Source organism: Phacochoerus africanus, chromosome 4, assembly GCF_016906955.1.
Source record: "Phacochoerus africanus isolate WHEZ1 chromosome 4, ROS_Pafr_v1, whole genome shotgun sequence".
Lineage (NCBI taxonomy): Eukaryota > Metazoa > Chordata > Mammalia > Artiodactyla > Suidae > Phacochoerus > Phacochoerus africanus.
This window is the reverse complement of record NC_062547.1, coordinates 32,820,940-32,965,118: the sequence shown is the minus strand read 5'-3', so window position 1 is coordinate 32,965,118 and position 144,179 is coordinate 32,820,940. Positions and strand designations below refer to the sequence as shown.

Genomic DNA, 144,179 nt, shown 5'->3' with positions numbered 1-144,179 from the left:
TAGGACTAGAGGATAGAAAGATATCATCTCTTACTGATAAAATATTCTCAAATTAAGACAATCTCAGGGCAAAAACTAATCAGGGATGTGGCCATCACATCCTTTGTTAAACCTATAATTGGATTAAGATGGATCCTGAAAATCCTTTCAGTTGGATGAAAGGTCTCAGAGAAAAGACCTAAATGTGTTGATATCCCAAAGCATAACATTAATCTCAAAAGAAACCAAAATTAATGATAGTCTAGCACTGTCCCATAGAAACATACTGCAAACCACATATGTATTTAAAAAATTTTAGTAACCACATTTTAAAAAGTAAAAAGAAATATATGAAAATTAATAGTTTTATTACTCTTAGTAAGTATATTCTTATTGAATCTAATATATATAGAACAATGCAATTTCCATATGTAATAAGTATAAAAATATTAATGAGACCTTTTCCATTTTTTTTGTATTTAGTGTGGGAAAAGCAAGTGTATGCTTCATATTGTAACATGTCTCAGTTCAGACTAGTTTCATTGCAGATGTTCAATGGCCATAATTGACTGATGGTTACTATATTGGACAGTAGAGTTCTGAGTGAGGAATGAAAGAAAAAGGCTTATTGGTGTGGCTCATCACAAAGATGAAAATAATGAAATATATCTTTTAAATGCCAACAGAGTTTTTGAGAACTGTATTGCCAGAATAAATTACATGACTCCTCGAGATATAAATTGACCCTTTAGATCTTCTTTCTGAGAACAATCTGAGAACTGTAATAACTACTCTGCTGAGAGATTGGAGGTGTTTGTTGCCATCACAAAAGCTAACTAATGTAAGGAATATTAAAAATATTTTTTAAATCAGCAGACGTTTAATAAGATAGGCTCTTACTACAGCCAAACCATGAATAGCTATTCCTCACAACTTTGGTCTCTGCAACGTTTATTGAAAACATGAAAACTTAATCTCACTACACACTGGCAAAAACTAAGAACGTGGGACATTGGAAGGATCATTATCAGAAAGACCTGGATTTGAATCTTAATTTTACCACTCTTTAAATAGGCGATTCTTACCCTAGATCCTGTTGCACTAAAATATAACAGAGTCTTGAAAAGCCTTTGTGTATAAGAGCTTTCTTTCTTTAATGTGGCCACTATATAAAGAAATTTAAGATAACCTACTGGAGTCATGTGAACTCGCCAGCAGCCCTTCCCAGTGGTCAAATATGAGAGTGAGCTACCTTAGACCATTCAGCCCAGGCAAGCCATCTGATGACTGCAGCCACATGAGTGACCCCGGTCAAGACTAACAGATGACCTGCCCAACTGAGGGCATCTCAGATGACTAATCAGAGCCCAGGAGCAAGTAAGCCACTAGATTTCGGGGTAAAGTACCCAGTGACTAGGTATCATATATATGACTTAAGGGAAGTTATTTAATCCCCTTGATCTATAAAACCAGGATAATAATATTTACTTCAGTGTTATTATGTGGCAGGGCCAAGCATTATAGCAGGTTCTTAAAAAAAGTAATATAAGACGTTCCCGCCATGACTCAGCGGTAACAAGCCTGACTAGGATCCATGAGGATGTGGGTTTGATCCCTGACCTCGCTCAGTAGGATAAGGATCCAGCATTGCTATGAGCTGTGGTGTGGGTCACAGATGTGGCTCAGATTCTGAGTTGCTATGGCTGAGGCATGGGCCAGCAGCTGTAGCTCTGATTCAGCCCCTAGCCTGGGAACTTCCATATGCCACAGGTGCTAAAAAGCAAAGAAAATAATTTTTTAAAAAATAAAAAAGAAGTATATTTTCCCCCTTTTCATTTTTCTTCTCTCTTCTTTTTCTGTCTTTCCTTCTTTTATTGCTTCTTCTCTTCTCCCAGTGGTATTGTAAGAACAGTATTGTTGGAATTGATGTGTAGTCTACCAAGATGATTACTTCACAGAGTCCAAATGACTTATTAACTTGGCTGAGTCAGTACTAACATGTTGGTATAAAATTAGCTGCATTACATTATAGACATATTTGATAAACATCTCATTAAATGCAGGGGAAAAGTGTACATCCCTTTTCAAGTACAACTTTTCTCATGACTATTCCTCTAAATTTTCCTATAAGATCTTCTCCTAAGTGATATATTTCTCAATTAGTCATGATGTTTCTTATCAGTAGAGTGAAATCTGTATGTTTTTGTATCTAGTCTTATTTCTATGCCAAAAAAAAAAGTTCCTTGGCAAAGCTAGTAGACCAACAAGACATTCTTTATTCATCCAATTTAATCAAAACTTATAATCAGTGAATAAGAATTATTTGCCTAAAAGAAAAAAAAGCTGAGTCTAAGATTGAATGACTCATGCAGGAGCTTTGATTTTGCCCTGTGCCTTATGAAGTAATTTCATAATCATATGTAATTATTTTAAATATTTTATAACCTACAGTGACTTTTTAATAAGAGTTTCTAATTATCCAATACAGTTTCTAGAAAGATTTGCCGAATATGTAGTATACGTGTGATGAGTCATTTGTCATCCAAAAGCTTGTGAAGAAACCCTCATTCCTAAAAATAGGGTTCCCATAGATTTGATACCGGCTGTAATTTTTCACTTGAGACATTTCCTTTTATATCTCTGACTCCGCTTTTGGTAAATCATGATACATAACTATATAAAACATCACATAATCTAAAAAAAGGTGCCAACCATACCACATCACACACACAGTACACAGTGTACCAAAAAAATTAAACTAGCGAGTGAATTCCAGGATAGGGAAGATTAAATTTTTAGTTTTCCTTACTCTTTGACCCACTGTTTCCCACCCTACTCCTGTACACACACTTCTTGGAAATTTATGAGATTTGACATATATGAAAACACAGTCATTAACATAATGAGAACATTTCTTAAGTTCTTGGGATAAAGCTTTCACATTAGTACAAGAACTCACCCATTCTTGTGTGTTCAAAGGATAAGAACCTAAACTCTTAAATTTTCCTATAGGAAACAGAATCAGATTAGGAGGACCAGAAAAATCTCTTAGACTAGATGGATGTCTTCTGAATACTTGGTTCCCCAGTTACATGACAAAATGTGGAACATCAATTGATATAAGACTATAACATAAAATCCAAGTAAAAAGCTGTATGGGTTGCAAAATTGTTGTGCCATTCCTGCAAATCTAAAAAATAACATTGCAAGATAATGAGATTCTTTCATTTTTGGTGTACCCTTGTGAGCATCTGGAAAATTCATGGGTCCATCTTAAATTTTGATTGTTTCCTCATTATGGCATCCACCAAAAATGTTGTGGTCCAATCTGATCAAATCAATATTTAATTTTTTTTTTGTCTTTTAGGGCCACACCCATGACATATGGAAGTTCCCAGGCTAAGGGTCACATTGGCGCTGTAGCTGCTGGCCTACACCACAGCCACACAACGCAGGGTCCGAGCCATACCTGAAACCTACACCATAGCTCATGACAGTGCCAAATCCTTAACTCACTGAGCAAGGCCAGGAATCAAACCCTCATCCTCATGGGTACTAGTCAGGTTTATTACTGCTGAGCCACAACAGGAACTCCTAAAATACTTATTATTTTTTTAAACTTTGTTTTTGTCTTCTTTGAACCAGTTCTTTCAAATAATTATCTTTTTGCAAAACTTGCTGGATAACAGAACACATGCTTCAGGTTTATTAAGTTTATCTTAACTACTTGTTCCTGCCCAGAAAGTGTTCGTATGTCCCAAGTCAGTCCACAGTCTGACTGTTAGACTATATACATAGATAGCTGTGGTTAGAATGCTTTCAAAATGATCCAAATCCCTCTGGTCCAAATCTCTCATTTACTAAGTGGGAAGCTAGTTCCTGAGAGGTTAGTATACTTTTCCAAGGTCACACAGCTTTGAGAAAAACAAAAGATAACAAAACACTCAAAGATTCTCTCTTACTATAGTGATTCATTCGAGGGTAGGCACTTGACCAAAACTGGGCCAGTTAAAATAATTTTGCTAGCTGCAGTGATTATTTCAGGAATGTTTCACCGAAACAAGATGATATAGCCCAACTAAATTCCCAAACCCAAAAATTCACAAGAGGTCTCTTTATTTCTTGTGCTGAACTTTAAAGACTGATAGGTCTAGTGCTAAGGGCAGCCATGTGGATACTTCACGGGAGCACGCATCTTGAGGGAAGCTGGATAGATTGTTTTTGCTCCTCAATACTTACATGGCTTCTGATGTATCACTAATGATTTCAACTATGTAAATTGTTGAAGTGAAACAAATAGACTGGCACGTATATCTCCAACAAAGATGAGTTTATTTGGAATCGGCAGAGAATTTCATTTTGAGGTCTGCAGCCATTGGTTAGCCACATGCAAGTCTCCACACAGCAGGGGAAGGAGAATGCTTTTTTAGAGGGGAAAGGAAGTTGGGAGGGCAAAGTAAGCAAAGAGTCCATGGGTTACTATTGGCTGCGTCCTTGCCAGGAAAGAAGAGAACCTTTCTTCTTTCTGTTGAGCTCTGCTATTGTCGCAGGGTGTGAGAGCTCCCCCTTCTGGTCTAATAACTATTTAATTAAGGTTTCTGTTTATCAGTGTTTTACAAAACCAGTATATTTCATCTCTCTCTTTTTTTTTTTTTTTTGCTTTTTAGGGCCACATCTGAGGTAAATGGAGGTTACCAGGATAGGGGTCAAATCAGACCTTCAGCTGCTGGCCTACACCACAGCCACAGCAATGCCAGATCCTTTAACCCAGTGAGCGAGGCCAGGGATTGACCTGCATCCTCATGGATACTAGTCGGGTTCTTTACCCCTGAGCCACAACGGGAACTCCTCATTTCTTTTTGATATATGCATTTTTTATTAGCTTAAGTAAATTTGAGTTTTGTTTTCTGTCATATTGAAAGTGTCCTGATAGATGAACGTGACATAATTTACTCAATTATTAAAATAATGTGACTTTCAGATCTTTCTAATGCATTGATAATGTTAAAAAGAAGTCTTTCTTTGTATTTTAGGATTATTTCCCCAAGAGAGACATAAGACATATTCTTAATAATGGAATTCTTAAATATGAGGGAGATTCTGGAATTAGTGGGCCAAGAAAAATGCATATTTTTAAGACTCTTTATACCTATTTTCCAATATCATTCTAAAAATGATGAAGCTTCATTTCTGTTGAAAGTACATAGGCTGATTTTTCTTATACAAATTTTGTTACGCTTGAATACGATCATTTAAAAAAATGTTGTTTCTAGTTTTAAGGAAACCTGGTATCTTATTTTCCAAAAGTTAGTTTTTTAACTAGTCCTTTAGGTTTGTTTAGGATGAATGGTGTGATAGTCATAGCAAAACCATTCAATTCTAAGGAGTTGCAGGTTGGCAAAATCTCTTAAGTTTGCAATTGAAGTATCCCTAACTGTAAGGAGAGGCAGAATGAGTCCATTTGAGATAGCATTTGGTAGGGTAGAGAGCAGTGAAACCCACCAGAAAATAGGATCTTTCTTGGAAATCAGATTTTATTTTTAAAAGTTATTTGCTTTCTACTTTGTATCATAACTACATGTTTGTAATATGAAAGTAACAACTCCAGTTTTTCTTCCTATACTTTTGCTTCAAATTATTTATATTCAGAAAGTGTAAATAATTCAGTTTGAGAAACTCACAAGGGAATGTGACTAGATCACCCAATATTTTGAAATATAGAAATAATACAAACCACTCCAGATAAAGCAGAAATGATGTCTTTTGGAAATGTTAAGCTCTTCAAAAGCAAATATTACAATTCAATATTATTTTTGTTTTGACCCAAACAAATGAATAACAAATCTCAGTGGGACAGCAGTAGCCAAATTGTAGGGCTGTACGGTTGTTTCTATGTGCGTGTTTCCTTTTGTAAATGTAAGTGGATGTTCTGTGTAACTAGGCATGGTTGCTTTGCTAGTTGATAAGAGATTGAGTTAGGGACAGAGATATGTGAGAGATGTGACCACTGATGATTTTAAGCACACATCTGTGGAATGGGTTAAGGCTATTTTCCCCTCAATTTAGAGGAAAGAAGTCTCAAGTTAGGCCTTTATATAACATGCTCAAAATTGCAAAGAAATATCAATCAGAACAAGGCTTAGAATGCCCTGGTTTTTATTGGTATTGTTTTAAATTCTGTAACATATTATATATTTCATTCTGTAAAATTAAATTATTGAACTCTGGAAATCCTATAATCATAATTATAGGAGTGAATTTTTCTTGGTGATGTTGTTTCTATTGAATGTTCTTTTTGTGACACTGTCATAGCAGGTAATTATCATGAACAGAAGACATTGTCCTTCTATGGGGAACAGAGCCTGTGCATCACCTGATCTAAGCTGGTGTTTTGTGACATTTGAATAAATTAGTAATACTTGGCTTTTTGGAAGAAAAAAAATCCATTTTTACTAAAATGTAATTTTTAGAAAAATCACATTTAAGAAAAGCTCAGAATGGTTATATTCTTTTTTTTTCAGATGTACTGACTTATTGAGTAGGATCATTCTCTGACAATTCTGCAATGAATAATCCTCATACTAATATCCTGATCATCCTCAAACAATAACCATTGTCATGGTAACTACATATCATGGGAAAACAAACTGTGCAAATGAGCTTCTTCCATAGCTTTAATTATGCAAATAGAAAATTGAAAGAGTACATTTTAAGGAATCAGTTTCCTATTTAAATATTGACTAAAAGTAAATGACTCAAGCAGTTCTCCACATCTGACTGTTGATATGTTGAAGATGTTAACATGATTACATCTGTCTGGATTTGTGTTGATGTTGAGTACAGGAAACAATTTAAACTTCTGCTTAATACTTTACTTTAAAGCTCAGTAATGGAGTCCAACTCAGTTGTTCTAATCAATTATTCTGGTTGCTATTTTCTGGACTCAGTGAATGTTATTTAGTAAGTGACTGCTAGGAAGCAAACAACTGCTTTTTCAGTTCTAATACAATCGGTTTGATAGTTGGACAGGAAAAGTTAGGGCTGATATTACAGATTTATATATTCATTTAGTTTATATTTATAAAATACTTGCAATATGCACTGGGTGCTGTTAAGGGTACTCAAGTGAAAATGAGATGCCTAATCCCCTTATAACTTAGACTCAGTAGGAGACATAAAACTACTGAAATGCAAGGTGAAATGGGCTATGTGGATATCATTGGTATGAGTGTTTGTGGTGAATGGAACACATTCAAGGACATGCTATCAACGTGAGACCAGGCAGACTTGATAAAAGGTTCAAAGTGGAGAGAAGTGGGAAATTAAGAAAGAAAAGACAGATTAAGGAAGCTGGTGATAGAGAGGCTCATTAGAAGGCATTGTAAGTCCATATGAATGACTTGGATAATTACAGATAATTACAAATCAATGCAAGGGAGGCTTTTTATTTTTTTCTTTTCTTCTTCAAATGGAGATTTTCTAGTGTAGTACAGAAAATCAGAAAACCATAAAAACCCAGAATATTCCTAGCAAAATAAAATGAGGGATAAATCATGGCCAGCAAATTCACATATTGATGTCATAACCCTCTTTGAAAATCAGAGCACTGAAGAGAGTAATATGGGAGATCACACATGCGCCCCCCCCCCACACACACACAAAGCAGGATAAAAAGGACACAGAGGTAGCATTGTTAAGAAATTGATTTTTAGCCTGCCTGATCTGATGGGTGCTATGTCCAGGGGTTTTTGAATGAGGATTGCACAGAAGTAAGGGATAGTAAGAATGAAGGACTTAGTGTATGCCATGTGAATTCCTACTAAAAACAGAGGATTTGATAAATCCTCTGTTTCTCTTGAAAATTTCTCTTGAAAAAATAACAGAAACATTGAGAAAACAGCTGCTTTGGGGGCTTATTCTGATAACCATGGAGAAAATGTTTATTAATGTAGATGTGAGGTACCTCTTAGTACAAGAGTCATATTGTTGGATAGACATATATATATAGCAAAGAAGAAACTATAGAACATTTTTAGAAAATATTCCCATCTTCCTGAAGATACACTATGAAAATAGAAAGCATAAAGGAATAACTACATTCTGTTAATAGTCTTCCAACTAGGCACCAGCAACATAATATAGAAAACTTGAGTTTAAATTTAGCAAATTGTTAAGCAGATGTTGTTAGCTAACTCGGAAGAAAACCCTATATATTAGGGTTTTTTTTTTTTTAATGCTTTTTATGGCCACACCTGCAGCATATGGAAGTTCCCAAGGGGTAGGAGTTGAACTGTCCATAGCCACAGCCACAGCAATGTGGGATCCAAGCCATGTCTGCAACCTACACCACGGCTTATGGCAATGCCAGATCCTTAACCCACTGAGCAAAGCCAGGAGTCAAATCTCTGTCCTCATTGATACTAGTCAGGTTCATTACTGCTGAGCCATGATGGGAACTCCACAGTGGGAATTTTACATTGATACAGCTTTAGAATCAGGTGCTTCCAGAGATAGTAGACTTGTTGGTAAATTTCATATTGACCATAGAAGATTTTTTTCTTCCAAAATATCAATTTTATCTGATAAATCTTAAGGGGAAAATATACTTAAAGTAAAATTAAAGTAAAAGTAAAGTAAGAAAAGCAACTATAAAAGCAAACAAGTAGCAAGATCAAGCATTTTCACAGTTGCTAGCCCAATCTCTGCTGTCAATATTACATAAGTATTTCATCAAATTATCAACCTTCCGAAGAAACAGCATAGGAAGTTAGGTTTTAATAGGAATAAGCCCTGAGATAAGAAAATGTTCATTCTGAAGTTACTTATGGAATAAAGAAATCAGGAGCTTTCATTTAGTCTTGTATTTTTGCAGGAGTTTAAACACAAGTTTATTTTTCCAACAAAATATTAATTTCAGAATTCGATAATGAATAGCTAAGTTTTACATTATAAATCTCATAAAAGTCATTTATGCTGCCCAAGCACCAGGAGAGATTCTAGTACCTTTCTACTCAAAGTATGATCTGTGGATTGGCAGCAATAACATTTCCTGGGAACTTGTTAAAAATGGAAACTCTTAGAAGGGACTCCAGATACACTGTATCAAAATGAGCATTTGCCAAGATCCCAGGTTAGTTGAGACCATTGGAGACTGAAGGGCATTCTTCTGGAATGTCCCCCTCAGTTATGACATCTATTTTCCTTTCTTTCTTCCTGGAAGTTTCTGTATTATATAGGTTTTCTCCACCATTAGCAAGTTTCTCCCCATAGTTTCTAAGTGAGTTCTTTGGCAAAACTATGTGATTTTGAGTTATACTTAAATTTGGTGGCCTCTAAGGAAGCTCCATTAATGGAACACAGATCTCTTAGCCCTCAGCAGTTCACTGATGCACTCTTTCAGATGCCTATTTTGAGATCAGATCTGGGGCTCTGTGCACATGACGCCAACATAAATTGAAAAGTGAAAAAAAATTTTTTTCTTTGGTGTAGTGAATGGTGTTAGGCAATATTATAGATTCCTTTTGTTTTCAGACCGCCAGAGTTAGAATACGACTCAGTGCCATGAGGAGTCAGGTCACTGCTCTGGCAAGAAATACGATCTGTGATATGACTCAGAACTCAGCAGAAAATGTTCCTTCTCACTTTAATTCCTTTGCAGCTCTGAGCTGGCCATGCCATCTGTATCAGTCAAGTGTTACTGTGTAACAAACACAGCAAACTTAATTTATTAGCTCCTGACTCAGTGAGTAAACAATTTGGACTGGACTCAGTTGAGCTATTCTTTTTATCTTGCCTGGGTTCAGTCAAACCAGTACAATTAGCTTGTGGAATCACCGGAGAGTTGATTGATCCTGGATGGCCTTTTCCAAGTCTGACTTTTGGCTAGGGTGGATAAACAATATGTCTTCAGCAGACTAACCCAAGTTTTTTCACATGGCACCTGGGTTCAAAAACAGAAAGTCCCAATGTACAAGCACTTTGTATGCTTCTGTTTGAATCATTCTTGCTAAAATTCCATTATAGCTCAAGCAAGCCATCCAGCCAAGTCCAGATTTAAGGGGGAAAGATATACGTAGATTCTGTCACTTGGAAAAGAGATGCTATAAAAAATGCTGTGGCCGTTATTTTTTTTTCTTGTTTACCACCTCTCTACTCCCCAGTAATAGATAGGTTTTATAGACTTATACCTCTTTCTATGTAAGCATTTTTCTGTTATTAGAAGAAAACCCCACACCAGTGGAACTTCTATGGGGGCAGAGATGTCGTAAGAGCTTTGAACTTGATCAGGAAAGGGCACATTGTTATTTACAATGAAAGTCTGCTTCTCTACTTTTACTCTGGAAAAATCTGTATTTGTGAGTGGAATTCTATTTTGTCTTATTTATTTCACTTCTCTTGCATCAATAAAATCTGCACCTGTTTATTCTGGCATTGAGAGCAGCTGTCTGCTCTATAGCAGTATTTCCCACCTGGGTAGATGAGCTGTACTCAGTGGCAGACACCTTTTGTCAGTATTGGTGGGGAATGAGCATCTTGGCTAATTTGGGTCCTTCCCTTTGGACTTGGTTAAACAGGACAGAACTGACTCTCAAATCTATACTGTGAGAAGTTTCCTAAGACACACACAGTGGGTAAGAAAAGTGTTAAAAAGGAGGTGGGTGGTACATGATATGAAGAAGCATTAATAATTGATGTGAATTGTGAAGTAGACAGAAGAATATATACCAAGGGACTTTGATTGTGTCATGGTAAACATGAATTCAAAGCTTTTGAGTTTTTTTTTAATTGAGATATAGTTTATTTACAATATTACATTAGTTTCAGATATATACATATTGATTTAACATTTTTATATATTATGCTCCGTTTAAAGTTGTTATAAATATTGTCTATATTTCCTGTCCTGTACAATATATCCTTGAAGCTTATTTATTTTATACATAGTAGTTTGTATCTCTTAATCCCCTACCTTTATCTTGCTCCTACCCTCTTTGCTCTCCCCAGTGGTAACTACTAGACTGTTCTCGGTGTCTGTGGGTCCATTTCTCTTTTGTTATATTCATTTCTTTGTTTTAGTTTTTAGATTCCACATGTAAGTGATAACATGTAATATTTGTCCTCTTTCTGACTTATTTCACTAGGCATAATATGCTTTAAGTCCATTCATGTTAAATCCTTCATAGTTAATTTTGTGTGATGGAAAAATACCTGATATATGTGAATAAATTAGAATATCATTTTCCTGTGTTGGACTCTGAATACCTGATTATATATGTGTGTGTGTATGTGTATAGTGCCAATAATATAAATATATAGTATAGATACATACTATATATCTTGCTGGAGTTTCACTTTTTTTTAGTTTTATTCATGTTGCTGCATGTATCAGTAGTTTGTTCCTTGTTATTGCTGAGTATATTCTATTGTATGAATATATCACAGTTTGTTTTCCATTTACTTACTGATTGATATTTGAACTGTTTCTGGTTCCTGACTATTATCAATAAAATTTCTGTGAATAATTTTGTATGAATCTTAGTGTGGATATGTTTTAATTTCTCATGAGTGAATACCTAGGAGTATGAGTGCTAGGTTATGTGGTAAATGTATAATTAACTTCACAAGAAACTGCCATATTGTATTCCAGTGTGATTGTACCATTTTTCACCTTTCCAGGTAAAAATGAGAGTCTTGTTTCCTCAGTATCATTACTAACATTTGGTATTGCTAACCTTCTTAATTCTAGTCATTCTAGTAAGATTTAGTATTTCATTGGTTTAAATTTGCATTTTCCTGGTCACTATGTTGAAGCTCTTTCATTGTAATTAATGGTTATTTTCTATCTTCTTTCAAATATTTTGTGAATTTTTGTTGTCTGTCTTCATATTAAGTTGTAAGGGCTCTTTATATATTTGAATACAAATGCTTTACCACTTGTGTCTAAGTATATGTATATATGTCTTATATATTTGCATATTTGTGGCAAATCCCTTTTTCCAGCCTATGGCTTGCCTTTTTTTGCCCTAGAAGAAGTCATTTAAAAGCAGAAAATTTTAACTTTAGTGGAATTTAATGCATTCTTTTTAATACTTATTTTTATACCTTCTCTAAGAAGCCATTGTGTAACATGAGGTTGAAAAGATATTCTATGTTCTTTTCTAAATTTATAATATTTATAAATTTAACTTTTATGTCTAAGTCTGTATTGTATTTCAAATTAATTTCTGTGAGAGTGTGAGGGAAGGTTAAAAGTTCTTTTGTCTTTTCATACAGATATTCAGTTTTGACAGCACTATTTATTGAAAAGTGTACTTTTACCATTGACCATTTCTATGATATATATATATAGTGTGTGTATATATATATTTATTTATGATTTATGCCTAGATTCTCTATTTTTTTCCACTCATCTAGCTTTATATCTATGGAACATTATTTTGAAGTCTTGAAATCAAACAGCTTAAGAACTTCTTACTTTTCCTTTTCTTATCTTTTTCATAATTGTGTTGGCTATTGTGAAGTCATGAATGACCTTCCTAAATTTGAATATACAGTCTAGAAGTTTGTTTTTTTCAGATTCCTCAGAATATTTTACATATTCATTTCATCTGTGAATAGATTATCATGTCTTTCTGTCCTAACTTTGTCTTCACTGTTTTTTCTTACTTTATATTATATCTTCAGTGTAATATGTAATAAAAGTGGTGAGAGTGGGCATTTTTGTCTTGTTCTTAGTCGTGTTGTCTTTGTCTTGTTTTGGGGGAAAGCATTCGGTCCTTAATGATTAAATATGCTATTACCTGTAGTATTTTTCTCTTTTAATGTATTTATCAAATTGAATAAGTTTTTATTCTGAGTTTGCTTCAATTTATTTTTTTTTCCATGAGAGGGTGTTGAATTTGAGATGATCATTTGAATATTCTCTTTAGATATGTTATGGTAGTAAATATTACATTGATTGATTTAAAAATGTTGAACCAAGCTTGTATTTCTAAGATTAATTGCTAGGTAATGGTATAATCCTTTTATACATTTTGGATTTAATATTTTAATATTTTATTGGATTCAGTTTGCTAAAATTTTACTGAGAAATCAATTTGCCAACATTATTTTGAGGGTTTTTTTTTTTACTTTTTGTCTTATGACTTTTTCTTGTAATATCTTTTTTTTTGTCTTTTTGCCTTTTCTGGGGCTGCTGCCGTGGAATATGGAGGTTCCCAGGCTAGGGGTCGTATCGGAGCTGTAGCCACAGGCCTACACCAGAGCCACAGCAACTTAGGATCCGAGCCACATCTGCAACCTACACCACAGGTCACGGCAACGCGGGATCCCCAACCCATTGAGCAAGGCCAGGGATCGAACCTGCAACCTCATGGTTCCTAGTTGGATTCGTTAACCACTGAGCCACGATGGGAACTCCATCTTGTAATATCTTTATGAGGTTTTATGTTCAAATTATGCTGGCTTTATTAAAATGAGTCCCTTACACGGAGTTCCTTCGTGGCTCAGTAGTTAACGAATCCAACTAGGAACCATGAGGTTGCGTGTTCAATTCCTGGCCTTGCTCAGTGGGTTAAGGATTCCGGAGTTGCCGTGAGCTGTGTTGTAGGTAGCAGACATGGCTTGGATCCAGTGTTGCTGTGGCTCTGGCGTAGGCCAGCAGCTACAGCTCTGATTAGACCTCTAGCCTGGGAACCTCCATATGCCATGGAAGCAGCTCTAGAAAAGGCAAAAAGACAAAAAGACAAAAAAAAGAGTCCCTTACAACTTTGATTCATAAAGAAATTGTATGAAATTGATATTATTTTTGCTTAAATGCTTACTAAAAGTTATATGTAAAACCATTTAGGTCTGGACTTTAGAGTGCTTTATTTTGCATTAGTTCCTTTTAAAACAGGTTTAAGGCTATTCAGGATTTGTATTTATTCCTGCTTTTTTTTTTGTTTGTTTTTGTTTTTGTCTTTGTGTCTTTTTGTCCTTTTGCCTTTTAGGGATTGAACTTGTGTCCTCATGGATGCTGGTTGGGTTTGTTAACCACTGAGCCACGATGGGAACTCCCTGATTTTTTTGATAAACTATGTTTTTTAAATGAAATTGTCCTTTTTATCTAAGTTATTAACTATATTAGCACAAAATTATTGAAAATATTCCCTTGTAAGCTTTTCACTGTATGATTTGGATTGCTATTCCTCTTTGATTACCAATTTTCTTAATGTGTTTTCTTTATCTCATTTAAAATTATTCTGGCTAGTAGCTATCAATTTTATTAATATTTTTGTGGCCAAAGTCAATATTATTCACCACTTCACATGTCTTACTTTATGCCTGACACTGTACACTTTTTACTTCTTACCAAATTCTTCCTGCTTAAAACAGTATACTTCTTTTTACTTACTACCCTTCATTTTTGCTATCATTTTTTTGCTCCTCCATCTTTTATAAAGCCTTACTTACCAATATTATTGTTTTTTAACTCTGAAAAATTGATCTTTTAAAGAAATTGCATGAACCAAAAAAACTCTTATCTTCTGTATTTACCCACTTGTTTATTATCCCCTTTTCTTTTCATTCCTTCCTACAGATCTGATTTTCTGGTATCATTTTTTCATGTTACTTACGAGAAGTCAATAATCATTTGGCCTGTAGTTTTCTTTTTCCATACATCTTTGTCTGATTTTGCTATTAGGGTAAGGATAGTGCTATATATAGAATAAGTTAGGAAATATTCTTTCTACTCTTATCTTCTGAAAGAGATAATAGAGAATTGGTAAAATTTCTTCCTGGAAAGGTGAAATTTACCAGTAAACCCATTTGGGCCTGGTGCTTTCTGTTTTGGAAGGTGATTAATCACTTCTTTCATTTATTTATGGATTTAAGGGTATTCAGATGATCTATTTCTTCTTCTTTGAGTTAGGGTAGATTATGTCTTTTTAAGGAATTGGTCTATTTTATCTCAGTTAAATTTTTGAACATAGAGTTGTTCATATTATTCATTTATTATACTTTTAAAGTCCATGGGATCTGTAGTGATACCCTCTCTTCCATTTCTGGTATTAGTAATTTGTGTCCTCTCTCTAGTTCTTAGCCTGACTAGTGGCTTATCAATTTTATTGAACTTTTTCAAAAGCCAGCTTTTGGTTTCATTGATTTGGTCTATTGTCCTCTTTTTCTGCCTTTTGTGGTTTTAATTGAGCCTTTTATATGATTTATTTTTTCTCCTTTGTCAGTACTTCAGTTGTATTTCTTTTTTTTTTAACAATTGTAAACTTTTTAAAATTATTTCTTAAATAGTTATTCCCTCAATACAATTTTTTTTTCTTCTGTATAGCATGGTGACCCAGTTACACATACATATGTAAATTCTATTTTCTCACATTATCATGCTCCATTATAAGTGACTAGACATAGTTCCCAGTGCTACACAGCAGGACCTCATTGCTAATCCGTTCCAAAGGCAATAGTTTGTATCTATTAACCCCAAGCTCCCCATCCACCCCACTCCCTCCCCCTCCCCCTTGGCAACCACAAGTCTGTTCTCAAAGTCCATGATTTTCTTTTCTGCGGAAAGGTTCATTTGTGCCATATGTTAGATTCCAGATATAAGTGATATCATATGGTATTTGTCTTTCTCTTTCTGATTTACTTCACTCAGTATGAGAGTCTCTAGTTCCATCCATGTTGCTGCAAATGGCATTATTTCTTTCTTTTTTATGGCTGAGTAGTATATAACTGTGTATATATATCACATCTTCTAATCCATTCATCTGTCAATGGACATTTGGGTTGTGTCCATGTCTTGGCTGTTGTGAATAGAGCTCCAGTGAACATGTGTGTGCATGTGTCTTTTTTAAGGAAAGTTTTGTCTGGATATATGCCCAAGAGTGGGATTGCTGGGTCATGTGGTAGTTCAATGTACAGATCTCTAAGGTACCTCCATACTGATCTCCGTAGTGGTCATACCAGCTTACATTCCCACCAACAGTGCAAGGAGGGTTCCCTTTTCTCCACACCCCCTCCAGCATTTGTTATTTGTGGATTTACTAATGATGGCCATTCTGACTGGTGTGAGGTGGTATCTCATGGTAGTTTTGATTTGCATTTCTCTTATAACCAGCGATGTTGAGCATTTCTTCATGTGCTTGTTGGCCATCTGTAAATCTTCCTTGGAGAAATGTCTGTTAAGGTCTTTTACCCATTTTTCCATTGGGTTGTTGGCTTTTTTGCTATTGAGTTGTATAAGTTGTTTGTATACTCTAGAGATTAAGCTCTTGTCAGTTGCGTCATTTGAGACGATTTTCTCCCATTCTGTAAGTTGTCTTTTTGTTTTCTTTTTGGTTTCCTTTGCTGTGCAAAAGCTTGTCAGTTTGATTAGGTCCCATTGGTTTATTTTCACCCTTGTTTCTGTTGCTTTGGGAGACTGACCTGAGAAAGTGTTCATAAGGTTGATGTCAGAGAATGTTTTGCCTATGTTCTCTTCTTAGAGTTTGATAGTGTCTTGTCTTATATTTGAGTCTTTCAGCCATTTTGAGTTTATTTTCATGTGTGGTGTGTGGGTGTATTCTAGTTTCATTGATTTGCATGCAGCTGTCCAGGTTTCCCAGCAATGCTTGCTGAAAAGACTATCTTTTCCCCATTTTCTGTTCTTGCCTCCTTTGTCAAAGATTAATTGACCATAGGTGTCTGGGTTTATTTCTGGGTATTCTATTCTGTTCCATTGGTCTATATGTCTGTTTTGGTACCAGTACCACACTATCTTGATGACTGTGGCTTTGTAGTATTGCCTGAAGTTTGGGAGAGTTATGCCTCCTGTTTGGTTTTTGTTCCTCAGAATTTCTTTGGCAATTCAGGGTCTTTTGTGGTTCTAATCCAAATAAATTTTTGGATTGTTTGTTCTACTTCTGTGAAAATTCTTACCTTTTGTTGTTGCCATAAAGTCCACATTCACTTAAAGTAGTGTGAAAACTTTATAATAACAAAATAATCATAATTCCTCCCTCTTGTACTTTATTTTTTTTGTTTGTTTGCTTGTTTTTTGTTTTGGTCTTTTTGCCATTTCTTGGGCCACTCCCACGGCATATGGAGGTTCCCAGGCTAGGGGTGGAATCGGAGCTGTAGCTGCCACAGCAACGCCGGATCTGAGCCACGTCTGCAACCTACACCACAGCTCATGGCAATGCCTGATTGTTAACCCACTGAGCAAAGGCAGGGATTGAACCCGCAACCTCATGGTTCCTAGTCAGATTCGTTAACCACTGCACCACGACGGGAACTCCCCCTCCTGTACTTTGTAATATTACTGTCACTCAGTTCACTTATACATAAGCATGTATATACAGACATATTATATATACATACATATTTGCATACATGTTGTTTAAAGTATTGTTATTTTGAATAAACTGTTATCTGTTAATTAAGAATAAGAAAAAGGGTTCTTTTTACTGTTCTCTGATGCTCTTCTTTATGTATATCTGAATTTCTGACCTATATTCATTTCATTTCTCTCTAAAGAATTTCTTTTAATGTTTATTGCAAGGCAGATTGACTGGCAACAAATCCCCTCAATTTTTGTTTCTCTGAGAAGGTCTGTATTTCTTCAGTCTTGAAGGATAATTTCAAAGGATACAAAATTATTGATTGGTAGTTTTTTCTTTCAACTTTTAAGTATTTCACTTCCCTGTCTTCTTGCTTGCGTGGTTTCTTATCTTTGGATTTAATTCTTATCTTTGTCCATTTATAGGTAAGGTAGATTTTCTGTCTGGCTTCTCTGAGGAATTTTTTTTATCTTTGATTTTAGAAGTTCAAATATTATATGCCATGGTAAAATTTCTCTGGCATTTTGATGCTTGGCATTTCCTGAGCTTCCTGGATCTGAAGTTTGCTATTTGGCTTTAACTTAGAGAAATGTTCAGTCATTATTGTTTCAAATGTTTCTTCTGTTCCTTTTTCTCTTTCTTCTGCATACAGTATTCCCATTATATGTATGGTATACCTTTTTTATGATTGTCCCGTATTTCTTGGATATTCTCATTTTTCCCCAGTCTTTTTTTTTTCTTTGCTTTTCAGCTTGGACAGTTTCTATTGAAATATCCTCAAGCTAAGAGAGTCTGTATTTAGCCATGTCCAATCTATTAAGAAGCCCATCAAGGCATTCTTCATTTCTGCTACAGTGTTTTTGATCTCTAAAATTTACTATTGATTCTTTTAGGAATTTTCATTTCTGTTTATATTGCCCATCTGTTGTTACTTGCTATCTACTTTATCCATTAATGTAAGTGTCCTTAGTATATTAATCATAGTTATTTTAAATTTCTGGTCCAATAATTTTAACATTTGTGCCATATCTGAGTCTGGTTCTGATGCTTGCTTTTCAGACTGTGTTTTTTGCCTTTCAGTTAACCTTGTAAATTTTTCTTAATGTACTGGGTAAAAGGAATTGCTGGAGATAGGGCTTTGGTAATGTGAAGGCAAAGTGTGTGGAGGGGACGCATTCTATAATCCTATGATTAGGTCTCAGTCTTTTGATAAGTCTGTGCCTCTAGACTGTGCAGTTCATGAGTTTTGTTTTGTTTTTCTTCCCCCTTAGATGGAATAGGAAGTGAAGAGCAGGTTGGAGGTGGTTATTTCCCTTCTCCTATGTTGAAATATAGTGAGGGCTGGAGTTGGTTATTCTCCTTTCTGCAGGTCAGTTAGTCTCTATAATACCCCAGCAGGTTAAGCTCTGGTTAACTAATTTTCCCTTAGGACAGGCCTTGTTAAGAACAGAGTGCTTTGTTTCAAAACAGTTCCTTTTATCCTTCTCCTACCAGAATCAGAAGGGGATTGTTCTCAGGTATTCACTATGGTAAACCAGTCAAGCCCTGTAAGTAAAATTTACAAGAGTATGGGGCTCCTCTATGAACGGAGCTCCCTGGACTTGTAATCTCTCAGCTTTGTCTATGCTTTTCCTCTAGCAGTTTTTAAAATTACTGTTGAGGTTTTCCTAACCTAGCACTACTTCCTGAAGAGGTTTCTGCTTGTGGATTTCGGCTTTGTCCCAATGAAAATGTAGAATGCTTCATTCATTGTGGTTGAAGTCATTCATCTTGCTCAGAAGTCACAAACCTTCAAAAGGTTCTTATTGTTCAATTCAGTTCTTCCAGGTAAATTGCTTTGGCTACTTTGACAGCAAAGAGTTAGAATATAACCATAATTGTATCTAAGTTTTATCTTAAAATGGAATTTATTAATGTTGTTTTCCTGCCGTGTTTTTTTCTGGAGGTTTCATGACACCAACTGAAATTCAGATAAATGTGGATTAATCTACAGATTATGGATTTTGCCATTATTAGACCATATGTGTCATATGTCTGAAAGGGTGAATATATATGTGTGTGTGTATTTTATAAAGGTATTATAATTCAAATGAAGTTTGTTGGTAAAGATACCCAGAGTTTTATCTTTATAAAAGGCTAGTACTTCCTCTCAAAGATGTAGGAATTTATTTTTCCTTTCAAACCTTTCATGGTCATTATAGGATCTGCCTATAAATATATATCATGTACACATGCTTCATATCAGAAATCAGTATTGTACGTCTTCAGAAGAGTAATCTGTTGTGTAATTAATATAGACAGATAGATGACTAATAAGTAATATATTAAGAAATAGAGGGAGTTCCCGTCGTGACACAGTGGTTAACGAATCCGACTAGGAACCATGAGGTTGTGGGTTCAGTCCCTGCCCTTGCTCAGTGGGTTAACGATCCAGCGTTGCCGTGAGCTGTGGTGTAGGTTGCAGATGCGGCTCGGATCCTGCGTTGCTGTGGCTCTGGCATAGGCTGGGGGCTACAGCTCCGATTGGACCCCTAGCCTGGGAACCTCCATATGCCGTGAGAGCGGCCCAAAGAAATAGCAAAAAAGACAAAAAAAAAAGAAAAAAAAGAAATAGAGACAATTTATTCTATCCCACTCTTGAGAAATAGAAATAGCAGTAAGTTTATAGAATTTAGCATAGGAAAGATTTTTTAAGAGGTTTTATTAAATTAAGTAATCTTATTTTCATCAAAATCCTATGAGATTGGGAGTTTCCATTGTGGCACAGTGAAAACAAATCCAACTAGTATCCATAAGGATGTGGGTTTGATCCTGGCCCCACTTAGTGGGTTAAGGATCCAGCATTGCCATGAGCTATGGTGTAGGTCTCAGACTTGGCTTGGATCTGGCATTGCTGTGGCTGTGGCATAGGCCAGCAGCTGCAACTCCAGTTCTGTCCCTAGCCTGGGAACTTCCATATGCTGTGGGTATGGCCCTAAAAAGCAAAAAACAAAAAAACCTATGAGGCTGATATTAAACTGGATGGGGAAACTGAAGAGTGTTTTTTATAAGGTTACACACATCCTAAATAATCAAGAAAGGATTTATGTTTAGGTCTATTAAGCTCCACATCTCCATGTTTCGTAAGTTAAAGCCAATTAGAAGCCATAAAAGATTATAACCTCACGTCTCCACAAACATCTTCCCAATTATCTGCTATAAATATAAAAAAGAATGCACTGGGTGACATCACAGCACTAAGCCAAAACGACTCCTTCCTTTAGACATAACATACACAATTTAGGGAGAGAAGTATGAACCTTATAGTTTAGAAACTTGTAATGGAACTAATTATATGTGGAAGAATCACAACACACTTCCAACCCATATTAATTCTAATAATATTTGGGGTAAAAAAGGCATCAGAAAGTAATTTCAAAGATTAGAATTATCATGTAGTTAATTCAGTGACAAACAGTTTGAGGTGTTGGTTGCCCATTTTTCAGCTTCATCTTCAACAGGTCAAGTGTTATCCTTCACTGAACTTAACTAGGCAATGAAGCAGGCATTTACCTAAGAATCAGCCTCAAGAAAGAAAGATTTACCTATTTGCACTGTCAGTATTATATTTATCTATCTGTCCTATTTCACCATGGAAAGTAACTAAAATTATACGAGATTGGTAAGGTCCTCAACGAAGAAATTGAAAAGAATGTAGTTGCTGTGTGTTTTTTTCCCCTTTTGGCAAGATATCAGAATATCTTATTTTAGCTTTCAGGATGGCGATTAAATTACTCAAAGTTAATAGTTTGGTACACTCAGTTTTTTCCATAGTACCTGGAATAAGAGTGAACAAAACAGCCCTTCTTTCCATAATTGCCTTGTAATTATTTTGTAAGCTTTAAGCATTTACGTTTCATCAGCTACAGAAGTAATTACACAATCCTGCATGTCCTTTAAATTCCACTTGTTTTCCTTCTTTTGTTACAACTTAATCTCAAGCCATTGCTCAAGAAAAGATGGGTCAAGACAGTTTTTCTCTCTCATCATTAATATTAATTTGAATGATTTTCTTTTTCATCAGTTTGTCAATAAGGTTAGTAATGACAGAATTGGGAGAATATTATCTTTTTGAATTTTTTTTTGGGGGGAGCATTGTGGTATAGTCCAGACATTTATTTTAGCACTTGTTTTAGTATAGTGCTCTTGTTTAGTTTGGTATAGATTACCTTTGTTGCACTGGTCACGATCATCATCGTCTCACCCTAAGGCCAGATTCTTGGGCATGATACCTGTGCAGTCTCACGGGGCACCATGCTTGGTTTAATGGTCTGCTGTTGCTGGCTTGAAACTTTTGAACAAGGAGTCTACATTTTCATTTTGCACTGGGTGTCGAAAATTAAGTAGCCAGTCCTCTCTCTCTCTCTCTCTCTCTCTCTCTTTCTTCCCCTCCCCCTCTCTACCTCCCCGCCCCCCCAGTCCTACTCAGCGTGAACTGCTATAACAAATTACCACAGACCAGGTGGCTTGAACAACAGACATTTGTTTCCCATAGTTCTGGAGATGGGCAAGTCCAAGATAAGTTGCCAGATAATGTGATGTCTTGTGAAAGCCTTCTTTCTAGTTTATACATGACTGCCTTCCTGCTGTATCCTCATGTGGTAGAGAGAGATCATCTCTTTAGTGTTTCTTTTTTATAAGGGCAATAATCTCATTCATGAGATTACCTCCCAATTACTTTCAAATTATCATCACACTGGGGACTAGAGCTTCAACATGTGAATTTTCCCAGAACACAAACATTTTTTTCCATAGTACATAAACACATGGTTAAGTGTTGTATGCTGTTATGTTTATGGCATGAAGCTCAACATGAACCTAATAGGCCTTTACACATAGCTTTAACATCCATAATAAGGTACTGGCCTGAGATACCTTTGATTTTTTTTTTTCTTTAAGTCATCCTATAAAAAGCAATCCCATATTAAGAGCCTTCCTTCTATATTCTTATGATAATTCAGTGAATTCCAAAGCTTTATATATTTTTAATGAGAGTTTCTTGTGCTCTTACAGAGGAACACACACAAAAAAATTATTTACTTTGCATTCCTGTACTCTATTGAGTTACACTGATACTGTTGCATTGTGCTGAGACTGAGCTACTGCACAAGGAAGTTTCTTTCCTTTTGTTTTTGTTTTTGTTTTTTTTGTTTTTCCCTTGTCTCTTCCACCATTTTTGACATTTACTCTGCATCTAAAATATTTGACCCAAACTCCTAGGAAATAAACTTCAAAGCATCTGCATAATCATGCTGAATCGTGTATGATGTAAATACTCTGCAGGAAAAATAGGGTGGGATCTGTACAAATACAATAGTACTTGTGCACCATCTTTGCCGAATTTGCAAGTCTCTAATATCTTATGGGTTTGGAATAAGAAGAAAGCTAAGGCTAGTTGGGCTCATAGAATTTTAAGGCATTCTATTGGCCTGATGGTAAGAATAAAAAAAATTATTCTGCTGTATCTTAAGACTGACTCAGAGAATATAAAATTTCCCTGAAGCTTACCTAGGCCAGGCTCTTTTCTCTGCATTGTATTATCTTCTGCAATGTCTTGCCATTTTTAATCCCATTGTCATAGCAAAATAATAATATCTTTTGGGGGAACTTCTAGCATGTAATGCCCTATTTCACTGAAAAAAAAAAAAAGACTACAGTAATCCCCATGACCACCCCCCCATAACTTCATCATTACATTTTTTCACAAGTTCTGCTTCCATGCAGATAGAGTAACAGGATTTGTATGCCTTTCAAAAGAAAATATACAAAATGTTGATTTATAAGACACTGGAGGTTAGTCAACAAATAATTTAGGAAGATATAGAAAGGAAATTAGGTAATTGCCCCAGCTTAATACCCAGAGATTGTTTTTAAGCCACAGCATGATGAAGGGTAACTTGAGTAGAATCTTTAAGATTCTTGATGTGGAAAATGATCTGAGTATCTTTAGAGACAAAGAAAATTAAAATTCTCAGGTCATAGTACTATGAAAAGAAGTGCACGGTGAGGGAACTCCAGAAATACAAAAGGCTTTGCTTGAGTGCACAGCAGAGTACTTATCAGTACATACCTTTAAGGAATCTACCCAAGTCCAGGGACAGAACTGGCTGAACAGATCAGGGAAAAGAGTTCTTAGCATTCACATAGGGCTAGAAATAGTGCCTGTCACCCCCAGCCAGCCTACAAGGCCTCATGATTTATGAAGTATTGGAGAAATTCCTAGAGGGGTCTTGTCTTAGTAGTGGAGAATGTTTTATTTTAGACTAAATGCTGCTCAGATCCAATCTAAAAAATTTTTAAAAGCAAGACCCTTAGGGATCAAAGAGTTTCCAAGAAACTTAATTGCTTATCAAAAGAAAGATGAAAATTATTATGTAGGAATATAATAATATATAACATCTAACAAGATAAAACTTGTAATATCTAGCATCCAATCAATAATTGGTATGCAAGAAAATATAAATCATAATGTGAATTGAAACAATTCCATATCTGAGTTAGATGTTCTTATTAGCTCATTAAGGACATTAAACAGTTATTATAACTATATTCCACATGTTTAAAAATTAAGCAGAGACAGATACAAAAAAGACCCAATCACACTTTTATAAATGAAAAATCCAGTGTGTGAGATGAACAATGTGCTAGATGGGATTAACAACATCTTAGACATTACAGAATAAAAGATTAGTGAATTTGAAGACATAGGAATGGAAATTATCCAAAATTAAACACACGGAGAAGAATTTTAAAAAATGAAAAGGGTATCAGTGAGCTGTGAGACAGCTTCACATGATCTAATATACCTGTGACTGGAGTCTCTGAAGGAGTAGGCACAAAAAATATTTGAAGAAAAATGCCCAAAGTAGTCCAAATGTCATGAAAGCTTATAAACCCAGAGATCGAAGATGCTTAATGAACTGCAAGCACAAGACACATGAATATAACTATGCCAGTGCACGTTGTGGTGGTTATTTTAATGTATCATTTGACTAGGCCATTGGGTGCCCATATATTTGGTTAAACATTATTCTGGATATTTCTGTGAAGGTATTTTTGGGTGATATTAATATTTAAATTGTAGACAATATAAAGCAGATTGCCCTCCTACTGTAGGTGGGTCTCATACCATCAGTTGAAGGCCTGAATAGACCAAAAAGGTTCTCCCTCAAATAAGAGAGAATTCCTCCTGCTGGACTGCCTTCCAACTGCAGTGTTGGCTTTTTCCTGCCTTTGGACATAAACTGAAACACTGGCTCTTCCTGGGACTGTAGCTTGCTGAATCATTCTGCAGGTCTTGGGATTTGTAAGTCTCTGTAATCACACGAGTCAATTCCTTATAATAACTTGCTTTTTACATATATTCCATTGGTTCTGTTTCTTTGGAGAACCCGTGTGTGTGTGTGTGTGTGTAATGATCAAATTATTCAAAACCAGTTACAAAGATAAAAATCATAAAATTACCCAGAGATATAAGACATGTAACATACAGAGGAACAAAAGAAATAAAAAAGACAATAATTTAAAATATTTTTTTGCAGAAATTATAAGCAAGAAGACATATCTTTTACATATTTAAACTCAGAGTTCTATACCTATCAAAAATATGTTTCAAAAGTGAAGGCAAAATAAAGATTGCCTTTATTTCAGCCATATAAAAGTTGAAAAAATTAATCTCCAGAAGATATGTATTACAAGAAATACTAACGGTGGTAATTCAGGCAGAAGGAAAATCATGCCATATGGAAACACAGACCAGCACAAAGCAATTAAGAGGCCCAGAAATGGTTAAATACATGGGTCAGAAGAATCAAGCTAGAGTCAAGAAAAATGAAAATTAATCTTTGATGTCTGACTATATTCTCCTGGGAGTCTTACCCAGAATGGAAAGTATCTTTCTCATCTTTTAAGTCTCCCTATATAAAAAGTGTGGCCTTCACAGTGACATTTATCCTAAATGTCTTGATTTGAAGAGATTCTTGACTTCACAAATCTGTGTATGTCTTGTTTAGCCCTCATTGATTTAGCTCTGATAGACACTTCTGTTTCCAAAATAGGTAATAGCTTCTTCTCTGGAAGGAGAAACTTGGAACATATGGAGTGTGGAACTCAGATCTTTTTTTTTTTTGCAGCCCTTGGGATGTCCAGGTGTGTCCTCACTCATGTGGCTTACAACCCCAAGGTGATTATCTGCTTTAGGGAACACAGCCTTCAGGAGTCATCAGATCTTCTGACAACTGGCAGTAGGGTCCGTAGGGTCTTGGATTAGAGGATAACTGTCTTCCTTGGACCATACCATCCACATTTTGCAAAAACGCATCTAAAGCCAAGGAAATTCACCACTTAACTCTGTGAGTTCTAAGTTCTTCTAAACCTCTCCTATGAAAATCCCTTTACATATGAGGTGGTCTTGTTGATCACCAATATTATATTCCTGCTCATCCTGCTTGTCCTGATCCTGACCTCTTCCACATGCTTACCTTCTTCACTGTCCTGCACATGAGGTCACACAAAGAGAGAAACAAGGCTTAGTCACATACTTCTCTCACCTGAGAGTGAGGCCAGGACACTTCATCTCTGTGACTCCCAACATCCTCTGAACCCCAGAATGCAGAAGTAGTGGAGATTCTGTGTAAGCTCTTGTACAAGTAACCTCTAAAAGTTAAACACTATAGCTTTCAAGACAAACGTGCACCAGAACAGAGTGTTTTTCCTACCACTGCAATACAAAAATGATACTTTGGGACATAACACTGGCAAACTGAGAATTAAGGAAAGTAAGTAGCTATTCATTGATATTGTAATTGTTATAAATATGTGGCCTGAACAAGTCCCTCTTTTTGTATAAGAGAAATGGAGTTAAGCATGTTTTAAAATTCCATGAAGGAGGATATTTGAGAAATATTAGCATATTCCGAGTATGACTTTTTTGTCACCAGGTTTGATTAGGGATAAGAAAACCATATCTAATACTCAGGGACTGAATTGTTTCATAGTTAATAAATCAATTTATTTTGTCTTTAGGCTACAGTTTATCATGTTAACATAAAGATTAACATTAATCATCCTGTGGTGGATTAAAGATGGATGCAAATTCTTTATCACTCATTCCATAAAGAGATAAGTGTTTTTCTCTCCCTTTGAATTGGGCCCGCCTGTAACTGCTTCGACCAATAGGATATGGCACACACTTGGTGCTATGTCAGTTTTAGGCTTAGAGGACAGTCAGTTTCCATCTTGGTCTCTGGAAGAATTGCCATAGAACAAATATGACCCCCATACCCTCTGCAAGAGAAACCACGTGGAAAGGAAACATAGGAAAAGAAAGGAAGGTCCAGCTAATCCAGAGTAGCATATGAATAAAGTCACCTTGGACCCTCTAGACATCACAGCTACCAGCTGAATACCCAGTTGGTACCATATGAAATTGAAAAAATCACTAGCCAAACTTTTCTGAGATTATTGATCCACTATATAATATATTTTTTTCTATTTTAAGGCAAACATTTTTTAAAAAGGAAGTGAGGGAGAATAGGAAAAAAAAGGGGGGGCCTATCTTCAGCTGAATATTATTTCATCATATCTGGCCTAGACCGTTCACTTACTCTGTCCAAATTGAAAAATGTTATCGGGCAGAATTATTCAAAAATGCTATTGCCTGTGATACAATTGTCTAACAAGTTTGTCTTAGAAACATTTGTCTAGAGAGAGGTAGCTTTGACTTTACCTAGTGACCAGGACCCAATCTCTATAAAATTACAGGTTCATTTATAGAAGGCTAATAAATTGCAAATTTATTTTTGCTAATAGAGATTCAAGTGAATTCTGTTCAATAGAAAAAATAATTTCAAAAATTATGACCTTAATGGACCATAGAGCATCAGTTTTGAATTTAATTTAGCGATCTTCTTTCAGCATTCTGTCCTATATTGATTAAATGTGTCATTTTCCCTCTTCCTCCTTGGAAATAGATTTTCTATTCTCTTAATATGTTAAACGAATCTTTAAAAAGTAAAAATATTGCAATTTAAAAAATAAATGCTCTTGTCAGTGTTCTAAGACCTGCTCCTGTTCCCCCAACCTACATACACTTCCTTGACTTTCATGCAGAGTATGGATGCCATTATTGGGTTTATTTTATTATTTTCCAAAATAAAAACAGATTTTTTTGTTTATGCATGAATAAATTCAAAGTATAGTAAGTTTCAAAATGTCTCAAATTCTACCACTCAATGTAAAATGTAAAGCATTTTAAAAATAGATCTTTCTAGATATCTGTCTACAAAGGCAATATTATAAATGTTGCTGTGAAGTATATTTTATTCACGTAACATTTTGCTGACTTTTTTCTATGTAAGTGAGCATGGATATGCATCATTCATTATTTTAAAAATCTTCATAGGATGTTATTTGACATTATTACTGTATTAAACTCTTCTTTTGTGGATCAACATTTAGCTTCTTTCCAAGTTTTTGTTTTATAAATATGAAACACACTTGTGATGCATTTTTGTATGTTATATCAATTATCTTCTAGGGATAATTCTTTAGAAGTAGAAATTCTGGATCAAAATTTTGATACATATTGGAAAACTATTATCCAGGCATATTGTACCCCTTGACACATTCTCACCAGTAGAATATGAAAATGCCTCTTTTTTCATGTACTTGCCAACACTGTAGTTACTATAATTGATTTAGTTATTACCAGTCTTGTAGATTTAATGTTTTTTATTTGTTTCTGAATATCATTGCCTCTGATACTTACTTAAAAATATTTATTGGACATTTATTCATATTTCTTCAAAGATTCTATTTAAAATCTTGTATGTGTTTCTCTTTGGATATATGGATATTAAGGGCTCTTCTATATTATGAATATTTACTATGTGTCTGATATATATGTGTACATATACATCTGTATGTCTCTATCTACAACTGTATTAACCTGTGTTAAACTTATCTCTGCTCTCCTCTCCAATTTCTAATGTGAATTTTAGCACTGATTCTGCTGTTTTTGGCTAAATAGAGTCATCTTATTTGATTTAGTTTGGTTTTTAATATTCATGCTGTCAAATCTGTCACCTTTTCCTTTATGATTTTGAGCACTTATAGCATGTTTAGAAAGGTCACCACAGCTTGAAATTTTTTAAAATACCATTTTATTTTACTATTTGTATATATAATTTTTAATGAGAGAAAGTAAAAAATGAAGCATAACTCAGCTTTATATTTTCCAGATATTCATCATGAGTTCATTTTGTGCTCATTTATTTATAATGCCATCATTGTCATATTTTAAATTCCCATATATACTTAACTATACCATGATTTTCCTTTATACTTTTAAAATGAGAGTTATTTATAGATTAATCTAAAATTGTGTAATTTATATATTTTATAGCAAACTATTTTACTAAACTTTAATTTATTTCTAATAGGGAAGCAACTGAAAATTGTAATAAATAATTTGCTTCCTTATTTTCACTATTTACATTAGTTATTTATATTAGTTACTTATCTTTGATTGAGACCAGCATTTAAAGATAAATATTCAGAAATAGTCATGTTAAAGGGCAAACTGTCTTCCTCTTAAAAATAGTAATTTTTTTTTTAATGTCTTGTTTAGTTCAGCTGTTGGCATTTTCTGTTTTATTCATGGGTGATTGAATGAAATCAATCTTAGAGACCATCTTAAGTAATGAAGTTGTTATTGTTAATCAATAATATTACTTCAGTAGCCAAATGTAATGTCACCAATATCATATGCTCATGGATTAATGCATTGATGAGCATGGCCTTGTATTATGAACTGCAGTCAGATTGTTAGATAAGAATATGTAGATGAGTATATTTCCTATGTCTAATGTTGTGGGCACTTATGTGTAATACTCAGAGATTTTCTGGAGTTTCAGTAATTTAGAGTTGTTGACAATCTCTGTTGTATACTGAGTCTAGATTTGGTAGGAGTGAAAATTTGTAATAACAAATTAATTTATTCATCTGTTCATTTGCAGAGTGTAATGATACTATATTCCCAACTTGGACACTGTATTGTGGCCAAGAATATATTCTGTTCTGTTCCGAGTTTAATACCTCCAGGATACTGTACTGGTTTCTTGCTCAAATGCATTTGTGCATTCCAACTGGATCAGTGTCACAGCATGGATTGAGGAAGCCTCCAGCTGCATAATAAAATAGCCTTTTGAAAGTCTTTTTTATTTTTGAAAAAGCCCATGTTCTAGTAAAGCAAAAGAAATTTCTTGTATATCTCTGGGATTCATACAGAATCAAATTCAGGCTATGTTAATGCTTTATATATATCTTGGTAATTTTGTAAATATAATAGTACTTTAAAACTTGTGTACACAATCAATTGGATCAATCAGGATGAAGTTTTTAAATAACAAAGAATGTGATTAGTAGCACTGGGGAAATAGTGAAGGAGGCAGTTGTGAACAAAAACTTGGGGCACACAATTCTGTGGATCCATTTGTTTTATATTCCAATGAAAATATTTATGATCCAGAACACATAGTTTTCCTAAGGTGGACTAAGAGACACATCATATAGATTTGCAAGTGGAATGCCTTTTCTTTATGGAAAAAGAGCCTGCAAATTTTTCTTACAGTCCTACTGTTTTAAATCACAAGACTGGCTTGCCACCATTATAATTACCTAGTTTTAGTGTTATCCCACTTGACTTTCAAATCCCCAAGACTTCGCTCCACATCTGAACATAATAACTCAGACCAAGGCTTTGGAAACTTCCCACAGGAACAGTTCCCTCGATTCCCGTCTTCATCGGATAATATGACAGCTTTATCCCTCACTACATCCACTATTATTTTTCAGTTCTCATTATTATACCTTTAATTCTATCTTACCCATTTATTTCTAGTCCTTTACAATTTCTCTTCCCAGTTACAAACTATTATCTCTCCTTTATTATGATTTTCCCCCTAATCATCTTCTATTATCTCTTATTTTAGTACTTGGCTTTCCCTCTTTGATGTCTTTTAGTTTGAACTTCAGGTAATTTGACCCTTTTTGTTAATTCTTTGACTTATCATAGATCCATTATCTATTATTTTTTTCCATCTTTCATCTTTTTCTATATATTGAAATTCACACAATTGTATGGTTTAGCTGCAGCCGGCAGGGTGATGAGCTGTGGAGAGCTGTCAGGAGGTGAACAAACAGGCTTTTATGATAAAAGCTTGAAGTAGAGCATACATGAGGTTAAAAAAAGCATTTATTATAGGATTTAGAGAACTGAATGTGCATGACATGATTCTAAAAAGAGGAGAAAAAATACACTGAGTAGGTAATGACATCATGACAAGAGGAAAGCACTATTTATCTCATCAAAGCTTAGTGAACTTAAATTCTAAATCGCATAAAGTATGCGTTTCGAAATAGTTTGTGGAAGGTTAGATCAGAAAATCCACATTTGAAGTCTGTATGCACACGCCAAAAGCACCTGGTGTTGGAAATAGCACCTGACCTGGGAGGCAGGAGATTTCACTACTTGTGTAACCTTTTTCTTTTTGACTTTTATTTTTTCCTTTATAAAATGGAATTAATAGATCTTATTGCAATCGTTACAGATCCTAAAATCTTATACTCCTATCATACCTTATGTGTGGCAAGGTCTGGAAGAAACATTAAAAGCTTTCTATTCATATTTTTTTTTAGCTGTTATGATTTTTAAAGTTATTTATTTATTTTATAGTCTATTTGTATGTTCTTGAATTGAGGTAGATTCAGATGCAACTCTGCTACCCTTGACTACTACCCTTAACCACCTGAGTTTTCATGTATTAAAAAAGGATTTTAGTACGTGAAATGCTGCATTTAATCAAAACTCATGGGCTATAAAACAAGTTATTTAAAAAACACCTTAACTCAAAGGTGTTCAATGCAGTATCTCCTTAAAATAAGGACATTTTTGAAATGATGTAAATATCCAGTAGTAAGGAAATGGTTAAATGAACTGCCATGAAGCATGTTTGAGAAGAGCTGTAACATAAAAATATTTTATTTTTATGTAAAAAGCATGTTTCAACATTTATAAATAACAGCTCTTAATGGTCTTTAAATGCTTAGAAAGAAAACAAATAGAAAGGTATAAATAAAAATATTGTGTTTTGGTAATCTAGATGAATTTGGGTACTTCTATATCTAAATTTTCTGTTTTAAGATTGTTAATTTTTAATGGAAGTGTAACATTAAATAAATCTAGTATAACTTTTTTTGGAGATTCTCTACATTCCTTCTATGGGGCATAATTAAGTTTCTGAAAACCAAATGCCATGTCATAAGTGATATTTGAGAGCTGTAAATATGAAACCCTAATTAAATCAAACCAAACCAAATCTAAAAAAGGCATACTTCACCTATCTAAGGGATTATGCGTATTACCCTGAATTTTGGCTTTTAGCGTCTTATTGTTTGTTGCATGATATAAGAAACAGTGAAGTAATAGGCTTTTGTTGACCTGCAATTTTATTTGCCTAATTATGTGTTCACTCTGGAGCCTGGTACTTAGCAGTGATGTCTTGCATTTCCCCCTATGTTTCCCATGATATGTTGCTAAATCTACTTCTCAGCCAGAGCAAATTGTTTATTTACTGAAGTGCTTTTGTGAGCAGAGTGTGCTGTCTTTCCTGGACTTGTTGCTTGCTCAGGTTAGACTTGGATGCGTCTTGTTTGCAATGTCTTTTTCTGAAAAACTGATCATTAAATGTAGTAATGTAGGAAAAACTAGTTGGGAGGTGAGGAAGAAAAGAGAAAGCCTGCACTACTGTTACTCCAAGTGACATAGAAACACGGGAAATGAAATTTCAGGGATTTTTTTTTTTTTTGGTTACCTTATTTACTCTGATGCTAACCAAAGTTATGGTTACCTTGGCAACCTTCTAAGCTACTGAACATCTAGGTAGGGAACACAGCAGTTACTTCACCCTCTTGTACTCTGCCATGGAGTCAGGGAAAAATGAACTCATGTTAAGTATAGGATCATATGCTCTATGCTTTTTATAGACAGCTTTACAATAGCATAATTTCTGCAGTCACATCATTTTCTCATGTCATTATTTCTTCTTCCTTTTTATTTCCTGAAATGACACAACTCAAAAGAAGCAACACATTAGAAGCAGGAGAAATTTTCTTAAGAGCAAAGTAGAAAGCACAGATTAATTGAAATGATATGAGAAGCGTTTCAAACTCTTCTGCAAAGTAAAAATCGGGTTCACTGTATTTAAAAATCCCTAGAAGGAGTTTCCTCATCACATTTCTATTTTCAGCTCATTGACTGCTAGGGATGTGAAAATATACTGGATGAGAGAAACAGCTGAGGTTTTAAAATCGCCCCCACTATGAGTTTGAATATCTATAGAGTTGAGAGCTGTTGCTCAAAGCACCATGCCTTCCTGCCAGCCTCTCCTGATGTGTAAAATGAAGATGCTACCCCATGTCGTAGAGAAGCTTTCTGCTCCAGGTGTGGCCTCAGGCCCGTCTGCATCAGCATTGCATGGGAGCTTATTGAGATCAGCTTTGTGTGCACAGCCCACCCCAAGTTGTCTCATTCCCCAGACCTTCTGAATCAGTCCTCATCATAACAAGGTCCCCAGGTGATTTGAGATGCACAGTATCACTTGAGAGGTGGTGGTGGAGATCCTAACACCACGTCTTGGCTCATGGCAGATGCTTAAAAACTAGCCATCCTGTTCTCCTTCCATGTAGCAGAACTTTACCCTTGCTTCTAAATAGAGAGACTGAATTTTCAAGGCTACACAAAAACCCAAATGGGTCCCCTTTAACTCCCTGTCATTGTGGATTTTTCACAGGGTTGATGTTCTGTTCCTCTGTACAGTTTAACACTTTAATCTAGCATTAAACCCAAGATGTGCTTAATTAGTAAAATTATATGCGTCATTACCTAATCCAAATACTTAGCTTTTGGAGGTATTTATAACACATTAAATTCCAATCTAAACACTAGAAGCCTAAGTTAACATAGGTATGCTGAAATCACAATTAAATATTTGAAAAGTGAGTTGAAAAATGAGGTCTTTAGGTAAATTCTTAATTTTTATGCCGTCTGGAATGTTTGAGGGCTTTGAGTCACATTTCATTCCTGTCTTTGATCCTCTCTAACAAGTTACTTGCTTCCATTTATAAAAATGTTGTAGAAATAATGTGAACTACCTAACCCAGAGTCAGTGAGTGTAATTACATTCGCTCCTCTGTTATTATGTTTAGAAATTATTTTTAGAAGGACAGGCACCAGCATGGACCCACAATCAAGTCTGTGAAGAGTTCTTCAATACCTAAAAATTATATAATCTATCATTCATCACCATTCACCATGAGAATTAGGAAAAAGTTTGCATTATTGGATAAATAAATACAGTCAGATTACTATTACATCCAGTGATTCAAACAAATCATTTAACAAACTGTTCCCAAGTAGAGATCCTCAGAGACCAACTTTAATGAAAACTGAAGACGCCTCTCTAATTTGCAATCATGTGGCCTAAAATTTTATTTTCATAAACAGTTTAAAGTACTCTTCTGCCAGGCTGGTCTCATCTCAGTGATAGTTGGATCCTCTTGCACCTGGTTAATGCTGCTGACAAGCCATCACCTCCCTCGTCTCCATATCCCACTGTGTGCGGGAGTATCATCCAGACCAAAAGATGTTGGTAGATATTGCATATTTTAGGTTCCCACAGAAAAAGATGAGCCAGACTATGTCAGAGATGTCCTGATCCCAACAATCTTTTCTTCTTTCTTATAAGATACTCAGTAATTGAGAAACGTTTCAAGTGCAAACTTGAACCAACAAAAATTCTCTCACATTCCAGATTAGTAGCGCACATATTAACAAACATTTTTTTGGCCATGCCCTCAACATGCCGAAGTTCCAGGGCCAGGGATGGAACCCACACCTCAGTAGCGACCTCAGCCACAGCAGTGACAGTGTTGGATCCTTAATCCCCTGAACCACCAGGGGACTCCTTGACAAATTTTTAAGTTAGAAAAAGTGGCAGTCATTTTCCTCACCAAGAAATGACAAATATATAGTAGAACCCCCTCCAGCATTTCTTTCCTTGGAAATCACTGCGTTGAGTTTGGGGATACACATTCTAGCCCTACCCCACTGAGTCTTGTAGACTTGACTGGGTCATTTAGTTGCAGCCTATTTTCTGGGGAGCAGGGATTCTGTCTTATTCACTGATGCATCTCAGTGCCTCGAAGGGTAACTACCCTACATATTGAATAGACAAATCTATTGAACCTGCTCTGTCAGTCTCCTCACAGGGAGGGCTAAGAGCAGAGCTTTCCAGCTGGAGTGCCCTGCCATGTAAATAGCCCCAGTTGGTTATAGGTCTGCTGAAATACTGTTCCCCTCAGCCTGGGGGCAGCAGAGCAGGGCCTGGGGCAGCTGGAGCTCTGGGATTAATCTCCTAGCAACTTCTTCCATTAGTTCAGTGGCTCCACAAAATAAAGTATTGTCATTTTCTATGTGTGCCATGGCACCAAAAATATTGGAAAGCCCTTCTTCAGAGCAAGTGTGATAAACACACAGTGTCTACAAGAACCAGGCAGGTAATTTGAATCAATCAAGCCTGGTATAAGTACCTGCTGGCTGATGGTTTGAGCCCTGGTTTTAGAAGGCAAATATAATGAACATGAAAATGTTATGTCAAATTGAAATTGATCACAGAAACTTAAATCCTGAAGGCATCAAGCACAAATGTATGCTATAGAAAGTGAACACCTTCATGGAATTATTAAAAATTTTCTTATTTGAGTTGCACACATATCTGACACTGAACCATACGGCATTAGAATTCCATATTTCTGCCTGTCAGTTTTATCCCCTAATCTTTCACCCTTTTTGTTCCTTAGCTTTTTTTCAGTGCTTACTTTACCTTTTCTATTACCAATTAGAGTTCATTTCTCCCCCTTCTGTTTCAATCCTGTAGATATAAATGCACATATAGACTTGTGTCATAATTTTTATTTTGTGACCTCATTGTGTGGTTTTAGTTCAAGATACCACAACTCCCATTTCCTGTCTTTTGTGTAAGTGCCTAGAAAGCACCAGGCATTATACTAAAGTCTGAGGGAAAAGATCAATATGACGTGATCTGTGTCATGAGAACCTCCTATTCTAGCAGATGGAATTTATATGATAAATATTTAATAAAAATAATAATACATTTTAATTGAGCACTATTGTGTACTCAGAAGTTATTCTAAGCAATTTGCATTCCCTATCTCATTTAGTCCTGATGAAATGCATGTTTAGGCCCTATTTGCTACTCTAAATTTTATGAAAGCTGTTGTAGGGATGCTAGGATGCTAAGACAGTATTTTCCAAGATGCTGGACAGTCTTACTACATTTTCTTTATATGTTTATACTATATGTACTCAACTACCCTTCTGTTCCTGGTCTTCTTCTTATTCCAAACCCATAGGTACTTTACTTACATAGCCATAACCTGTGATATGTAAGGGTTTATTATGGTCTGGATATGGCATGTTTCCATATTTCAAGGATATCAGAGAATTTCAGGAAATGCATGTGTATATGTATGTGTTTATGCATATTTATAAACATAAACTGTAATTTATTAAGAGCTATCTATGAACAAAGAATTCTCTGTCAGGCATCTCCACTACTTGCAAAAGTCCTGTGAGGTAAGAATAATAATCTCTATTTAAAAAATGAGGCTAAAAAGGAATAGGCAGTTTGTCCAAGTTCATATAAATAGTACTAGATCTTAGATTCATATTCATATTTGACTTTAAAATCTAGATGTAGCCATTGGTTCTCTCTTACTTAAAGTAATTTTGTCCAACCATTCATCACAGACAGCTTCCCTGGCAAGTGGTGAAATAGCTTATGCCTTCAAAATGGAAATGACAGGGTTCCTGTTTCATCTAAAGATATCTTGGACCTCTCTGGGCTTTGAAAGTTAAAATATAATAACATTGGCATCTTCTTAAAAATTAAATCTTTGTTCCAATGAGGATAGTTCAAATTCTGTTCCTTGAACTATGTAGACATTGCTTACTTTTTGTTTTTTTCTTTTTTCTTTCTTTTTTTTTTTTTTAAAGCAATCTGTTTGTCTTTTCTGAACTTTGATTTTTTGTAGAATAACAGCCTCTGGTTCTTCATCTGATTTTCATAGTGCAGAGTTTCAATTCTCTTCCCTTCCCTTGTTCCTCTCAGAACATGTCCAGAGCTAATACATCAAGTGTGATGTGCTCAACCAGCTCTTCATCCTCTTTCTTCTAGTAACAGTTTCTGCTTTGCCCCACACCCTCTGCAGCTACTGGCCATGACAGTGATCTTATGATGAAATCATGGCCAATAATATCACTCTATCTCTCTGCCAACAGTGATTGGGACAGAGGTTTCCACATGATTATAGCATGGCCATATAGAATTTTTCTCAGGGATTGGTATCTGAGTAATGGGCCAAAAAAGCTTTCTCTTGCCACTGGAACAGATAAGCCAAGACTCTTGATGGTTATAGTCCCTGCCAGTAGTGAAGGCCTATATGAAATAGGAGAGAATAAGACCAACATGCAAAATGAGGCAGCAATAAGCAGAGATGATAAACTGGCTCTGAGACTCCATTTTCCATTCCTCAAGGCAGGGTTCCAGCAGTTTTTTGTCCAAGTTTGTAGGTTACCTGAGAGTGCTTCTCAGCTCTATAAGCCAAACAATTTCTTTCTTGCATATGGAGTTTCTGACATTAAAAAGGGGAGAAATCCTGATAGAGGCTCCCTGTATTAAGAGGTAGAGTTTGGAACTGAAAATACTGAAAATGCAAGCAAGCCCCATCTCCCTTTCTTCAGAGGGTCTTATCCTACAATACGACCTATGAATCTTTTCATGTCTTAGTAGTCATGTCAACAGTACTGACAATGAGCTTGTTAACAAAATATCTATGAATTTCACATTAAATTTGATGTACGAATGAGTTTAGATTCTTTTAGAGCCTGATTCTGTAATCTAACATTTTTGTTCTTTCTCTAGATTCATGTAATTTGCATATTTGCAAAGCTTGAACTTCCTGACTGTAGCTTGGTGACTTTGGGCAATCTTTGAATTTTAGGTAATGTAAATTTTGAAATATTTAAAAATTTAAAAAATTTTGTAAATATCTATCTCTTTGGTTATTGTGAGGATTAAATTTATGTCAAGTGATAGGCACAATGCCTAAGGTATAATGCTCAAATGTGGTAGCTGTTTTTTTTTTAAAGAAAGAAAAAGATATTTGTAAAACAATGGAAAATTGTGCTCTAATATTTAATCAGTCCAATAACCAGGATCTTTGATATGGTTGTTTAGGAGTTCATGAATCTATTTCACTGTACAATTATCCAGGCTAAGTTTCTCTTATGGCTGTGCCAAATGCCTTGCTTAATCCAGCCGAACATAATCCACTTTTTAGAATTCTTGTCCAAAGGAGGATGGAGCCAGTCTGACCTGACTCATCCTTTGTAAACTCATCCTGGCTCCTGCTGATCTCCACTTCTATTTCTGAATATTCCCAAACCATTTCCTTTTCTTTTTTTCTTCTCTCTCTCTCTCTTTTTTTTTTTTTATTTTTGGCTGTCTACAGTGTTCTTTATTGATGCTGTATGACAGGGTTGGGCTCCCTAATCTCTTCTCCTTTTCTTCAGCAGTCTTGGATGGAAACTGGTGAGAAAGGAAGATGCTTAGTATGTTGGGGGATTAAGTTGGGGCAAGGGCTCCTCAGCAGCTAAGGACATCTTTTCTTCCTTCTGTCATTTTCACTGAGGCTGATGGTCCAGGGAGCTTCTATTTCTTGGAAGCTCTGTTGGTCATAAGGCCCACCATTGCGTTGCTGTAGCCAAACTCATTGTCACAGCAGGAAATGAACCTGAAAAAGTAGTCACTGAGGGCAATGCCAGCTCCAGCATCAAAAGTGAAAGGGAGAGCATCACTATTAATGTCATGGGACAGAGTGTGGTCCTCAGGGACACCCAGGATGCCCTTTGGAGGGTCTTCCAATGCCTGCTTCACCACCTTTTCAATGTTACCAAATTTGGCAATTTTCTCCAAACCACAGGTCAGATCCTTGACTAACTCTGGAGCTGGGACCTGGGAAGCCATACTAGTGAGCTGCCAATCCAGCTCATAGGTGACCTTGCCCACAGCCTTGGCAGTGTCATAGAAGCAGGGATGAGCTTCTGGGCAGCCCCACAGCCATTAGGCCACAGCTCCCTAGGGGAACCATCTGTGATCTTCTAGGTGGCAGTGATGGCATAGACTGTGGTCCTGAGTACCATGCCAAAGTTGTCATGGATGACCTTGGCCAGAGGGGCCAAGTAGGTGGCAGTGGAAGAAGCATTACTAACAATCTGGAGGGTATTGTCGTACTTCTCATGATTTATGCCCAAACATGGGGGCCTCAGCAGAAGGGGCAGAGATGATGATGACCCTTTCTGCTCCATCTTTCCAGGGAGCTTCAACCTTCTCCAAGTTGGTGAGGCATCAGCCTCACCTGATTTTATGAGGATGGGATATTGCTCCTGGAGCAATGGAGATGGCCCTTACATTGACAATAGGCTACCCATTTCTCAGCCTTGATTGTAGCATAAATTGCTAAGAGTGGAATCATACAGGGACATGTAGACCATGTAGTTGGGGTCAGTGAAGAGATGGGGCCATGGTTGTGACAGTATCCACTTTGCCAGAGTTAAAATCATCCTGGGTGACTGGGCATCTAATATGGCCAAATCCATTTACTGTTACTTTCACAACTGTGTCTCAGAATGAGGCTGGTACAGTACAAGAAGATGCAACTGTCGGTCAAAGAAGGAAAAGCACAGAGCCCCATTTCTTGAATCATTCTTAAATTGTGCTTAAGATTCACTTCAGGTTTCAGGATCTAAAGTTTATACCTACCTAATTACTGTCCATTTTAAGAAATAAAAACCACTATTGTTTTTCTGCAGCCTTGTGGCACCAAGCCCATTTCTCTATGATGGTTCAAGACTGCTGAAAACAGCACAGTGATTTCAACCATAAGATTTTAGTAGCCTGAAATATAGCCTCTTCTTACTCAGCCGGTACTTTGCTTTTAACTCATCCAACTACGCATAATGGGAAGTTCCTCTTACCAATAATGTTCATTAGGCGCTTTTTTTTAGTCTGAAGATCATTCTTAACACATAAAAATTAAGTATATATAAAAATATGTGAGTGTAATTTTATTAGTTCACAAAAAATATAATTAGGTGTCAAATTTTCAAGTTTACTTTATTACCCTTTCTCTGGAAATTTGTTTCTGTGCATCTGGGATTATACATGTTATTCCCTGCTTGTTTCTAATTTGTTTCATGAGTGAATCACTGGGCACTGCCTATACTTTCTTCTCATGTCAGACCTGCAATCCTCCATAATAGCAATCAGTCTCACAGGTTTATCTGTATATATTTTTTTCTTTCCCTTTCACATCGAATTTAATCATTTGATTATGCCAGATAGAGTTTAGACAAATATATTCTTCTTTGCTCTATAAGATTCACTCTGAGCTTGTTGAATGAGAGGCACTTATATTCATACAAATTAAGATGAAGTCAATTATTATAATAAGTCCCTGTTCACTAACCATTCCTAATTTATTAGTACTTCTTAAAAATCTTGGTTTTAGATTTTTTTCATGTTTTTTATAACTAAATCACAATTTTTGCCTTATGTAGCTTTAAATCAACAAGCCTATTAAGTAGAGTAGGGGAGAAACTTTGTCCATCTTTCTCTGTCTAGACTAGGTGCTTCAGACATCTGATTAAAGGAAGCATTTCATTGTATAGGAAATTTTATCAAGTTAAACACATATTAGAGAGATAGCTGGGAAAAAAATAAAATTACAACCCAACAAAACCATTTATTAAAGTTATAAGAAAGGATCTTGATGACTTTCTCCTGCATGTTAGACTGGTGCTTGTGCTTTTGTTCTTGTTTTATTTGTTTGTTTGTTTTTCTTTGCCATTGCGTGGAAGTTTAAATTTTTGATGCAGTCAACTAAAGCATTAAATACAAAGTATCAGTATGTCTGTCTACAATGCATATGCAAATTGGTTAGAAAGGAAAGAAAAAGAGACAAATGTTATCTAAGTGAACTTACCTTCTAAAGATCTGGGTCTAGTTTTTTGGGTGTAAGTGAATGAAACATCAACACTGGGAAAGATGGTACTTAGTTTATACTTCCCTTTCTTCGCAAATGTCTTTCACTGACTTCGTATTGATTTCTTTCATTTTTACCCTTGATAGTAAACAAATATTTTATTTAGCCCCATTTTCTGATTAAGGTACTCTGATTTCTTCTTAAGAAAGTACCACTTTCTCATTTTTTCAGTCTATGGGATCTGGATGAACACTGAAATAGAATGGCTTCCCTCTGCCTAAAGAGATTGGTAGAGGGATGTACCCTTAACACTTAGCCCAAGTTTGATTCCTTTGAAGCTAGTATTGGAGGATTCTGAATTAAGAAAAAAAGAAGAAAGAAAAGAAATGTTATTTTCATGCAATTATCATGAGACTGTAATGCAATTTGGAAGCTTTGACATCTGTTTTGCCAGTAAGAGGAAGTATGAAGTCTAAGAAGGAAGCCTACACAGAGCAAAGCATAGCTAAGAGATGAAAAGAGCAAGTCTTCGTCTTGATAAAGACTTTTGAACACCTGGATTCAGCTGTTCCTGAAGCCACTTATTTCTAAAATCTTGAGCTATATAATACATTAAAGTCCTATTTTTGTTTAAACTGATAGGGTCACAATTTCCTTGGTCCTTGTCTTGCTGTAACAAAGCATTGTAACAGCAGATGTCTTACATATTTTTAAAGTGAAAATACACTTTTGAGGGTGAAAGGGGAGAGCATGTGCCTGCATGCCAAAAAAGTGCTCTTTGACACCTGTTTGTCTCCTTTGCCTCTTTTCCTTAGCCTCATTCTCACATCATATTCATTTTTAAAAATTTTATTATTTTATGCCCTGTGTCCTGAAAAATGATTGGCGTGATAGGAAGCAGTCTTCCTCAAGAAAGGAACTTTCTACTCTCCTAGCCTTTAGTTCATTACATACCTCCTCAAAGTTATTTACCTGATTTACATGTCCTTTCTTAGATATATGTGAAATCCAGTCATTTTACTCTAACCTTTAAACTTCATGTAAAGACAAAGACCTTGTTACTGAGAAGAATATTAAAATCAACTTCTCTGTTATGAATGAGAAGGACCTTAGAAGTTCAATGTCTTAAATATGGAGAATTGACTTCCTCACCTGCTAAAACTTCAGCATCAGTATTTAAAATTTGTTGTTCATTCAAAATTAAATTTTAGAATACTAAGAGTATTATAATTAATTCATATATTTTTAAAAATTTAAATCTTATTTATCCAATTTTTAATTATCCTTAATAGCATAAAAGGGTCTCTATTTTTTTTAAAAAAATTCACTAATTCTCTTTTTTGAAACAAAAACATCAGGATATATCTTTCTTTTTTGTCTTTTTCCCTTTTCTTGAGCCGCTCCCACGGCATATGGAGGTTCCCAGGCTAGGGGTCGAATCCGAGCTGTAGCCACTGGCCTACGCCAGAGCCACAGCAACGCAGGATCCGAGCCACGTCTGCAACCCACACCACAGCTCATGGCAACGCCAGGATCGTTAACCCACTGAGCAAGGGCAGGGACTGAACCCCACAACCTCATGGTTCCTAGTCGGATTCGTTAACCACTGCGCCACGACGGGAACTCCAGGATATTTCTACTTTTCTTGGCATTTATTCCTTCCCTCTTCCTCCCTTCCTCCTCTTTCTTCTGTGTCTGATTAGGTTCTTTCAAAGAGCCTTTTTTACATTTGAATTGCAGCACATTTCCTTTTAAAAATTAATGGTAAAATAGCAGTATTTTCCCTATTCATTTCTTTTAATTTTCTATAATTCGGATCTCAATGAGCTGTTATCATATACAAACAGACTGGACCCTTGAGATGTTCTGGAATGAAGATAATTTGTACACATTGTGATTTTTAATAGAGAATTTGGTGTACAACACATTCTTTACAATGCAGCGAAGATGATTATAATTGAGGACACAAAATAAAACCTGTATCAGCTCGGAAATTGTTCAGAGACACATGTTATTTTTACGGGTCTCCTTGGGAAAGGGCAGGCAGACCATGTCAAGAATTTACATTTGATATGAAAATATCAAATTACCAAATGATAACACCTTCAGGGAAACATGCTGAACTACCTATTCAAATTACCTCTTAAACACTTCCCTCCAAATGAGAATGTATCATTTTTAATATCCTGAGGCAGTTTGTAAAGTTGGTTAAAAAAGTGAGAAGATATTTCAAAAAAACACATTTTTGAAAAAGGCATACATAATCTCTGCATCATGGGTAAATTATGGTAGCAAATCAAGTCCAGAAAAACATACACGGAAGGATTAATGAAAAAAATTGTTGAGACAAATTGGGAGGGAAAATGCAGTGAAAACATAACAAAGGGTTTTTTTAAATTGTGAGAAATGTTGTCCCTCGTGAGAAGACTGAATTTGGAGAGGAATCCAAAGAAAAGATAAACACCAGAATGTGTCTTTCTTTTCACCCACCCGAAGGGGTACATAATGAAAGACACTGATCCCTCTTCAGGACTGAAGGAATTTATGCCCCCAGTTGCTGGAATCTAACTGCTGACAGCTCTTAACTGCAAATCTCCAGAAATGGCCCTAAGCCAGAGAGCTGTTTCTGGTAGGAAGAGCCTTTATCCAATGATGGGTTGATCCCTGAGGCTAGAGGCCCTTACTCCTTATGCAGAGAGAACTAACTCTGGAGGGCGTCCTAGCTTCCCTGTGGGGACAGCCTTTGCTGAAAATAAATCGACCTCCCTCTGCCCACTTTGGCCTCCTTCCTGTCCCTTGCCCTCCACAGGTACCCATCCTGAATGTCTCACATACACTTCCCTATATGTTAATCTCCACTTCAGGGCCTCCTTCTCAGAAGCCCAACCTGCTGCAAGCTGTGGAATTATTTCTCTGGTTGCTAATGTTTATTGAGTAACTATTTTGCCTTATGGACTATGTTTGCACATTACACATATTGATCCTCATGGATTCCAGGCACTGGAATTAGCCATGTAATGGTAACGGTGGTCTCATGGCACTCACCTTTACTTTAGAATATGCTTGCTCAACAGAGGGGAAATTTGAGTATTATCAACCAAGGAAGCTGTCCTTTCCTTCCTTAAAATCCTTTCGTGGTTTCCTGTCATTGTTAGATTAAAATATAACATCTGGGTTTTTTTTTTTTTCCTCTTAAACACCCTTTCTATCTCCCTTCCTATCATTCCTATCTTGCTGCATATGAGGATCCACACACCCTACCTTTTTTCATTTCCTGGAACTCTCCAAACCCCTTGCAACACTGTGGTCTTTGAAGATGCCATTCGGTTGCCCAGGAATACCTTTTCCCCAGCGTTTCCACCCCATTTGTCACTTCAACTCCTATTTATCACTCACGGTTCCTCTGAATTGTCATTTTCTCAGAAAATCTCTGAAATACAGATTAGTCAAATTTGACTAATATATAAACTCTCTTAACACCCAGGCCTCCTTTGGAGAACTTGTCGCTGGCTGTAATTGAACAATTCCATGCACAGTTTTCAGTGGATTAGGTACATATTTAAAGGGAAGGTTAATGGAGTAAAGACATGTGCAGTGAGTTACATGAGGTCAAGAACCACATCTCTCCTGTTTACCACTGTGACTTCAGTAACAAGCTATGGACTTGGCATTTAATAGATATGTGTTAAAATCTCAGAAGTTTATTTTGCTGCCTTTTTAAATCTTTGCTTAGTTTTAAACTGTAGCATTTTTCTTCCCTCTGATTGCTAAGGTGAACGCACATACACACACAATTACCTGTGTGTATATAGAGAGATTGTGTGTATGTGTGGCTGTGTGTGTTGATATAAAATCTTCAGATTCAGGTTCAAATTAACTTTTTGTCTTGGAATAAACCATCACTTTAAGATGACTTTATTTATTCCTGTTTTGATTTGAAAATAGATACTCTATTCCTAAGATTTTAGATATGCCTCACAGCTTTCTCTAGTTACATGAATACTATTTACAAAAGCTTTGGATGATTAGATTCAGTTATTTATTTCTGCTATATGTGATGCTACAATGCTAAAGAGATTATACCTATAAAATAAACTATTTTCTAATTAACTTTATTTTGTAGGGTAAATCAAAGAAATGCTTGTAAGAGATGAGTAAGCCATTTCTGTACTGAAAAATTTTTTAAAAACCTAAAGTCTTGAAAATGGATCTTTAATTTCTTTAAATATTTTGATTTCTCTGAGTTCTCAATTTGTTTCAAAGACTCATGTACAAGTAAAAACATTATCATCCTAGAAAGAGAGAGTGGCTAGCTGGGTTTGGTTTTCTTCAATCTTTCAGGAAATGGCAAAATGTTCAACCTTTTGAGAGAACTTAACTTTATGTTCCTGTATTCAATGCTGACACTGCTAAGAATGAATCATTAAATGTGAGCGTAAGGCTAAAAAAGAAAAATGTTTAACCAACTCGCCTCTCCCAATGCTACATTTACAAAAAAAATTGCGTCAATAGAATATATCTCAATGTCTAGGATATAATAGAACCAAAAAGATATTTGTCAATTGTTGGAACTCATGTGTAAAAGCACTTTGCGTTGTTACAGAACCAAATTTTGGGGACTGAAATGGTATGTAGAAGGGATGGGAAGGTGAGTTTCTTCATTAGTTACTAGAATGAACGATTTCTTGTGATGAAATAATGGCTCTCATAACAGCTCACGAGATAACCCAAGTTAACCAATAAAGAAAGAATGTCATATATTAACAAATTCCATGTAGAAAATGAACCTAGGTAAGGGCTACAGTGTGTATGTGACAGGTGGTAGTCCTTTAGGGACTCATGAGAAAATACTAGTGTACGGAGGTAAACAAGGAGAGTAAACAAAGTTTGAGCAGTAATTGTAAGCATCTTGCATTAGACACTTCATTCTGAAAGGCCAGGTGCTGGAAACTTGGTGTGAATGTAGGAGAGAATGCTAGAGGATGAGACTCTTGGAGTCATAGACAGAATTCGATTTTACAAGCCCTTCTTGGCTGTGGTAAAGTTTGGGTTTTATTCCTATTGAAGAGTTTTGAAGGGCTTATGCAAGAAAAAAGAATTAGTAGGCCCGAGAAGTAATTTGGCTCTAAACTGATGGTGACATCAATGACAGTGAGAGAGAGAGAAGTGGTAAGATTTGGGGTGTATTATGGATGGAAACTTAATGATGGCTTGGACTTTGGAGGCCAGGAAAAGAGAGGAATCAATCAGAAGTCGTAGGTTTTAAGCCTGGCCAACTGGGTTAATCATGGAGCCATTACCAAAGTTATACCATATTCAATTAAATCCTCCTGTGTCCTTCACCTTCACACTTGCTCACCCACCCATCCATTCTTTTATTCCAATATTGAGTGTTTACTTTTTTAACCTTGCAAGAAGCACTCTCCTTTGGAGCCACAGATATTAAAAATACAGCCTAGGTCCCTGCCCTACTGAAACTTCCATTCTAAATAGGAACAGCTAGACTGGAAAAAAAAAAAAAAAAGTTAACCAAAAGTCCTATGGATTATGATAACTGGAATACAGGAAATAAAACAACTCCTGAGTTAGTGAGTATATCATGGTACCTAAGTTAACTAGGATGGTCAGGAAAAATTTCTTAGATGGTACCTAAGCCAACATCTATAGGATATAAAGGAATCAGGAATATAAAGAACCAGAGGAAGTTTTAAATTTTTTTTAATTTAGCATTTTTTTTTCATCATCTGTCGAATGAAAAACTTCATGACTCTGACTCTGGTAAGACTAGTTCTTATTAAACATTCTTGAGAACAAAATTACCACCATCATCTTTTTTTCCCTCCAGTAGAGAATTAACTTCTTTTGATCTTTCTTTCAAAGTAATTTTCATGTTCTTACTGATTAAAAAGGTAACACAAGGCTACGCTGTCACATTATAGAAATAGAAAATATAGAATATTAAATTTCCAATTACTTCACCATTCCCTCTTGAAAATATACATTGTCAACAATTTTTATACTATTTATTCTACCTTTAAAACATATGTGTTTATTTATTAATATATTTGCTTTAACAAAATGTTACAATATTAAATATGTTCCTGTAGAGCTTGTGGATTTATATTTTCGTTTGTTTTTATTTTTCACGTTATAGTAATATCTTGGATAGCTTTCACTGCCAACACATATGGAACTATTTATTGTTTGTAATAGCCACATTATAATCCATATGTGGATCTAATGATATTATTTAATAGTTTCTCCATTTAAGAATATTTTTACTATTATTGTTATTACTGCTAAGTTCTTAGCAGTTGTGGAGTGTTTCTAAAAAATGTAGCAGACATGTTAGGTCAAAACGATATGCATATTTCAAATTTAAGAGTCATTTCTATATTGCATCCTAGAAGTTCATATCATTATCTTTTGTGAACAAACTGTAAGAGTGCTCATTTATAGTTTTCTTTGATAAGATTGCATATTAATATATCATTTTTATTTTCAGTTCTTTGACAGCCAAAGAAGTTCATGGGTTTTGTTTGTGTGCTTGTTTGTTTGTTTTCCTTTTTAGGGCTGCCCCTGCAACATATGGAAGTTTCCAGTCTAGGGGTCGAATCAGAGTTGGAGCTGCCAGCCTGCACTACAGCAACAGCAATGCAGGATCCCAGCCATGTCTGAGATCTACAACACAGCTCATGGCAACCCCACTTCCTTAACCCACTGAGCGAAGCCAGGGATCAAACCTGCATCCTCACTGATACTAGTCAGGTTTGTTATTGCTGAGCCATGACTGGGACCCCAAGGTTTATCTTGAAGTTGTCTCCCTTCTGACAGATTCCTCACTTCTACCTTCATTTACAAATGGTAGTACTTTAGGAGTTCCCATTGTAGCTCAGCGGAAATGAACCTGAATAGTATCCATGAGGATGCAGGTTTGATTCCTGGCCTTGCTCAGTGGGTTAAGGATCCAGCATTGCTATGAGCTGTAGTATAGGGTAGGTTGCAGACATGGCTTAGATCCCACATTGCTGTAGGTGACAGCTGTAGCTCTGATTCAGCCCCTAATCTGGGAACTTCCATATGCCATAGGTATTACCTAAAAAGCAAAAAAAAAAAAAAAAAGTAACGCTTTAGTGGCCATTTATCTCACCATTTGAAATTTTTTCCTGTGAGAGAGGACAAGATGGCGGAGGAGTAGGGGGACACGCTCGCCCTCTCCCACAAACACAGCAAAAAAAGCACATCTACAGAATAAATGACTCGCACAGAACAGCAACCAATCACTGGCAGAGGAACCTAAACTCCAATAACGGCAAGAAGTTCGTGACATTACTGGGCAGAACGGGAGAAAAGAGGAGAGTGAGAGAAGGTGAATCCGAGCGAGACGGGCGCTCCCGAAAGGGAACTGCGGAGGGGAAAGGGATCCCGCACCCTGGAAAGTCACCTACACGGGGGAAAGATCAAACGAACCAGAGGAATCTCCAGATGCAGAGAAGAGTGTAGCAGTAAGTTGGAGTACGGAAAAGCCGATCAAGAACCGAACGGACCATCTGAACTATGGGCACAGTCACCAAAAATTGAGACGCCTGGGTAGGGGCTGGGCACCGAGTCCTCGGCTCCAGAGGTTAGTCCCCGAGAAAGGGCCGGGGGACGCCTGGGTGGGGGCTGGGAACCAAGACCTCGCCTCCAAAGGTTAGTCCCCGAGAAAGGGCCGGGGGATGCCTGGGTAGGGGCTGGGCACTGAGACCTTGGCTCCAGAGGTTAGTCCCCGGGAAAGTGACGGGGGACGCCTGGATGGGGGCTGGGCACTGAGACCTCGGCTCCAGAGGTTAGTCCCCGAGATCGGGCTGGGGGGGCGGGGCGGAGCGGAAACTGCTTGGGAGGTCTAGAATCCATTTGACGGGGCAGAGACTGCCTGGGAGACTAGAAAACAAAGCTGTCGCAGAGGAAGAGAGCAATACTCTAGGGGCGGGGAAGTGGAAAGCTGCATCAGAGGGAACCTGGGAGAAGAGCCTGGTCTGCGCCCGTGCTGGGGAGGGGAGAGAAGAAGGGGTGGGTCCCCATAGAATACCCCCCACGCCACAGCAAGCTTACAGGCCCACTAGCTAGCTGAAAGCTGTGCTTCCCAGTGCATCCCCTCCCCCCACCCCACCACCCCCTATGCTCTCCTCGAACCTGGGGCTGCCTGCCATCTAGGAGGGCTGGCCTCAACAATTGCCTGAAGCCTACCACCACAGGGGCTGTCCCTGCACAGGCCTGCTTGCCCTTTGGAGGGGCTACACTTCCGCAGAGCAGCACCAAACACCACCAGCCCCCGAGAAAAGGCCTGCAGCCCAGAAAGGCTAGAACAAGCCTAGCCAGGCCATGAATAGATCTGCCTAATTCTCGGATGGTTTTTCTGGGTTGGGCTGCTCTGGGGAGGAGCCTCTTGGATTTTCAGCGGCCCTGCTACCCGCCCAAGCCCCCAGGGGGTGCCAAGCTCTAGAGGATCAGCTGCATAGGACTGCCAGCTCCAGGCAGGACCCCCTGCAGCCCCGAAAAGCTGCAACAAGCCTGGCCGAGCCGGGAAAAAATCTCAGACGGTCTTTCTGAGTCGGGCTGCCCTGGGGAGGAGCCTCTTCGGTTTCCAGCGGCCCTGCTACCCGCCCAAGCCCCCAGGGGGTGCCCCACTCCCACGGAATAGCTGCTCAGCACCACCAGCCCCCTGGAAGAGCCCCTGCAGCCCAGAAAAGCTGCAACAAGCTTGGCCAGACTGTGAAAAGATCCGCCTACATTCTCAGGCCGTCCTTCTGAGTTGGGCTGCCCTAGGGAAGAGCCTCTTAGGTTCTCAGAGACCCAGATAGCTGCTCCAGCCCCCAGGGGGTGCTGCACTCCTGAGGAACAGCTGCCCAACACCGCCAACCCCCTGCAAGAACCCCACAGCCTAAAAACACCAGAGCAAGCTCTGCATGTGAAATCTGCTACCATCGTGGTGTGGACCTCCCAGTCCTGTCTGCCCTCAGGAAGTCCTCCTTTGCTTCAAAGGAACCCTGTTAGCCCCATCAACACTCCAGAATAGCCACAGTGCCTCAAAAAAGATTGACCAACAACGCCAGCCCTCAGGAAATATTCCACGGCAGTGACAAGGCAAACACTGCCCGATAAATGGAGAGTACAACTCCCTCAGGAGAAAGAAAACAACAAGCAAGATGAAGAAGCTGAGGAACCACCCCCAGTCAAACCAACAGGAGAACTCACCTAAAACAGTCAACAATGAAACAGATCTCTGCAGTGTGACAGACCTGGAGTTCAAAAGAGAAATAGTGAAAATACTGAAGGAATTAAGAGAAGATATGAACAGTAAGGCAGACACCCTCAGAAAGGAACTAGAAAATATAAGGAGGAGCCAAGAAAAACTAGAACATTCATTTGCAGAGATGCAAACTGAACTAAGGGCAGTAAAAACCAGAATGAATAATGCAGAAGAATGAATCAGTGATATGGAAGACAGAATAATGGAACTCACCCAATCTGGTCAGCAGACAGAAAACTGAATCAAAAAACTGGAAAGCAATATAAGAGACCTATGGGATAATATAAAGCAGGCCAATCTACGCATAATAGGAATTCCAGAAGGAGTAGAAAAAGAAAAGGGGATGGAAAATATATTTGAAGAAATTATCACTGGAAACTTCCCAAATCTAAAGGATACTGGGTTCAAGATACAAGAAGCACAGAGGGCCCCAAACAAACTGAACCCAAACAGACCCACACCAAGACACATCATAATAAAAATGGCAAAAGTTAGTGATAAAGAGAGGATCCTAAAGGCAGCAAGAGAAAAACAGAATGTTACCTACAAGGGAACCCCCATAAGAATATCAGCTGACTTCTCTACAGAAACACTACAGGCCAGGAGGGAATGGCAAGAGATATTTAAAGTGCTCAAAGGAAAAATATGCAACCTAGAATACTCTATCCAGCAAGAATATCATTTAAAATAGACGGGGAAATAAAAATTTTTCCAACAAACAAAACCTTAAAGAATACAGCAACACAAAACCCAAGTTAAAGGAAATATTGAAAGGGCTTCTCTAAACCAAAAAGAAAGGAAGGAAAGGGAAGAAAAAAGAAAAGAAAAAAAGAAAAAAAAAAGAAGAAGAGGAAGAACTAGGACTGAGGAAACTGCAATCAGAGAGCAGTCACTCAAATAAGCCAGCATACAGATTTAATCATGAACATGCTTCAAACAAAATAAAATTAAAAAGAAAAAATAAAAAAGAGTCATCAAAACCATAAAATGTGGGCAAGGGATGTTAGGAAATAAATAACCCTTTTTGTTTGTTTGTATGTTTCTCTTCTTAATTTTAATATAGTAATGAAGTGTTTGAACTTACAGGACCATCAGGCTAAAACACACAATTATGGGAAGGGGTTAGCATACTTAAAAAACAGGGCAACCACAAGCCAAAACCAAATATTGCATTTGCAAAAAATGAAAAAAAAATACACTCAAGCAGATAATAACAGGAGACCATCCAACCAAAAAAAAAAAAAAAAAGAAAGGAAGAATGGAGAACCATATAATCAACTGGAACAGGAGGTTCAAATTATCATATATCAATTATCACCTTAAATGTCAATGGACTGAATGCCCCAATCAAAAGACACAGAGTGGCTGAGTGGATAAAAAGGCAAAAAACTTTCAATATGCTGCCTACAAGAAACTCACCTTAGGACAAAGGATACATATAGATTGAAAGTGAAAGGGTGGGGACAAATATTTCACGCCAATAGACATGACAGAAAAGCAGGAGTTGCAAGCAACGCTCATATCAGACAAAATAGACTTTAAAACAAAAGACATAAAGAAAGACAAAGAAGGACACTACTTAATGATTAAGGGATCCATCCAAGGAGAGGATGTTACTATCGTCAACATATATGCCCCAGATATAGGAGCACCCAGATACATACAACAAATATTAACAGACATAAAGGGAGATATTGATGAGAATGCAATCATAGTAGGAGACCTTAATACCCCTCTCACATCAATGCACAGATCCTCTAGACAGAAAACCAATAAAGCAACAGAGATCCTAAAGGAAACCATAGAAAAGTTAGACTTCATTGATATCTTCAGGACACTACATCCAAAAAAAGCAGAATACACATTCTTCTCAAATGCTCATGGAACATTCTCAAGAATCGACCACATATTGGGACACAAAGCTAATCTCAATAAATTTAGGAGCATAGAAATTATCTCAAGTATCTTCTCTGACCACAATGCCATGAAATTAGAAACCAACCATGGGAAAAGGAAAGAGAAAAAACCTACTACATGGAGACTAAACAACATGCTACTAAAAACACCAATGGGTCAATGAGGAAATCAAGAAGGAAATTAAAAACTACCTTGAAACAAACGATAATAAAGACACAAGCGCTCAAAATCTATGGGATGCTGCGAAAGCAGTGCTCAGAGGGAAATTTATAGCAATACAGGCCTTTCTCAAAAAAGAAGAAAGATCCCAAATGGACAACTTAACCCTCCACCTAAATGAATTAGAAAAAGAAGAACAAAAAAGGCCTAAAGTCAGCAGAAGGAAGGAAATTATAAAGATCAAAGAAGAAATCAATAAAATAGAGACTCAAAAAACAATAGAGAAAATTAATAAAACCAAGAGCTGGTTCTTTGAAAAGGTCAACAAAATTGACAAACCCCTGGCCAGACTCACTAAAAAGAGGAGAGAAAGAACCCAAATAACCAAAATTATAAATGAAAAAGGAGAAATCACAACGGATACAGCAGAAATACAAAAAATCATAAGAGAATACTATGAACAACTATACGGTAACAAGGTTGACAATCTGGAAGAAATGGACAATTTTCTAGAATCTTACAGCCTGCCAAAACTGAATCAAGTAGAAACAGACCAACTGAACACACCGATCACTAGAAATGAAATTGAAGAGGTCATAAAATCACTCCCTACAAATAAAAGTCCAGGACCAGATGGCTTCACAGGTGAATTTTATCAAACATATAAAGAGGAATTGGTGCCCATCCTCCTTAAACTCTTTCAAAAGGTTGAAGAAGAAGGAATACTCCCAAAGACATTCTATGATGCCACCATCATCCTCATTCCAAAACCAGACAGAGATACCACCAAAAAAGACAACTATCGCCCAATATCATTGATGAATATAGATGCAAAAATTCTCAACAAAATCTTAGCCAACCGAATCCAACAACATATCAAAAAAATTATACACCATGACCAGGTAGGGTTCATCCCAGGTTCACAAGGATGGTTCAACATACGCAAATCAATCAGCATCATACACCACATTAACAAAAGAAAAGTCAAAAATCATATGATCATCTCAATAGATGCAGAAAAAGCATTTGACAAAGTCCAACATCCATTCATGATCAAGACCCTCGCCAAAGTGGGTATAGAGGGAACATTCCTGAATAGAATCAAAGCCATTTATGACAAACCCACAGCAGATATAATACTCAATGGGGAAAAACTGAAAGCCTTCTCCCTCAAATCTGGAACAAGACAGGGATGCCCACTCTCACCACTGCTCTTCAACATCGTTTTGGAAGTCCTAGCCACAGCAATTAGACAAACAAAAGAAATAAAAGGCATCCATATAGGAAGAGAAGAGATAAAACTGTCGCTGTATGCAGATGACATGATACTATACATAGAAAACCCTAAGGACTCAACCCCAAAACTCCTAGAACTGATTAATAAATTCAGCAAAGTAGCAGGATATAAGATGAACATTCAGAAGTCAGTTGCATTTCTGTATATCAGCAATGAAACATTAGAAAAGGAATACAAAAACACGATACCTTTTAAAATTGCACCTCACAAAATCAAATACCTCGGAATACACCTGACCAAGGAGGTAAAGGACCTATATGCGGAGAACTATAAAACTTTAATCAAAGAAATCAAAGAAGATGTAAAGAAATGGAAAGATATTCCATGTTCCTGGATTGAAAAAATCAATATTGTAAAAATGGCCATACTACCCAAAGCAATCTACAGATTCAATGCAATCCCTATCAAATTACCCATGACATTTTTCACAGAAGTAGAACAAATAATCCAAATATTTATATGGAACCACAAAAGACCCAGAATCGCCAAAGCAATCCTGAGAAACAAAAACCAAGCAGGAGGCATCACTCTCCCAGACTTCAAGAAATACTACAAAGACACAGTCATCAAAACAGTGTGCTACTGGTATCAAAACAGACAGACAGACCAATGGAACAGAATAGAGAACCCGGAAATCAACCCTGACACCTATGGTCAATTAATCTTTGACAAGGGAGGCAAGAACATCAAATGGGAAAAAGAAAATCTATTCAGCAAGCATTGCTGGGAAACCTGGACAGCTGCATGCAAAGCAATGAAACTAGAACACACCCTCACACCATGCACAAAAATACACTCCAAATGGCTGAAAGACTTCAATATACGACAGGACACCATCCAACTCCTAGAAGAAAACATAGGCAAAACACTCTCGGACATCAACATCATGAATATTTTCTCAGGTCAGTCTCCCAAAGCAATAGAATTAGAGCAAAAATAAACCCATGGGACCTCATCAAACTGAAAAGCTTTTGCACAGCAAAGGAAACCGAAAAGAAAACAAAAAGACAACTTACAGAATGGGAGAAAATCGTTTCAAATGATGCAATCAACAAGGGCTTAATCTCTAGAATATATAAACAACTTATACAACCCAACAGCAAAAAAACCAATCAATCAATGGAAAAATGGGCAAAAGACCTGAATAGACATTTCTCCAAAGAAGATATACAGATGGACAGCAAACACATGAGAAAATGCTCAACATCGCTGATTATAAGAGAAATGCAAATCAAAACTACCATGAGATATCACCTCACACCAGTCAGAATGGCCATCATTAATAAATCCACAAAGAACAAGTGCTGGAGGGGCTGTGGAGAAAAGGGAACCCTCCTGCACTGTTGGTGGGAATGTAAACTGGTACAGCCACTATGGAGAACAGTTTGGAGATACCTTAGAAAACTATACATAGAACTTCCATATGACCCCACAATCCCACTCTTGGGCATCTATCCGGACAAAACTCTACTTAAAAGAGACACGTGCACCTGCATGTTCATTGCAACACTATTCACAATAGCCAGGACATGGAAACAACCCAAATGTCCATCGACAGATGATTGGATTCGGAAGAGGTGGTATATATACACAATGGATTACTACTCAGCCATTAAAAAAGAATGACATAGTGCCATTTGCAGCAACATGGATGGAACTAGAGACTCTCATACTGAGTGAAATGAGCCAGAAAGACAAAGACAAATACCATATGATATCACTTATAACTGGAATCTAATATCCAGCACAAATGAACATCTCCTCCAAAAAGAAAATCATGGACTTGGAGAAGAGACTTCTGGCTGCCTGATGGGAGGGGGAGGGAGTGGGAGGGATCGGGAGCTTGGGCTTATCAGACACCACTTAGAATAGATTTACAAGGAGATCCTGCTGAATAGCATTGAGAACTTTGTCTAGATACTCATGTTGCAACAGAACAAAGGGTGGGGGAAAAATGTAATTGTAATGTATACATATAAGGATAACTTCATCCCCTTGCTGTACAGTGGGAAAATAAAAAAAATTATAAAAAAAAAAGAAATTTCTTCCTGAAAATCATGGATTTTGATTGTCCAACTATCCCTCACATATGCAGTATCTCAAACCAATATAACTTTGAAATTTAAAGGAGATACCTGCATTCTCAGCAATGAACGCAGTTTGAAATATGAGAAAAACATTATATGTGCTGGGTTAATATTTGTGCAAGTAAAAGACCAGTAGAAGCTGGCACTGTAGTACTCTGCTAATGACAGTGATTTCCGGAAGTCCCCACTGGAAGCCATACCACAGAGATATCAAAAAGCAGAACATTAAACTGAATGTAAGGGTCAGCAGGAAATATATTTCACTTTTATTGGGTAGAGCGCCTACATCTTTGTAGAAGTTACTGAGGTTTTCTTTAAACATGTGATGAGTTTTTTGAGGGTTCTATGAATGCTTAGGAGAGTACATCTCCATGTATTAGGTTGCCACTATTAATCCTACTTTATTAATCATATTTTTCTTATCCCATTTGCATTTTATCTTAAACTGGTGCAGCATGTCCCAATGAAGAATAATAAATCAAAAAATGACATAATATCATTTTTCTGAAGTATTGATATCAATAGAAAATGCTGGGAATCTCTTAAAGTTTGATTTTGAGAAGCATAACCATTATATATACTTCATATACTTAAGTAATCTTTCTTTCATATACAACAAATAATAGTTTCATAAATGTCTATTGCCATTATTTCTGTCAAACGGTTTTGTCTTTGCAACTCAAATTGTTTTGTTTTATGTCTTAATAGTTTTTAATTTTGCATATAGATATTTATTGCTCTTGGGTCTTCACTTTGAATGTAGCTTGTATCAATTTAAAATGATCATCATCTTCCCTTTGCATTACATTCTAATTCATCTATCACATTTTTGTTTGCACATTATTCTCTAGTGCACCTTTAGAAATCCTTTTATTTTTTGACCGCCTTTATTTTCTTTTAGAACTGTGTTAGTAAGAAAGCAAGATATAGTATTTTGGTCTACTTTAAGATATTATTCTTTATAATGGTATTTATGTTTATTAGAAATCTGCTTATTTCAGAATTTTCTGCTGTTTTGTGCCTTTCATTTTACATTGTTTCTATTTTCTTTAATTTCTTAAATTTTAAAGAATACTTTGGAGATTGGGGTGGTAACATTTTTTTTTTTAGATTCTTTTATTTTACTTTGGATTTGTGGGAATTTTATTTATTTATTTTAATTTTTTTTAATTTTTTTATTTTCCCACTGTACAGCAAGGGAATCAAGTTATCATTACATGTATACATTACAATTACATTTTTCCCCCACTCTTTGTTCTGTTGCAACATGAGTATCTAGACAAAGTTCTCAATGCTATTCAGCAGGATCTCCTTGTAAATCTATTCTAAGTTGTGTCTGATAAGCCCAAGCTCCCGATCCCTCCCACTCCCTCCCCCTCCCATCAGGCAGCCAGAAGTCTCTTCTCCAAGTCCATGATTTTCTTTTTGGAGGAGATGTTCATTTGTGCTGGATATTAGATTCCAGTTATAAGTGATATCATATGGTATTTGTCTTTGTCTTTCTGGCTCATTTCACTCAGTATGAGAGTCTCTAGTTCCATCCATGTTGCTGCAAATGGCACTATGTCATTCTTTTTTAATGGCTGAGTAGTATTCCATTGTGTATATATACCACCTCTTCCGAATCCAATCATCTGTCGATGGACATTTGGGTTGTTTCCATGTCCTGGCTATTGTGAATAGTGTTGCAATGAACATGCAGGTGCACGTGTCTCTTTTAAGTAGAGTTTTGTCCGGATAGATGCCCAAGAGTGGGATTGTGGGGTCATATGGAAGTTCTATGTATAGCTTTCTAAGGTATCTCCAAACTGTTCTCCATAGTGGCTGTACCAGTTTACATTCCCACCAACAGTGCAGGAGGGTTCAATTGTGCTGGTGGAAACTCTTATGTTATACTTAACATGCTGTTATAATTAAATTCATCTAACTTCAGAGGAGAAACAAAATGGTAACTTTTAACTTTCAGTATCTAAAGATGAAAAGTTAGCATTTCTTTATTGAAATATAGTTGATTTACAATATTAGTTTCATATGTATAGCATTTTGCTTCAGTAATTTACAGATTATAATGTATTAACATTTATTACAAGATAATAGCTGTAATTCCCTGTGCTATACCATGGTATTCTTAAGGCTTATCTGTTTCCTACATAGTATTTTGTATTTCTTAAACCCTTACTCCTCAATTACTCATCCCTTTGTCCCTTAACCCTTTGGAAACCACTACTTTGTTTTCTATGTGTGAATCTTTTTGTTTTGCATATACATTCATTTGTATGATTTTTTAGATTTCCATATTAAAGTGATATTATATAGTACTTCTCTTTATCTGACTTGTTTCACTAAGCATAATATTCTCTAGGTTATTATTATTATTATTATTATTATTTGTCTTTTTGCCATTTCTTGGGCTGCTCCTGCGGCATATAGAGGTTCCCAGGCTAGCGGTCCAATCGGAGCTGTAGCCACCAGCCTATGCCAGAGCCACAGCAACGCGGGATCCAAGCCGCGTCTGCAACCTACACCACAGCTCACGGCAACACCAGATCCTTTAACCCACTGAGCAAGGCCAGGGACCGAACCCGCAACCTCATGGTTCTTAGTCAGATTCGTTAGCCACTGGGCCATGACGGGAACTCCCAGGTTATTTTTTTATTTAGTGCGAGGAAATGTTCTAATCTCATTGTTTTATGATTAGTTCTCCAGTTTTCCCAGCATCACTTGTTAAAGGGACTGTCTTTTCTTCATTGTATATTCTTGCCTTCTTTGTTGTAGATTAATTGACCATATGTGTGTGGGTTTATTTCTGGGCTTTCTATGCTGTTCCATTGATCTATATGTCTGTTTTGTGCCAATACCATGCTCTTTTGATTACTTTAGAATATGGTCTGGAGACTAGAAAGGTTATACCTCCAGCTTTGTTCTTTTTTTCAAGATTGCTGTGGCAATTTGGGGTCTTTTGTAGGTCCGTAAGAATTTTAGAATTATTTATTCTAGTTCTGTGAAAGCTGTGATGGGTATTTTGATCAGGATTGTATTAGATTTATAAATTGCTTTGGGTAATATGGCAGGTTATACAATATTAATACTTCTAATCCAAGAGCACAGACTATGTTTCCATTTCTTTGTATTATCCTCAATTCCCTTTATTAGTATTTTATATTTTTAGAATAAAAGTCTTTCACTTCCTTGGTTTAGCTTATTCCTAGGTATTTTATTCTTTTTAATGTGATTGTAAATGGAATTTTTTTAAACTTTCTCTTTCTGATAATTCATTATTAGTATATAGAAGAGCAACAGATTTTTGTACTTTAAACTTATATCCTGAAACTTTGCTGAATTCACTTATTAGAGCTAATATTTTTAGAGTGGAGACTATATAAAATCTGTATATAATGGTAGTTTTACTTCTTCTCTTACAATTTGTGTGCCTTTTATTTCTTTTTCTTGTTTGATTACTGTGGCTTGGACTTCCAATCTTATGTTAAATAGAAGTGGCGAGAGTAGACATCCTTGTCTTGTTCCTGAATGTATAGGAAATGCTTTTTAGCTTTTCATCATTGAGTATCATGTTAGCTGTGCATTTGCCATAAATGTCCTTTATTATTGTTGAGATGTGTTTCCTCTGTGCCCACTTTGATGAGAGTTTTTATCATGAATGGATGTTGAATTTTATCAAATGCTTTTCTTTGTTTATTGAGGTGACTATGCAGTTTTTACCCTTCCTTTTATTAACGTGGTTATATCACATTGATCAATTTCCAGATGTTGAACCATCCTTCCAGTCTGAGTAATGAGAACAGCATCAGAGTTCTCAACAATAGTGGGAAATGGGATGCAATAAAGCAATGTTTAAAATTCTGGAAAAAATTAATTTTGCCAGTTTTCTACCATTTGTTCTTCTAGATATTTCTCTCCCCTAGTCTCTGCCTCAGGAAATTGATTACTATGAAAAATATCAGTGGAATCCCCTTGGCCTTTTTCTTTAATATGTGTGTGTGGCTAATGCAAAGCCAAGCAGGAACTTCAAGGAAGGAGGAGAGTGAGGCAGCCTAGTATTTTTGTCCCTCAACTGAAGAGCACTCCTCTGAGAGTGGCATTCCTTAGACACACTTTACTTAAGAATTTCAGTAGCTACCCCCTTTTTGTCCCATTGGGCCTAAAAGTGGTAACAATTCCACTATTACTATTCCAGGATTCTGTACTATTCATTATAAATATTTTCTTTATTAACATCTCTTTGATTTATTCTAATTTGATGCCTGTTCCTGCTGGGTCCCTGACTGGGCCAGTGTTAGATAATTAGAAATAAGGGATAACATAACAAAAGGAGATAGTCAATTTAGGGGATGGAATACTGAATGGAGAAGAGTTGCAAAATGAGAAAAGTGAAAATAAGAAGGGAGGATATTAACTCACAATTTAAGAAAGCTTTCCCTAAGTGATGAACTTGAGTTCTAAACGTCTCCCAAATTATATAATAGCCTTCTCCTTGTTTGCACAAAGGGATGAAAATCTAGATAGATGATAGTTGGATAGACAGATAGATGTTCAGACAGATATTTGTTGTGTAACAAACTATAAAAACTTTACGGATTAGTCAGGGTAGTACTGACTCAAGAATTGACATATAGGCCAATGTAATAAAGTAGGTCTTTGTGGGCATCAGGTTTTATTTTACTGCATAAGTAGCATTTCAGTACAATGGAGAAACAAATTGTAACATCAAATAGCTATCTTTTGGGGGAGAGGAACCATGAGAAATAAAATTCTATAAAGTTGAAAAAATTACTTAAATAATCTAAAAAAGGGCAAATTAGGAGTGAAAAAACATACAAATAAGTAAGATGGTAGATTTAAATATGTATGCATGTGTATATCAGTGACTAATTACGTTACTGAATTAAATACTCCAATAGAAAAGTTTGTTATAGTAAAGTTCTTTCTTTCTTTTTTTTTTGCTTTTTAGGGCTGTACCTGCGGCATATGGAAGTTTCCAGGCTAGGGGTCAAATTGGAGCTGCAGCTACTAGCCTACCACAGCCACAGCAATGCGGGATCCAAGCCCCGTTTGTGACCTACACCACAGCTCACGGCAACACCGGGTCTCTGATCCACTAAGCAAGGCCAGGAATCAACCCTCATCCTCATGGATACTAGTCACATTCGTTTCCACTCCATGGTAAATTTCTAAACACCTATATACTATTTTTAAAAGAAATTATTAATATGAATAAATGGAAATTGAAATATAAGTAATAAAGACATAACAATGAGAATGCCAACCAATGTAATACAGGTACAAATGTAGAAATATTAGAGAAAGTCAATGTAACATTTCTAACTTTACGTGCACCTGAATATAGCTGCAAAGCATGTACAGCAAAAGTTTATAGAAGTGAAATCTGTAATTACAGAGTGAAACTTCCACAAACATTCATAGTAACTTATTAAATGAAATACAGAGAAAAATTAAGTTTGTAGCGGATTTGAACACAATGAATCTTATTTGACCTTATTGACATATATAGAACATTGAAACCAACATCCACAGAATATACATTGTTTTAAGTGCTTACATAGATTTACTAAAACTGATCATATTCTGGACCATGAAACAATTCTCAACAGCTTTCTTAGGGCTAAAATCATAGTAAAATCCAAGGACTTCACACAGTGGGATGAAGTTATATGTGAATGACAAAATTCATAAATGTTTGGAGATTAAGAAATTCACTTCTAGATAGTGTAATGGAATAACATGTTAGATAGAATCTTACATTAACCTAAAACAATACGCATCAAATTAAATCAATGGAAGAAGATGGAAAGAATTTATCAAAAATGGAAATTAATGACATAAAAATAAAATGTTTAATAGAGAGAATCCATAAATTAAAAGTTGGTTCTTTGAAAACTGAAAATAAAGTGGTTAACTCTCTGATAAGTCTGATTAAAAATACCTTGTTACAAATATATCAAAAATGACAAAGAAAATAACATTATAGTTTCCACAGAAAATAAAAAGAAAGATATTATAAAGAATTTTATGAACATAATTTTTTAAATCTATAGGAAATGAACATGTATCTGGTTGAACAAAATTTACTAAAGCTGATGAAAGAAGGAAGAGAATATCTAGGAGTTCCCTCATGGTTCAGTGGATTCAGGATCTGGTGTTGACATTGCTGAGGCTCTGGTTACAGCTGTAGTGTGGATTCAATCCCTGGCCCAGGAACTTCTGCATGCCTCAGGTGCAGCCAAAAAAAACCACAAACAAAAAAAAAATGAGAGAGGGAATATATAAATTTTACTATTATTTACTAAAGAAATTGAATTTGTAATTAATAAAATCCCAAACTTAGCTTCACAAATATAGAAAAAAAAAACCAATCATATACAAACCCTTTATGAAAATAAAATAATTGAGAACAATTACTTAGTCATTTTATGAGGCCATCATACCTTTGGTGTAAAACCTGAAAAATATAAGAAATATCACAGTCCCTCAAAAACACAAGACATAAAAATTTCTAAACAAACAGTTTGCAGGTTCTAGTGAAATATGTATCTAAAAGTTCGGAAGGGCAATATATTATGAGAAAATTGAGTTTATTCCACAAATACAAGGTTGATGTAATATTCGAAAATCAGTATAAGTGACAACACATTGATAGCACCAAGGAAAAATAAGAATCATTTCAAAAGATACAGAAGAAGCACTCAAGAAAAAGAGTCATCAATTTATACTTTAAAAATAGTAAACTAACCATAAAAGGGAGCTTCCCCATCTAATACTGAATGTCTTTTAGCAGACATCTTTCTTAATGGAGAGATATTGAAAACTTATAACCTAAATTCGAGCAAAAGAAAGGATATGTCCATTATCATCATCCATATTCCACATTATACTGCATAACCTTACTAGTGTCACAGAAAATAAATAAAAGATAACCAGACTGAAAAGGAATGAATAGCACTACTTATTCATAGGCCTGATTGTATAACATAAAGATATCTCCAAAGAATCTATAAATGAGTAGAATTAATAAATGATTTTATTAAAGATATATCTTGGGTCGTAGATACATGGTCATGTTCACTTTGTGGTCATTTATTGAGGTGTATACTTAACGATGTATTCAAATTTTTGTCTATATGTTATGCTTCTTTAAGAAGTGTTAGCAGAAAATGCAGAGTAATGTACTTATGGAATAAAGGCCTTCCTAAGGACTTGGTACATTATATAAAGAAAGATAATTTTGACTTCACAAATCTGTAATTGTCTATATTATAAAGAAATAATGAAAGATAAGTAGCACACTGGGAAAATACTTCCAAAATAAAACATAGAATCGTTATCCAGATTTTATTAGGAAAAAAATCCCTCAAATCAAATTTTAAAAAGAAGGGGCAGAATTTTCAGTGACATGGATGGACTTGGAGGGCATTATGCTAGGTAAGACAGAGAAATAAATCAAAGACAAATACTATATGATATGACTTATGTGTAACCCCCCCCCCCCCAAAATACAACAAATGAATGAATATAAGAAAAAGGAAGCAGACTTGGAGATAGAACAAACAAGCGGTTACCAGTAGGGGGTGCAAGTGGCAATATGGGGATGGGGGAGTGAGAGAAACTATTAGGTATAAGGTAGGCTCAATGATGTATCCTAACACATGGGGAATATAGCCAATATTTTGTAAGAGTTGAAATGGAAAGTAACTTTAAAAAATTGTATCAAAAATTAAACATTTTAAATAAATAAATAGATGAAGCATATTAAAAAGGTTAAAAAAAACAAAAAAAGAGCAGAAAAATATCTAGATAGTCCTAAAGCCTATGATCAGGCAACTCACAGAAATATAATTGACTAAAAAAATATGGAAATACTCTCAGCATCGGTATTAGAAAAATGCAAGGTAAAACAAATATTAGATTAAAAACTGATTACTAATATCAAATATTGGCTAATAGGAAATAGATGGGAGGATAAATGTGTACAGCCCTTTTGGAAGGTCATTAAAATAGTGCCTCTCCACAATAAAAATGAGTATTGTCTTTGATCCAGCAATGACATTTCAGTGTGCCTCACCTGTAAATTATGCATGTGCTCACAGGGAGTCATGTACATGAATTTTCACTAATAGGAAAAATAAATAGTTAAATTCACCAATTCATGAATAGTGTTGCAGACTCTGATGTATCTATATTGTATACCTCCAGGAATATGGTAGATATGTGTGCCATGATATGAATAAGATCCTAAGTCACATTGGGAAGTAAAAATAGTAAGTTATGGAGTAATATATCTAGTTGGATTCTGTTTCTTTACTAAAGAAAATAAGTTATCAGTATATTTAATATTATGTAATGCATTAATGTGTTTGTTTTGTTGTAAAAGTAAAGAAAAGGTCTAGAGAAATATACAATAAAACAATTGCAGTGGCAATTCTGGGGAAGGAATTAAGAGATAAAAGAATTTAGGACCTTTGCTTTTGTTTCCTGTTGCTGGAATTTGTTTTAATTCTTTACATAAATGATTTTTTTTTGCTGCATTACTTGAATAATTAAAAGGGAGGACGGAAACAATAAAATGCCCAATACAAATGTGACTTGTTTTTTCTTATAATGTCCATGTTTTGTAATATTGCTCTTTGATGGTATACTGAAGGGGTTAGCATTTGCACAAATACATAGCCATTCAGTAGTACAAGTGATGCAGAGGTGATAAATAAAATTCCCACTTGTAGTGATTGCAAGGGAAAGCCCTGATGACATTACACAGGAAATGCCAAGAATGTCATCCAGGTGTAGAAATCAACGTTTCAGGTGTAGCTGAAATGAACATTTCCATGGTCCTTACACTGTTATGTTTTTCTCTCTCTTAGGGAGACATTAAAAAAATGGAAGTCGTTTCTTGCTACAAAGAGACTACTTTAAAAAGTATGCTAGAATGCTAAATTTGGATTTTGATGAGTATCTAAAGAATTCTTAAAGCCAAGGCACATTTGTCTGAGCATACAGTATATGTATTTTAATTACATTAAGTGAGATTTCTAAACATCTGACATCTGTTTACTAGTAAAGATTTAATTAAGTATTTGAACATACAGCCTTAAATAAAATGTTGCAAAGAAGCCGTTAGGACTCTGCAGTTCTAACTGCAGTCCTGACAAACTCATAGGAGAGCAGTAGACTCTGTTCCTTAATCAGGGACGCCAGAGCCTATTTGCTCCGTGTTCTGCCTTTATTCCCTGGGTTCCTCGACTCTTTGCCTGCTTTTTCTTACTACCTCTCCCTCAGCCATGATGTATTATTCATGAAGTCCTATGTTTGAGAAGGTTGTAATCAGAGCGGTGGGTCCTAAGCGTTTCATTCAGAGGCCATTGTACATATATACATTTACAAATCATTTGTTCCCCCAGTAAAAGTAAAGACTGAGCCTCATTAATTTTTTTCACTTGGGGCATTGTCTAGCTACTGGAAGTTACAAGGCTGACTTTTATCTGGTGATTAAATATGAATCAAGCATTGCAGCTTTAGCAGATTCCATGTAAATACTGCAGACATAGAAACCCTTTTATCCTGTGCCTTGCTGTTTTTAGGAGAGAATATATGAGGGTAGACCCAGGGGAACAGGCCTCCCAGATGTAGGGCATTTTCGTACAACTGTGGTGACCTCTCTTGGGACAAAGCTACAAAGCAGGTGTCTGTAACCTCTCCTCTTGGACCCCCTATATACAGTCCAGCACCCTTGAAGGCCTAGAGCCCTGCTGTTTCCCAGGTCATACAGTGTCACTTGGGACTTTACCCTGAGAGGCTAGACCTCCAAAACAGCCATTATTTTGCAGGCTTTCCAGATCCTGCTCTACTTATTGAATATCAAAATCTACTACTGCTCTTTTCTTTTCCCTTAAGATACATCTATGTGACTACAGTTTAGCTGGGGATGAAGAAATCATATTTTGATCTTAGTAGTTGATAAATGACTTAACCAGGTCCCCTTTCAAATCACACTAGTATTTGAAAATAATTTTTTAATATCCTTAGATGGCACGAAATATACGTGCAAGTATCTAGCCTGCTGTGACTGGTAAATACTGAGGTGGCTGTCATTACTGTTGTTCTGCTGTCATAAGGAACACAGGGCCAACAAGTGCTGTGGGGGTCTCATTTTGATGTCGGGTTTCTTTATCTATGTTACTTACTTGCTCTGTGGTTTCTATTTGTTCTCTAAATGCTGGCTCAATGTCTAGGTACATTCTGGGCCTATATCCTCAACAACAGCAAAGTATCATGTTCTCAGCATCATGTTTATTCAGATTCTGGAAGGGCTTAAATGTTGTTTTCCTCTAATAGTAATGACGGTGATGGTTCAAATTCATTGATATCTTATGCTATGCCAAGGACTACACTAGCCCTTTCTATGGGTTGTCTTATTTAATCCTTACAACAATTCCATTAGGAAGTTATTATTATTACAGTTTTATAGATGGGGAATTCACAGGTCAGAGACGTGAACTCATTTGTCAAAGACCATATAGCTAGTAAATAACAGAATTAGAATCCAAACACAAGCTCTAAACTGTCAAGATATTCTGTTTCTATGATTCCTTGAATGGTCTCCTCCTCCTCCCACTTTACAAATTGTCTGCCCTAGCTTGTTGCTAAGCTATGTCTGGTAGAATGTCTCTCTCCCACCCATTAAATGGAAGCTACTACTTTTGCCTTTTATTTCCGTTTACAACAAAGGCTGCTTCTTCACCTTCCTTTTTAAAAATCATTAACCATAACCAGACTGTTTTAAATGGGCAGAACAAAAGCATTCATTCAATAAATGAGCCTCCACTGAGTGCCAGGCACTGTTGTAGGTGATACACATATAGCAAAGGAAACAAAATATCTGACTTCATGGTGCCTATAGCAAGAATGGGAAGACAGGCAAGTCAGTGTTCCAGATAAATGCTGTAGTGATACTTGCTTAGAGGAAAAGAAACAGAATGATCAAAGCAAGTGACTTACAGAAGGCTACTCCACTTAATAGGATAGCAAAAGACTGGCAGCAACACAGGGACCAGCAGTAGGGATCTTGTTGAAGGGACTATGCTTTATCCACATACTGGAGTACTAGTTAGCTATGAAAGTAGCAAGGAGGATCTCTGAATACTGATATGGAATGATTGCCAGAGTAGTTTATTATTTAGTATACTACCTTTTGCATAAGAAAGGAGAAATATGTGTATATATATATATATATATATATATATATGTATGTGTGTGCATGAATATATATATATGTATATACAAAAATACATTTGCTATATTTTTAAAAAGACCCAGTGTCTGAATGAAACAACAACAAAAAAATGAAAATGGTTACTTACAGGAAAGAAGGGAAAAGAGCAGAATGAAAAGTAATAGGAGTGAGACTTTTGTTAAATTTTTGTTTGCCTTGGTACTAATTTTGACTACAGAAGGTAAATGCTTTCCACAATTTGAAGAAAGTTGCCGATTCCAAAAAAAGTACAAAAGATTGAAAATAAGATTTAGTGAAAATTTTTATAAGAATTAAATATTAAGTAGATGCTATCTGCTCTGTTTCCTTACTGGTTCTTGAACCCACCAAGCATATTCTGCCTTAGGGCCTTTGCATTTAGCATGATGTATTTGAAGCAATATTCTCCTGTATCCCATAGCTTGCTCTCATATTCTGTCAGGTATCTGAGGGTATTTCTTGAGTTATCTGTCTAAGGTTGCACCTTCACAGTTGTACAGCATTTATTACCATTTGTCAAGCCATGAGATACAGGATGTATGGCTAGGACACTAGAAGAAACTGTTAGTATTTAAAATACCTGTATTCTTTCCTTTCTAGGCTTAGTGCTAGGTTATGTTTGCCAGCCTCCCTTTCAATTAGATATATGTAGCCAGTCATGAGGGTAGGCTACATTCTGGTCAATTGAATATGGGTAGAAATGATGTCTAAAGATGCCTTGGTCCATACAATTACTTCATCTAATCCTCCATCCTTCTTCTGTCTCCCCATATACCACCGAATGGAGGAGACTTCAAAGACATAGGTAAGGGTGGAGTTTCAAGAGCAAAGGAACAGGGTAGGGTCCCTCTAGTTGTTTTTCCTAGGACCATAAGTATGACATAAAACTTAATTTTGTTAAGTCCCTGTATCTATCAAATTATAAACAGTAAAACAGAAATCACTTAATGTATTTACAGCAAAAGAACACTAACTCAGGGAATTAGTTGACATAGATGGTGGTGGAGATGAGAGTCAGATAAGAGGAGAGAGAGATCAACTAGAAGTTAGTATCAGCAGGAACTTACTACTATCCGAGCCCGGAGATCCCAGGGCCTGGTGGAAGCCAGGACCATGGAAAGGGTATGCTGTTGAGGGCAGAGCCAAAGAGGAACTATAGCCACTGTGTCTTGGAAATGTCACCAGGGGAGGGAAATATCTTGGACATCTTTTTCCCTGATCTCCAATCTCTTGACAATGCCTTCCGTTAGCTGGATTGATCTGGAAATGAGATGAGAGAGAAACCTATAGGCATCAGCTCACCTATAAGCAGCTGAGTAGGAAGAGGGTAAGGCCCAGGCCATTACTAATGTTAGACTTCTGGTTTTTTAAGTAGCTTCTATTTCCAGTGCAACAAAAAGCCTCTGGAGGATTGTGAGCAGAATAGTCCTGTAATTTGACTTAAACTATAATAGCATAACTCTGGTAGGAATATGAAGAATATACCATAAACTGTGTAGGAGAAGAATCAGGGAATGTTGCATAAAAGTAGGCAGAAGATGTGGGTTGCTTGGGCTCTGGTGGAAGTGGTAGAGGGAATGAGAAGCAGCTGGGTATTTAGAAGCTTGAGCTAACAGGGTTTTTGAAAGATTGAGTATAAGGTCTGGGGAAAAGAGAGGAGCCATGAAGCTTCAAGATTTTTGGTGTGAATAACTAGGTGAATGGTAGTACAAGTTACTAGACCAGGAAACACCTAGGTTTACAGTTTAGAGGAAGGAACGAGGGGTTACTGGATTTTTCATTGGGGGATATGAATGCCAGTTTTCATTGGGTGCCTTAGACACCTGCTCAACTACTGCATTTCTGACAGTGGGCAGTCTCTACTAGGAGGTTCTGGAAGACCTCATTTCATTGATAGTATGTGCTTAGATCACCACCATCCTTTTGAGAGATAAAAGGAAAAAAACCAAAAAACAAAAAAACTACATGTAGTGGCTAGAGGCATATTTTCATAGCATCACCATGTCACCATTTCCCAGTGTCACTATGCCACAATAGTAACTCTGAACTCAATATGAATTCCTTTGGTGGATAGATTATTGTTACCACTTTTTTTCATGAAAAATTATAACCAGATCTGAGCCTGGAATAGAGGGAAAGATCTGAGGAGAGAAGGAAGAAAATCAGGTTTTAGACCAAAGTGGAACTGAATTATAAAATTCGACTAGTTGAAGTTCCATTGTGGCTCAGCTGGTTAAAGACCTGATATTGTCTCTGTGAGGATGCAGGTTCAATCCCTGGCTGCACCCAGTGGATTAAGGATCTGGTTTGCCATGGCTATGGTGTAGGCATGCACAGCTGAAGTGACAATTTGACCCCCTAGCCTAGGAACTTCCATATGCCACAGATGTGGTTGTGAAAAAAAAAGGAACAAAATTACTCAAAGTAATGATTTGAATGAGTTCCCTAAGAACTGAAATTAATCAGTGTATTATATAATTATAATCTCACCTAAAATACTAAAATTAAGATAAATATGACTCACCTATAAAATATTTTAAAAGTTATTAATAATGATGTTGACCATGATAATAATTTATGCTATATATTTTTTTGGTTTTTTGTTTGTTTGTTTGTTTTTATTTTCCCACTGTACAGCAAGGGAATCAAGTTATCCTTACATGTATTCATTTTTTTTAATGCTATATTTTTAATACATATTCTCACATCTTTTACTTTGAATTGCCCACACATAGCTTCTTATGTTGGCATGGCTGGAATTAGTAATAAGAAATGGATTTCAGTCTGCTACTAACCTCACCTCCTTTTTGAGTGTGTGTGTATTAGTCAATGTTCCAGGTAACTAACGGGATGTCTTGAAATGGAGGCAATACTCCTGATGAGGTCTAAGTAAGCATAGAGGCTATATGGCTTCTTTGATTTGGATGCCTCATAGAATCATGGTAATATGACATGGTGACTATACTTAGACTGCTTGGGTGATGTGTTATTTCTTTTTCTTTCTTTTTTTTTTTCAATTTTCTTGTTTGAAAAAAAGCATGTCCTAGGAGGTATTGCATCCTAGATATTGGATTATAACTCTCTTCTCTTGTAGGTGAAGAGAGTTACAATCCAATATCTAGGATTGGATCATCATCTTTTCCCGAAGCAAAACAGGAATCTGATAACTCAGAGTAAAAGTGTATAAAAACTGATTGGCCAAATGAATGCAATGATTCATGATGAAAAGCCACCATTATTTATCCCTGGGGCAAAAATCAGATGGGTCATAAGTCATTTTTTGCTACAGTTGTGGGTTGAGGAAGTCCTGTAACTACATTCTCATGCATTACCCATCACTTTCCCTAGTATGAATTATTGATAACCTTTTTGGTAAATTCTTCTTAGACTGACTAAAATTTATAGGTGAAGCGAATATTCACAAAACATGACATCTATTGTGGGGATGGGTCATGTATAGATTGAGTCAGAATGAGGGAGAAAGCTGTTGCTTTAGTAACAACATATATGAGATATTGGCTTCATTAATTTTACTGCATTTGTAAACTTAATTAACAAACATCTGCATCCTGCTATCTATTCCCAAAGATCTGACATTTTCCATAAATTCGCATAGCCTCATTTTTATTGATTATTTCCCAAGCAGCTATTTTGACAGTTACCAGTTGGTGATGTGTCAGGGGTAAAACTATGCTTGTTGAGGCTTTCATTGGTCCAAATACCAGTACAATTGTTGCCTACTAATCATGGGATATGGGAGAAAAACAGGGTACATCACATTTTTCTTTCTTTCTTTCTGTCCGATTCCACAGATGTCAGCAAAAAATTCAAGATGACTTCCATGTCTGTAGTGCATATTTAACTAAGTTTCAGATCAATTCAGTTTCAGTTTTAAAAATAACCAGTGATTCACTATGCAGATCTTAGATGTATTTTTATAGTCCCAGGCATATGCCTCTATCCCTGGTGCCCCTTCAAAAACCACCCAGAGCTTGATCTCCTCAATAAAGGCAGATTTATTGCTGTGATTACAAGGAATGGGGAAATCTGTCTGCTTCTCTTTCCATATGAATGTGGAGGCCTAGATGTGGATTTTGATGGAGCTAGACAAAATTATTTTACCTCCTAAAGACCTCTGGGGAGGGAGTTTGTAGGCAAAAGATACTAACTGTGTCTAAAAGCCCTCTGAACTATGCCCATTTCTCTTAAAGTTATTTCAAAGGACATCTTTGGCAACCAGCTGATAGCTCAGCCTGCATTATCAATGGCCTGTGTGCCACAATTTAAATTGGCTCCCTGGCTTCTCAGGGTGATAGTTAATATTTTTGAGGGATATATCTCCGTGCCAATGGAATACAGTTTGGAAATGGAAAATTACAGACATATAGGTAAAAAAAAAAAATAGTCATTTTTATGGAAGGAAATGTGTTCTTTTAATATGCTGCGATTATTTTTAGATGTTAAGATGAGAGCATGACTCACCACCCTTCCATTTCATCCACCACTTGTGCCGGCCCCCACTCATCTTTCCTGACACATTGTGCTGATGAAGGGAGTGACAGCCTGTTCTCCACAGTGTGGTCATCACCACATGTTTCAACTGCTTTGGGAAAATATGGAGTGCTCTATTTCTCGAATACAGATTCCCAGACCGACATCAGTATTCTGTGGGTCAGTCCACTCTGTGACCTAGAGAATATGTCATCGCGTAGGGCTGTCACTAGGAACACTTCTTCCTGGTGGTTAGTAATAATATTACTATTATTAGAAATCTTAGAAATCTAGGTTCAAATCTGGCCCTCCCCTCTTTGAAGTTACCGACTCTAGGTGAGGTTAATGACCACACTGAACATCTTTTCTCCTAGGGAGTGAATAATACCAACTTAGTGGGGTTATTTGAAGTATTAAATGAGATCATGATTACAAAGAACTTAGCACAGTGCTTTGCACAGAGTATGCAAGCCACCACTCTCATAATAAGGAAGATTGTTGCAATTATGGCGATTTTGACTAGAAATACCCCCCCACACACCCATTTTCTCATTTGCATAACTAAAATATGCCTGTAGCACCCACTAGAATATCATGAGGATAAATTTCTACATCCTCATATGAGCGTGGTGTGCTTTTGGAGAAGGAACTTTAGAAAATCCAACTTGTTACTGCTGTTACTGATATTTAAATCCGGGGGCTATTTGATTTGCGGTTTCAAAACTTTTCCTTTGCTGTTGGATTATTCTCATACTTAAGAGACATTTATTTGTAGTCAATTTTCTTAAGCTTTAGGTATGATTCATCCTGTCCCTGACCAAGATGCCTGCCCACTTGCTCCCCACACTCCCTAGTACTGTCTCATTGCTGGCCCACTGCTCATATTTTATGAATTACCCTTTGTGCCAGTTTTTCCGTTGCTCCTTTGCCCACCTTACTTCTCCCAAAAGTAGTCTGTCCTTAGACTCATTTCACCAACAGACCAGAGGAAATACAATCACTGTAAAACACTCTCTTAAAAAAAATAAATAATAGAAGAGAATTCAAAATATTGTGTACACCATTATTCTCATGTGAAGCCCCTTCTCAGAATCCTTGATTTTCATTGCTTATGTGATTGATGGGTAGAGACATGTTGGAATTTCTTTGTCAAGCCAGTGAAGGACAACCAATTATTATAATGGGATTATATCAAAGTATTATATTTCAGAAGGATTTAAACCATGATTCACAGTTCTTCTTCCTTAGTCAGACAGCATGCTTCTTAATGTAACTTAAATGTCATAAAATTATAGGGGATGTTTCAGAAGAAAAAAATGCCCATAGTGATTTATCTACTGATCCTTTCTTTTCTCACTTCCTTTTCTTTCTTGGCAAAGAGAAAGAAAGAAAAAAAGATTCTCAAAACCAGCAACATATTGAAAATGAAATTGGCAAACTGCCCTTCTTCTAAAGGGAGGGTGAAAATATCAGTTGACTGTTAGTGATTCAGAAATGTTAAATTTTGGTATATTTAACACCATTTTAGAAGGAGGGATAGAAAGTGTGATGCTAAAAAGAAAAAAAAAATAGGAAAAATATTACTCTAGTTCCTACATTGGAATGGATATCTGTGTGGTAAAATAGAGACATGAACAAATATAGATTTCCTACTGCTGTTCCTTGCACCCTAGATATAATCCCTTCCTAAACAATGCCTTCAAAAGAAAGTCTGTTTTACTTCTAGTTCAGGGCCAGGTATTAAGACACCCTAAACTTCTTGATGTCCTAAATGGAAAAATGTAGTAGTGCCCACTGGATAAGATCTGTGACATAGAATCTAAAGTAAACATAATACTAAACCTTAAAACACAAATAGTAACCTAGCTTCCTTTTATTTATTTATTTTTGTTTGTTTAGGGCTGCAGGCGCAGCATATGGATGTTCCCAGGCTAGGGGTTGAATCAGCTACAGCTGCCAGCCTACGCTACAGTCAGAGTAACGCAAGATCTGAGCCATGTCTGTGACCTACACCAGCTCCATAGCTACACTACACCTACACCACAGCTCGTGGCAGCACAAGATCCTTAACCCACTGAGCTGTGTCAGAGATTGAACCCATGTCCTCATGGATACTAGTCAGGTTCGTTAACTGCTGAGCCATGACAGGAACTCCTTAGCTTCCTTTTAAAGTGTACTTTTCCCATTGTGTTTGTGTCTGTCTTAAAGATATCCTATGTATACTATGTATTGGCTTAGTGTGAAACACCTGCATTGCCTTAAAGTTAAACAGATGAGGAGTGACAGGTTGTAAATAGTTGTAAGTATACAAGTTTAGGATAGTCCTCTGTTTTTTATTGATAAGGGGTGATTTTCCTAAGCTTCTGGTTTTTATAAGGGATGCTTAAATAATAGTACATACCACATAGAGCTTTTGAGGAATTAAGTGAGATAATGATCAATAAATACCACTACTATTACCCAAATTACTTGAATTCTAACTTCCCTAATCAAGTAATCATGAATAGGGCCAAATACCTGAGCCATCCATATTTGTCTTATAAAAAAAAGAAAATGAGTGTTAGCAAAATGGGAGTAATGAAAGAGTAATAGTGTAGAGAGGTGGAAAAAATAACATATAATTAAAAAAAAAACCTGTGAGTTCCCATTGTGGCTCAGTGGTTAGCAAACCCAACTGGTATCATGAGGACACAGGTTTGATCCCTGATCTCATCAGTGGGTTAAGGATCTGGCATTGCCGTGAGCTGTGGTGTAGGTCGCAGACATAGCTTGGATCTGGCATTGTTGTAGGACGGCAGCTACAGCTCCAATTTGACTCCTAGCCTGGGAACCTCCATATACCACAGGTGAAGCTCTAAAAAGAAAACCAAAAGAAAAAAAATGCAAAACAAAAAAATTTAAAAATTAAAAAAATAAAAGTCTGGCAGGCAGTAGATGTACAGTAAAACTTGATTCTTTCTTACCAGCATACCTTACCAGTACCAATGCTGACCAGTGGCTTTGTTTATTTTTTTTCTTTGTTTGAAAGTATAGTACAAATTGTATGAAGGTTGCTGAGGCATGGGGATGGAGAGAAGGTTGCAGAGATTAGTAAATTCTTCCTCTCCATTTTGCTTCATGTCACCTTGATGATTTAGAGCTATTTTACCAAAGAGAAAGAAAGCAAACCATTGTAAGTATAAGGTGGGCCCTTACTCTCTTTCATTGGGATTTTACAGAAGTTTAAGTAGAGAAATAATTTCACAATGAATGTTGAACCTGGAATTGGTTGGCAAAATATGAAGATAGGAAAGGGACAATTTTCTTCTCAAGTTGAAATTAAACACCTACTCCATCAGCAGTGACACCATGGGGTAGACTGTAGGAAATCTGAAAATGTAGTCAAAATAAGGCTTTGCCAGTACAAGTGTATTGCATTAATTGTTTTCTTATTTTCTTGATGGTTGCTTGCTTTTATATTGATTACTAGTAACTTCATGAGTTATTTATAGAAATTTACTATAATCAGAAAAATTTTAAGGTCTGATAAATATTTAAAAGTACTAAATTAAATGTTTAATATTCATAAGAAATTCACAAAAAATCTAGCCACAGTAAAAAAAAATTTATTAAAATATAGTTGATTTACAATGTGCCAATTTCTTCTGTACAACTTAGTGACCCAGTCATATATATAAGTGACCCAGTCATATATATGTATATATGTATATATATATGCACACATTCCTTTTGTTACAATATCTTCCATCATAGTCTATCCAAAGAGATTGGATATAGTTCCCTGTGCTATACAGAGGAACCTTATTGCTTATCCATTCCAAATGTAATAGTTTGCATCTAATAACCCAAACTCATAGTTCATCCCACTCCTTCCCTTTGGCAACCACAAGTCTGTTCTCTATGTCTATGAGTCTGTTTCTGTTTTGTAGATAAGTTCGACTTGTGCCATATTTTAGATTCCACATATAAGTGATATCATATGGTATTTGCCTTTCTCTTTCTGACTTACTTCACTTAGTAAGTGAATATGATAATATCTAGTTGCATCCATGTTGCTGCAAATGGCATTATTTTGTTCTTTTTTTTTATAGCTGAATAGTATTGCATTGTATATATGTACCACATCTTAATCCATTCATCGTTGATGGACATTTAGGTTGTTTCTGTGTCTTGGCTATTGTGAATAGCACTAGGATGAACATAGGGGTGCATGTATCGTTTTTTTTTTTTTTGCTTTTTTTTAGGGCTGCACCTGTGGCATATGGAGGTTCCCAGGCTAGGGGTCGAATTGGAGCTGTAGCTGCCATCCTACAACAACGCCAGATCCAAGCTATGTCTGCGAACTACACCACAGCTCACGGCAACACCAGACCCTTAACCCACTGAGCAAGGCCAAGGATCGAACCTGCAACCTCATGATATCTAGTCAGATTTGTTTCTGCTGCACCACATCGGGAACTCTGCGTGTATCTTTTTGAATGAATGTTTTATCCGGATGTATGCTCAGGAGTGGGATTGCTGGATCATATGGTAGGTCTATATTTAGTTTTCTTAGGTACCTCCATTAATGTTTTTCCATAATAGTTGCATCAGTTTACATCCCCACCAACAGTAAAGGAAGGTTCCCTTTTCTCCACACCCTCTCCAGCATTTGTTATTTGTTGACTTGTTAATGATGGACATTCTAACTATTGTGAGGTGGTACCTCATTGTAGTTTTAATTTGCATTTATCTAATAATTAGTGATTGATCCACCTCCTAAAATAATGACAATAAAGATAAAAATAAACCAGTGAGACCTAATTAAACTCAGTTTTTGTATAGCAAAGAAACCATTAACAAAATGAAAAGACAACCCACAGAATGGGAGAAAAGCTTTGCAAATAATGCAGCAGACAAGGGCCTAATCTCCAAAATATACTAACAACTCATATAACTCAACAACAAAAAACAACCCAATCAAAAAATAAACATTTTTCCAAAGAAGACGTATGGTTGGCCAACAGACACATAGGTATCTTTCTTTATCTTTCTTTCTTTCTTTTTTATTGTTTCCTTTGCTGTGCAAAATGTTGTAAGTTTGATTAGGTCCCATTGGTTTATTTTTGATTTTATTTCCATTGCCTTGGGAGACTGACCTAAGAAAACATTTGTAAGGTTGATGTCAGAGAATGTTTTTGCTTATGTTTTCTTCTAGGAGTTTTATGGTGTCATGTCTTATGTTTAGGTCTTTAAGCCATTTTGGGTTTATTTTTGTGCATGGTGTGAGGGTGTGTTCTAGATGCACTGACTTACATACAGGTGTCCAGTTTTCCCAGCACCACTTGCAGGAGGTATGTATGAATCTGACAAAAGACACACAGTTCATTTCTCCAACCCCATTTGGACCTCAGAGCCAAAAAAAAATTTCTTAATTTATGGAGGGAAGACATTGGCATCTCCCAGTTCAGATCATAATTATTTAAGCAGTAAAGAAATAGACAAAATATTTGAAATAAAAGTTTTAAAAATACTGACATGAAGGAACTAAAGACAGTGAACCCTGAGAGATAAAAAAGAAATAGGGTGAGCCAAACAAATTCCTTAGATTACTGCTTTGGAAGAGTATCAAAGCCATCATACATGGAGGACAAAACTATATGAGATCTAAGAGACTGAACAGAGAGCCCAGGAAAACCAAGCAGCTAGGGTATAAGACAGAGAACCAAAAAGAACATGTGGAAAGAGTACTCCTGAGATCTGTAAAGTCTTTCCCTCTAGTCTTTAGTTGTATCTGCCTGTGAGAAAAATGACTTAAGACTAGGGAAACAACTACCAAAAAGGATTAGGAGTAGCAGTGTCTGGCATTTGCAGAGGACCAGGATCAGTGCCTATTTTCATCAAACAGATTGAAAAATCTCATAATTCACAGGGAAGTAGGCAGATCTTGCTTCAATAGTGGGGAGTAATTATTTCTAGGATGAGTACTGGTCCAGAAGCAACTAATGATCATTAAGCAAGTCAGACTATTTCCAACGAATTGCATCCTAGAACAAAGTTCAATAATATTTATAGGAATATAATAATACCCAGCATCCAACAAAGTAAAAATTTTAATGTCTGGCATTCAATCAAATATTACCTGATATGTAAGAAAATATTACCCGCAATGAAGGAGAAAGCAGTCAGTTGAAACCATTCCAGATCTAAGCCATATGTTAGAACTTTAAAAACAGATACTATATATATGTATTCTATGTGTTTAAAAAGTTAAATAGAGTTATAGCAAATATAAAAAAGCCTAAGTCAAACTTGATGAGATGAGAACTACAATGTGTGGGATGAAATATATACAGTTTATGAGTAGATGTGATTAACAGCGTATTAGACAGTGTGGAAGAAAATAATGAGTAAATTTGAAGCAATAACAGAAACTAGCCAAAATAAAATAAAGAAAAAAAAATTTTTTAAATGAAGGAAGCATTACTGAGCTTTGGGACAACTTCAAATATCTCATGTTTATTTGGAATCCCTAAAGGAATGAGGAGGAGAAAAATATTTGGAAACATTGGTCTAGAAAATTTTTTCCAAATTTGATGAAAATTATAAACTGAGAGTATGAAGAAGCTTAATAATCCACAAAAAACCTGGAGCAGATTACACCAAGAAACACAATACTAAATTACTCAAAACCAGTGGTAAGAGAAAATCTTTAAAGTAAACAGAAAAAAAGCAATAATTACAAAATATAAAAAAATAAATATGATGGCAGATATCTCATAAAAAGCAATGCATTCAGGAAGACAGCAAAATCTTTAAGGTACTGAGGTACAGAAGCTGTTATACATGAATTTTTTATTCAATAAAATATGTTTCTTATCTTAAAATGAAGTAAAAAATTTTTTAAACAAAGCTGAAGAATTCATTGCCAGAAGACCTGCACTATAGAAGATGTTAAAGAAAGTTCTTTAGTCAGATGGATAATTAAGCCAGATGGAAATAAGAATCCATAATAAATAATAAAGAGCACTAAAAGTGGTAAGTACATGAATTCTGTTCCTGGACTATTCATCAGTAATCCTTTTACATTCAAACCTCTGAATATCAAGTTATATAACCTACATCAATAATGAGGAAGATGGTAATAATTAAATCCCAATGCTTTTAAATATTAAACACAATTTAAATATTGACAGAATATTTTTTAAAAAAATTAAAACAATGACAAATTAATTGATTGAATAATGTTTACTATCCATACTTGACTTATGCTATTTGTTTATTTTAAGTTTCTCTAAGAAAGAGACTGTATGGACTTGAATTTCACAAATGTGTGCCAATTATGCAAGTATAATACTTTCTTAACAAAGACCAAGCTCAGATTGTGTTCAGATATTGACTTCTTAGCAAGGTACAGAATCTATGTCAAAAAATTTATTCTTTATGTTAGAAAAGAACTCAAGATTTATTCATGAATTCACTAGTAAATCTTGATTCCTATTTCTGGACTTCCCTCATTTGACCTAAATCATATAGATATAGATATTACATTATAAGATCACTTGGGCAAAGTAATGTTTTGATTACTAAAATTACATTTGGAATTTTTTAACAGATGAGCTTGGGGAAATGTATAAATGTTTATAACACACAGAAAGATACTGGAAGGAGGCATTCCACACTGATAACAGGAGTTATTTCAGGAGAGGATATCATATAGAACTGGAGTTTGAGACTGATGATGAGGGGCAAGGAAAGAAATTTCAGTTATCTACATTCTCTGTATTACTATTCATTTAAACTGCAATGTATTGTGTCATAACTGAAAAAAAGTCATCAAAAGTTGGCAATGTTAAATCAATTTATCTATAGATATATAGAGATATTATATGTAATGTATGTTTTTAAGTTTACATATAACAAATATATATTCCATAAGTTATGTATGATTAAATTATATATACATTACATACATATATGTGCATAGTTATACACACACATATATATATATGTAGTCATATGTAAAACTTCTGATTCCACAGGCACAAACATTCTTGGGGAGAATAAACAAGACACTGTTAATAGTGGTTGTGTTGCTGAAACTTGGTGTCTGTCTACTGGTGCCGAATTGAAATGCAGAGTTTTGGGTAAAGGAGAAAAAGAGCTTTTATTGTTTTGCCAGGCAAAGGAGGCCCCAGTAGGGTAATGCCTTAGAGACTGTGCCCTCCATTGGGAAGAGTTGCAGGGAGTGTTTTTTTTTTTTTTTGTCTTTTTGCCATTTCTTGGGCCACTCCCGCGGCATATGGAGGTTCCCAGGTTAGGGGTCTAATTGGAGCCAGAGCCACAGTAGCACGGGATCCGAACCGCGTCTGCAACCTACACCACAGCTCATGGCAACGCCAGATTGTTAACCCACTAAGCAAGGGCAGGGATTGAACCCACAACCTCATGGTTCCTAGTCGGATTCATTAACCACTGCGCCACGACGGGAACTCCTGCAGGGAGTTTTATAGTGAAAAGGAGAAAAACAAGTTTCTGGATAAGAATCAGGGTTGAGAGCAAGTATACACTCTTCTTTCTTTGGGGGAATCGTTAGTCATTGAGATTGGTGTCATGAGATCTCAGAGTGACCCTGGTGATGTTCTGGGTTAATGTGTCCGGATCTTTCTAGAAATAAAAATACTTGCAAGAAGGGCATATTGATTAGTGATTAGGGCAATTTAGGTAGGTTCCTAAAAGAAACATCACATCCTTATTATTTAGGGTTTGCAGGCAGTGGTGCTTAGGATGCCTAATCTGTAGCTTGTGGGTGATTTTGTTTAGAGTGCAGTTAAGCCAGGGAGAAGGACAAGGAAGGACTCTAAGCTTTTCAGTTTTAAACTAGTCATTTCTAAAAGAAGCATAAAGAGTATAACTTTTCTCCTAGGAGTATGAGGTGCCTGCATCAGTTGCATCTGGGGAGTGGGGCTGTGGGTTCAATATCTTTTGTATCATTTGAGTTCTGTTAAGCATTTAAAGTGTGTTACTCCAAATTGAGATGGGCTGTAAGTATGCTGGGTTTTGAATACTCTGTATGAAAAAATGAAAGAAGGCAAAAAAGTCTTACCATGATATTATAATGATTACATGTTGAAATAGTAGTATTGATATAACTAAGTACAATATACTTATTCAAATTAAAAATTCATAACTGTCACTTATTCTTTATATTTTGTTTAAGGAATAGTATTTTGGTATTCCTGCAGAGCAATATTTCTTAGAACATGTCTTGAAAGTATCTTGATGTGAGTTACTTTCTTCATTTTGCAGATGACAAGATAGAGGCAGAAAAGGTTTGGGAGAGTTTTAAAAATTTCATAGTGAATGAAATTTAACTTTATTAATTTTTTCAGTTGGAAAAAATATATGAACAATTACGTTTTCTTAGAAATATAGATGAAACAGAAATATTAAACATTTAATTCAGTTCATTACTCTCATGTTTAAAGGAAGCTTTTTAATGTCACTTCTACATAGAGGTCTTTCTTTATCCCAAACTAGGTTAGGTGACACTGGTATGTGCTTAAAAAAGTCTGGAGGTCTATAATTCTTACCATAATTTCAGTGTATGTTTTTTTCTTATTAAACTAAGCATCAAGAGAGCAATGTCTTTCTATCTTGTCTACCATTTTACATCTAGTCATTAGAGAACCAGGAAACTAGTTGGTACTCAACAACCATTTAATGAATGAATGAATCAATCAATTAATCAAGTAAACAGTCCTGGAAATTAGGAATTCTCTTTTTAAAGAAAATATAATAGAGCTCTTTGCAGTGCCCCATTGCACTAGTTACTCATCCATTTATTTTACAAGCAATTTATTGATATACCTTCATAGAATTGTGCTAGAAAACATACTCAGTGTACTTGAATTTGTGTACTTGATTAAAACCTAATTCTGATTCATAGATTTTTTTTCCCCTTGTTTACGAGGGTAGGAAGTAATTGCACTCTTCTCATCTAACACTGAGGGTTAATGCTAACTTCTTTTGTTATTAAACTCTTAACATTTACATTTCAGAAGCTTTCAAATTCTCTTTTTATCATAGTGTCATACTGGCATTAGCAGGGGTATTGGATGCTTTGCATATTTCACTCTCTTTTGTGGGTGGTATGACATTAAAGATGACAAAGTCTTATCATGTGGATGAGGAAATAAATATTTTGTAACTCTGAACAGTGAAGATTGATAGATGGGTAATTCCCCAGTGTGCCGAAAAGGACATTCTACAATCTGCGTAAATCTTGAGGTCGTTAAATTTATGAGGCATCATGAAATAAATCAGTGCCTTAAGGATAGCTGGCAATGTTTTGTTATGGAATTGACAATAGCATGATATTTTATAATTTTATAAGAGTGAGCTGAGTTCTGTATCTCATTGGCTGAGCAAGTGAGCAGCTTTGCTTTTGCTTCTTGTGCAGGTATTTAGATCTCATTTAAGATGAGGCAAACCGAGTTCTCCCTTTCCCCAGCATGTTGATGAGAATGCGCAAATATACACATTTTATCAATCCATTTTAATTCTTTGAATAATAAATGAAAGAGATAAATTTTAAAAATGTGGCAAGTTATCATAGATTTTTAAAAATCAAACAGAAATCATCCCCTGTGGACAGATTTGGAAGACTTTAGGACTAAAAGGACTTAGTTACACAATTCATTGAAAACCTTTTGGAAAGACTGACTCTTGGGGAATAGTTTCTTCAAAATGAAGAGTTTTGCTTTACTTCTGTGTCTTCTAGAATGCACACCGACAATATTGATGAAGTGCAGCCCCCAGTCTTGCTATTCAATTCATGAACACACATACACAGATATGTAGGGATAGCAGCCATATAAAAACTGGTAAAGAAAACTTGGGAGAGATTTATGTAATAAATTACAGGAGTATAAGAATCATTATTCTTAGTTTTAAATAAGATCTGTATAAAACAGATGAAACCAATGAAAATTTACATTCTGTTAATGAATTTTTTTTCCCATATAATTGCAAGCAGGATTTTCCTTTTTTTTCTGAACTGAGTTGATATTTTAATATTTTATTCAAGATGATGAAAACATTAAGGAAGTTGCTATATTTGCCTCTGGAAACTTCTTATTACTCCTGACTTCATGAATTTCTTGAAGTCATAGGACTGTGGCTGAATAGAAAAGCAAGGGACTTGTACTAGGAACTGTGGGTTCAATTATGATTATTTTCATTTATTAGCTCTATGAACTTTTGTATGTATAATTTTTAAAAATATCTTCAGAGATGTGATCAAAATCTACTTCTGTACCACCTTGAACTTTCTCAGGAGTGTAAATAATCACACTCTTGAAGTAGTGTGGTATTCTTACAGAGGTTTCCATAAATTTGTGTGCTCTCTCTTTGTGTGTGTGTGTGTGCGCACGCACATGTATATATACACACGTATGTGTATATATAATGTATATCATGTATGTATATGTGTGTATGTATATATATATATAATGACAAAATATTTAGTATTCTTTTCTGAACTTTTTTCCATACATAGTCTTAAATTGTATGGATCATATTACACTTTGTTCTTATTATTTATATCATGCCAACATTTTTTCCAATTTAAATTTTTACAGTTTAGCAGTTGTATTTTTATTATAATTTTTATAGCTGTTTGACAGATTTCCAGATCCTTACTCTGCCTTTACTTTGTTAGATGACTGCTTTTCCTCAGCTACAGTAAATGTCTAGGAATTTATTATCTTGAAAGAGTAATGCAGAGCATATTTGACCTGCATATGCCAGGCACAGTTGAGATCAGAAGTCTCAGGGGTCTTCCTGAGAAAGAAGACCAGGTAACAATATGTATATTGAAGGGTAAAAACAGAGATCATTACATCTGTACCTCCATTTGACCTCCAGAATACTAGGAACCAAATTCTTTCTCCAAAATTAAGGAGACTGGAAAATTTTTCTAAAGATCGCTGTCTAGCTCCAGAAACAATTGGCACATCCATATTATGCTGTAAGGCACAAAGTTTTTAAGATTGCCAATTCTTTTTTTAAATTTTTTTTTATTTTTTTATTTTCCCACTGTGCAGCAAGGGGGTCAGGTTATCCTTACATGTATACATTACAATTACATTTTTCCCCCAGCCTTTCTTCTGTTGCAACATGAATATCTAGACAAAGTTCTCAATTCTATTCAGCAGGATCTCCTTGTATATCTATTCGAAGTTGTGTCTGATAAGCCCAAGCTCCCGATCCCTCCTCTCCCCCTGGGCAGCCACAAGTCTCTTCTCCAAGTCCATGATTTTCTTTTCTGAGGAGGTGTTCATTTGTGCTGGATATTAGATTCCAGTTATAAGTGATATCATATGGTATTGTCAATTCTTAATCATTTCTAGAGAGCCAACTATGTTGATGCAAGAGAAGAAAGAAACAAGGAAGAAATAGACAAAAACAAATTAGGGAAATCAACTTGGTGAGAAAAGATACTAAAAACAAAACTTCTAAAATACTATAATTAATAGTCTCAGAAAAACTGGATGTATTGCATCTATGAAACATTCTTTTAAAAAGGAAATCTGACATATAAATCATAGGTATTATAGAAAAAGAGAACAGAAAGAAGGAAGTTATGAAAGTAATAATACGAAGAATTTTCCCAGAATTTCAGTCTAGATATTGTCAAACTGAAAAGATATAATGAATTAGATTCATTATTATTAAACACATAAAGACAATGTTCTTGAATATTCTTGTTTTTTAGAATAATTAGTGTCATACATGTGTCAAGTCTTTAAACTGGTCTGTAGTTTCAGTGCAGTCACATATACACACAAACACAGATAACGATGAGTGTTTTCATGAAGTAGTTTTATGACATTTACTACTGCTGAAGATACTTTTTAAAAAAATTATGTTTGCTAATAATTTGTTCCTGTTAAATGAGAGAGCTTTTGTTTTTGTATACTGACCTTATTTTAATGAAACAAATAATTTTAGTTAATTTTTAACTTGTTTTTAATGATATTTGTATAGATTTTTCAAAATCTGTTCTGCAGAAAATTAAACTATCTGTGAGTAAAGACAATTATATTTCTTCATTTGCTAGCCTTAGGGCCGTTAATTGTTTCTTACATAATGCAATGGCTGGACTCTCCAGTGCGGTGTTAACTATGATGTTTTCAATGAATTTTGTGGATTGAATTCAGCAGGTTAAGGAAAACTTTTTTCATTTTCAGTTTGCTAAGACTTTTCTTTTCATGACTATTAAAATTTACCTTTCTTCTTTTAATCTGTTAATGTGTCTAATTACATTAATAAGCTTTGGGTCATGCTATGAATTTTTTAAAATGCGTATTCCTGAATTTAGTTTTTAACATTTTCATTAGGATTTTGCATATATGTTTTCAAGTGAGATTTGCCTATATTTTTATTTTCTTGCACAGTCATTTTTGGGCTTAGTCACTAAGGTCCTACTTACTAAACTTACAAAGTAAGTTTGGAAATCTTCCCTTTTTTTCTGTTCTCTTGAACATGTTTAAAATAGAGATTATGTTTTTGTTCCTTAAAATGTGGAAAAACCTACTGTCATCAGGATATTATGTTTATTCCCTGGATAGATTTTTTAATTATTTATTTATGATAAGCTTATCCAATCACTTCAGAATTAAGTTGGAATTCGGGTTTTAAGTTTTTTAATCATTATCACATGGGAATTATTAGGATTTTCTTTTCTTTTTTAAATATTCACCCTGCTAGGATATTCAAATATTGTAATTCATTTCATTGATTTTTCAAATTAAACTGATTCAGTAGGTGTAACTTCCTCCCATAAAAAATCTTTGAAGGGAATGCAACGGTTATTGATTTTCTCACTGCTTGATATTTGTGTATTTTAAGCCAAACTCTTAAATGTCAAAGAATACAGCAATCTAGTTGATATCTGGATTTCATTAGAAAGAGTAAAACACAGCCTTGTTCTTAAAGGATGAAGTTAAAACAAAGAAAATGCAGACATAAAACTGTTAAAATAGGATAACTGTCCTAGGAGAAGCTGAAGCACCTTGTTGCGACCTTGTGTGATCTGATTCCTGCTCCATGATCTCTCCTATTTGACTTACGCTCCTACTTTATGTCTTGATTACTATCCCTCCACCATCCTGAACTTTCTTCTGAACCTCACACTAGAGGGATTTGCATCTTAAGTCCTTCCTACCTCCTACTCTCTGTGAAGTGTATCTCCCCAGATCTCATATGCCAGCTCCTTTCTTCTTAGCTGAATTTCAACTCAAAGGATTTTTATATCCACCTTGCTTAAAGAAGCCCCTTCGCACAGTCATTCTCCGTTTGCCTGTTTAATTTTCTTCACAACTCTAGTCTGAAATCATATCTTGGCTTATTTGTTCATATACTCACTGCCTGTTTACTCTCACTAGAATATAAGCTCTGTAAAAGAAGTGTTTCTTTCATCACTGCATTTCTAGCACCTCTGAAGAACCTTGGAGAAATTCTGCTCTTCCACAAATATTTGTCTAACAGAAATTAACTTTGCACTTTCTCTACTTCTGAGCCTTTGCTGGATGCAGAATTCTCTTTTTTAAAAATCTTTAAATGGCGGTTGTCTTTATTTTATTTTTTTTCCAAACAGCTTCTATCCTTAAAAAAAAATTTTTTTTGAAGTATAGTTGGTTTACAATGTGTTATTTTCAGGTATATAGCACAGTGGTATATGTATATTTATTTATATATATATATATATAATTACAAAATATTGAGTCTAGTTCCCAGTGCTATGCAATGGGTCCTTGTTAGTTATCTATTTTATATATAGTAGTGTGCACCTGTTAATCCCAACCTCCTAATCTATCCCTCCTCCCTTCTCCCTTTGGTACCCCTAAGTTTGTTTTCTATGTCTGTGAGTCTGTTTCTGTTTTGTAAATAAGTTCATGTGTATCTTTTTTTTATATTCCACATATAAGTGATAATCATATAATATTTTTCTTTCTCTGTCTTACTTCACTTAATACGATAACCTCTAGGAGTTCCCGTCGTGGCACAGTGGTTAACGAATCCGACTAGGAACCATGAGGTTGAGGGTTCAGTCCCTGCCCTTGCTCAGTGGGTTAACGATCCGGCGTTGCCGTGAGCTGTGGTGTAGGTTGCAGATGTGGCTCGGATCCCGCGTTGCTGTGGCTCTGGCATAGGCCAGTGGCCACAGCTCCGATTGGAGCCCTAGCCTGGGAACCTCCATATGCTGTGGGAGCGGCCCTAGAAAAGACAAAGATAACCTCTAGGTCCATCCACACATGGCATTGCTTCATTTCTTTTCTATGGCTGAGTGATATTCCATTGTGTATACCTATATGTATATTTATTGTCTATATACCACATCTTCTTTATTCATTCCTCTGTTGATGGACATTTAGGTGCTTTCATGTCTTGACTATTGTAAATAGTGCTGCACTGTTCACAATAGCCAAAACATGGAAACAACCTAAATGTCCATCTACCGATGAATGGATTAAGAGATGTGGTATATATACAAAATGGAATAAGCTCAGCCATAAAAAAGAACAAAATAATGCCATTTGCAGCAACATGGATGGAACTAGAGACTCTCATACTAAGTGAAGTAAGTCAGAAAGAGAAAGACAAATACCACTATGATGATATCACTTATATGATATCACTTATATGATATCACTTATATCTGGAATCTAATCTAAGGCACAAATGAACCTTTCCACAGAAAAGAAACTCATGGACTTAGAGAACCGACTTGTGGTTGCCAAGGGGAAGGGGTAGGAGTGGAATGGACTGGGAGTCTGAGGTTAATAGATGCAAACCATTGCATTTGGAGTGTATAAGCAATGAGATCCTGTTGTATGGCACAGTGAACTATATCTAGTCACTTGTGATGGAGCATGGTGGAGGATAATGTGAAAAAAGAATGTATATATATGTGTGTGACAGGGTCACTTTGCTGTACAGTAGAAAATTGACAGAACACTGTAAACCAACTATACTGGAAAAAAAATCATTAAAAAAAGTAAATTGTGATGCAGTGAACATTGGGGTGCATGTTTCTTTTTGAATTACAGTTTTGTCCAGATATATGCCCGGGAGTGGGATCTCTAGATCATATGGTAACTCTATTTTTAGTTTTTCAAGGAACCTCCGTACTGTTCTTCATAGTGGCCATACCAACTTACATTCCCACCAACAGTGTAGGAGGGTTTCTTTTTCTCCACACCCTCTCCAGTATTATCATCTTTAAAGTAATATTGGAAGATGCACATTCTTCATTTCAGAGACAGGAGTAAAATGAGAATTAGGTATTCAGCAATAATATCCCAAAGAGCCCCGAAGAGCTCACAACTAAAGTATAGTATACAATAATCATTTCATACTAAGAAATAACAAGGAATATTTTGAATTTTAAAATGGAATAAAGGTGAAATTTCTCAATCTTCAAGTTTCATTTAGTCATTCTCCTAATGTGGCAATTTTTCTGCAAAACAAATTGCCTGAAATGTAACCATCAGTTTTGATATGCACTGTGTTCAGAAGGTATACTCTTGAGCTATAGATAGAGAATGATGTTTTAAGTTATATTTACAGTGAAGCAGCCTCTAAAAGGGAATGTTTCTGATATCAGTACACAGCCACATCTTATATCATTTCAAGTCCTTTATAGTAGTGAGTTCTGTTATCACATATCACTGATGCCTAATTATCTCCTCTGTAAAGGATATTCATCTAGACCCCACTGTATTTTCCTGTTCCCCATGTAACAAAATTAATTGACTAGGTAGTATCAAGATGGCATTTATCAAATATTATTGACCTCATCTCTCATCTGTAGCACCAAAAGTGCTGCACTATATTGAAGCCAACGTGATCTCTTCATTGTTATGGTTCAAACAAACAAAACTGTTATGCTCCTGCAGATTTTCCATAAGAGTATATCTAGCTAGACAGGTGAAATTGATATGCCATATGCTATATCATCATCATCATCATCATCATCTATTTTTAAAAACACGTATGAGGAGTTTCTCCGTCAAAAAGAACACAGATGGCAGCAATCAGTGAAAATCTAAAATATACATATAAAGAACTCAACTTCTTCTATGCAAAATTAAGTATAAAGTATGATACATTATTTGTACTTGTATTCAGATCCAGGTATTCCCCAGGTCGTGAGAGTGAAGAAATCCGTTTTAATACAATTGAGAACTATCTTCCCACCATGAAGAAGCACTCAGTAAAAAGTAAGCAGTTTTTAGGACTGATTCTGACTGCTCTCCCCCAGCTTTGCGATCCTGTCATCCAGCCACATGTGCTTCTGATCCAAATCACCATGCATATGCATGGCCATATGTTTCCTCCTTGTGGGCCTCCTTAGTCTCATCATTTGGTTCAATATCAACATTCCCATCCCCTCCCTTGCAATTCCACACATTACATTTCACTCATTACACCTCTAACCACACCTCAGGAAAACTGTCGCTATCGAGAGGGAAATGGTATTGCCTGGGACGTGTGAAGGTTGTCATATTCTGACCGTCTATGCTATAGCGCTTTTTCTGACTGCCTTCTCCTCTGATCTGTCATCACAGAAAAGTCAGTGTTTTCTCTCTGCTTTGTAAGTTGGAGTGTAGGCTGAAGTTCTTTGCCATCCTCCAGTTCTCAAGTGAATTAAGGTTCTCAGAATAACTCTTGAGGGGAACTGAGTTTTGCATGTGTTTCTAGCAGCTTTGTCTGCAATGGAGGTGATCTAAACTGCTAGGATACCCAAGGGAGCTTTGAGGAGAAATGCCATCTGACTCATCATCACCCATGAAATTTAAGTGTGAAGTGGGGGGAGGGGGGACACATCCAGTGAGAAGGGAACAAAACAAAGTAGAAATACTGAGAAAAAGTAGTGTTTCTTTCCCTGCATGTCAATGGGAAACTAAACAAACATTTAAATAATAAACAACTGTTCTTTTTAATAGGATTCCCTGAAAAACACAATTGCCCGGAAGAGCAAAATGTTGTATAGATTTAGAAAAAAAAAAAAAAAAAAACTTCAGAAAAAGATACTAAATGCCATGAAATGGCTCACATTTCCTACATCAAATTTCTTAGTTCATTGATTCTACTCTTAGATCCAGATATGTAATTTGCAAAAGGAAAATGTGGGTTTCTTTATACAAAAGCAGAAAAAATTACATTAAATGTACTAACAATTTTCTATTTCTTATGTAGTCTCATTCTCAAATTGGGATGGTGTTTATTATTTGCTATTTCGTGTGATCCTAAGTAATCAAAAATTTAAAATTTTAACTCTTAACATGGACTTTACCATTCTATTTTTCCAATGCCAATTTGAAATACAGTTGTAAAAACATGACGCTCATGTGGAATCTCTGAAGTTACATAATTTGCATTTTGTAACTCATATATTCATATGTGTTTTGTCCTTACCAGAACAATAGAAACATTTCACAAAACTAACTCAACTTATAAACCTTATTCCTTGTGGAGTTCCCGTTGTGGTGCAGTGGAAATGAATCCAACTAGGAACCATGAAGTTGTGGGTTGGATCCCTGACCTTGCTCAGTGGGTTAGGGATCTGGCATTGCCATGAGCAGTGGTATAGGCTGCAGACGCAGCTCGGATGTGATGTTGCTGTGGCTGTGGTGTAGGCTGGCAGCTGTAGCTGCGATTCAACCCCTAGCCTGGGAAACTCCATGTACTGTGGGTTCAGCCCCCCCCCCCAAAAAAAGAAAAAAAAAGCTAAATCAATCAATCAATCTTATTCCTTGATTTATGTCCCTGTGGTACTCTTTTTGGGCTTGTTGATGAGTAAGGAAAGACAGAAAGTAAAAGAGACTATGGGTTGCTCTGTTTTTCCTTTTCCTTCTATGTTGTCATTTGCAGCTTAAGTGGCTAATACTGCCAAGTAACATGAATAAGAAGGAAATGATAGGGTTCCTTGGTCATTCTTGTTTCTTAGAAAGCCATTTTCTTCTTTCTATATTTGAAGCAAGTTCTGCTTCACATGAAGTGTGGCCTCTTAGGGCTGTCAGCACCCTCACTTACTCTGCTGTAAGCCTAACAGATATACTTTTTATTTGAGTCTCAATGAACTACCACCCATTTTGGGTCTATAGAAATTCTGTCCTCTGGGGCATCATGATAGGGTAACAAGGAGCAGGGGGCACACAGATTGCATGAATCTTCTCTGCTGTACTGTCCCATTGTACTTCACTTTCAAAATTCAAGTTCAAAGATAAAATCATTAAGAATTGCAAGAAAGCATTTTGATTTCAAGGCCTTGGGTGACTATATAATTGTACTCCCATAAAAGTGGCCCCTTCTATCCTTGCTTGTTGCCTTGGTAACTGGGAATCTCCATTTGAGGATCTAAAGTTGTGTATTATGCACACTTTCATATTCAGTCATGCCTGGATATATCTTGAAACTATGAGTAAGAACTCTCCAATCTATTTACTTGAAGACAAAGGAACCCCTTGAGAAAAAAAATTGCAAATAAATTCATTTGGTTCAGTTTTGCTTAAACAAGTGTTGGAGGTTAAAGATAGCTGAATCTAAGGGTGTCCAGTAACAATGAACTTATCTGAAGGCCTAAGGAAAGGATGACATATTGAAGAGGATGCAGAATTCCATAGTCTTAATACAATCTCATGTAATGCTTTAGAAGCAAAGTTTCCATTGTTTGTCACCTGTGTCAGAAAGAGTAGTACCACACTAGTAGAAAGAATACTTGAAGTTCTTAGAGGATTAATATTGGAATGTGAAATTCATGCCACCTCCATCCCAGAGAAGAAACTTGATGGTATTTCAGGCTCTAGATGGCATTAATGGTTTTAGTACCATTTGTCAATAGAAATAATACAGTTTGTCAATAGAAATAATAGTAATGATGATGAATAGTAATTATGGCTGATACTAGAAGGACAAAAATTTTGAACTCAAGTTATATAACGTGCTAAAAGTGTGGATTATATGATGTAATCCACACACTAAATCTGTAGGAGAGACAGAAAATAAAAGTTATTAAGATCCCATTTAAAATATGATAACTAGTAAGTCCAGAGGGTTAATTATCTTGTCTGAGGTCATACTGAGGATAGGTTTGGAGGCAAGGTGTGAAGGAGGTGCCATGGATAACTCAGGGGACTTTTGCACCATCTGCAGGTGATGTTTCTCTTCCTTAGGAACTGTACCACACTCCCACCTCAGAGGTGGAATCCCATAGCCAAGTGGTATTAGGCATTTTAGTTCCTTTTTTGAAGAAGGTATATATGGTTTGATTAGGTAGGCATAAACATCTCTAATTGGCATATAAAAGTGGTTATCAAACTTTCTGGTTCAGAGCTGTAGCACATTTTACATGAGCACCAAGGTGTGTGTGTGTGTGTGTGTGTGTGTGTGTGTGTATGTATCATCTACTGTGTGCCTTACTGTCTGATATTCTCTGTCCTATTTATCATTTCTAAAAATGCAAATTATCAAACTCAATAGATTGAATAAAAAATTCATTGTAAATTGAAAAATATTACTAGCTGATACAAATCTGTCTCCCAGGATTTTGGAATTGTGACTGAGAGACAGCTTAATTGGGATGGCTAATTAAGTTTTATATGACTCTAACAATGCTGTGAACATTTTATTTATTGTTGAAGCACAGCCATATCCTTCCACCTTTTACCTACCAGATGCCAAGATAAATAAATTCATGCATACATACACGGAAGGCTAATCTAGGAACAGAAGGAAGGAGAGAGAGAAGGAAAGAGAGAGAGAAGGCAGAGAGAGTTTTCAGAAGGAAATAGATAAGCATTAAAGCAGATGAGACAATTACCTGGTTTTTGGTTCCATTTCTTCCTGAAACCTGGTTGTATTTCTGTCTGAATTTTACTGAGACTCCTCTGATATAAATGGGTTCTATTTAACTTTTGTTGGAATTACAAGAAGTAGAGAATCTCTGGTGGCACAGGCATGGGAAACTCATCAAGATTGTCCAGGAATAGCTGGGAGGAATTTGACAAGGAAAGAAATCTCTCCACCCCCATACTTGCTTGCTTACTCTGTTTGCAAAAGGTAAAGAGGAAGAGAATGAGTTACAGAACTTAATTTTGACCTCAGATCAGTCCAGCCTATTGCCAATTTGCTGTTTTCATTAGAGAGGAGGATAGACTATACTCCAAAGAACCAGATGAGATTTGTTCTGTGACTCTGACTGGGTTTTGTTAAGTTATCATCTCTTACTTCCAAAGATAAAACAGGAGAAGTAAATGTTGCCCAAATATAGAAAAATTCCATTTACCCATCGGACAAGATTATAGCAATTTTGATAAACTAGAAACAGTAACATATCCCACAGTCAGCAATATGTGAATACTGCAAAAACCAATAATCTAAAGCCTTGAGTAAATGTCATTTTTAATTTTTTTTTACTGTAAATTCTCACAAGAGAGACTAGAAAGAATACATTTGAGAAATCCTTATGAATTTCATAGTATGGTTAGCTCTAGTTGACTGTAAATTCAGTATTGCAGGAACTGCCAATTCTGTTTTTGTCCCCTCCTCCTCTATAGAAGGGAGAGAACACTGCCATTTTTTCAATGACACTTGTTAACTTCTGTAGTTAACAGGTGACTTATCCTGTGGGATATATGGATGTTTCAACTAATCTTGAGTGACAGAGGCAATTCCAAATGCTACTTACTGTCTTTAACTTCTTCTATTCACCACCCACTCATCCCCCAAAGCAGTGGTCTCTTATATCCATAGAATGAGAATAGAAGAAGCAGAAGCAATTAAAAACCAAAGTACATATTGTCCTCAACTCAAATTCTTGGAGATAGAACGGGTTTGAGAAGTTTCCAACCATCTCTGACCCTTTCTCTAGTTCATAGGCTTCAATTACATAAAAGAAAAACTTATTTTCAATAGTGACTGGGTTGTCAGGAATCCATTGAATTGTATGCTGTGTCACAGCTCCTTAGAACAGCTTACAAGTATATGGGAATAAATGAATGGATTATGCATACGTCATTTCACATTCTAGCCTTAATGATTTGACTTCTTAATTCCACTCATTAATTACTCCTTTCAGTATTTTTTTAATGGGTGCTTACAATATACAAGATAAGTAATAGGTCATAAAATTATAATAATGTTTGTGGACAGTTGTATTTTCCAAAGATGAATATGTGTGTGTTTGTGTGTGCATATTCCATTCTACAGTGCTCTTCCCACAATGCAGTCGACATTCTTCCAAGATGTGTAGAAGGTGTCTCTGTACCCCTCTTTTGAACCTGAGAAAACTTGTGTAACTATCTAAATCAATAAAATACAGCATAAGTGACACTACATGGGTTAGCTTATATAAGATGACCTAGCTATACCTGGCTCTCTCTCAGGTAGTTCATTGGTGGAATCAACGTGCCATAAATTCCATGTGCAAAGGTCCAGGAACACTAGAACTGAGAATCCAGCCAACAGTCTGAATCTGTGATCTGATATGAGACTTAAGATACCTCAAGCCCTCAGAGTTTGATTCTCAGGCTGAGCTCTTTTCTGTCCAAACTCCTAATTCATGGAACAGAGGATAAGAAATGACAACTCTTGTTTAAAAGACTTGTGGCTAATGTCACTCAGTTTTAGAATAATTTGTTATATGGCCACAGTAACCATGATAGAGAGGAAGAAGCATCCTTCACTTTCATGATGATAACAACTTGTTAACAGAGTCAGGTATTAATTCAATAGACTATAAGTGACTGTAACTCTAATTACAGATTACAGAAGCTAGAATGTCAATGCTGTCAGGGCAGAAACAGCATCTCTCTCATTGTCTTATCTGCTAGGCCTAGTAGCTCCATAATTGTTGAGTGGATAAACAAATGAATCAAATGTTATGAAAAAAATATCTATAGAGATATGAAAGCATATTGCTAAGGAACCTGAATGAGCCTGGGGGAATTAGGACAGCTTTTCTAGAAGAACATTTCATGAGCCTACAGGAATAACGTGTTAAAGCCTGACTGAGAGTAAGGAACACAGTGCATTCAAGGGCCTAAAATAAGGTCAGTGCAACTAGAGTTCTGAGAGTGAGGGTAAAAGTAGTCTGTAATAGGAGAAATTGTTTTATTTTAAGACTAAGTGGGAAAAATAGGAGAAATAGAGTGAGGGTAAAAGTTAAAAGTAGTCTATAATAGGAGAAATTGTTTTATTCTAAGACTAAGTGAGAAACCATTAACCAGATGGTTACTTTGCTTGCAGTGCCTGATATTACTTAAAGGGACCAGTGTCCCTCATGGACAAGAATTGCACCATGGGTGAAAAGTATACAATTATGCCTGCTGAGTCATTTGAGATGGAAAGTGGCCTAGAGTTGACTTCTGCCTATGCTTGGGCTCACCTGTAGTTTCATGCTAAACCAGTCTGTTTCCTGAATCTGTGGAAATGGTGTATTACCTTCTTATTAATTGCTAATGAAAGAAATCGAAGATAATACAAAGAAATGGAAAGATATACCATGTTCTTAGATTGTAATAATCAATATCATCAAAATGACTATATACCCAAGGCAATGTACAGATTCAGTGCAATCCCTATCAAATTATCATGGCACTTTTCACAGAACTAGAAATAAATTAAAATGTGTATGGAAACACAAAAGATTCTGACTAGCACAAAGCAACCTTGAAAAAGAAAAATGGAGCTGGAGGAATCAGGCTCCCTGACTCCAGTCTATACTACAAAGCTACAGTCATCAAAACAGTATGGTACTGGCACAAAAACAGATATATAGATCAGTGGAACAAGATAGAAAGTCCAGAAATAAACTCATACATATATGGTCAATTAATCTATGACAAGGGAGGTAAGAATATACAATGGAGAAAAGACAGCCTGTTCAATAAGTGGTGCTGGGAAAACTGGACAGCTACATAGAAAAGAATGAAATTAGAACATTCTCTAAAACTATACACACAAACTTAAAATGGATTAAATACCTGAATGTTAAACCAGATACTATAAAACTCCTTGAAGAAAACATAGTAAAAACATGTTTTGAACATAAATTGTAGTAATCTCTTTCTTGATCCACCTCTTATGGTAATGGGACCTAATTAAACTTAAATGCATTCTCACAGCAGAGCAAACCATTAACAAAATGAAAAGACAACCCTCAGAATGGAAAAAAAAAATCTTTGCAAATTAAGTGACTTGTAAGGGGTTAATTCCCAAAATATACAAACATCTCATACAGCTTCATATCAAAAAAAGAAGCAACCCAACTTAAAAAATGGTCAGAAGATCTAAACAGACATTTCTCCAAAGAAGATAGACAGATGGCCAAAAAGCACATGAATAGATGCTCAGCACTAATTATTAGAGAAATGCAAATCAAAACTACAATGAGGTATATCACACCAGTAAAAATGGCCATCATCTGGAGTTCCCATCGTGGCTCGGTGGTTAACAAATCCAACTAGGAACCATAAGGTTGCAGGTTCAATCCCTGGCCTTGCTCAGTGGGTTTAGGATCTCGTGTTGCTGTGAGCTATGGTTTAGGTTGCAGATACAGCTTTGATTCTCGTTGCTGTGGCTGTGGCATAGGCTGGCAGCTACAGCTCTGATTCAACCCCTAGCCTGGAAACCTCATATGTGGCAGGCGTGGCCCTAGAAAAGACAAAAAAAAAAATTGGCCATCATCAAAAAGTCTATAAACAATAAATTCTGGAAAGGATGTGGAGAAAAGGGAACCCTCCTGTACTGGTTGGTGGGAATGTAAGCTGGTGCAACTACTGTGGAGAATAATATGCAGATTCCTTAGAAAACTAAATATAGAACTACCATATGATCCAGCAATCACACTCCTGGGCATCTATCCAGAGAAAAGCATAATTCAAAAAGATACATGTACCCCAATGTTCATTGCAGCACTATTTACAATGGCCAAGACATGGAAGCAACCTGAATGTCCACCAACAGAGGAGTGGATAAAAAAGATATGGCACATATATACCATAGAATATTTGGCCATAAAATGAAAATGAAATAATGTCATTTGCAGAAACATGGATGGACCTCAAAATTACCATACTAACTGAAGTAAGTCAGACAGAGGAAGACAAATATCATATGAGATTACCAACATGTGGGATTGAATAGAAATTATACAATATAACTTACAAAATAGAAATAGACTCAAAGATTTTGAAACCAAACTTATGTTTACCAAAGGGAAAATGTGGCACAGGGAGGGATATATATAGTATATGGAAGTATGTATATATCATTCTCAACCCCCAAGGGTTGATATATACACAATACTATATAGAGAGTAGAGAAGTAGCAAGGACCTACTGTATAGCACAGGGAAATTTACTGAGTACTGTGTGATAACCTATATGGGAGAAGAATCTGAAAAGGAATGGATATATGTATATGTATAATTAATTTACTTTGCTGTATGCCTGAAGTTAACAACTTTTAAGTCAAATATATTCCAATAAAATTATAAAAAATATTTTGGCACAAAAAATAGCATATTCCACCTGAGGAATTTGAGAATAACTCAGTAAAGGTGTGGGCAGAGTAAAGAAAACAATCAAGAACAACTTAGCATCCTGGGTGTGCATGTCCTTCTAACAGTAAGCAGCCATTGCACTCAGACTTAAAGCAGCCACAAGGAGAAGCATTTATTGGAACTCACTTAGTGGTGACCTGGCAAGAAGAGACCCAGGAGAATAAACATGCTTGGCTCACTCTTTTCACCTCTGGTCTTCTGCCTTGGCCTCTCACTGACCAAACCCAGCCAGAAACAAGAGGACAAGGGAGCTCGTTGATGTAGTCCATTGAGGTCTGCCTCTCTACACAAGAGCAAGATGGAGAGTACATCTGAAGGGTCAAACTGGAGAATCGTCCTAAGTATCCTCTCTAATGAAAGACTGAGCCAGCAGTTCCCTGGTTTTATGTCCAGCTAAATTGAACAAACATTTATTCAGAGCAAAATTAGGTACAATAGGTGCATGCTTTGAGATGTAAAAGGATGAATAAATCTTGGATTTTATCCTTGAAGGACCTGACAAATAGCCATGCTACTATACTCTAAAGTACAGAAAGAGAAAGAGGAGAGTAATTAAAAAGAGGGATATATTTCCCTTAACATGTTAGGAGATAAAACCTGCATATGCAAACACTTCTTCACTGGGGAAAATTGCAAATTTTATTTTGTGATTGGTTGTTCAAATTATATCTTAGTCAAAAGTCCATTTTGCTATTTGGATAAAAGAAGCATACTGGTTAAAGGAAGGATGGGCTGAGAATATGTTTATAAAGGGCACACCAGTGCCATTGTGTGCAATAAGAAACAATAGGGGGAGTTCCAGTTGTGGCTTAGCAGGTTATGAACCTGACTAGTATCCATGAGGATGATGTATATAAAATTTGAGAAAATAGGACTGGTGTTAGCCTGCTGCTTTCAGGGAGAGGCAAGAAATTGAACATTACTGAAGTGCAAAGGGGAAGATTAAAAGAGCTAAGGTCAGGGAGGTCTACAAAGACGAATTCATGATGAGAGCGTAAGAGGAGAGAGCTCAGATTTTACCTGAACGACACTGGGAACTCATTGAGGGGTTTTAAGTAAGGAAGTGGCTTAACATATCTGCATTTTAGAAGACTAGTTCAATGAATGTAGTAGATTACAAGAGAGGATGATAAATTAATACATGGTGATCCAGATAAAACCTGATGACCTGAGCTACGGTGGTAGGAAAAAAAATTCTAAGAACTAGAGAATTGCAGATATATTAAAGAGCTGTAATTATCTGGGTTGATGATGGATTCATTAGGGCCATAGTAAAGAGAGAAGTGCCTGCCTCAGTTTCTGACTCAGCAGTGCATTAGTAGAGATAGAAATTACAAGGAAGGAAGCAGGTATGGGAAGAAATGAATTTAATTTTTGATATTTTAGAATGAGGTACTTGTAAGATATTCAAATGTTAAGGATAGTATGCATTTAAAACATGTATCTGTGTTTCCTGTAAAAGTTATCGGCTGAGACTAAATTTAGGAGCTGTCAACACAGGAATGGTAATTAAGCTACTCACCAGGATCAGGTTACTGTGAGAATGTACACAGTCATGGGGAAAAAAAAAAAGGATAGTCTTAACCATAACAATTTAAGAATAGCCAGAGAAAGAGGCACCTGCCAAAGACTGAAAACAGGTGGCTCGAGAGGTAGAAAAAAAATGTAGAAGCATGTCATGTCAGAAACTCATAGAAGAGAGTATTTTCAGAAGAATTGGTTTTTGATGGTAGCATGGACCATAATCACTTTTTAGTGACATGAAAGACAGGCTGGTGTTCTTGCTGATAGGACTCTAAGGGGAGAGACACTTTTTTATCCTTTCTTCCAGTTTTCAAATTTTTATTTTCTCGGTGTCTGTGGAGAACAATTTTCCTCGCCTCTCTAATATTTCAGCAGGGCAGTAGACATATAAACCACCCTGATAACAGACTTACTAAAACACTATAAAATGGATAAAACAAGTTCAAGTTCCTATCACAAAGTTATTTTAGTAACTGCATATGGAATTATTACCATTCTGTGTGATACTGTGTTGACTATTCAAATCAATATTTGTCAACATCACTTTGTAGGACCCTTTGATTAAAAAGCATTCGTATGCCAGGGTGTAAAAAAGTAAAAAAGGAGAGGACAGAAATACACTAGAAGGCTATTATTTTACAGTTAATATATTAAGTCATGTATATTCTATGGGACATACATATATTACATTGTAATAAGCATAGAGTATTAAATCATGTGTATAGTATATTAAATTGTGTGTCTGTGTGAGTATACATATATATAAAATACACATGACTTTTCTTGGTTGAGTACTGCTCATATAAAAACAACCCAGCATATCTGATGGGAAACTCGAGGGTTCTTGGGTTTGCTGAGTCAGAAAATTCAGGTAGAAATTCCTTACCAGACTGAGAGCACTGAAGGACTCTGGCATTGCATTATCAACCAGATGTTTCTTAAAAGTTGTCAGCTTTCTTCTTTTATTATTTATGAATAGGGCACAAAATTTCAGAGCTCTCATTGTAATATAGAGTGTAGATAAGCAAGAAATACAGCTTCTTTTTTGCGGTATACCAGAGTTATTGACTGGTTCCAATCCATCTAAATTAATTAGACCACTTGATACCAAGAATCAAGATTTACTAACCAGGTAATGTTAATGACTTAGCCCTGAGTGACAAGAGCACTATCCTGTTGGATCCAAAAGTATTAAACTTGATTACTGAAATCTTCACAGAGCAATTTCTTTTTAAAGCATTTGCTAGACCTCATAAAGAAGTACAGAAATAAAGCAGTTTAAAGTTATCTGTTTTAAAATTTTTAAAAGAAAGCCAATCATAAAACTATAAAAATATAGCTGTATTTCTAGAAATAAATTATTTTGGAAAATAAACTCCCTGAGGAGAAAGACCATGTCCATTTTATTTATCACTATATTCTTACCTAATATTGTCTGGCACATACTAGGTGTTCAAAAATATTTAATGAAGAGATATTGCATAATCTCCCAGTTTGATTCAAAAAAGTCTCATAAAAAAATTTGGCTGAAGAATCCCAAAGCCTATTCTAAGTATGGCTTCCATTAGCAAGTTTTTCTCTACCCATCAATCATGATTGATGTCTAACTCATGTTGAATTGGAAGAAATATTCAGAAATTTCTGAACAACAGCTATGGTGGAACACTAAAGATCTCTGAAACTGCTCTGTGATTTCATGTACATATAGTAGAAATCATCAAAACAGCATTTATCCTTTAAAATTGTGTAAGACTTTTTATATTACAAAATGTGTTTACAGATTTTCGTTTTCATTTAAGCTTCACAGTTACCCAGTTGGCTAAGAATGCGGCATACTATTTCCAATTACACCTCTCCGTATAATTAATTATTCTTTCAGCAGGCATTGATTCAGGCATTGATTGTGTTCCAAATACTGACAGTATCCCTTGGCATGTATACATATGTGTATGTGTATATATTTTACTAGACATGACTCCTGCCCTTAAGACGCTGGTGTTCTTTTAGAGGAGATATGATAATGACATAAACAACTATAATGAAGTAAAGAGCCCAACATCGAATAAAAGCTATGACCTCACTGTATAAGGAAGTTAGAGAACAGCACAAATTTTTGGTTGGGAACTTTTCTTTAAGAAGGAGGTGCATGTCAGTGAGATTCTGAGATATTTGTTTATTTTATCAATTTTTGGAGATTTTTTAATAAAGAATTATTAGATACCTACCGTTTTTCAGGCACTGTACCAAGTGTGATAGATACAAAAAAGAGGAAACACTTGTAAGAAAAACCACCTATGATAGAGCCAGTACCACCCTTAGTTCTGAACAAGTGGGGACCCTACCTCAGTCCCTAGTTTATACAGAAAGAAGCCACATAAATATATTCACTGAAAACACAGCTTTGCATACTCTGGAGGAGGCCTGGGTGTAAAAATGGATCAAGACTCTTGGAGGACAGATAGGGAGGAAAAGAAGACTTCCAGAGGCGATAACATTTTAACTGAGATAATTTTATATTAAAAGCACTATATTGCTATTTTTAGCTACTGTGATTATGATCTCAAAAAATACATGATTAGTTATTTCTACTCCTTCCAAAATATGTTTTGTGAACAATATCATTAATAAAGATATAAATGTTAGAGTTCCTGCTGTGGCACAGTGGGTGAAGAATCTGACTGCAGCAGCTCGAGTTGCTTCAGAGGTGTAGGTTTGATCCTTGGCCCAGTGCAATGGGTTAAAAGGATCTGGTGTTGCCACAGCTGCAGCTCAGATTCAATACCTGGCCTGAGAACTTCCATATGTTGTGGGTACAGCCATTGAAAAAAAATTAAAAGGATATAAATGTTGTACTATGTGCAGCATGGCTAAAATGATATCCAGCTTGAACATAAGTCCTGAATGAATTAGACCGACTATATAAAACATTACCAAGTTCCCAAGAATAATTTATGTTTTACAGAAAAGGGTTTTATTTCATTCATACAAGAGTTAGCTAAGAATAATTTTTTGAGAGTAAAGACTAAAACTGATGTAAAGGAAATAGGCAGTGCTGGAAAAAGCTATATTTGGGTTCTAGCTCTACCAGAAATTATTGAACTATTGGATTGTTGAACATTTCCTTGACTCCTGGTGTTCAGATTTCCATAAAGGGAGGTAGGGGTGTGGATTAGATTAAGTATAATAGCAATGTTATGAGCACACCATAGGTTTTCCCTCCTATGACAGTGATAAACATTGCTATGGGATCATTGGTCTCTTTTCCACTAAGGCACGGTTGACATACAACATGAAAACCATTTGCCATTAGATTGGATTAGATGATCTTCAAAATTCCTTAGATTAGATGATCTTCAAATTTCCTTCAACCTAGAGTTATAAATCTATGATTTATGTAACTCAACTGACATAATTGAACTTAAAATGAAATTTCCATAGTTTCTTGCCAAGTTATTGACTTACTCATGAGCCTCACATCAAAACATTAGAGGTTGAATGGTAAATCAAAATACCAGGAGTTCCCATTGTGGCTCAGTGGTAGTGAACCTGACTAGTATCCATAAGGATGCAGGTTCTATCCCTGGCCTCACTCAGTGGGTTGGGGATCTGGTGTTGCTATGAGCTCTGGTGCAGATTGTAGACATAGCTTGGATCCCATGTTGCTGTGGTGTGGGCTGGCAGCTGTAGCTCAAATTTGCCCCCTAGCCTGGGAACTTCCATATACCCCAAGTGTGGCCCTAAAAACAAAAACAAAAAAATATACTTGCTTAGCAAATATTATTGGTAGAAATTTTAGCCAGTGTCTTCCATCTTTGCCTATTTAGATTTTCATGTTTTATATTTTTTTGTTTTTCCATTTAATACTCAAAAAGGGGAAGGAAGAAGTCTATTCAGTATTCAGGTTTATTTGACTGATATTCCTCCCAAAGATTATAAATATACTGAAAAATCCATTTAGAACCTTCAATTAATATGGAATAAAAATATTATAAATATAGATAGAAGAAATGATTTGGTTTTTAGACTGTTGATAAATTGATGTATAATGCAGCAGTTAAATGTTACATATGACCAACCAGCTATCCCCCCAAAATGTTGCACATGATTAGATTATACTGGATTTACTAGTGAACATCAGATATTCTTTCTAACTGTAAAGAAGCTGAAAATATGAGAATTCAGTCTCCTTATTTCTTTGTCCAAATATCTTAAAATTCATCTGAACTAGCCTTCTATAAGATTCAAGTTCTCCATCCAACACCAATATTTATCTTTCCTAAGTTCCCATAATAAACTAAATTACAATAAGAAGCAATTTTAAAAATTTTAGCTTATTTACATTAAGGCCTCATGAGGGGAATAGCAGTAGATTGTCCATTTATTGTTTGTTTTTCTCTTTTCTATTAAAAATCATATTATACTACTAATTAAATTATGCTACTCTTCTGGGGAGAAATGTCTTTTATGTTATTTAAAATAACTGTCAAAAAACTTGGCACATAAAAATACACTAAAAAATGGTCATATAAAATTTAACAAGTAGGAATGAGTATTTCCTTTTTAATTTCCTTTTACTGTAAATAGTTCTTATGGAGACTTTTGAATTAATTTTGATAGAATGCATTATTTATGAAACAACAGAAAAAAGGAAACCTATAAAAATACTTCATGTAATATAGATCAAATGCTGGTTTCACAGATGGATAGATTCATTTAAATTTTATACATTCAACAGAAATTTGTTATCATCAATGAGGAAAACAGTCTTCAAGTCATGAAAAATTTCTGGGAATGGGATCCTATAAGTGCAATGATGCAAGTAAAAATTATAATAAAATTGTTTGATTTTTAAAAGCTTATTCTGTTGGGAAAATGTCAAAAATGTAAATTTTCTCATTGGGACATTTTAGTTAGTAGAGGTCTTAGAGACTTTTGGGGGTATCCATTGAAGACATTGAGTTTACTTCTTCAAGAACTATAGAATTGGGCCTTAGAGTATGTTTAGTAAGTCTAGCATATTATCTGAAACTTTTTGTTACTTAATAATTCACTGTTTTATTTGTTTATTATAAAAATCCACTATTAGCTCTTGTAAAAGGTGAAACATTGTTTTAATGTAAATAGATCAATTTATAAAAAAATAAAATAAATAAAATCAAACCACAGGTTTGAATCTCATCTTCATAACTAACTGAATGCATGCTTTAAAGGAGTTGAATGTAAACATAAAGTGGTATTTGCTAGTATTAGGTGACTTATGGTAGGTAGCTAGTATTCGTATTCTTTTTCCTAAGAACAGCTGCTCTTTTTCCTAAGGGGGATGAAGCATCTTTTTGAACAGATAGGAGCTAAGGGTTAATAAACCAAGATATCAGAGATAATGGAGACACAATTAGATGAGCTATGTATTCATAATATTCAAAATTCCCAAATTTTCTTCTCAGGGAATTTGTTGATTTTAATGGTGAGTAGTGATCTACTTTCTGAATCTGGATATCAGAGTTTCACTGAACAAGTGAAACCAAAATTTGAATTTAGAACTATCAAGACATTCACAATTTGAGGGGTTGATTACAGAGAAAAGAAAACCAGAAAAAGAAGAAGAAAAAAAAAGATAAGCCTTGAACTCTGCATGTGATTTCTTCTTGAGGCATTTGTTGGTTCCTAAGTTGAACATCTGAAGGCCAAAATGCTGAAAACATAAAATGCAAAAAGTCACTGATAACTAAAAGGTAAGCAGATATTTCAGCAGTTCTAATGTGCTAGAGATGCAAAAAATGGACATGAGAGCCCATTGAGAAAGAGAGGCACTGATAAGTACTAAGGGCTTTTAGTTATAAACCCAGAAAAAAATAAATTTAAGATAATGTTAAATCGGAAACAGATTAGTCAAGCTGAGGCTGCCAGTAGTTGATAATGCTGCCAGAAGAAAGATAGTCTACCACATGATCCAGACTCTCTATAAGTTTTCATATCAATTTCCAAAATTCAGTAAGAAATTAAGATTAATAATATAAAATAGGTCCAAAAGAACAAGACCAAAGAAAGAAGGATTATACACAAAGACATGTAGGGTAACAAACACTTGAATTTTCATTTAAGGACTTTTAAAAGAACCATGATTAACATGTTTAAGAGAATACATAAGAAATTTCATAAAAAAGTTTACTACATTAAAAAAGAATTTAGAAATAGTGAAACTGAAAAATAGAATACCTAAAATTAAGAATTAAAAAAAAAAAAAAAGAGGAGTTCCCGTCGTGGTGCAGCAGAAATGAATCTGACTAGGAACCATGAGGTTGTGGTTCGATGCCGGGCTTCGCTCAGTGGATTAAGTATCCTTGCCGTGAGCTGTGGTGTAGGTCACAGACATGGTTTGGATCCCACGTTGTTGTGGCTCTGGCGTAAGCCAGTGGCTACAGCTCCGATTCGACCCCTAGCCTGGGGACCTCCATATGCTGCAGGTGTGGCCCTACAAGGACAAAAGACAAAAAATAAATAAATAAATAAATAAATAAAATCAAGAATTCAATAGACTCAGCAAATTAGTAGTATAAAACAGATGATTAGTGAACTGGAAGTTATGTTGGTAAATTCAGCTGATAAATATGAAATAAAAAGGAACATAAAGTTAGAGGGGAAAAAATAAGAATCATGTAGGGCCCAGTGAAAGTTTTAACATAAATGTAATTTGAATCTCAGTATGGGAGTAATAGAAAGTAAGTACGTCAGGAAAAATATTCAGATATATAATGATAAAGAAAATTTTAAAACTAAAGAGATACCAGCCCAGATACTGAAGGAACTTTGATAACCCTGAGCAGAGTAAATACAAAGATTAACCACACTTAGCCTCATCATAGCAAAACTAGTTTAAAAAAAAGAGAGAGATAAGAAAAAAGACAATCAGAGATAAAAGATAACACTTAGGAGTTTTGTAGTTCTCAGTGTAAAAGTCTTTCACCCCCTTGGTCAGGTTTATTCTTAAGTTTTGGGGTTTTGTTTTTGTTTTATTGTTTTTGATGCAATTTTTTAAAAGTTTTTTTTAACTTTCTTTTTCTGATGTCTCATTGTTAGTGCAAAGGAATGCAAACAGATTTCTCTGTGTTAATTTTGTATCTTGCTACCCTGCTAAATTCATTTATCAAATACAGTAGTTTTTGTGAGGAATCTTTAGGATTTTCTACATACAGTATCATATCATCTCCATATAATGACAATTTTCCCCCTACCTTTTGTTGTCTGATGCTTTGGTTATGACTTCCAATACTAAACCAAACAGAAGTGATGAGAGTGGGCATCCTTGTCTTATTCTAGATTTTAGTGAGAAGCCTTTTAGATTTTTACCATTGGGTGTCTTCTTGGTTGTGGGTTTGTCATAAAGAGCTTTTATTATACTGAGCTATGTTCCCTCTATACCCACTTTGGTGAGAGTTTTTATCATGAATGGATGTTGAATTTTATCAAATGCCTTTTTTCTGCATCTGTTTATAATCATGATCATCATGTGGTTTTTGTCTTTTGTTAATGTGGTATATCACATTGATTAATTTGTGTACACTGGACCATCTTTGTGGCATAAGGATGAATCCTTTGGTCATGGTTTATGATCCTTTTTATATGTTTTTGTATTCAGTTTGCCAACATTTTGTTGAGGATTTTTTCATCTATACTCACCAAAGATACTGGCCTATGATTTTCTTTTTTTGGTAGTGTGTTTGTCTGATTTTGGTATCAGGGTGATGGTGCCTTGAAAGAATGCATTTGGGAGTCTTCCCTCCTCTTCAGTCTTTTGGAAGAGTTTGAGAAGGATTTGTATAAGTTCTTCTTGGAATATTTATAGAATTTCCCAGTGAAGCCATCAGTTCTGAATTTTTCTTTGCAGAGAGTATTTTATTTTGTTTTGTTTTTTAAACAGATTCTATTTTACTTCTAGTAATCAGTCTGTTGAAATTTTCCACTTCTTGATTCAGTTCTGGTGAGCTGTATAGTTTCTACAACCTTGTCTATTTCTTCTAGGTTATCCAATTTGTTAGCATGTAATTGTTCATAGTATTCTCTTATGTTTTTCTGTATGTCTGTGGTATTGGTTGTTTTTCTCCTCTTTTATCTCTTATTTTGTTTATTTAAGTCCTCTTTTATTCAGGAGCCAGGCCAAAGGTTTGTCAATTTTGGTTACCCTTTCAAAAAAACCAGCTCTCAGTTTTATTCATTTTTTAATTATTTCTTTAATCTCTATTTTATTTATTTCTACTCTGATATTTATTATTTCTTTCCTTCCACTGACTTTAGGTTTTGTTTGCCCTTCTCTTTCTAATTTTTAAGTGATAGGTTAGGTTGTTTATTTGTGTTTTTTCTTGTTTTCCGAGGAGGGTCTGTATTGCTATAATCTTCCCTCTTAGGACTGCTTTTGCTGCACCCCATAGTGTTTTTTTTTTTTTCCCATTGTTATTTGTCTCAGGTATTTTTATTTATTTATTTATTTGTTTGTTTATGTATGTATTTATTTTGATTTTTTAGAACCACCCCACACATATGGAGATTCCAGGCTAGGGGTCTAATTGGAGCTATAGCTGCTGGCCTACACCACAGCCACAGCAATGCCAGATCTGAGCTGCATCTGTGACATACACCACAACTCATGGCAATGGAGAATCCTTAACCCACTAAGCAAATCCAGGAATAGAACCTGCAACCTCATGGTTCCTAGTCAGATTCATTTCCACTGTGCCATGAAAGGAACTCCTATCTCAAGTGTTTTAAAATTTATTCTTTGATTTCATCATTGACCCATTGGTTTTTTAGTAGCATGTTGTTCAGTCTCCATGTAATAATTTTTTTTCTCATTTTTCTTTCTGTGGTTTATTTCTAGTTTCCTGCCATTGTGGTCAAAGAAGATGCTTGAAATAATTTCTATCTGCTTGAATTTGTTGAGGCTTTCTTTGTGTCTTAATATGTGTTCTATACTAGAGAATATTCCATGTGTTCTTGAAAAGAATGTGTATTCTGTTATTCTGGGTTTTTTTTAAGACGTAATATCCTTAAAATATAAATTAAATATTTGAAGCACCATATATATAATTTATATATAGCAATGTGGCTAGATACAAGGTTAGTGTATATTCTATATTTTCATATCTAACAATAAGCATTATAGGTACCCAGGAATATATCTAAAGAAGGATGAGCAATATCTCTCTAGAAAATGCCACTTGGAGGCAAGATTTCAGCATTTCGATTCCCAGTGTCAGTTGGACGTTAAGTATGGGCTATCTTCTGCTCTTGCCCCTTGACGGAGGTCAGAAGACATAATTTCCCTTGGTGGTCATTTTGAGAGGCAATTCTCTGAAAAGGGGCCGCTCTTAGCCATTAACAGCCAAACTCACAGCTCTCAATGACTAGTGTCTGGGTGTACTGGCTTCTTAAATAGGATCTAGGAGGCATATCAACATAGTCCTTTGAGTTTCTGCTAGTTGTTTCTTGCTATGGGCTGAAATTTTGTGCCCCTCAAATATTCATATTCTGAAAACCTAATGCCCAAGGTGATGGTGTTAAGAAGCTGGGCCTTTGGGAGATGATTAGGTTATAGAGTGGAGCCCTCGTGGGTTTAGTGGGTTTATAAAAGAGGTCACAGAGAGGTAAGTTGCCCTTTGAGCTATGTCAGGATACATTAAGAAGTCTGTGATCCAGGAGTTCCTGTTGTGGTGCAGCGGAAACAAATCCGACTAGAAACAATAAGGTTGCAGGTTCGATCCCTGGCCCTGCTGAGTGCGTTAAGGATTTGGTGTTGCACTGAGATGTGGCATAGGTTGCAGATGCAGCTTGGATCTGATGTTTCTGTGGCTGTGGCGTAGGCCAGCAGCTGTAGCTCTGGTTGGACCCCTAGCTGGAAACCTCCATATGCCGCGAGTGCGGCCCTAAAAAGCAAAAAAATAAAATAGAAAAAGAAAACTCTGTGACCCAGAAGAGGGCACTTACCCAAATATTCTGGCACTCTGATCTTGGACTTGCAGCCTCCAGAACTTTGAAATATAAATTTCTGTTGTTTTTAAGCTATCTAGTCTGCGGTATTTTGTTATAGTGGCCTGAATGGACTAAGACATTCCTCCACCAAAAAAAGAAGACTAATATTTTTTGAAAATAATTTATTATCTATCAGTCAGTATTTAATTTTAGAAAGTTTCGTGAAATATTTAATACAGAAGAAAACTTGACATGGTGTTTAAAAAGGAAGATGAGAGTGACTATTGGATGAAATGTAGAGAAAATAGTATAATATCCCAAACCCAAAATTACTGAATATAATACTAAAATTTTAAAAATTACTGTAATAAAAAAATAATGCAATATTGAGAATTACAAAAGCTTTTCTATATGGCCCTTTTAGTTTAAAATGGCATTGACTAGCAGAATACATTCTACCAAATAGAAACTAAAATCTTATTTTTAAACTAAAATATACAACCATGAAAACAAAATCAAAGGAAAATGTTCACTAATTATGATTTTAAGATTTTGAAATGAAAACCACCACCAGTGACTGAAGCTGAAACACAGTTTTGTCCCAAAGGGACATAATATTTGGGGAAGGGCATGACAAGATATTCTTTCTCTGTCTCAGAGATCAGGATCTTTACAAAGGCGAAAAATAATTGTGCTTCTGCCCCCTTTATCTAGTAATATACACTCATGCATTTTGACATTATGTTTCTTATAGTAAAAAATATATTATTAGCTAGATATTAGTATTCTTATTTTGGAATTTGAAATCAGACTGGTAATATTTTGTGATAGAAAATCACGGGAGTTATACTCCCTTAAACATTGCAATTTTTATTCAGGCTTTTTGGCAAGAGTAAACCAAGTATTAGTTAATATTACTGAAGAATAAATTTTAATTTTCTTAATTCCAGTTAGGGCTAGCAGATTTTTCCTTTCCTCAATTCTGCAGCCACATTTGAAAAATTATTTCTTAGATACAAAAATTTTGTCTAGAGTCTTTGTACATCTGTGGTCCTCAAGCTTAGGTCCTGAGAGGAAACTTATAACCAGGAAACAGAGATTGAAACCATAGGAAATACCTGTTTTTGGCAAAGTGCTAGGAATGACTGCATCTCTTTTCATTCAAGGTCGTGTGAACAGAAATACAAAACTAAAAAACATGACTGTGAAAGTCACAGATGAAAAGAATAGAGTACTCAAGAAACAGAAGAACCTCCTTAATTTAAAAAAAAATTGTAAAAGTAAGAATCAATCAGCTTTCTAATCTACTGTATTCACATTAACTTTATGAATTATAGTAAATTATATGAATGCATTTTATTTCATCTGTTGGAGCAAAAGATGAAAAACACAGAATGAAGATATATTGACAGCATAATGATGGCCAAAATTGTCTAGCCTCTAAGTCTCTATGATTACAAACAAAATAAAACAGAAATATTCTACTGCTGCTGAACATTTCCATATTTCAGAGGTTGTATGAAACATTGACAGATATATAACTTTTAGTCTTTACAAATGGCTATTAGGACTTTTAATCTTTTATGATAGCTATGTGAATTAGGCATTATTTATAACTTACAGCTTATAAAATTGAGTCTTTGGGTATATGTGTTGCCCAAAATTTCTTACCTAGCAAGTGCCAGAAGGAAGACACAACCCAAGGTATATCTAACACTCCGTCTCATTTTTTTAGCCACCACTGTGAACTCTTAGGGGTATTATTTTAACCCTTACATTTCTAGGAATCATTAGCATGCGGAGTTGTTTGTTTACTGCCTGTATCTACTTCATTACATTCTCAAACAATCTATTTAGGACATTTTAATGACCACCTTATACACTTAGGATCCTAGAATCCAGAAAGACTTTGGACATCACGTCTAACTTTATGAGTTAATACCCAAATCCCATTTTGATGTGTATTTGCTATGGCAGGCATTCCCCTTGCTCTAAGTTATAGTACCTTTGGGTAACCTCTCTTGTTAGCAGTTTCCTGACTCTACTTTGTATTCAAATGGAACTGTTCCCACAGCATTTTCAAAGATCATTCTATAGTTTCAAAGCGTCCTTCTAAGTTTGGCAAATTTAATACGAGCTTAGTCTCAGATATCTTTGCCTTTGGAAAGAACAGCAGTAGCCTTAGTAGCAGAAGTAGTTTAGTCATTAAGTAAAATATGTTCAAATGCCTAGGCCTCTAGACATTCAACATCTGGATGCCTGCACCACACATACACACACATACATACTTTCTCTTATTCACTCAGTAGCGAGTATTTATTGAGCACCTATCATGTTCCAGGCAATGTCCTAAATGCTAATGATACACAAGTAAACAAAATGAGTAACATTCCCTACCTTCAGACGTCAGGGAAGATACGTAGCAGAGGTAGTCAAAGAAATTTTTCGAATGGAGAAGATGGAGTTTACACAAGTGCTAGTAAGCCTAGAGCCAAAGTAATTTTTTGAAGCTATTAATTTAACTTCATCAATTTAAGGACACTAATTTTATTGCAAGGTTGGCTGAAGCCTGGGAAATATACATTATGTTATTTTATAAAATTTTGGAGTCTAAAAGAACAGTAAATATGACCCATACTCCACCTCCTCACTGATATACAGAATTCCTTTATTTCATTTCTCCCAGTTTATCTGAGTTCTGACTACTAGAGCAAATAAGAGCAACAACTAAAGACATAAGAAAGGAGTTTTAATCATTACAGTACTCTGCAATACATATCAATATTCCTGTTTTACAGATTAAAAATAATTGATGATTAAAGAGATTGGAGTTCTCCTGTGGCACAGCAGGTTAAAGGTCTGGCGTTGTCACTACATTGGTCTGGGCCACTGTTGTGGTGTGGGTTCGATCCATGGCCCAGGAACTTCAACATGCTGCGGCTGCAGCCAGAAAAAGAAAAAAAAAAAAAGAGAGAGAGAGATAAATTTCGTGCCTAAAATGTACAGTTATTAAGTGCAGGATCTGGGGTTAGACCACAGGACTGTTTGTCTTAAAACCTAGATTTCTAACCATTATACTCCCTACTTTGTCACATCCTTCTAACTCAACAAGTTCAGTATTTCATTCAGAAATTATGCTAGATGACTTGGGAGAGAAAGTACTGTGTACTGTTCCACAGTCCCTGACACTAAGATACTCACATTACAGTGTGAGCAGCAGATACTCCACTAGACTGACCTGTTAAAACAATTTTTTTTTTGCTTTTGAGGGCCGCACCTGTAGTGTATGGAAGTCCCCAGGCTAGGGGTCAAATCGGAGCTACGGCCGCTGGCTAAGGCACAGCCACAGCAACTCGGGATCCAAGCCGTGACTATGACCTCACCACAGTTCATGGCAATGCCAGATCCTTTACCCACTGAGAGAGGCCAGGGATTGAACCCACATCCTCATGGATCCTAGCTGTGTTCATTAACTGATGAGCCATGAAGGGAACTCCCTGTTAAGACAATTTTTAAGGGAAGTGCTAAGGAAGTAAAGTTACGGGCATAATTGGTGCCAAACAGAGAACATTAGGGAAGATTTCACAAAGATTATTTGAGGTGGGTGTTAAAGATACGCAGAACGTTGTCAGGTAGTAGAGTAAAGCCATATTCTCTCTGGCTTTTCCATGACAGTAAAACAAGAGCAGACTCCAGACTACCCAAGAGCTTTCTGTTATAGCGTATCCACTCTTCCCCAGCTCAGATTAGGCCATATATGACAAAACAAAAACAGAAAAATGATATTTTTCAGAAGCCGCTTTCGACAGATGGCAAGCGGAAGTTGGTATACAAATATCCCAGTTCCTTTATTCCTTAGGCAAGTTAACTTTGAGATGCAACTTGCACATGGACTCCAGAGTTTTCGACAGAATTAACCCATGGGGATAGCATAGGTTTAGTGCACTTTGTATTTTTCCCTCGCCTTTCCCTGTTTTCTTTCTCCCCCCCCCCTTTTTTTTTGTCTTTTGTCTTTTTTCTTTTTAGGGCCTCACCTGCTGCACATGGAAGTTCCCAGGCTAGGGGTCTAATTGGAGCTGTAGCCACCGGCCTACACCAGAGCCATGGCAATGCCAGATCTGAGCCATGTCTGCGACCTATACCACAGCTAATGGTAACACCTGATCCTTAACCCACTGAGCGAAGTGAGAGATTGAACCTGCAACCTCATGGTTCCTAGTTGGATTCATTGCCGCTTCGCTGTCAGGAGACATGTTTCCACAATATTTTCTTAGCCTCTTTGCTTCTATTTTCTATGCTGAAAACTCCATCTGTCCTGCTTTACCTTTACCCTATATTCCTGCTTGAAAAACAGTTGCAGTGCTGGTAAATTACTTAAGAACAAAGACCAAAAGGCATAAGTTATTCATGTGGTCAGCTGAATGAGGACATAAATCATTGGTTTAGGCATGCTGGACCTGTGCAGATGGGCATGCCATTTGCACAGCATGATATGTCCTATTAAAATAAGAGAAAGAGGAACCTCATGGCCCCAGGGGTTTACGAGTGGTCGTTAGCAGAATATGCATCAGCAAGGAGAATGAGGTGCAAACCTAGGCACACTGGGTTGCTGCAGAGAGGCAAGCTCTTTGCGGAAGCACAATGATGATCTCTAGATGCTATGCATAGACAGCTAATGCCAAGCTTCCTCAAATGCTAATGATTGTTAAATGCCTAAAGGTCAGAATTAAAGCTTAACCATCTACCAGCTATGTGACTTTTAAAATAAACTAAAAAAAACTATATCCTGCACCTGTAGCGCCCTCCTCACTTGATGTAATCCTACAGAGCACAGTAAAAGCAGTGGTGCTCTTTGTCCCTGAGAACTTGAGTCTCCCGGTTCCCACCTTTAATTAAGATAAGTGTCTCTGTGTCTTGTTTTATGTTAAGTTTTCCTTAAGTTTCACAGCACCCGTTCTTCAGCCCTCACCTGCTGAGCTGGTCTCTTTCCCTGTTTTCTAAATGTCTGTATTGGTGTTTGCTGGGATTACTACTCTACTAACTACTTGCATTTGAATCTTTGACTCAGGATCAGTTTCTGAGAAAACCCTAAGACTCCTCCTCCACCAATCTCAGCCTGAACACTAGAGTGGGAGTTGTCAAGAGTTTAGAGAGGCCACTGTGACTGTCAAGTTCACCTAGGACATTCACAAAGCCTAAGAGGGTAGTTATCAAGTGTTTGCCCTAAAGCTAACTGTGAATCTTAACATTTGCCCATGTTCCCAAGATTGATAGACTCTCCATGTCTTCTACCTTCCAAATGTCATATTCATGCCTTTATTGACACCTAACCCCAAACCTCTGAGATCAGTGATGATGATGTAGAATTAAAAACAGGCAATTCAGCATAATTTTAATAATAAATTTTAACCTAAATGTTATTTCATCATTTCTCTGCACAGAGATTCCCTACTTGCCTCTGTTTTCTGATCATATTAACACTAACCAGAGTGCGATTTCTCACTTGTCTCTTTCTCTCTGCCATAAAAATCCTACCCAGTCTTCCAAGTTGCAGGTTTTGTCATTCCCTTGCAGTGATGTTGGGTGGCTGGAAATGATCTGGATGAAGAGCAGCTGCTCTTACTGAGAACTAACAGAGGAAAGTGCTAAACTTGAGGAAAATGTAGTGACTTAAAGAATAAAAAGCTGAAAAGGATTAGGGCATTTATTCAAGTCTGTGTGGTAACTACTGATTTTCCAAATTAATTTGGAAACCTTCCAGCAACTATTAATGAATTAGTTATTCTGACAGGATTACCAGCATTTTGCATTTCCAGTATATCTGACCCCTTGGGAGAGTTGCCACTTCCAAACTATTATCCTGTAACCTTCACCAATAAAACAAGAGCAGACAGTACTGCTAGAAAAGTTTTGACCTAACAGGATGGGAGCTGAATGTTGGTTTGATGACGTGCGAACAAAACCAAACTTCTTCTCAAATAGTGATATTTTCCTTTCCCAGTTTTGCTTGATTATGTTCATAACCAAGGCACCTGACCAATTTTTTTCCCCCAAATTTTGTTGAGGTAAGCAAATTCAATCTTTAGATATATGTGTGCGTGTGTTTCGGGGAAGGTGTGTTGTGTGCCCCTCTAGATGCCAAAGGAAGAAAAGACAGAACATTATTTCCTGAATTATGTCCTTCTAATCACTTACGAATAATAAACTAAAAACCAAACTAAAATAGCTAAATAAAATAAATAACATTTTAATACATAAAACTGTATGTCAAACTTGTGTGTGATATTCTCATTTAATCCTGACAGTAAACCTACGGCATAGTCACTTTTATCATCTCCACTCTTATAAAAAGTTAAATGCTAAATATCTTGTCTAAGAGCACAAACTTTTAAGAACTAGAGTCAGAATTTGGATTGAAGACTATTACATTTCTGCTTTTAACCAGTAAAATATTCTGCCTCTAGAAGATGCTTAATTTAGGTTGTTGAGGGCTTTTATAGTACAATGTAGGAGTCCTGCAACATTGCAGGCACAGCTTCTTTGGTCCAGGAGCTGCAAGGGACCAGTATGCTTGCAATTTTCTCTCCATTGCTGAATGTGACTCTGTACATCAGCCTTCTAGGCAGTGAACATCAGGCTTCAGTCAAACTCAAAAGATTTTTCTGTATGGAGTTTATTCCTCATTTTAAAAGAAAAATACCTCGAAATTTATGGATACAATTGGGGTCAGCATTTCATAGTTTTTTGTCTTCAGCAGTCACCATATCACCAGTTAACTCTCTTTCCTCTTTGAAATGATTTAAGGACTGTCATAAACTAAGTAGAGCCCAGGCAAAAATCACAGCTTTAAAGTTTCCTTTATCAAATAGACAAGTGACTGGAAATAAATAGCAGCTCTGCAGAATCCTTCAGTTTGTAGTCCTGACACACTATGACTTCTTCATAAGGACTTCCAGTGAGCAAGAATAAAGTAACCCAGTAAGAACACAGTCAATAAGGTCATCCTTTGTGTTGCTGGATTTGATAACTATATACATGAGAATGTCTTAAGGCTGTAACATGTGATCTTTAAAGTTTTAGAGCAAGGTAGAGAAAGAAATTGGAAGCCAAAAGCTTGGAAAGATATTACCTTGGCAATGATCAGATGATGATGAATCAGAATTGCACAGAGCCTCTGTCCCAACTATCATCTGTCCTCTATAAATAGGTGATATTTTTCAGAGACCTCATAGATCAAGTCTCTTTCTGCTCTTTCTGTCTATAATAAGTACACTTCTGCCTTATATGCGAGTCTAGATGGTATGGTTTACAAAAAAGAAATGTTCTTTATGATATATGTAAACAAATCATGGGGTGACTAAACCTTGGTTACCGGGACTAGAAGTAATATATAAGTGAATGAAATGGAATTGCTCTACTTACAGTGGAAGAAAAATGCTGAATCTGAAGTCAACCAAGGGTTGTTAACATCAGTGGCTATTCTAAGTAAGAGGCAATTGAATTATTTGAATGGGGCAATAACTGAGACTAAGTTTCATTTAACTCTCAGTGAAGATATGATGGGGGCAGACTGTCATAAGAAGGTTTTTCAGTGTTCATTTCTGGAAAATGTCTAAGCACTTCCGAGTTTAATGGAATTGGGAAGAGAATACCTGTTGAGAAAACGAGTCTTAGTTTAGAATAATTTGCTTTATATCCTTGATTAGAAACAGGAACTAGAGTAAATGCATACTGACTGTTTAGGAGGGGAAACAGTAGCAAAATTGAATGATTCATTATCCATATTGAACTTTTAAGAATTGAAAACATTTTGATAAACCAGAGTTTTTTTTAAAGTTGCCTAGATTCTGTTTTTCTTCAATTTTCTAGTCCTTTAAGCGGATAATATCTGATGGGATCATCTCATGTTTGCTTCAACAACTCTCTGAATTGCTTTAGTACACTTGAGTTTTATTTATATAAACCAAAAATGTAATAACATGGAGGAGAGATCTTGTCACAAATTTTGTCTTCTAAATAGAAAACATAGTCTCTTTTTGCTGAAATATCTTGCCTCACATTGAATTACTGGAAATTTCCCAAACATTTTGTGGTGTTTCTTATGTTCATACGTGCATTGAATACCTTGCTCTTTTCATCAGAGCGTAAGGAACCACAAGGAGGTGCTCTGAAGTCACCCCACCACCCCAACCTGGTTTCAAATCCCTGTTCCACCATTTCCTCATTGTATGGTATTTAGCAAATTGTCCAACTCTAAATTGTAATGTTGTAGTTCCCATCCTGGCTCAGTGGTTAATGAATCCGACTAGGAAACATGTGGTTGCGAGTTCGATCCCTGGCCTTGCTCAGTGGGTTGAGGATCCGGTGTGGCCGTGAGCTGTGGTGTAGGTTGCAGATGTGGCTCAGATCCCACGTTGCTGTGATTATGGTGTAGGCCGGCAGCAACAGCTCCAATTAGACCCCTAGCCTAGGAACCTCCATATGCCACGGGAGCGGCTTTAGAAAAGGCAAAAAGACAAAATAAATAAAGAAATAAATAATAAATTGTGATGTCCTCATCTGTAAACTTGGAGTACTGCTAATAGCTACTCAGGGCTGTTGAAAGATTAAATAAGATAAACCATGTAGAGGATTTATTTAAATGCTTAGCTATAGCATACAAAGAATGATGGTAATTCTTACCATAATTATTGTCATTATCCATAAAAAAATTATATCCAGACTCTTTGAGTAATATAACCACTTCAAAATCTTGGTCACAGGCTCTCATTATACTTTGAAGACTAATGAAGACTAAAGTCAAAAGCAGAATAAAGCGTCAAATTAATTCCTTAAGGTCGCCCAAAAATTCAATGTGGAAAGATTCTAGAAACATAAAGAGAGCACAGTGATGCTTCATCTTGGTGATTTAGCTGAAACTAGTAGTTCTTAGCCACACCCATGGGCATATCTAAATGTAGTGACAACTTCATTTTGTTACTTCATTATCGAAGAATGCGATTATAGTCTTTGACTCTCAGAAGCAAAGTAACATTGTTTATTTTTACATTAGGCTCCTTAGAATTTATTCCCTAGAGTGCTCTTGCCATTAAAAGTATTCCCTGACTGTATTTAATAACTATGGGCACTTATGTCCAGAGATAACTACTTATTAGCCACTAGTAGTACTCCAGACAACTTACCTAGCTTCTCTGAATCTGTTTCTTCACATACAAAATACATGCAGTCATCTTAATAATATCTCTCTAACCTGGTATCTATGATAGTTTAAGATATATATCATGGCTTGTACATAAAACATGCACATCTTATGTAAGAAATATATAGCATAATGGGTAGTCAAGGATGTTAGCCTCCAGTGCATAAATATAAATATGAATATCTGTATCAAGATATCAACATCATAATGTCTATATCAAGATACCTGTTTTTTTTTGTCATATTCCCCCAAATCACAATAGAAGCCTTATCCTGAATAAAATTAAACCTATTCTAGTTAAAATGTAAATGTTTACTTAGGAAATATGGATTGTGTGCGAGGCCATAGACAAGATTTTATGCAGGATACAAAGAAACAATCATTGTTCCAGTTCTCAAAAATTTACCCTCAAATTGAAAACATGAGGCTTAGACATCTGAAAGATTATATGATAAAATGGCAATAATAACAAGTGCTCCCACAGCATTATTTGCCTAATAAATGTTATTATCAATGGATGAAAAATTTTAACCTGGGAATGTCTCTATGATCCCCTGAGAAGCCACACTGTTCATTATGGTTTAACCCTTTGGGGACTTCTCATAATTTTAAGGGTAAAATCTATACTTCCATTCAACACTTAAGCAGAATCAAGGTCTACAGACTCCTCTAGACTAGTTTCTCTTCTTCATCAACCTGCTCTACTCCAGTGAGTAAAGTGTCTCTTCTTTTCACACCAGTCATATCCTGTGTGTACGCAATTCACCCTGTAGCCTGCATTCAGCCTCTCTTTGCCAGTGGGATATAAACTTGAAAGCAGAGGTCTTTCTCTTCTCCAGATCTGTGGACAGAACATAGTCCTTGGCATATAGTAGCAGTGTTATTCGTGGGTGTTTGATAGTGTTTTTGTTTTTTTTTCTTCTCAGAAAAGGTGGTGTTTTGACTGGGCTTCGTATGTTACAAAGGAATGGCTCATGCCTATTAACTCCAGATGAAAAAGGCTCTGATTTAACAAGGAGGTTCCCATAGAGAAGAAGCATAGGACCAAAGAAGTTTTAATCACATTGGCTATAAAGTAGAAATTCTCAAATCCTATTTCAGTGAGGTCAGCAGGTATACATACATATTTTAAACTGTAACGTCTTGCACAGTCAGCACTGAAATTCAATTTTAGAAAGTTTTCAAGAGAATTGATTGTTATATTTTGGTAACAGAAAATTTTTTGTGCAAATAATGATGGTAGCCCTAGATCTCCAATTACTGAAACAAAAATCTTCACATGATCAGAATGCTCATGGAGTGGAATGTTATGGGCAATTATATTTCTTGGTTGAACAGTAATTATGATAATTACCTCTTATTTTTTCACTACTCTGTCATAAAGTTCCTTTAATATTGACAAGTATGTTTAGAAATAGATATAATTCTTATTTTTCACAGAGGAAAACTGAAGGTACTCTAAGTGTGAATGGTTATATTAATATAATTACATGTTTTTGTTTTTATCGTGTAGAATATCTTTGTAAAATGGGAAAGTTATAACAATTTAGAGTTGTAAGATTACCTTGAAATCTTTTTCCATTCTAATATCAAGCTAATTTGTTGCCTTATGAAGAAAAAAATCTTGGTATTTGAAATAAGCAATCCTATTGTCTTTTCACAAATACTCAGATTCATAAATACCAGTAAACTTCTTTTGAAACAAAGAGTTTAAAATCACTCTTTGATAGTCTCTGAATAGCAATTAGTGTGAATGACAAAAACAGATATGGAGGAGCAGAGGTAGGCAGCAACTTTATCCTGCTCCATCCTCTTAGTACGATGATTCAAATTTGTGACTTCAAAATTACAGATGGCTAGAAGTCATGGACCTTTGGAGTGTTTTATTTTTTCCATTCTAGCTGGTTTACAGTGTTCTGTCAATTTTCTACTCTACAGCAAGTTGACCCAGTCACACATACACATATACATTCTTTTTCTCACATTATCCTCCATCATGCTCCATCATAAGTGACTAGATTTTGAGGTGGTTTTTGAATTGTCCAAACCATTGAAGATGTATTACCCTTTGCTTAACATTAAAGGCTTTCCAGAGCACTAGGGTCTTGAATATGAGTTTGACTTCTAGTTACGTGGAGGCATAGCAGATCAAGTTAAAGGTATGTGGAAAGTCCTAAATTTATAAACAAGTAGTTAGGAATCCAAGAGCAATATCTTTATTTTTTTAAAAGCCCACTTTACTAGCTTATTTTCTTGATTGCTGTTTTTCTGTCCTAAAAGCAAAGTACAACAAATAAAAATTTCTCAATATTTCTACCACATTTTCTCTAACATTCTTACAGGGTTCCTTAGAGTAAAGTATTAAAGACTGAGACTGGTCTGGCTGAGGGAATCCTATTTATCTAAATACCCAGTTCCCTGCATATAAAGAACATGTATACACTTTTTATTAAAAAAATAAATTACATTTCTGAGTTGTTAAAATTTAGACAATTTCAATACCATCACAAGTGTTTTTACTGTTTTTATATTGGCGTCTTCGCATCTCTTCTTCATAATAGAGGCTGGGTATATTTTCGAATGGTGGACAAGATCATCTCACACCCTTACTTAAAATAATAGAATGCCTTTTTTGTGGGCTTTCTTAGGATAAAGATACAGATGTCTCTTAAGAGGCCCCATTTATTTCTCCAGGTTAATCTCCGTGGAGTTATTCCATTCTAAACAGTGACCTCCCTAACCTTTGAATTTCTCCAAATTAGGGTGCTGCTTTTGCCCTGGAGCTGGCTTTTGTTCAGCCTCTACCCAGCTCTCTTTTCTCTAGCCCTCCTCTCTACTGCCTTTTTTGTAACTAGCTCACCTTTTCTTTTCTCCCATCAAAACTCACTCTCAGTTTCCTCAGAAAGAAATGTATTTCCTCTTCATAGCATTCATCAATTATTACTTTGTGTAATTATTGATTTTTCCATACTCATTACAGGATAGTAAGCTGTGTGATGAGAGAGAGTATCTGCTTTACTGACGTATCCCAGCACCTAGCAGTAGGTTAGGAACAAAGTAAGTGCTTAATAAATCTCAGTGGGCTGTTATAGGGATTTGTAGAAGCTGAAAATGTATATGCCTCATATTATGTAATTCAGCCATGGCTTGCAAAGATAACTAAATATGAACTCAAAAGGCTGAACGGCAGTTAATGAAGAAAACTGAAAGTCTGGGAATCTTCACAAAAGTGGTTTGAGCTCTTAATGGATAGGAAATTGATAGGTAAGAAGAAATTTCAAAAATGCTTATTACATGCTAGAAGTCAGAAAACATAATTTAATTTCCTCACCGTATAATTAATAGATTTTTGTCTAAGTTCCTTGGATTTATAACTTTAAGGATAGATACTGTCATAGTGAATTTGAGCTGCCATAGATGAGTGTTTAAACAGCAAACATTTATTTCTCCCATTCTGGAAGGTGCAAGTCCAAGATCTAGGTACCAGCAGGTCGGGTGTCTGCTGAGGGCACTTATTTGGTTTGCAACTGGCTTGTCTGCTCATTGCATCCTCATGTGGGGGGAAAGAAAAAGAGCTAGAGAGAAACCATCTCCTGTTCCCTCATATAAGGACACTAATCCCAGTCACGAGGGCTTCACCCTTATAGCCTGATTACCTCCCAAAGGCCCCACTTCCAAATACCATCACGTTGATGATTCAGGTTTCAAAGTATGGATTTTGGAGGGATAAAAACATTCAGTACATAAGAGATACAGTATGTTAGTTAATGGGAAATGGCATTTGTTATAATGTTTGCTGGATAAAGTGCTGCCTGTTTACTTTCAGTTATTAGCCATATCTGTCAAAGGGGGATGATTTTTCAGTAATAATTAATTCAGCCAGCATCACTAATCTAGCTTTAATTGACTGATGTGGGACTCTGAACTCCTTAAATTCATTAAAATAGGAAAATAACTAGAGAAATATTTAGTTCTTATAAAATATATTTACAAATACAGTCATTTTAAAAATAAGCCACAAAACCCAAGTATTGTCAAGATGTTGATTTGTAATAAAAATGGTCTGTTAACAAATAATTTTCTGAAGTTCTGGGTTAATCCGAGTCAAATTAGTTTCTCTATTGCAGAGTGTCTCAGAATGTTTAATGTAGTAATCTTCATTGTGTGAATCTTAAGGTGGGGATAGTGTAAACCACATTTAATAAATTCGTTTGAGCACACAATTCTTTTTCACAAGCGTCTCCCAAAGAATATACTTGAGAATACGGATAGTGGGGTACTTTCCACCTTTGTAATGCAATACTTCAAGTCTTAGATGTATGCCATATGAATATGCCTAGAGAAGGACAAGGAAGAGAGATAAACCCTTTAAAAAAAAAAGTGAGGCCATCTCACTGAGGTAAGTGGGAAAAGTCTTTCAGAGTTAGAACTAGTTGGAAAATGGCACTGAGCACTTTCAGTTCCACTCACTCAACTCTGAATTGGAGCTGTTACTCCTTTATGTAACATGTACACATTCACATATAAAAACCAACCCTAACTTTTGTTATTTGAATAAGGATGGCACAGGTGCCAATAATATTCTTGCAGCTGTGAGGGGAATCTAATTGCTTCCTACACACTTGAACACTGAATGGCTAGTTTCAACAAATATTTTTTTTTAACTTAAATTCTAAGGTTTTTAAGTAGAACTCTTTTCAAGGCCCCCTAGCTCTAGCATTAAATTGTATTCATTATATAAGATGCTTTGTCGAGAAATGTGGCCAGTTTTAGTTCATATTGCCAAATAAATTTGAAAGAACACATTCATTAAATTCTCCCATTATGTTCTTGTCATTGCTATTGGTATGAATGTTCTGACCTTTGAAAATGATGAACAATTCAGAAATTAAACATTTTAAAAAGCAGTATTAAACTGTGATTGAGGATACTGAAGCATTGTTTTGATATTATCCACTTTTGGAATTTGTTACCAGTCATTATCAAGTTCATCTAGCCTTTCTCTCAATAAAAATAAATAAATAAACTCCAGAGTAGCTGTAAGGCAGACCTTTGATTATTTTTATTGGAGTTTCGCTTGTGGAATCTTAGGAGTCTTTCTAGGCATTATGGTATAATAGCAAAACAGGTTCTGAATTGCAAATCATAAAATCTAGTCAGATGTCAAATGTCAGGTTTTTTAATCCACTATGTTCTATTGCCTCTGATTTCTATTTACCAAGTACCTGTATGCAGGAGGTAAATATTCAATTACCTTCTGGGACTCCCAGTACTTTGAGGTATACTAAAACACAAATAACAAGCAAATAATGTTAATGTTTAAACACAATATTCAACTAGTGATGGCGTCACTAAGAAATGTTGTATGTGACTTTTAGGAAAGATCCTAAGCATGTTATTTTAGTTGGTCTTAAAACACAAGTAGGGCTTTACAAGAGTAAAAAGGTGGTGGGATTGGAGTAGCAGTAGGTGAACCATAGGATTGACAGATTTTGCAGGTAAGAAATAAGATGCCTTTGGAATCATTTAGTTTATTTGGTATTCCAAATTGAAGGAAAGCAGTATGCACATAGGATTATTTGACATTAATTTTCATATTTGAGGGGTGATCCTGGGTGAGCACGACCTTGAGTTAATCAACGATGTGAAATGCCTACCCGCCTATATAGAGAAATGGCAATCAGTGGGGTTCAGTATCTGGATTAAAAAATTTAAAAGTTGAGAACAACCATCATGGAGAATGGCAGCAATTACTGACTGATACCTACCTAGAATTTCCTCATGGCATTGAATTTTCAGCAAATTAAAAACTTTTTCTCTATATTATTTCAAATATTCATATACTTGATAACAGTGGTATTATATACCCATAGGTATATAGTTTAACTACATAGATGCTTCTTAGATATTTTATTATGTTTTACATATATTCCTAATTTTATTTTATTATAATAGCAATACATATGCAATACAGGAAAACTTAAAGCATATAATACACAAATATAAAAGATAATCACATCAACGCAAAGAAATAATACTTTGTTGTTACGTATTGTATATAACTATATAGATCTATAAGTAAATGTTACATACATGTATAGCTATAAAAATGATAGTTAAGGTTCTGTACACTGCTTCTTGCTCTTAGTATCACAGGGAGAACATTTTATTTCATTGAAGTAATCTGGAAATATCATTTTCAATGGCTACATAATATAATATTGTTTGTATTGATCATTACTTATTAAGTAATTCCCTATTGTTTAAGGTTTAGAATGCTATTCAACTGTGTACTGTTATAAATAACACTTCAGTAAAATTCTTTAGCATAGAATTATTGTTTACATTTTTGATATAGTCTTAGGATGAATTCAGAAAAGTATAATTAGTTGGTTAAAGCTTATGTGTCTTTCAGGTCTTGGGATGTATTTAGCCAAATTGCTCAAAGGCAGGGCTCTGTGACTGTGCATGGGTATATCTAAACACCTGGAAAATTATATGCTTGACACAAAATAGTTGCTCGACAAATTAGTTTTCACAAATTCATAAAACAGTAATGCCATTCAATAAACTATATACTCATTGTTTCTGCTTTTCAGATGAGGAGGACAAATCACAGCAAGGTAAAGTGACCCAAGGATACTTAGGGGCAATTGTCAGAGTCAGGATTTGAACCCAGACCCTGTTTCTGGAGTCTGCATTTTTAATCTCTGGAGTGGGTATTGCAATGAAATACTATATCTTTTTAGTTAGATGGTGGCTAGTATTGCACCACCTCACCCTTTTGAAATTAGACATTCTATCTGCCTTGCTTTGGCCAATTAAACATAAGCAGAAGTGGTACAGGACTCTGCTGAAAAATTTTCATCTTCCTTCCTTTTTCCCATGCCATGAGTCTCTGAATGAACACTTTATGAAGAGAGTGCCCTTCCAGCTGACTAAGGACATGAAAAATGACTGAGAAACAAACTGAGGTTATTTAGAGCAATTACTCATAAACACAATATAACTGATCTGGAATAACACAGCATTTATAATTTTCTTCATATAGATTCACACAGTGATATTCCTAGGCAGTGGTTGTGTTCATATAAAGTGTATATTATTTAGTGCTTTCAGGGTGGTATAATTTTGGCCTTAGAATATTCAGTTGAAATATTTTTTTAACATATTTCAAGTACTATATTTTAAGTGCAGTGGAGCACAATCTGATTTTTAAATATTAATCTAAAACATAACTACTGTTCTTAAGATAAATCCAATCTAAGACATTATACCTCAGTTCTCTTCTGTTTCCACATACACATTTCTGCCACCAGCAAGTAATGCTAATTTTGTTTCATTTCCAACCGTAATATCTCTTATTTCTGTCTCATGCTTTATTACTTTGGACAGAATCTCCAGATAATGTTAAAAAATAATAATGTCTTTGTCTTGTTCCCGATTTTAATGGGAATGACTGTAGTATTTCACTTTTAATTGTGATATTGGGATTTGGTTTAAAAAATTCTTTATCATTTCAAGGAGGTTAATTTTCTATTCTGATGTTTCTACATGTTTTTTTTCTTCTATCCAGGAGTGATTCTGCCTTTTTTTGGTTACTTACTGAAATAACTACAGGGTATTTAGTTTAACTAGTAGGATCAATACTAATACATGAATTGATTCCCAAATGTAATGATGGTGTTTTTGAATTATTATCTTGCTAAATGACCCCTTCTCAGCATTTTTTTTCCTGATGACCTTCCACCCTTAAGATGAGGATTATAGCCTTAGAGAAGAATTTGAATACTGCCTCTGGAAGGAGAGGATATTAAAGTAGTTGCTTCCAGACTCAAGGGAAAACGAAAGCCCCTTCTGTTAGAAAGATGGGGTTCTGGGAAGAGTGATGAAAAGGGTAGTTTCTGGGAGATTAGAGAGCACACGGTGCCAAACACGTAATTCTTACTGTACTATATACACAGATGAAACTAGGTGTGGTGAATAGAAACATTTTCTAATTTTTCAAAGCTTAATATGTTGTTAGAATTAAAATACACACACACACATTTTTACTCCTAAGTAAAGGCATAAGTTTAAAGCTTCTGAAGGGTGACTTCTGAATACTTGTGGTGTAGAGGCTGGAAATTTTTAGAAATTTTTGACACTTACTATTTGGATGACAGATATTTTTAGTGAAGTAATCAGAACTCTGGATGCAAGTAACAGAAATTCTACCTAAAGTAATTTCTAAAAAAGTAATATGCATTGGTTGTACGCTTATCCTGTTTGTGGTTTGATTTGGGGAGCTAATAAATCTATACATCTATAAATAATAATCTATAAATCATGCAGATTTTTTTGCCTTTTTTTTTTAGGGCATGTAGAAGTTCCCAGGCTAGGGGTCAAATCGGAGCTACAGCTGATAGCCTACACCACAGCCACAGCAGCACAGGATCCAAGCCATATCTGCAACCCACACCACAGCTCACGGCAAAGCCTGATTCCTGACCCATTGAGTGAGGCCAGGGATCAAACCTGCATCCTCATGGATACTAGTCGGATTCATTTCTGCTGCACCAAATGGGAACACCAATCATACTGATTTTAATAATCTATGCTGTTAGTATTTTTAACAATATTAATACTATGATCTATTGTAATATTAATTTATTATAATAATATAATCTAAAAATCAATAAATTTAGTTCTAAGTAGAATCAAAGATGGCTCAAATCTCATTCCCTTTCCATTCTCTCACATCTTCAATTTTCTCTGCATGTTATCTTGTGTCTTTCAGGTCTCTTGTTACCAAGAAAGTGAAGTCCTGGGAAATGGTAATTCCAGTTAGAAGATGGGGCAGGTAAGGCCCAGAATGATTTTTCTTGAGTCATATGCCTATTGCTGGTTCCAGTATTTTGTTCTGGAGACAGTGCAAGATGTCATATGTCTGCCCTTAGGCCATGAGAGTGGAACACTATGATTGTTAGCTCCTGTGTGAAATAAGTGAGTTGGGAGAGGGTGAAGTATTTCACCAAAGTAATGGGTATGTGGTTACCAGGAGAATGGGGGAAGAGTTTTTTGATAGCCCAAACCAGCAGATGTTCTGTGCAAGTGGGAAATGAAAAGCAATGACCAAAAATATATGGATAACATAAAAAGACAAAACTAAGATTCAGAGTTAATGAACAGTAAATACAGGCTGAATTAACAGTTCAAGAAAGAGGATGTAATCAATTGACAGTTGACAGTTTTTAGGTGAAAAGGACCAAGTGAAAGATCGGTGAAGTGTTGATAGGGCATATATAACTGGGATTTGCCAACAAATGGAAATAATGAAATAAGGGTTTAAGAAACTGAAATCTGTACAGGCTAGCAAATACTTAAATTTTTGGTATTGGTACATGTCAAATTACGGAGTAGAGTTTAAAATTAATTATTATTTATACCATAAAAATTTGTTGCAATGAAGATGCTAATCTATAAACATTTGAAGATATCAGTGTGCTTACCTAAGAAAAATTCGAATGAGGTGAGATTTCAAATCAAGACAGAGGATGTATGTGCCAGACGACTTATCCGTCCCCATAGTCTCTCAGTCTTCTCTTCACTCCAGTCTTCACTGTGGAGCACAGATGTGCCCAGTTATAAACCAAAAGCATCTCACCGTAGCTACTCACTTTCTGGTTCTAGGCTTCTGCTCAGCCATCTTGATGCATTTCCCAGTAAATTGTTATGGTGGTTATAGGTCAACCCTTTACCGGTGAGATATAGAATTCAGTGGATTCACACCTGTCTCTTTCAATTCGTAAGCAGACAATGGTGAAGTACATTGTACGTGAATCCTCAGAGAATTCTAGCAGAATTGGACCCTAGTTGCCCACAGTAGGATCAGCTTGTAACTCATTGCTTAGCTGAACTTTCCTTGCTTTCTTGTCACACCTCTTTTGGCCCTCTACTCTTACTCTTTGGGATCACCTCTCAAAACAAACCACATACACAAAAGCCCCTCTTTCCAGCTCTGCTTTTAAGGAAAGCCTGAAATAAACAATTGGATAAAGATGAAGCAGGTGTAATGGTCACAAGTGAATTCAGGAAGGCTAAGGTCCAGAACAGATGAAGTTTGCATATTAAAGGGAAAAACTGATAAAAATGCTGGCTTTGTGAGTTATGATCTGGCCAGTGAAGTGATAATTCCACTGCTTGATGACTGTGGTGTAATATGAAGAGATTATGGTGGAAAGGTAAATTTATTTAGTTTTAACTTTATTATAAGAAACTCTGCAACAGTGAATCAATACATACTCTGAAAAGAGACAAAGATTCTTCTAACCAAAATAAAATCAATAACTCTTAAGTTAATTTTAAGGGATCACCCCAGTGTCCTACAATTTCTTAGGATACCCTTGTGCTATTACTATAGCTGTATTACTTCTACTTTATCAATACTAGTACAAATCATATATCTTTCTGGGCTTATTTATCATCTTAATAAATAAACTACTTTTGGTATCTAGCTAGTCCCTGACCAAAGTACTCACTACTTGTTGACTGTGTAAATAAACAATCACTACCTGTGAGGAGTATAATAATTATAAAGCAAAAATTGACAGTGACAGTAGATTGGAAAATCTCCCAGCAGATATGGCCTCCCTGGTGGCACCAGTTAACTCTAGTGAAGAGAAAGATTAATGTGGTATGAGATCACAAGGTGTGTGTACATCACAGGAGGAGACAACAGGATATCTTAAGCTGGACTGGAAGGAGTAAGCTTATTTGATTTCCATACATTAGTATGTTAAAGCATAGATCTATACCACCAAGTTTATGTTTATCATACCCAGCATGTTTCAAGAAGATAAGGAATTTAAACTCTGACACTAAGATCACAATCTGAAATTCTAACATGAAAGAAACTGGAACGCAGCATCTCACAAAATAACACTTAGCCAAAAAATGTAGCATATACAGGTCTCTACTGCAGTCTTTATTACATGACACAGAAACAAAAGGCAGTCTCTATGACAGGGCTAGCAAAGTCAAGCCACTGAGGTAGAACTAAAAATTCCAAAGAACACTGTTGGGTTTTAAGCCTCTAGACTACATAGCCTGTTCTCTTTCCATTTGTACACCCTTATTTTTAATTCTCTTCAATAAAATCCAGTGTAAATGAGAATCTATTAAGAGAGTCATGTAGCCACGCAAGTTTAAAGATCCAGATATTTTCTGTTAAAGAGGGAGGAATAAACTTTCCATTAAGATCTCTATATCAGTGATGCTTAATTTTGGAGAAATAAAATGATTAATTGAAGAACTGCACATGACTGTAGACAGGCTGACATCTCAACTGATCAAAGGCAGAACAAAAGAAAATGGTGAAATGTGTAACTGGTGAAGCTGATGTTAAATAGCAGCATGACTTTGGAGTGGATTGTTAAACACAGGCATGATAAGCATTAAGAACAGAAGGTGTCAACATGGGTTTGCTAGCAAAAGTAATGTCAGACTAATCAGACTTTTTAAACTACTCTGTTCATAATGTGCTGTAAATTCAAAGTTCTTTAATTTCATCAAGGAGTTCCTGTTGTGACTCAGGGGGTTAAGAACCCTATGCTATCACTGAGAGGATGTGGGTTTGATCCCTGGCCTCTCTCAGAGGGTTATGTATCTGGCATTGCAGCAAGCTGTGGTATAGGTCATAGATGTGGCTTGGATCCACTGTTGCCATGGCTATGGCATAGGCCTGCAGCTGCAGCTCCAATTCGACCCCTAGCCTGGGAACTTCCATATCTGTAAGTATGGCCCTAAAAAGAAAAAAAAATAATTTTTATAAAATGAGAGGACTTTGGAGCTGGAGAGTGCAGGGTAAGCTGAAGCCTGAGTGAGTGCACCATATGAAGATCTGATGAAAATATATCATTGGGTGAGGAAACAGCAAGCACACAAGGGTCCTAAGGAGAGAAATGTTGACTGTGTTAAGAGAACGAGGAAGCCAGTGTGAATGGTGTGGTATGAGCAGGGGAGAGAATTGTAAGGGATGCAGTTAGAAATAAGAAGGACAGATCGTGCAGTGGTGTGATCACAGTAAGGCATCTGTTTTTATTTTGATTATAATATGCTGTTGGAATGTTATAAGCAGAATTACGTGATATGATCTGATCTTTTAAAAATCACTCTGTGGAGTTCCCATCATGGCTAAGCTGAAACGAATGTGACTAGCATCCATGAGGATGCAGGTTAAACCCCTGGCCTTGCTCAGTGGGTTAAGGATCTGGCATGGCTGTGAGCTGTGGTGTAGGTGCAGACCCAGCTCAGATCTGACGTGGCTGTGGCTGTGGTATAGGCCGGCAGCTGTAGCTCTGACCCCTAGCCCAGGAAGTTTGTGACCTGCAGGTGTGGCCCTAAAAAACCAAAAAACAAACAAACAAAAACAAACCCATATATTTAACAATTAATAGAATCATCTTGTATGAGAAGTATGAGATGCTAGAAAATAAACGAGTCTCCTTGTTTTTATCTTTACAATTTTTTTTTTCCTGGTGGGTCTAGAGGCTAAACCTAGTCTGCTAAGGTCAGATCAGTAGAATTATTGATTGTCACAAATCAGAGCTACAGATTAGAGTGGGCCTTAGAATGATCAAAAGGATATATTGTTTTTATGAAGGAAATATTTATTTTCTCAAAATTCGGAATGCTTAATTTATTTAAACATTTGATGAAAGGCATGTTATATTAGTTTCTAATTGCTATTACATTTATCACAAAATTAGCAGCTTAAAAAACCTCAAATTTATTATCTTACAATTCAGTATTATCTTATAAGTCATATTCCTTCAAATATGAGCTATAATATTTGAGAAAAAAATTCTACACCTAGCTTCTGATTTTTAAACATTTTAAACTACATTTCTCTTCCACTACTTACAGACTTTCTGCGATGGATGTTTAAGACATATTCATATCATGACATGACATGTGACCCTGTACCTTATGTCATAGCCTTGGATGATTTGGCACAGGACATGTTCGAAGTATTACTAGAAGTCATTCCTATATGAGGAGAACCAGCAATAACCTAACTCTGAGCAGAAATGACTGAGACCCCCATGACTAGACTTCTGATCTCCCTCCAGAACTGGGCTAAATGGTTAGGGCCAATAGACTGAGCTAAAATCGGTGTCATTAGGGCTGCTGTTCTTTCTGTAATTGAGAAGTCAGTTTCTCATCTTTTCTGCCTCTAGAGGCTATTGCCACTCCTTGGCTCACGATCCACTCCCACCTTCAAATCCATCCATGGAGACCAAGTCATTCTTAAAAAACATCCCTCTGAGACTGACTCTTCTGTCTCTCTCTTCCATACTGGGCCCACCTACATAGCCCAGAAATATCTCCCAATATTAAATCAGTTGATTTGGAAATTTAATTCCATATGCAACTTCAAGCCTCCTATCCCTTGGCCTTTGCCATGTGACATAACGTATTCATAGGGGTTACGTATAACGTATTCCAGGGATTAGGATGTGAGCATCTTGGAGGGACCACTGTTTGGCTTATTACATACCTATAAAATAAGTTTTAAATGTCAATATTCTGCAAGAGCAGGAAGCTCATTTTAGGCAGTCATTAGCTCCATTGGTTATTCCTGTGTATTTTATCACATTGGGGAAAACAAGGTCAGGAAAACCATAATGGGATTTACCACATTTTGGGATATTTCCATCAGAACATAGCTGTTGATTACTTGGTGAAATGTGTGGCTCAGAATGATCTAAAGAGATATATGTTTAGAACATACCTATCAATGGCACTTCGGGAATCAGACTTAATAGAAATGGCCTCTCTCTTAATTAGCAACATAATTTCCAATTAAATTTAAAAAAATACATGTCTGCCCTTGGCAACTCCTCCTTCCCATTCTCTTCCTCTAATTTGTGTATAAATGACTTGGTAACACTTTTGATGGGCAAGATACATGATCTTTTTTTTCTATGCCACGTGCAGATGAAAAAAATAAATGTTTTCTATAGAATTCTGTCAGGCACTTCCAATCACTATTTCAGTAAATGTCTCCGCAATTCTAACTAGCCAGGAATGGCTTTGATAGATACATTTTGCTCACAAAAGACTTCTTCATTACTCCCACTTTAATGCCGTCTATGCTGTTTCTTCATAGTACTTTGCACTTTTTCTTCATAGTACTTTGCACTTTTTCTTCATACTTATTACAGTTGTAAAGAATTAATTGTTTGAGTGATTATTTCCTTGATATTTGTCATCACTATGCACAAATACTGCCCTGGCTTTCTCATTAGCTACTCTGCTTTATTGATACTCAGTAATTATTTGATGAGTAAATGAAATCAACAGATTTAATGTGAAGATACATTTTGCTGCTTATTTTTATTGAAGTATTGGTAGTGAAGTTAAAACTTTAAAATTTAGCTATCCTATGGGTACTTCTTCATTTGATTTTGAATGACTTCTTAAGCACTTGGTAATATTTGCTTTAAAAATTTTTCAGGCTAAAAACATCATGGTCTTGTGCATTATTGTGGGCCTAAACTAGATAATTGCCCACATATTAAAAAGTAAGTCTTAAATTATTGAGAAAAAAGATCTTGACCCTTTGGTCATATATACTCTTGGCTCACCTCTGTGTGGACCTTCGGTTTAGAACATTCTTCTCATTAAAACATCAAAACTGTCATAGCTTACCACCAGACACAACAATAATTAGCACTTATTGAATTACTGAGGGCCAGGCACTGTTCTAAATGCTTTTCTTTCTCATTTAATCCTCAAAACAACCATGTGATATACATATTATTCATTGACTTAATTTTACATGCACTGCAACTGAGATACAGAGAAGAGAAATACTTCCTCAAGGTTGTATAGCTGAGGAAGGTAGGCAGGATTTAGCCCCAGGTTTATTTTGCTCCAGGGCCCATGCTTTAAATCAGTTTAACTTACTAACTCTACAATAACTGCTAGAGTAGTTGAAAATGTCTTTATTTCAGATATTGCTAAACTAACAAACTAAGGAGTTCCCATTGTGGCTCAACAGAAATGAATCTGACTAGCATCCATAAGGATGCAGGTTTGATCCTTGGCCTTGGTCAGTGTGTTAAGGATCCTGCATTGCTGTAGCTGTGGTGTAGGCCAGCAGCTACAGCTCTGATTCGACCCCTAGCCTGGGAACCTCCAATATGCCATGGGTTTGGGTTTGGCCCTAAAAAGACAAAAAAAAAAAAAAAAGAATATAAACTATGGTGCACAACTACCAAAATAGCTTTCCAAAGCTCAAAAATGGGGCGTGATATCAAAGAGAGATTTTTTGAAGAATATGTCGTCTGAACATTTGTCTACAGTAGTGATTCTCAAAATGCAGTCTTTAGAACAGCAACATGAATGTCACATGGGAATGTGTTAGATCTGCAAATCCTCTGTTAGTCCAATCTTCTGAGTCAGAAACTATGGGGTGGGAGGTGCCCCACAGCAGTCTGGGTTTTCACAAGCCTTCTCTATGATTCTTTTTTTTTTTTTTTGCTATTTCTTGGGCCGCTCCTGCGGCATATGGAGGTTTCCAGGATAGGGGTCCAATCGGAGCTGTGGCCGCCAGCCTACGCCAGAGCCACAGCAACGCGGGATCCGAGCCACGTCTGCAACCTACACCACAGCTCACGGCAACACCGGATCGTTAACCCACTGAGCAAGGGCAGGGATCAAACCCGCAACCTCATGGTTCCTAGTCGGATTCGTTAACCACTGCACCACGACGGGAACTCCTCTATGATTCTGATGCATGTCAAAGTCCAGGAACTTCTGCTCTCTTGCATGGTTGGGAAAACTGTGGCTTTTAGGCCAAAATCTGGCATGCAAACATTTTTTTGATATCTCATTAGCTAAGAATTGTTTTTACATTTTTTAAGGTGAAAAAAATCAAATGAAGAATAATAATTTGTGACATGAGAAAATTACATGAAAGTCAAAGGTTTATTGGACCACATTCATATGTGTATATTTATGGAACACCGATGGCTGCTTTCACTCGTACATAATAGAGTTGAATAGTTGCAACACAGACTGTATGACATGCAAAAGCAGAATTATTTACTTCCTGGCCCTCTGCTGAAAAAATTGGCTGATGCCTGATCTAATAGAACCGTGGTATTCACCTGAGGAAATGGAAATGGAGCCATGGAGATGAACATCACCTACAAGGCTTCACACCTGCAGATGCTGAGACCCAGCCCAGAGGTACTGAATAGGAATCACCAAAGATGGAGCTTAGGCAGATGCATCACAGCAGAAGCACCATATCATGAGGTGGGTTTGAGATGCAGCCAAGATTGGAAACCCCTCTTCTAGATAAATTATTTTATGTCAGGTTTTCTTCACAGTAATTCTGAGAGATAAATAATATTTATTGCCAAGTTACTGATGGGAAGACTGAGGTTCCGAGGTATTGGAATTTGAACTCAGGCCGGAAAAATCACAAAACCGATGTTTCTTAACTCCCTCTTCTGTACTACTTGGTGCTTTCTTTTGTCTGAGAGTGTTTTCTCTGGACCTCCCCCAGTGTCTTCCTTTCCGTACTTTTTCATACTCTTTTATTTTTTTATTTTTATTTTTCACATTCTTTAAATGTCACTTCTTTTTATGTGCCTGGTTCCTCGGGGTTTTTTTTTTTTTAAGGTTTCCACTCTGCCTGTAAATTTCCTTCTGGCTCTAAAGTTGTATTTCACTTCCCAATCTCTGATGTTAATTTTTTTTTTTTGGCTTGCATCTCATTTTCATTTGTCTGCTAAATACTGTAGGTCCACCTTGACCTTGTTCCTGTGACGAGGTAAAAACCCATTGCTCTAATATTTAGCTTCTGGAAGCATATGAGCTGTTTTCACATGGCACTGGATTTGTACCTTATGGGTCATCCCCTCAGCTGATCTCTTAAACAGCATTTTCTTGACATGTTCTAATGTCAGGAGACCTATGTTTCCCTTCGAAAGGAAGGTTATTTTCAATTTGAACCCCAATCAGAATTAGGACCAATCTTGCTGCAGAGGTATAAAGCCCTGCTGACAAGGTCATGGGAGAATGAGGCCTGAGGAGAAAGAGCACAGGTCAGAGAACAGCAGGGCACAAAGGCCTTGATCAGTAGAGTACCATTTTACAAAGCCTGCTTCTGGGCTTCAGACCCCCTGTACTTAGGACCGGTGGCGGAGATTCCTGGAACTCTCCAGTATTGGAACTCTCCTTTTCTTGGGCATGGCTAGACTCATTTCTCAGACTATTTTTGAGTGAGGTGTGGCCATTGAGTTTTGTACAAAGAAATGAGAGCAAAAGCAATGTGTTCAACTTGCAGTCTTGAACCTTAGAAATTCCCATGCTTGATCCCCATGCTTCCCTCATCTGCCAGAAGGAGAGAAAGCTGAGCACCTAGAAGAGGGTGGAGACATGGCATGATAGGACCGTCTCAAAATATCTGATCTGTATGGAGTATACACCAACAAGACACACACGTGCGCATACACACACACACCCCTTTGGTCTCAAAATATCTGATCTGTATGGAGTATACACCAAGACACACACACACACACACACACACACACACCCGACTCACCAAGACACACACACACACACACACACACACACACACACACACACCCGACTCCCTGCATTGGAATATGCTATAACCTGGAAGTTTGTGTTAAGCAACTAAGATTTGGGGATTTATCTGTAAAGCATTTAGTGTTATAAAGTCAACTCTGAGTAATCACATTAATTAAGGTGAAATAGGCATCATAGCCTGAAACAAAGAAGTAACCAGGTCAGACAGTGAGACAGTCCATTTCATGCACTAACCCAATTAATCTTCAAAGCATCCATTTAGTGGGTGAGAAGACTGAGGCATAGGGTGGTTAAGAAACTTGTTCTAAGTTTCTTGAACACAATTTCAGGTGGCAGAACTATACTCTTGACTGCTGCATAGTCAACATACTGTTAATACTTTTGTAATCTGCAGACCATCCTGAGTTGCAGATTCCTGACATGGAGTTCTTGTTGTGACTCAGGGGGTTAAGGACCAGGTATTGTCTCTGTGGGTTCAGTCCCTGGCCTCACTTAATGTGTTAAGGATTTGGCGTTGCTGCAAGCCGCAGTGTAGGTCGAAGATGCAACTTGGATCTAGTGTTGCCCTTTCTGTGGCCTGCACCACAGCTGTGATTCGACTCCTGGCCCAGGAATTTCCATATGCCATGGCATGGACATAAAAAGAAAAAGAAAGACAAAAATAAAAAGAATCTGATTACAGCAGCTTGGGTCACTGCAGAGGTGTGGATTTGGTCCCCAGCCCAGCACAGTGGGTTAAAGAATCTGGCATTGCCGCAAGTTGCAGCATAGGCTGCAGATGTGGCTCAGATTCAGTGTTGCATAGGCAGCAGCTGTGGCATAGATAGCAGCTGCAGCTCCACTTGGACCCCTAACTTGGGAACTTCCATATGCCACAGGTACAGCTGTTAAAAAAAAGAAAAAAAAAAAGATTCCTTACACAGTTATTAGGAGTCTTTTGACTATGGTGAGATAGGTATTGGGATCAGCAATTATAGGTCTTTTTTTTTTTAAATATACATTTTAACAATGCTGTTATCCCCCCAGTATGGATGAGAACACAGTACAAGGTTTAAGATTTCAAACTGGTCTGAATCAATATTCTTACCTGGATCTTCAGTTTCCAGAACCTGTGCTTTCTTAGCATGCTCTACTGTCTCAACCCTTTAGAGACATCTCTTTTGAGCACCTTTTTCCTCCTGGCTGGGTATTTACTGGGATGCTTTGTGGGTAGAATGACATAATATATGAGACAGTGCTGGGTAAACCAGGAAACACTACACAAACATAAGGTCTGGTTATTACTATTATTACTTAAGACAGAGAACAAACCATGACAAGCCAATTGCATGTACTTCCTTGTTATTCAGAAAGGGAGCTCACAGGAAAAGGCTTGCCTGGGGAATTCACTACCATTTGAATTCTGACTGTATGTTCTGCAGTTCATTCAGAAAACTGTGATTTGGCAGTTCCTTCCCTAATTCTGCTTCACTGTAATGTAATTGGATGATAGTCACTTAGATGAAGTGCAGTAGGATCACCTCTGCCTCATGCACCCGTGCCTCATTTCCTCACTGAATGCCTTCTTAGTTCTGTTATTTATTTTCTTTAATATTACAGCAGTACAGCAGGATGAGTCACAGTCCCGGCCATTCCCAGTAGCACCCTCAAAGGCCCACAAAATAGTAAGGTGATTTATGAGGCCATTTCCACCCAAATGCTGCAGAGCCTTTAGACTCATTTTCATGGCTTGGTCTCCAGATCAGGAACCCATTTTGGCGATCAGATCAGGAAAGAAGCTCTAGATCCCTCGACCGAGCCCCTGAACTGGAACCATTCTAAAACAGGGAGATATGGATGACTGGATGGCTGGACAGGGCACAGAGTGTAGAGATGAGGGTCTGGGCACAAGGAGATGAAGTCTCCCAAAAAAGGGTCACAAGCACAGACCTCAAGTTGTAATCTGATTTTTAGAGTGGGAACGCCATACATCTAAACCTATGGTTCTCAACCAGAGAGTGTTTTGTTCCTTAAGAATCACTTGGCAAAGTTTGGAACCATTTCTACCTGGCACAGTGGGGCATGGGGGTGGTGGGTGGGTTGGGGTGGTGCCACTTGCGTTAATAGGGAGAGGCCAGGGATGGTTTTAAGCATTCTGTGATGCCCTGGAGAGTCCACTCCCCAGCCCCAACAAAGAATTAGCTGGCTCAATATCAGTCATGCTGAGGTTGAGAAACCCTCCTCTAACACCAGAGAAGGAGCCCTGTTCCATTCAGTATTCAAGTTCGAACTTTGGGTTCGTGGTGGAGGAATGGAGGCATAGGTATGATTAAGGTCTCAAAACCCTTGGTAACATCTGTGTTTTCTTCTACACAGCAGCATTCATTTTGAAAGTTGTTATATCACTTCCTTTTAAAAATATTTTTCCAGTTTTATTGAGATAGAGTCGACATATAACACTGCATAAGTTTAAGGTGCACAACATAATGACTTTGCACATACACACACGCACACACACACACACACACACAAAGTCATTATGTTGTGCACCTTAAACATATATGTGTGTGTGTGTGTATATATATATATACATATATATATATATATATATATATATATATATATATACTTACCCCAATAAGTTTAGGTAATATCTATCACCTTGTGTAGTTATGAAGTTTTCCCTTGTGATGAGAGATTTTAAGATCTATTCTCTTAGCAACTTTCAAATATGTAATGCAGTATTTTTGACTCTAGTCGTCATGTGTACCTTACATCCTTAGAACTTACTTATTGTAAAACTGGAAGTTTGTACCTTTTCCACCATCTTCACCCAATTTTCCCACCCCCACCCTCACCTCTAAGTCTGACTTCCACCAATCTATTTTCTGTTTCTATAGTTTGTTCTTTTTAATTTCCACATATACATGTGACCATATAGTATTTGCCTTTCTCTGTGTGACTTATTTTACTTAGCATAATGCCCTTAATATCCAACCATGTTGCTGCAAATGTCAGGATTTCCTCCCTTTTTATGGCTGTATAGTATTCGTGTGTGTGTGTGTGTGTGTGTGTGTGTGTGTGTATGTGTGTGTGTATCACGTTTTCTTCATTCATCCATTGATAGACACTAAGGTTGTTTCCGTGTCTTGACTAGTTTAAATATAGCTTCCAGACCACCGCAACAAAATGAATATTACAGTAAAGCTAGTCATGAATTTTTTGTTTTCCCAGTGCATATTATAAAATTTATGTTTACATTATGCTGTGGTCTATTAAGTACTCAATAGCATAATGTTTAAAAAACAATGTATATATCAATTTTAGTAACTCGATTACTAAAAAAATTCTAACCATCATCTGAGCCTTCTGTGAGTAATAATCTTTTTGCTGGTGGAGGGTTTGAAATATTGCAAGCACTAGCAAAATGTGACAGGGAGACACAAGTGAGAAAATGTTGAAAAAATGGTGCCAGTAGACTTGCTTGAAGCAGGGTTACTGCAAACCTTCAATCTGTAAAAAACACAATATCTGCAAAGCACAATAAAACGAGGTATACCTGCAGTGCTGCAATGAGCTTGGGGTACAGATATATCTCTGAGACATCGCTCTTTCTTAAAGGCGATGTATGAGAGATGAGGAAGGAGTAATGACTTTGGTGCCAAACAGACCTGAATTCAAATGCAAGGTTGACCACTTATGAGCTCTGAGACCTTAAAAAGGTTCTTAGCCTCTCTGTATTAAAATTTCAACACCTGTACAATGAAAAAGTAATAATTAGCTTGCGAAGTAGTGCTAACATTTAATACATTGCTGAAGTTTCCAATTTTCTTCCCTGCTAAAATTGAAGTTCCCTGCTCTCAGAGCTGTAGTTTGATATCTGGGGCATGGGGGAGAACAGTGTACCATTTTTGAGTGTCTACACATGTTGATGACTTCATACCCATCATTTCACCTAATCAATATGGCTTGAATTAGAAACACGCAGTGGTAAGAGGAGGGATACCATATTGCCTCCCTTGGAACAGAATTAGTTAAGGTTTTCCCAGCAGGGATCCTAAGCAAGCTTCTGCAATGAGGCTTTTTTTTTTTTTTTCTTTTCTGTGCAAAGCGGAGCTGACTCCTTAGCAAGAATGTTCACAAATTCTCCCTTTGCATCTTCACATCTGTGACACCATCTACTTCTTGCCGTCCTTTCCCACTTCTTTGCCTGCTTTATGGTCAACCTCCCTGAAGGCCTCATCTTAAATCTTAGTGTTTTCCTGGGACTCAGCCTTCAATGCTTTTGCCTCTGTTTTTTTCTTACTCATTCCTAATTAGCACACTGCATAAAGGATTTCATATCCATCCAAGATCTCAATTGCCACTTACAGGAACAGGAGCTCCAGAATTGTATTTCTAGCTCAGATATGTATTTTAAGTCTTCCTAAGCATCAGCTTTATAAAGAGAGGCAGTCTTGCATAGTGGTTAACAAGTATATACTTGAGGATATACCCAGAAATGTAGTAACATTTTGGCTTTGGCACTTAACACTATTAAATGGATCAAGTTAGTGTCATTGAGTCTTTATTTTTAAAATATAAATATCTACATCACAGGACTTTTGTGATGATTAATATATGAAGGGTCCAGTAAAGTTTCTGATAGTGAGTTAGCTCACAACATTCTTTACACAACATAAAGGTATCTTAAAATTGTCTCTGTCCAGGTATAAATTGCTCTACCTATACTCTCATTCCATCAGGGAGAAATCCCCCCCCCTTTTTAATTACTCAATGAATTTATTACATTTATAGTTGTACAATGATCATCACAGTCCAGTTTTATAGTATTTCCATCCTACACCCCCAGCGCATCCCTCCACCCTCCAAACTGTCTCCTTTGGAAACCATAAATTTTCAAAGTCTATCAATCAGTATCTGTTCTGCAAAGAAGTTCATTGTGTCTTTTTTTTCAGATTCCACATGTAAGTGATAGCATAGGATGTTGGTGTCTCATTGTCAGACTGACTTCGCTTAGTAAAATAATCTCTAGGCCCATCCATGTTGCTAAAAATGCCAGTATTTCTTCTTTTTAATGGCTGAGTGATATACCATTGTGTATATGTACCACAGCTTCTTGATCCACTCCTCTGTCGATTGACATTTAGGTTGTTTCCATGCTTTGGCTATTGCAAATAGTGCTGCAGTGAACATTGGAGTACATGTATCTTTTTGAGTCGTGGTTTTCTCTGGATAGATGCCCAGGAGTGGAATTGCTGGATCCAATGGTAGTTCTATGTTTAGTTTTCTGAGGCATCTCCATCCTGTTTTCCACAGTGGTTGTACCAATTTATAATCCCACCAACAGTGTACTAGGGTTCCTTTTTCTCCACACCCTCTCCAGCATTTATTGTTTGTAGACTTTTTGATGATGGCCATGCCGGCTGGTGTAAGGTGGTACCTCATCGTGGTTTTGATTTGCATTTCTCAAATAATGGGTGATGTTGAACATCTTTTCATGTGTTTTTTGGCCATCTGTATGTCTTCTTTGGAGAATTATCTGTTTAGATCTTCTGCCCATTTTTTTATGGGGTAGTTTGTTTTTTTGGTATGGAGCTACAGAAGGTATTTATAAATTTTGGAGATGACTCCCTTGTCAGTTGATTCATTTGCAAATATTTTCTCCCACTCTGTGGGTTGTCTTTTCATTTTGTTTAAGGTTTCCTGTTCTCTGCAGAAACTTTTAAGTTTAATTAGGTCTCATTCATTTATTTTTGTTTTAACTGTCATTACTCTAAGAGGCGAATCTGAGATGTTGCTGTGGTTTATGTCAGAGAGTGTTTGGCCTGTGTTTTCCTCTACGAGTTTTACAGTGTCTGGTCTTATATCTAGGTCTTTAATCCATTTGGAGTTTATTTTTGTGTATGGTGTTAGGAAGTGTTCTAATATCATTCTTTTCCATGTGGCTGTCCAGTTTTCCCAGCACCGCTTATTGAACAGGCTGTCTTTTCTCCATTGTATATTCTTGCCTCCTTTGTCATAGATTAGTTGGCTATAGGTGCATGGGTTTAACTCTGGGCTTTCAAGCCTGTTCCACTGATCTATATTTCTGTCTGTGTACCAGTACCATACAGTTTTGATGACTGTTGCTCTTAAATCAATAAAATTAGAAATGAAAAAGTAGAAATAACAACGGACATCACAGAAATGCTCCTTTTCTCTTAATTTTTACATCCAAGACCTGTAACTTCTACTACAGTTCTATTTTGATTCTGGCCTTTCTTTTCCTTTCTCTCAGATCTTGCCTCAGTTCAGGCTGTTTATCTTTTTAACCTAGGCTACTATAACAGACTCACAACCTGTCTTCCTAACTCCATATTAACAATCTAATAATCTTTCTCACATGTAAATCTGATTAGTTGTTTTCATTGTATAACCTCTATTAGTTTCAATTGACATTCAAAATAAAGTTCGAAATTCTTGTTCCACAAGATTCTTAGTCTAGCTCTTGTTTTTGCCTTTACCCCATCATTATTCCACCTAATGAATTCCAACTCTATATTGAACTCACTGTATATATGATCCTTTTTGGGAGACCTCCATTGTCTCCAAGGAGATTTAAGTGACTCTTCCTCTATGTCATCACACTGCCATGCTCTTGCCTCTGTTTTAATACTGAATTTGTTATTATAAATATTTCTTGCAATTATTGTAATTATTTGCTATGTTATAATTATTCACTATATATCTGGCTGGATGTACTGAGTTTATACCAAGAATTTAATAAACATTTGTTTGCCAAGTGAACACCTGATGAATAGATTAGTCTTCCACTGTGAAAGTCAGTGGCTACTGGTATCATAGGCCTTGGTACGTAACTTTAGTTTTATGTATTGCTATTTACTTATTTATTTTTGTCTTTTCTAGGGCCGCACCGGTGGCATATGGAAGTTCCCAGGCTAGGGATCTAATTGGAGCTGTAGCCGCTGGCCTATGCCACAGCCACAGCAACACAGGATCCATGCTGCATCTGCGATCTACACCACAGCTCATGGCAATGCTGGATCCTTAACCCACTGAGAGAGGCCAGGGATTGAACCTGCAACCTCATGGTTCGTCGGGTTTGTTAACCACTGCACCATGACAGGAACTACTAGTTTTGTGTATTGTATCACTCATCTTTCTCCACTATATTGGGCAAGCTAAGGTGGGGTTCATGGTTTATTCATGTAGGTATTTTGGAGAGGAAAGGTAGAGGAACAAATAATACATATATGTATACATACATACATACATACATACTGATGCCCAGTATATATATAACCAGAGCAGGCACATGTTACTGGATTAAGTGAAATTATCTTTTGTAGCCTACATACTCTATGGAGCTCTCATTGGCTTAGTCTTCATAATTCAGTTCCAGAGAGGTGCCTTCCTATTTTTATGAAATGGACTTCTTTTTAAAAAATGTTATTGGAATGTTGTTGACTCATAATTGTGTTAATTTCAGGTGTGTATGGCAAAGTAAATCAGTTATTCGTATACATATATCCATTCCTTTTCAGATTCATTTCCCATTAAAGTTACCATACAGTACCAAGTAAATTTCTCTGTGCTATACAGTAGGTCCCCATTATCTGTCTGTTCTGTAGACAGTAGTGTGTCTATATCTATCCTAACCCCCTAATCTAGACCTCCCCCCACCACATTTCCCCTTTGGGGGAAATATAAGTTTGGTTTCAAACTCTTTGAGTCTGTTTCTGTGAAATGAACTTCTTAAAAAAGGGACTGCTGTACACAGAAAAAGGCAATTACCTTCAGAGATCAGCCTTTCAGAGTTCTAGTTTTCTTGATCACAAAGGCTTGTCCAGCAAGCATGGTGCAGAAGGGACCAGCTTTGGCAGCCAGAACAGTCTGGGTTCAGTTCCTGCTACTTGTTAACTTTGTGAGTATAAGCAAGTCATTCAGTAGCTTCTAGTGGCCTCATCTATAAATTGAGAGTATTATACTCATCACATAACACTTTGTGAGAACCAGGTTCAAGGTTTTTTGACATTAGTAGTATTGGGAGTTTAGACTGCATAATTCTTGGTTGCAGGGAAGTTATCCTATGCATTGCAGGATGTTCGGTAGCATTACTGGTCTCTACCCATTAGATGCAGGCAGCACTTATCTCCGCCCCCCGACTCCACCCTGTGTGATAGGTAACAGTATCTCCAGACGTTGTCAGATTTCCTCAGGAAAGAGGAACGGGGGTTACAGCTAATTGAGAATCAACTTATGTGTGATGATGTGTGCAATGTGTCCAGAAGAGCATAAATGGTTTGTGAATCTCCTTTCTGTCCTTAAAGGGGCTAATGAAATTCTGTATCAAGTACTTACATTGCTTCAAAAAATATCTTTATGTATACTAATGGCCACATCTTAGTGAATGTTTACTCTGAGTTGGATGGTATTTTTTTAAGCCCTACCTGGCTCTCCACAACAGTTTACTCAAAAAAACCTTAATGATCAGTGCAAAGAGATCATAGTCTGAATTTTCCAGTGATGAAGCTTGGGCTCTATTAAGTGTTGTCTGTGAAGAAAGAAAAAAAAAAAAAGGAAAGAAAAAGACCTTCTCTGGGTAGGAGAGGAAAAGAGAAAGAAAAGAAAAGGAAATAAATTGGAGGCTGTAGGCGTCATGGCAATGTGAGCTGAGGGATGATCGATTCTCCTAGATTCTGAGTGGCACATTCTGTGCACGGAGCGCTGGCTGACGTCAATAGGATTAAGTGGCCTCAATGGGAGCGCTGCATGCACGATGAGTGAAATGCAGGCCCCAGGATTTGTCATTGCCTTCAAACACAGCTTCCTACTTCATAGTGAGAGGGAGGAGAGTCTATGAATGAGGAATGAGAAGAGAAATGTTCTTGCTTTAGGAAACGCTCTCTTGGTTAGTACAATCGCTGCAGGACAAGAGAAGTCTGAAAACACCTTTTCAGACATGCATTTATTGAGTAATAGCTCTAGCCAAATGGCATTCATTCCTTTTGGATAGGGGGTGTGTAAACTTCCTTTGCTGCGTTTGGAGAAATGGTGGCAGGCGCGCAAGACAATTTTTACCTTAAGTTATGAATTTAGAGAAAGCAGAGGCTTAGAGTTCACTAATAGATTTTGCCCATCCTCCTCAATTAATACTTTAAATGAATTAATGTATTCAGAGGGCTCAGGATAGTATCCGGCATTGTAATTCTGTATAATTGTTAACTATTTTCACTACAGTTGCT

At 36.3% G+C, this 144,179-nt stretch overlaps 1 pseudogene; it reads right to left on the bottom strand.

Annotated features, from left to right (window-relative positions):
* Positions 1-38,185: 38,185 nt before the first annotated feature.
* On the bottom strand, positions 38,186-127,151 carry LOC125124504 (glyceraldehyde-3-phosphate dehydrogenase-like; annotated as a pseudogene).
* Between the last annotated feature and the right edge of the window lie 17,028 nt (positions 127,152-144,179).